This window comes from Sphaeramia orbicularis, chromosome 7, assembly GCF_902148855.1.
Source record: "Sphaeramia orbicularis chromosome 7, fSphaOr1.1, whole genome shotgun sequence".
In the NCBI taxonomy this organism is placed as follows: Eukaryota; Metazoa; Chordata; class Actinopteri; order Kurtiformes; family Apogonidae; genus Sphaeramia; species Sphaeramia orbicularis.
Window position 1 is genome coordinate 9315909 of NC_043963.1, and position 131073 is coordinate 9446981.

At 33.2% G+C, this 131073-nt stretch overlaps 2 protein-coding genes across 2 annotated transcripts in view; one reads left to right on the forward strand and one right to left on the reverse strand.

Annotated features, from left to right (window-relative positions):
* The window catches only part of kcnd1 (potassium voltage-gated channel, Shal-related subfamily, member 1), a 192862-nt gene extending 188205 nt beyond the window's left edge, over positions 1 to 4657 (forward strand). Inside the window, exon 10 of the mRNA XM_030139724.1 lies at positions 2718 to 4657. Coding sequence (XP_029995584.1) covers positions 2718 to 2925 — 208 coding nt within the window. The 3' untranslated portion in view covers positions 2926 to 4657. The remainder of the gene's footprint in view (positions 1 to 2717) is intronic.
* A 69248-nt stretch (positions 4658 to 73905) lies between these two features.
* LOC115423123 (histone-lysine N-methyltransferase PRDM16-like) lies at positions 73906 to 120069 on the reverse strand. The gene is given in 20 exon segments (XM_030139854.1): positions 73906 to 75108; positions 75158 to 75644; positions 77736 to 77916; positions 80718 to 80969; positions 95384 to 95555; positions 97548 to 97717; positions 97816 to 97893; positions 101224 to 101396; positions 113212 to 113296; positions 114276 to 114333; positions 114394 to 114545; positions 114586 to 114878; positions 114880 to 114963; positions 114965 to 115055; positions 115103 to 115913; positions 117685 to 117804; positions 117807 to 117838; positions 118058 to 118187; positions 118190 to 118221; positions 119881 to 120069. Coding segments are annotated over 19 exon segments (3234 nt in total). The 5' UTR covers positions 120066 to 120069; the 3' UTR covers positions 73906 to 75108; positions 75158 to 75509.
* Positions 120070 to 131073: the final 11004 nt, after the last annotated feature.

The window sequence follows — 131073 nt, forward strand, 5'->3', positions numbered from 1 at the left end:
GTTAAGGTTGGCCAATCAATCAAATTTAATTTATATCACTTCAAATGATAACAAAGTTATCTCAACGTGTACGACATATGACCTTTGTCATTCCAGTTGTTCATGATTTTAGATCTCTTTATGTTTCTGTTGGAAATAAATATGGACACAGTGACAGCTCCTCAAAAGTTCAGCCAAAATATTGCGATCTCCCCCTGGAGTTAAATACATGTAAATGTAAAGTGCAAAGGGAGGTTACAATAGATACTAAATACTTTGGTTTGTAGAGGATTGTTTTTTCTTTAAACTAGCGTAATTGCCCAAGTCACACTTTGGCCAAACTGGGATATCTGCATAACTTTACTCTCCTAACAGAGCTGCTTTATTTTATGCAGAAATCATAAATTGGCTTATGCAATTCCAAATTCTTGTCTCGTTCTCTACCTCGGACATTTGGAAGAATCAGTGCATGAAAAAAGATAGATATCTCAGACAAAACTGAGGAATCTGGGTGTCATCTTTGACCAGGACATGTCTTTAGAATTCTACTCCAAACACCTAGTCAAAAACTGTTTCTTCCACCTACGCAACATCTCCAAACTCAGATCTATGGTGTCCACAAATGAGCTCGAGATGATCGTTCACGCTTTCGTATCTTCTCGCTTAGACTACTGCAACAGCCTGTTTACATGCTTAAACAAGAAGGAGCTGGCCCGTCTACAGTTCGTCCAGAACTCTGCTGCCAGGCTCCTGACCCGCACAAACAGGAGAACCCACATCACTCCAATCCTTAAATCTCTCCACTGGCTCCCTGTTCTATATCGTCTTCATTTCAAAATTCTTGTGCTAACTTTCCGGGCCCTACATGGCCAGGCCCCTGCATACATTGCTTCCCTGATCCAGCCCTACAGCTCAACTCGTAGCTTGAGGTCTTCAGGACAGCACCTGCTGATGGTTCCACACACCTGTTTTAGCACACGCGGTGACAGGTCTTTTAAAGCTGTGGCACCACGTCTATGGAATGACCTGCCTCTACACCTACGGTCCATGGACTCTGTAGAGAGCTTTAAGAAACACCTCAAAACCCTCCTGTTCAAAAAGGCTTTTTAGTCTCCCACCTGACCCAGGACCACCACAGACTGATTACACTCTATGTATTCATCATAACGTACTCCATGTGTCATCCCCCCCCCCCCAGGCTCTCTATATCTCTATCGCTCTCTCTTTTCTCCTCCTTTACTCTCTCTCTCTCTCTTTAACCCCAACTGGTCAAGGCAGACAGCCATCCTTCAGGAGTCTGGGTCTGCTCGAGGTTTCTGCCCGTTAAAGGGAAGTTTTTCCTCGCCACTGTCACCAATCACAAGTGTTTGCTCCTGAAGGATTCTGTTGGGTCTCTGTAAACTTAATTTGATTCTGATTTGAATTGATAAAGCACTTTGTGACTCTGTCTGTGAAAAGTGCTCTATAAATAAAATTTACTTTACTTACTTTACTTATATCTTGTCAAGATCCTCCTGGTGGCCGAGAAGAAGGCAACAACAAAGAACTGGCTTAACAAAGAACTGGTTTAAGTCTTACAAACAATGGCTTTAAATCCTAGATGATATACTTGTCATGGAACATCTGACATATAAACTGAAGTAAAAAGAAAATCTCTTTATGAAAATTTGGGGAAAATGGCTGACATTCAGGGACAAATGTATCTATTAAAGGAACCTGCCTTTTCATTTGTTTGTTCTTCTGTTCTTTTGTTTGTCTTCTCAATCCTCAACCTGAGGAGATTGTATTGTTCTGGTAAAAATGAGAAATAAATAAAAATTGTAAAAAAATAAAAAAAAATCATAATTTGGCCAACTGACTCAGGCAACTATGCTATGACGCTAACGACATATGATCGCACATGTAATCATTGTAACTTTGCTGAAATAATAAACCTAATGGTTCCCTTAGACCAGGGGTGTCAAACTCATTTTAGTTCAGAGGCCACATTCAGCTAAATTTGATCTGAAGTGGGCCGAACCAGTAAAATAATAACATAATAATATAGAAATAATGTCAACTCCAAAATTTTCTCTGTTTTACAGTGAAAAAAGTACATTTACATTATGAAAAGGTTTACATCTGCAATTTATCCTTTCTAAAGATGTGAATAATATGACCAAACAGAAAAAATAAGTGTAATTTTAACAATATTCTCCTTCAGTTTATCATTTACACATGTACATCAGAACTTACAGATGACAGTGGATCTAAAATTACACAAAACATTTAATAACAGGTATAATCTTGTTATTAAAATTGTAATTACTTCTCTTAAGACATTTCAGGTTGTTCATATTTGTTCAGGTTATTCACATTTTTTTGTGAAATTATGCTTAGTTTTAGTGTAAATACATGAAAATATTTACATTTACAAAGAAAGAAATTTGGAGTTGTGAGTATTTATAGATTATTATGATAGTATTTTACTGATCCGACCCACTTGAGATTGAATTGGTCTGAATGTGGAACCTGAACTAAAATGATTGTCAGTATCTTACTGTAATTTTTGCATTTCACAACTTCATCCCGAGGGCTGGACCGGACCCTTTGGCGGGCCGGATTTGGCCCCCGGGCCGCATGTTTGACACCTGCGCCTTAGACTTTTGCACAGGACTGCACATGTCAGCTGTTGCAGAGGCTAACATACTTTATGGGCCAGTATGTCATTGTTGCTTCTGTCTTTGTTTCTTGTCCAGTCGTTCCAGTCTGAACGCCCAGGCAGAAGACCTGAAGCTGAACTGTGGGGAGCAGGATTTCACCGCCGCCATCATCAGCATCCCCACGCCGCCCGCCAACACACCCGACGAGAGCCTCCCTCCGTCGCCCGCCCCGATCCCCGGCATCCTGCGGAACACCCGGGCCACCACCTACACCCACGACACCTTCAAAATCTCCTCCTTATAACCTCCAACCATGATGCGACCTTTTTCCCCCCTGACGCCCGACCCAACGCCCCCACCTGCCAAACCTCCAGTGAGCTCCCTCCGAACCTCCCATCCTGAACTTGGGGCGCTGCTAAATGAGAACACAGATGGATACTCAGAGTACCGCCGGTTGCTTTCACTTCCTTTCACTTTTTTTTGCGGAATAGGTGGAATAACGTGGAAGATTTCACCGGACGACTCACAAAAAAGGTTTAAGGTCGATTTAAGCCGAGAAGTCAAAGAGTTCGGACTTTGGAAAGGAATTATAACGTTCTTGTGAAGACTTCCCTCACCCCCTCATGCACATTAAAATCCCTCAACATGCACTTGACCCTCTGCACAATTTAAAACCTTCTGACCATTGCACAAATCCAAGGAGGGTTCATCTTAGACCAACATTGGAAGGACGCAAAGACCTTGGGCACATCAAAACCAGTCGAAGAGTTGGCTTTGTTGGTGTCATTTTTGCACCGAAACTGAAACTAGTGCTTTAGAAGACGGGATGGAAACGGCAGCTTTGGACAGTGGTTGTATTTCTGAGACCAAAAGTGACATGAAAACTGCCTTGATTGGAAATCTGAGGAGAATTCGAGCAACTGATGGATTTCGGAGGCTGGTTCAGTATCGAGCGAAAAGTGTGTTCAGACTTTGTGTCGACGACCAAACAACCCTCAGATGCTTTTGATTACCAAGGAAGAAACAGGAAGTGGCTAGAGCTTGAATTAATGCTTTTATTTTGGCGGTTTCTTTTCTTCTACAGACTGGAGTGAAACTTCTGCTTGCTTGAGGAAATAGTTGGACCTCTTTTGCCTGAAATATAAAGATTATATGTTTGATTCCTGAAGATGTTTGGTGATGTGTGTGAAGAGACGTTAAATAGAGTCTGGAGTTTTGGGAGTCTGAGCTGGACTTGAGGGCTTTTCTAGGCCCTGATTCAGCAGCTCAGCTCATGTTCTGGACAAAAACCTTCATCTGCAAGTGTTTCCAGAAAGCTGAAAGAACATGAAACCCGTCAGACAGTGATAAAAAAAAAAAAAAAAAACGCTGCTGGGACACAAGAATCTAACAAAAAACCGAACTGACCTGAGTTTAACTGATCTATGCTGAGCCTGAACACTGTTCACACAACTACACTGAGCTGATCTTAACTTAAAGGAGCTGAAATGAACCGATCTCAGACGTGCTGGACTTAACCCCCGAGAAAAAGGGTTGAACTGTGGATCCAAGACCGGATGGATTTGGTCTGATGTGAACTGGTCTGGTGTGGCTGTAGCTCAGAAGTGTTTTGTCAGTGTCAAACTGACGCCCAGTCGGGATTCGAAAGCCTTTTACTTTTCAAAATATGCAACATTACAACAAGCAGGAAAATAGCATCAACAAAAGGAACAGAATAATAATAACAATAATAACGTGTGTGTTTAAAAACTACAGTAATTATTGCAGGGAACAAAATGTAAAGCAACTAAGAAATTCTTTTTGTTATGTGAGAAATAGCATAACAAGTATTCTGCAATATAGATTTCAATGGAAAAGGAAACGGCATCGCCAAAAGCTGTTTAGCATGAAAGCTGATTTGTCGTAGTGAGGTGCATTCTGGGTATTTTCAACACAGAGCAGTAAAAACGTGGAGGTTTTCAGATTTTCACACCGGAACGTGAAGCAACAAACATTAGATCTAAACACAAAAAAGGGGTTTTATTGTCTTATTTGCATCGAAGATAGGGCTGTGTATTGGCAAGAATCTGGCAATATGATACAAATCGCAATACTAGGATAGCGATACGATATATCATGATTTATCATGATACTGTTAAAAAAGCAATTTTTTTTTTTTTTTTTGTTTTTTAAGATTATTTCCTGGAAGAATTGAATTACACCAGAAATATGTACAAATACTAAACACATTTTTACTTGATCAGAACAGGATCTAATGCGAAAATCACAAAAAAAAAAAAAAAAAAATTCTAATTCTTCTAGTTTCCAAAGGAACTAACATCTGCCTCTTAGACAGTACAAAGTGCATTTAGGATGCTTCAAATAAACATCATTTAATAATACCGTGTTAAATAATAAGAAATAAAATATAAACAAAAAACAAAAATGAACCTCCGCCAAATCTGCATTTGAACAAATACCTAAAAATATTGATACAGTACTTTTAATATCAATACAGTATCGTGAAATGAAATATCGCAATATATTGCAGAACCAATATTTTCTTACACCCCAAATTGAAGGTAACTTTTTCAAAGGATTTAGTTCAAGTAAACTCCGCTCTTGATATTAACCTCAAAATATTCAGACAAAAATACATTTTCGTGATGTTTGACCTTTAATGTGGTATTAGAATTGAAATGAATATAGAGGAAAGACTCCATGTGGACTCTTCTACCCTTATAGAAATGAACTTGTATCATGTGATCACATTATACAGAGTGTCCACAGATTTATTACAAAAGCAAATGAACAGACAAATCTAATTATACTTTTCTTTTTTTCAGACAAGGTATAGTTTTTAGATGTTATGGGATGACGCTTCTGAGGAAGACTGTCAAGCAGGAAAAATCTAAAAACTATACCTCGTCTGAAGAAAAAGAAAAGTATAATTCTATTAACAGAAGACAAACTGAACGTCATTAGCCTTAAAAGATAAATCTGTAGAAATTACTACAAATGAAAAGTAGATTTTTTTCCCTCATTTAATCCACTTCTATATGGAAACAATCCTGGATTTGTTTCTATGCTAGCTGTAGCATCAGTGGCATTAATGATCTTTGGCTTCAGGTCGTTGATGTCCTGTATCTTAGTTCGATACACGATATCTTTAACATTAATCCCATACAAAGAAATCCAGGGCAGTGATATCTAATGAACGAGGTGTCCAGGGAATTGGACCATCCCCTCCAATCCACCGGTCTGGAAATGTTTGGTTTACGAACCCACCAACATGCGCAGGGTTCCTGCAGGGTCTGACACTGCAAAAATCTAAATCTTACCAAATGTATTTTTCTTATTTCTAGTCCAAATATCTCATCACACTTAAAATAACACACAATCACCTAAAGAGTAACTTTTCAGTGAGATAAAAGAACTTATTTTTAGGCAATAGATCTGGAAAATGTTATTTCAAGAAATCTTACTAAGATAATTTTCACTTGTTCCATTAGCAGATTTTTTTTGTTTTTACTTAATTCAAGATTTTTTTTGCTTAATGCAAGATTTTTTTTTTTGCTTATTCAGGTTGTTGGTTTTTTGCCCAGTTCAAGATTTTTTTTTCACTTGTTCCATTGGCAGATTTTTTTTGCTTAATTCAAGATTTTTTTTTTGTTTAATTCGAGATTTTTTTGTTGTTGTTCAGTTCGAGATTTTTTTTAATTTTTTGCTTAATTCAAGATTTTTTTTTTTGCTTAGGTCTCTCTCTCTCTCCCTCCCTCTCTTTCTCTCTCTCTCTCTCTCTCTCTATATATATATATATATATATTTTTTTTTTTTTTTTTTTTTTTTTTGCTTAATTCAATTTTTTTTTTTTTTTGCTTTTTTAACACTAAAACAAAAGAGGCAATAGGTCTTTCAAACCTTATTTCAAGAAATCTTACCAAGATAATTTTCACTTGTTCCATTGGCAGATTTTTTTTTTTTTGCTTAATTCAATTTATTTATTTATTTATTTATTTGCTTAATTCAAGCAAAAAAAAAAAAAAATCTGCCAATGGAACAAGTGAAAATGATCTTGGTAAGATTTAGATTTTTGGAGTGAGAGCCGTTACAGAGGTGGGACCAAATTATTTCATTTCATTTCATTTACACAGTCGTCGTTCTGGAAATAAAGGTGGAATATTCCCGGAACAGAAGTGCTGTGGAAAAGGGTTCAATGGACCAATGCAATGTGATTAAAAACCACCGAGTACATAGAACAAATCTGATTAAAATACCTCTTCAGTTACTTTTGTAAGAGACTTTGTGGACGCTGTATATGGTATGTTGTTCCGTCATTATCACAGTTACAATGAAACACTAATGTTTGAGATCACCAAATTAAAAATACGCTAAAAACCCTAGTAGACGAAGTACGAAGGCGTGTTGAATGTCCCAGACGTGTACAACATCAGCTGAAATGAGCATTTTGGCGAAACGTTTCCTGGACCATTTAGCAGTTAGTATGAGTGGCAGACAGGAGACAAGACGTACATACTGTAACATATTTTGTATCATAAACTTTCACCTGCATCTTCCAACCAAGTCCTCAAAACAAAAAAAGAAAAGGAAAAAAAAAAGAAAAAAAAAAAAAGATAGAGATGAAAGTCGTCGGGTATCTGACTGGCATTCTTCCGTGCATGAGCCTCGTACAGTAGAAGTAGCACTACTGATCATAGGAATTTATCAACCATATCAGAAAAAAAAAAACACAACACAATGGGGAAAAGTTATCATCTCTTCTTTTGCATGGTGACTTCTTGTTTTATTTTTTGCTTTTTGTTTTTGTTTTTTTTTCTCTCCTCCTATTAGTCGTCGGTTTGTTTCGTTGACCTCATCCTCCCCCTCGTCCCGAACTTTTCAAGACGAGTGTTTGCACCACCGAGAAGTGTACGTTAGACTACGAAGAAGAAATAAAACAGATTATATAAATGAATTTCAAAAAGAAAAACCATTCAGGCATGTTCCTCGCCAGAATGCAAAGTGTGTGTAAGTGTGTGTGTGTGTGTGTGTCCGGCTGTGTGAGTGTTAGCGTGCATTAGCGTGAATGTGTGTGTTTGTATGATGAGCAGTCACAAATATGCATGGATACCGTTATAGGTATTTTATCTGTTTTCTCCTAAAGTTTAATGAGAGACGACTGAGAGACGAGACTGAACACACCGTCTGATTCCACATTTATGTTCATCTGATTGTGTAGCCGTTTATTTTTCAGAAATGTTACTGTAAAAACACAAGTATGTTTTGCAGCTTACGCAGTGGAGGTTGACCGAGTGCGGGTTTTTAACGTCTGATATAACGACAATATTTTGGAGTACAGAAAAGTCAATAGGTTGATTAATTGGCTGGTAATTACACCACAAATGGGAAAATCTCTGACTTTTCTTGCAATTGGATTCGTATTGAACTGAAGATTTAAGTCAAATAAAGTTTATTTATAACTACGGAACTGAATATCAAACTAATTTTACAAAATCTAGACAATTTTTACTACAATTGTTATTTGTTAAGCTATTAACTTCTATTAAAATTCATCAGTGCTAGCTCATTAAAACTAAATTTCTGCAAATGCCAATATGTAAAATGCGCAATAACCATGATGATGCCATTTGGAAAAACCGATATGTTGATTAATCGGCCGATCATTACACCACAAATGGGAAAATCTTTGACTTTTGTAGCAATTGGATTCTTATTGAACTGAAGATTTAAGTCAAATAAAGTTTATTTATAACTATGGAACTGAATATCAAACTAATTTTACAAAATCTAGACAATTTTTACTACAATTGCTATTTGTTAGGCTATTGACTTCTATTAAAATTCATCAGTGCTAGCTCATTAAAACTAAATTTCTGCAAATGCCAATATGTAAAATGCGCAATAACCATGATGATGTCATTTGGAAAAACCGATATGTTGATTAATCAGCCGATCATTACACCACAAATGGGAAAATCTTTGACTTTTAGAGCAATTGGATTCTTGTTGAACTAAAGATTTTAGTCAAATAAAGTTTATTTATAACTATGGAACTGAATACCAAACTAATATTACAAAATCTAGACAATTCTTATTACAATTGTTATTTCTTAAGCGATTAACTTCCTTTAAAATTCATCAGTGCTAGCTCATTAAAGCTAAATTTCTGCCAATGCCAAAATGTAAAATGCACAATAACCGTTAACTGTGTCCATTTGGAAAAACTAATACGTTGATTAATCGGCCAATTATTACACCACAATAGGAAAATTTTTGACTTTTATAGCAATTGGGAACATGTTCCCCTGGAGATCTAAGTCAAACTAGTTTAAATACTAAATATGGAACTGAATATCAAACTTATGTTACAAATCGAGGTAATTCTTGGAACTATTGTTCATTTTCAAGCCTTTAATTTCCTTCATATTCCATAGTACTAGCTAATTAAAGTTATCAGCCAAAATGGGAGTGTTGTAATGGTGATCCTGTCATTTGGAAAAGCCGATGTGTTGATTAATCGGCCGATAATTACACCACAAATGGAAAAATCTTTTACTTTTATAACAATTGGATTCTTGTTGAACTTAAGATTTTAGTCAAATAATGTTTATTTGTAACTATGCAACTCAATATCAAACTAATATTGCAAAATGTAGACAAGTGTTATTTGTTAAGCTATTAACGTCTATTAAAATTCTTCAGTGCTAGCTCATTAAAGCTAAATGTTTGCCCATGCCAAAATGTAGAATGCACAATAACCGTTAACTGTTTTAATGGCCATGATGCCATTTGGAAAAGCCAACAGCCTCATTAATCGGCCAATAATTACATCAAAAACAGGAAAATCTTTGACTTTTCTACCAGTTGGATACCTGTTCCCCTGGAGATCTAAACTATGTTAATTCCTAATTATGGAACTGAATATCAAACTTATGGCACAAAACTGAGGTAATTCTTGGAATCATTGTTATTTCTTAAGTTGTTAAGTTCCTTTAAATTCAACTATGTGAGTTGACAGAAGCTAAGTGTGGTCAGTGCGCGATTGCTGTTTATTATTTTCAGCAGTCATGCCATTTGGAGTGAAAAAGAAAGCCAATAGGTTGATTAATCGGCCAATAATCACACCACACTGTTGGAAAATCTTTGACTTTTCTTGTAATTGGACTGAAGAGCTAAGTCACATTGAGTGAACATCTAAATATGAACGTAAATATCAAGCTAATTGTACCAAATTTGGGCTTTTCTTGGTACCATTGCTATTTTTTTAAGTTTTTTTTTCCCCCTCCAAACCATTAATACTAATTGATGTTAACCATTGGCCAATATTGGACCTTCCGATTTGTGAAATACATTTTTTTTTTTTTTTGGCAAATGAATACGTCTCTAATATGAATTTTTTTATTTTTTTTCAATATATCCTCCAAAATGTGTTAATATAAGCGCATTAATGCACTAATACTGTATATGTGGTTCAACTCCTCAGATGTTAAGCTGCAAAATGACAAATAACGACTGTGATGAGAGTATTTGCAAAATTTGCAAGAATATCGACCAACATTTTTTATTCTGTCTTGAATAGTGTTTATTCCTACTAGTTACCATTTAAAGACAGTGGTGTTTGCTGCCCCCTACTGGATGAACAGTGTATCACTAACATGTGTGAGGTTTTTTTTTTGTCTTTATAATCACATCCTTGTATCTTGTATTGAATATGAAAGAAGACCAGTTAATGTGTTTTTTTTTTTTTCTCTCTAAATGCTTAAATCTTTATTAATTGACTCCTGCCCTTATATAAAGTCTATAAAGGTTCTGTAGTTGATGCCAGCTCAATAATTAACTGTTAACTGCAAATCATTTGAACACATTACTCTACAGTTAGTTAAACATTCTGCCAAATGATTCATAAATGGCATTTCATCATTTACTATTACAGCCCCGTAGTCCAAAAAATACTGGTAGACGTAGGCGGGGCTTAAATGGAAGCAGCGACGGATGACGAATCTTCATTTATAGACTCTAGTCATAACAATTAATCCCACGTTTCCCATTACAGACCTTCATTTAATGCTGTTTTTTTTTTTTTTTTTTTTTTTTTTTCACATATTCACTAGGTTTTGCAGCAACTGGGGCTTTATTGCACAATTTCCCATTTGAAATGCAGTTCATCTATTATTATTACAGGCCGGTAGTGTTATTGGACTTACTACAGATTAAAAAAAGAATGATTAGACTGGATCATAAAGTAACTGGAAGAGTTTTCCATTGGATCCATTTTATGCAGTAATGATCCATGACTGTAAAACCCAAAAAAATCAGTTTATAAGTTGTTTTAAGAGTTAAAAACCCATTGAATGAACCTTTATAATGTCAAAAATCTGTTAGTTTTATTTCCAGTCACACTTAAATGTAATTTTATTAATCTGTAGAAATCAGAATTATGATTTTTTTTTACTACTATTTTTATTTTTTCTGGTAAATTTAGGGTTTTTTGCTGTATTTTTGCGTCCTTTTCAGGTTTGACAAGATTGTTCTAAAAAAATCTCTTTTTTTTTTAAACTGTATTTATAAATGTACTGTCTGTTATAATTACACTTCATTTCAAGTATATATTGTGCGTTTGAGCTACAACAGTTCAGAATTCATCTAAGGTGGTGATTATCAAACTGCAGATCAGCCGTTTTTAAGTTGAAAGCCTCATATTATTAAATTCCTGTCGTTTAAGATTAATTTCAGATGAAAAATACTATGCGATGAACTCGATAAAGCACACGGATAGAAGCTGGAGTGGGTAAAAATGAACACCAGGGCCGATGCTGGTGTGAAAATCACCACCTCAGATGTTCTGACAGACGGTGACGTTCAGTCTGGGAGTGAATGAGGAGACGGTGATGAATGAAGGAGAAAACAGCATTAAAGCACAGAGGTGTATATTCCATTCCACTAATAAAGACAACAGAACCCAGAGACACGCTGTGCTGGTTTTTACTCACATTCTTCATCGTGTTGTGTTTAACCCTTTCATGCATAGTGGTCACTACAGTGGACAGCTATTCTACAGCTGTTCTTTTGTATATTCATTAATTTTGTTGTTTTAGTTCCATATCAGCCGACACAGTGGACACTTATGCATCATCCTATACGCTGCAACTCATACCATTATTGTAAATTTGCTGTTCTTTATAAACCTAATCTGCAGTGACATGTTTAAGTGTAAAAAAATTGCTTGATATCGTTATTAGACTGTAATTAGCAGCTTTTTTTTTTTTTTTTTTTTTTTACATATTATCTCCATGAAGTGAGTAATAACTAGTATTAGAGTATGTTAAAATGTGACAAAGCATCAGATTAGCAGCATTAAAAATGTTTTCACACAGTATATCAGTAAATCCATGTTTTTTTTGCTTCAGAAATTAAACACATAGTGTCCAGCTGAGTGGACATTTTTGCAACTCCATGAAAAATAAGTTCATACATTTTTTTAAAATTTTTTTTCAATGGCATTGTTTTTTTTAATGCCTAAAGAGGAATAAAAACACTCAGGAAAAAAAATATCTTGATTAACCCTTTCATGCATACTGGTCACTACAGTGGACAGCTATTCTACAGCTTTTCTCTTCTATATTCATGGATTTTGTTGTTTTTGTTGTTTTGTGTTTTTTTCACGCATGTCTTTATCAAAGTTTTAAGACACTACATATCTTTTCTGACATGAACTGGTAACATTTTGTAGATCTCTTCTGAGCATAAACCCCTAGAATCACAAAGCCTTCCCCATAGTTTTAACACAATTTATCAGTAAACACATGTTTCTGTGTGTCAAAAATTAAACATGTGGTGTCCAGGTGAGTTGACATTTTTGCAACTTCATGAAAAAAAGGTCCATAAGAATTTTTTTTTTCATTATTATTTTTTTTTTATGTATTTTTTTAATTTTTTAAATTATTTTTATTTTCTTTTATTTTTTTATATTTATTTTTCAGAAGAAAATTTTCAATCGCGTTTTTTTTTTCATGCCTGAAGAAGAATAAAAACACTCAGGAAAAAATTTTGATTAAGGTTCTCATAATTCATACATGAAAGGGTTAATAAACGTCATGTGTTTAACCCTCCGGTATCTGGGTGCACCTTTTAGGCACACTTTGCACTTCATTTTAAAAAACTTCATATTATTTTTCACAATTTTAATAAAGTTAGAATTCAAAAGTTGTTCATTTTTGCGTGATCTTTAAAATTCTGGCCACCAACAAAAATTTGCACATTGTAAACAAAAGAAAATTACAAGACTAGCATCTGTCTCCCAAGTGTGCCTAAATGCTAACGTTAGCTAATGTTTGACCTTAGAGCAGGGGTGTCCAAATTTTTTTTAAAGAGGGCCAGATCTGATAATGTGGAGATTGCCAGGGGCCAGTGGTCCCTTCGGACGTTTTTTAAACAGTAAAAATTACATATAAACACGTTGTTCTACAGCAAGTTTATTTTCATTGTCACAATATCATTTTTTTAAATGGCAGTGTAACCAAATCTAAGCCACTCAGGTGTGAACAAATTTTTAAAAAAAAACAATTCTGCCTTCCTTTCACATCTGGAGTCAGATAACATAGAACAAACTGTGTGGAGTATCTGAAACATCCAAGAAGTTGATAAAAATCTTAACCCCACATTCATTTAAAACATGACTTATATGAGTAATCATTACTCATATATTACTCAGTAATGCAAAGTCTGTTAACATTTCAGATGAAAACATATAACTTTTACTCTTGTCTTTCACAAAATTATTCAGAAAGTAATATTTGTGTCACATCTACAAGTACATAACACCAGCAGTTAGAGGCAACTAACCTGGCAACTTGGTAGCCTGCCTTGGTGGTGAATTCACTGAACTCCAGGTTCACATGAAGAGTCACTGTTGTGAGTTTAAAGCAGCTTGAATTTGCTTCACTTTTTCGGAGCGCAAACTCCCAGCTAGCTTGTCATACGCGTTAGCATGTTTTATCTGCTAGTGTCTCTTTACATTGAATTCCTTAAACAAGGCAACAGTCTGTTGACAAATTAGGCAAAGATAATTGCCTCGATTTTCAGTGAAAAAAATTGTAATTCCCATCTCTCCTGGAAGCGGCGGCCCTCACTGTCAACTTCCGTTTTTTTATTTACAGGCGCCGTGGTTAGAAATTAGCGAAAAGGAGAGCAGAGCCAGATAGAGTTATAGTGGTGCTGCCACCATGAGGTGAAAGGAGAAACTGCATTTTGAACCTTTTATGATTCATGTGCTCGGTTCAACAGTCCAGCGGGCCATAAATAACACATTCTAAAACTGAAGCTGTGGGCCGTATAAAATCTGACCGTGGGCCGTGATTGGCCCCCGGGCCGGACTTTGGACATGCCTGCCTTAGAGGAACTGAAGGAGTTTTTACACTTTACTGATATTTCGAACTATTAGGCCTGTAACGGTACATGTACCGAACCGTTTCGGTACACACCTGTTCGGTTCGGTACACAGCTGTACCGAAACGACACAGTATGATGAGAAAAAGAAAAAGGAATGGAAGACGTCATTCGATGCGGAACTTTGAATCTGTGCAAGTTTCCCACAGACTTAATACAGGAGCACACACTGAACCGAAATATGAAACAGCAGCTGATATAAGGTTAAAAAAAAACAACAAATATGATGTGAACCTGGAAGGAAGAGACTGAAGACCCTCCAGCATCAGTCCAGTCCAGTTTGGATCAGTTCAGGTTCAGGTGAAAGACAACAACCAGGAAAGAGATGTTAATAAGACAGACATTGTTTGGCTCCTAGGAACTACGGTAGTTCTAAAACACTGACACTAGCTCTGTCTGTCTGTCTGTCACACACGCTGTATAATAAGATAATTCTCTCTGACATATCTGCATGGATGAAAGCCCATCACCTTCAGCTGAACCTGTCCAAAACTGAACTGCTGGTCTTCCCAGCTAAGCCAACCATACAGCTGGACATCTCCATCACTATTGACTCCATACCTCTGGCTCCTACCAGTGTAGTACGTAACTTGGGAGTCATGATTGATAATCAGTTGACCTTCACGGATCACGTTGCCTCTGTCACCCGATCATGCCGTTTCACTCTGTTCAACCTAAGAAAGATCAGGCCATACCTAACCGAACAGGCCACCCAGCTCCTGGTGCAGACTATGGTTATCTCCCGTCTTGACTACTGCAATGCTCTTCTAACGGGCCTCCCAGCTTGTGTTGTCAAACCACTACAGATGGTCCAGAATGCAGCAGCGCGTCTGGTCTTCAATCAGCCTAAAAGGGCACATGTCACCCCCTTACTCATTGAGTTACACTGGCTACCCATAGCTGCCCGCATCAAATTCAAATCTTTAATCCTAGCCTACAAAATTCTCCGTGGGTCTGCTCCTGTCTACTTAGGTGCACTAATAAAAGCTTATGTCGCCCCACGACCACTCCGCTCGTCTGGGGAACGTAGTCTGGTGGTCCCCAGACCTTGTACAAGACAATCCAGGCTCTTTTCATGGGTCGTTCCACGTTGGTGGAACGCTCTACCAAGTGCTACAAGAACAGAGTCATCCCTGCCTATCTTCAAGAAGCTCCTGAAGACCCAGCTCTTCCGAGAGCACCTCCTATCCTAGCACTTTCAAACATTCCATTTTAAATATTCTAATAAGGTTTTTCCCAGGACAACCACAGATTCTTTCACGATTATCTCTGGACCTGCTGCGGTGGTCCGGCCTCTTCCCTGCCCTCATCGTCACCACTCACTTATCCTCAACCGCCTCCATGTGTCTCCCCCTACTCCCCCCTTCTCCCCCTCTCCCCCAGTCCCTATCTCTATCGCTCTCTCTTTTTCCCCTTCTCTACTCTCTCTCTTTAACCCCAACTGGTCAAGGCAGACGGCCATCCTCCAGGAGTCTGGGTCTGCTCCAGGTTTCTGCCTGTTAAAGGGAAGTTTTTCCTCGCCACTGTCACCAGTCACAAGTGTTTGCTCCTGGAGGATTCTGTTGGGTTTCTGTAAATTGGCTTAGAGTCTGGTTTGGACCAACTCTATATATAAAATGTCAAGAGATAACTTTCTTGTGATCTGGCGCTATATAAATAAAATTTGATTGATTGAGTGATTTAATTGGTTTTCCCCTGTAAGTCGCTTTGGAAAAAAGCGTCTGCCAAATGCGTAACCATAAACCATAATAGAGGAATAAATAGAACGTTGAAAGTATGTAAAGTTTCACTTTCGTTTCATGACAGCATTCGTTAAGTTAGTAGTGGACTGCACCCCCAGGTATATAACTGTGCCCCCCCCCCTACCCCCCCAGCTCAGACAAAAAAAACAAAAAAAAATCCCCCGTGCACACGGGCACACACATATACAGTGTCCTAAACAGTTTGTTCTCTGTCCTAAAATAAATAATTTGGTTCATTGTGTTGTCAAAGTTTCTCTTCAGTTTGTTTCAACAGAATATCAGTTTACCCTCTTGTTAATGTTACACTTCATGTGGAATTTTTTTGTTATTTTTCTCCAGAATGTGAACTGACAGAACTGTGATTAGATTTTTCTTGTTTGTTCAAAACTACCTTTCAGGGAAAAGTGCAATACTAATGTTTAAAGTACATTTAGTAATATTAATAATTTATTTGATTTTCTATTTGATTTGTAGTAGCAGAATTATGTTATTCCTGTTTTTCTATATTCTATTGTCTCCAAAAATTGGGGGAAAAATGTTAAAAAAAATTAATAAATGCATTAATAGACATTTTGAGGGGTTTTCTTTCTTCCCGTACCGAACTGAAAAAAAACGAACTGTGGCTTTGAAAACTGAAAACGTACTGAACCGAAAATTTTGTGTACCGTTACAGGCCTACTAACTATTATTACATAAATTTAATAATTACCTGTGAGTACCTGTGTTAAAGTCCTAGTCTAACATTCTGTTTGTTGGTTTATTACAGTTCTAATGTCCACACATATGCGTCTGTCTGTGTATTTTGATCCACTTTCATAAATGTGAAGTATGAACAGCAGGAAAAACTAAAGTTTCAAAAATTAAATTCTACAAACCAAAGTGGTCATATGGTGTTTGAAATGTTATCAGAAATATATTCTAAAAGAAAAAACAACTGAGAATATGATATTAAAACAATAACAAAAACCTTAACATAAGATGATAACTAAGCTAATGTTGGCTCATTTAGCACACAGATGTTAGCAAACAAAAACAGTGCAGCATTTTTTTAAATTTAGGAGTTAATTTATTCGTGTTTCCTTTAAGTTTGGTTATTATGAATGATTCAACCCAGATAGCAAAGAGACATTGGGACGGATCTGGAACAGAATCGCTGACCGATTCGGCCGAAACTGTTTGGCAGATCCGCCCCGGTGTCCAAACACACATCAGGCCAAAACAGGTACTGCTCCGCAAAATGGATCTTCTGCAGAAACGGTCCAGCTCTGTTCAATCCCATCTAGAATAAACACAAGAATCATGTTGGCCCAGATTTGTAGTACGACTCTGGTCCAGATCAGCATTACAACTCTGAAAATCAGTCTTGGTTGTGTGATGGGAGACTGTTCTGGGCCGACTCCGTCAGCCAGCACAACTCTGGAACTGGTAGAGAGAGCTGAAAGACGGATCCGATGCAGATTTGGTCCAAAGTCAGAAAACGGATGTAAAGGCTTTAATGCGGATCCGGCCCAAAGGTAATTGCTATCTGGGAAGGCTGAATAAATACTGTAACTACGTAAAGGAAACACAACTAAGACTGGTTTCAGACATATTTTTTATAGTTTGCTGACAACAGTGTGTAAGCTAGCTAAAGTTAGCAAATGCTAGCGAAGTAACTGAAGGAGTTTTTATTGATATTCATTAAGGTCAGATTATTAAAGTAGCATTAAATACATACTGTGGTCCTTTCTGTCTACAGCTCACTGATATTTCTAACTATTATTAAATACATTTACTGCGTTAAAGTCTTAGTCCAACATTAGTTTTGTTGGTTTATTACAATTCTAATTTCCACACAGATGCATTTGTCTGTGTATTTAGATCCAATCTGATATATGTGAAGTATGAACAGCAGGAAAAACTACAATTTCAGGGTAAAAACCGCTTCTATAAACCAAAGTGATAGTATGGTATTTTAAATGTTATCATAAATATATACTAAAAAAACAACTGCAAATTTGATGTGATAACAATGATGAAAATCTTAACATAAGATGCTAACTAAGCTAATGCTAGCTCATTTAGCACATAGATGTTAGCAAACAAAGACAGTTCAGCATTTTTTTTTTAATCTTAGGAGTGAATTCATTCATGTTTCCTTTAAGTTTGGTTATTGTGAATGATTCAAGGCTGAACAAATACTGTAACTATTTAAAAGAAAACACAACTAAGACTGGTTTCAGACATATTTTTCATAGTTTACTGACAACAGTGTGCTAAGCTAGCTAACGTTAGCTAATGTCTGACCTTAGAGGAACTGAAGGAGTTTTTACTGATATTCATTAAAGTCAGATTATGAAAGTAGCACTAAATACATACTGTGGTCCTTTCTGTCTACACCTCACTGATATTTGTAACTATTATTACATACATTTACTGCGTTAAAGTCTTAGTCCAACATTAGTTTTGTTGGTTTATTACAGTTCTAATTTCCACACAGATGCATTTGTCTGTGTATTTAGATCCAATCTGATATATGTGAAGTATGAACAGCAGGAAAAACTACAATTTCAGGGTAAAAACCGCTTCTATAAACCAAAGTGATAGTATGGTATTTTAAATGTTATCATAAATATATACTAAAAAAAAAAAACAACTGCAAATTTGATGTGATAACAATGATGAAAATCTTAACATAAGATGCTAACTAAGCTAATGCTGGCTCATTTAGCACATAGATGTTAGCAAACAAAGACAGTTCAGCATTTTTTTTTTTAATCTTAGGAGTGAATTTATTCATGTTTCCTTTAAGTTTGGTTATTGTGAATGATTCAAGGGTGAATAAATACTGTAACTACATAAAGAAAACACAACTAAGACTGGTTTCAGACATATTTTTCATAGTTTACTGATAACAGTATGCTAAGCTAGCTAACGTTAGCTAATGTCGGACCTTAGAGGAACTGAAGGAGTTTTTACTGATATTCATTAAAGTCAGATTATGAAAGTAGCACTAAATACATACTGTGGTCCTTTCTGTCTACACCTCACTGATATTTGTAACTATTATTACATACATTTACTGCGTTAAAGTCTTAGTCCAACATTAGTTTTGTTGGTTTATTACAATTCTAATTTCCACACAGATGCATTTGTCTGTGTATTTAGATCCAATCTGATATATGTGAAGTATGAACAGCAGGAAAAACTACAATTTCAGGGTAAAAACCGCTTCTATAAACCAAAGTGATAGTATGGTATTTTAAATGTTATCATAAATATATACTAAAAAAAAAAACAACTGCAAATTTGATGTGATAACAATGATGAAAATCTTAACATAAGATGCTAACTAAGCTAATGCTGGCTCATTTAGCACATAGATGTTAGCAAACAAAGACAGTTCAGCATTTTTTTTTTAATCTTAGGAGTGAATTCATTCATGTTTCCTTTAAGTTTGGTTATTGTGAATGATTCAAGGCTGAACAAATACTGTAACTATTTAAAAGAAAACACAACTAAGACTGGTTTCAGGCATATTTTTCATAGTTTACTGACAACAGTGTGCTAAGCTAGCTAACGTTAGCTAATGTCTGACCTTAGAGGAACTGAAGGAGTTTTTACTGATATTCATTAAAGTCAGATTATGAAAGTAGCACTAAATACATACTGTGGTCCTTTCTGTCTACACCTCACTGATATTTGTAACTATTATTACATACATTTACTGCGTTAAAGTCTTAGTCCAACATTAGTTTTGTTGGTTTATTACAATTCTAATTTCCACACAGATGCATTTGTCTGTGTATTTAGATCCAATCTGATATATGTGAAGTATGAACAGCAGGAAAAACTACAATTTCAGGGTAAAAACCGCTTCTATAAACCAAAGTGATAGTATGGTATTTTAAATGTTATCATAAATATATACTAAAAAAAAAAACAACTGCAAATTTGATGTGATAACAATGATGAAAATCTTAACATAAGATGCTAACTAAGCTAATGCTGGCTCATTTAGCACATAGATGTTAGCAAACAAAGACAGTTCAGCATTTTTTTTTTTAATCTTAGGAGTGAATTTATTCATGTTTCCTTTAAGTTTGGTTATTGTGAATGATTCAAGGGTGAATAAATACTGTAACTACATAAAGAAAACACAACTAAGACTGGTTTCAGACATATTTTTCATAGTTTACTGATAACAGTATGCTAAGCTAGCTAACGTTAGCTAATGTCGGACCTTAGAGGAACTGAAGGAGTTTTTACTGATATTCATTAAAGTCAGATTATTAAAGTAGCACTAAATACATACTGTGGTCCTTTCTGTCTACAGTTCACTGATATTTGTAACTATTTTTACATGAATTTAATAATTACTTGTGAGTACCTGTGTAAAAGTCTTCGTCCAACATTAGTTTTGTTGGTTTATTACAGTTCTAATGTCCACACATATGCATTTGTCTGTGTATTTAGATCCAATCTGATATATGTGAAGTATGAACAGCAGGAAAAACTACAATTTCAGGGTAAAAACCGCTTCTATAAACCAAAGTGATAGTATGGTATTTTAAATGTTATCATAAATATATACTAAAAAAAAAAACAACTGCAAATTTGATGTGATAACAATGATGAAAATCTTAACATAAGATGCTAACTAAGCTAATGCTGGCTCATTTAGCACATAGATGTTAGCAAACAAAGACAGTTCAGCATTTTTTTTTTTAATCTTAGGAGTGAATTTATTCATGTTTCCTTGAAGTTTGGTTATTGTGAATGGTTCAAGGGTGAATAAATACTGTAACTATTTAAAAGAAAACACAACTAAGACTGGTTTCAGGCATATTTTCCATAGTTTACTGACAACAGTATGCTAAGCTAGCTAACGTTAGCTAATGTCGGACCTTAGAGGAACTGAAGGAGTTTTTACTGATATTCATTAAAGTCAGATTATTAAAGTAGCACTAAATACATACTGTGGTCCTTTCTGTCTACACCTCACTGATATTTGTAACTATTTTTACATGAATTTAATAATTACTTGTGAGTACCTGTGTAAAAGTCTTCATCCAACATTAGTTTTGTTGGTTTATTACAGTTCTAATGTCCACACATATGCATTTGTCTGTGTATTTAGATCCAATCTGATATATGTGAAGTATGAACAGCAGGAAAAACTACAATTTCAGGGTAAAAACTGCTTCTATAAACCAAAGTGATAGTATGGTATTTTAAATGTTATCATAAATATATACTAAAAAAAAAAAACAACTGCAAATTTGATGTGATAACAATGATGAAAATCTTAACATAAGATGCTAACTAAGCTAATGCTGGCTCATTTAGCACATAGATGTTAGCAAACAAAGACAGTTCAGCATTTTTTTTTTTAATCTTAGGAGTGAATTTATTCATGTTTCCTTTAAGTTTGGTTATTGTGAATGATTCAAGGGTGAATAAATACTGTAACTACATAAAGAAAACACAACTAAGACTGGTTTCAGACATATTTTTCATAGTTTACTGATAACAGTATGCTAAGCTAGCTAACGTTAGCTAATGTCGGACCTTAGAGGAACTGAAGGAGTTTTTACTGATATTCATTAAAGTCAGATTATTAAAGTAGCACTAAATACATACTGTGGTCCTTTCTGTCTACAGTTCACTGATATTTGTAACTATTTTTACATGAATTTAATAATTACTTGTGAGTACCTGTGTAAAAGTCTTCGTCCAACATTAGTTTTGTTGGTTTATTACAGTTCTAATGTCCACACATATGCATTTGTCTGTGTATTTAGATCCAATCTGATATATGTGAAGTATGAACAGCAGGAAAAACTACAATTTCAGGGTAAAAACCGCTTCTATAAACCAAAGTGATAGTATGGTATTTTAAATGTTATCATAAATATGTACTAAAAAAAAAACAACTGCAAATTTGATGTGATAACAATGATGAAAATCTTAACATAAGATGCTAACTAAGCTAATGCTGGCTCATTTAGCACATAGATGTTAGCAAACAAAGACAGTTCAGCATTTTTTTTTTTAATCTTAGGAGTGAATTTATTCATGTTTCCTTGAAGTTTGGTTATTGTGAATGGTTCAAGGGTGAATAAATACTGTAACTATTTAAAAGAAAACACAACTAAGACTGGTTTCAGGCATATTTTCCATAGTTTACTGACAACAGTATGCTAAGCTAGCTAACGTTAGCTAATGTCGGACCTTAGAGGAACTGAAGGAGTTTTTACTGATATTCATTAAAGTCAGATTATGAAAGTAGCACTAAATACATACTGTGGTCCTTTCTGTCTACACCTCACTGATATTTGTAACTATTTTTACATGAATTTAATAATTACTTGTGAGTACCTGTGTAAAAGTCTTCATCCAACATTAGTTTTGTTGGTTTATTACAGTTCTAATGTCCACACATATGCATTTGTCTGTGTATTTAGATCCAATCTGATATATGTGAAGTATGAACAGCAGGAAAAACTACAATTTCAGGGTAAAAACCGCTTCTATAAACCAAAGTGATAGTATGGTATTTTAAATGTTATCATAAATATATACTTAAAAAAACAACTGCAAATTTGATGTGATAACAATGATGAAAATCTTAACATAAGATGCTAACTAAGCTAATGCTAGCTCATTTAGCACATAGATGTTAGCAAACAAAGACAGTTCAGCATTTTTTTTTTTAATCTTCGGAGTGAATTCATTCATGTTTCCTTTAAGTTTGGTTATTGTGAATGATTCAAGGCTGAACAAATACTGTAACTATTTAAAAGAAAACACAACTAAGACTGGTTTCAGGCATATTTTCCATAGTTTACTGATAACAGTATGCTAAGCTAGCTAACGTTAGCTAATGTCGGACCTTAGAGGAACTGAAGGAGTTTTTACTGATATTCATTAAAGTCAGATTATTAAAGTAGCACTAAATACATACTGTGGTCCTTTCTGTCTACACCTCACTGATATTTGTAACTATTTTTACATGAATTTAATAATTACTTGTGAGTACCTGTGTAAAAGTCTTCGTCCAACATTAGTTTTGTTGGTTTATTACAGTTCTAATGTCCACACATATGCATTTGTCTGTGTATTTAGATCCAATCTGATATATGTGAAGTATGAACAGCAGGAAAAACTACAATTTCAGGGTAAAAACTGCTTCTATAAACCACAGTGGTCATATTTAGTGTGACCGCCCTGTGCACTTAACATGTCTTTAATGCTTTTATTCAGACAATATGAGAAAAAATGTTACAAAAATAAGCAAAATGATGCACAAATTTAAAAAAAAAAAAAATAAATTAACACGAAGGAAAAATGAAAAGAAAAAAATCAACAAAATGAACAAATTCATCATAAAATGAATAAAATAATCAACAAAAAGAAGAAAATATTCAACAAACTGAACAAAAACAGCTTCTATAAACCACAGTGGTCATATTTAATATGACCTCCCTTTACATTTAAAACGTCTTTAACCCTTTTGTTCAGAAAATATGAGATTTATTGCATTAATTTTCATGTCAGATGTTTCTAATTGTTTGTGCTACTTCTTATCATAGGGTCAAAGGTCACAATAAGTGTGACTTTAACATTTAGAACACATTTAATTCAGTTTTTATGTGTCTTTTAAAGGTGTGCAAAGGCTGAAGTAGAATCAGATTAAGACATCTGGAGTTTGGTTCTTATGTCTAAAAAAAAAAAAAAAAAAAAAAAAAAAAGAATAGATGAAAAAATGTTTCTTTAAAATGTGACTCATAGACATAACTACAGATTTCTGTCTGGAGAGAATAATTATATGAGAACCTCGGATGCATCAGAGTCTGGAGTGGTTTTTAGATTAAACATGATGAAACAGTGCCCTCTGGTGGCCTCTGAGGGAATTACAGTCCTTTTTTTCTGTCAGGAACGACTCCTCTCCCTCTCTGTTACAACTTTTGATTCATTATTGATGCATTTATTGAAGATTATTGGGATCATTTACCCTGTCGAATATCAGAAACAGCTCATGCAGATGCTCATAAAAGCTCAAATTAACCCTTTCATGCATAGTGGTCACTACAGTGGACAGCTCTTCTACAGCTGTTGTCTTGTATATTCATGGATTTTGTTTTTTTTGTTTTTTTCACACATATCTTTATTAAAGTTTTAAGGCACTACATACCTTTTTTGACATGAATTGGTAACATTGTGTAGATCTCCCCTGAGTGAGAATAGTTATAGTTTTCACACAATTTATCAGTAACTACATGTTTCTTCGCTTCAAAAATAAAAACGCATGGTGTCCAGCTGAGTGGACATTTTTGAAAGTTCATGAAAAAAAGGTTCATGAGAATGTTTTTTTTATTATTACTATTTTTTTTTTAAATGTTTTTTTTTTTTTTACTTTTTTTTTTTTCATAAGAACATTTTCAGTCTCATTGTTTTCTTCATGCCTAAAGAGGAAAAAAAACACTCAGGAAAAAAAAAACTCCTGATTAAGGTTCTCATAACTCGTGCATGAAAGGGTTAAAGTTGAAGGTCATTATATCAGAAACAGAGAAAACTTTTATCAGCAAATATATAATTAATTCAAAGTATCATCATGGGTTTTATTGTTAAATCAATAATGTAGAGCAAAGCTGTAAGACTCATTTTGGATCAGTGTTTATTATTTCGTTTAGAACATCCCAAATCACATTTTATACAATTTTGGAATGATGTCCAAAATGTCCATTTTTGGACGTCATACTATAGCCTTACTAAAAAATGATTTTTGGAGCATTTTATAAAAACAAAAAAAATGTTATAAATCAACCAGAAATACCTCAGAGAGTGTTTATTATTTGATTTAGAAAATCCTAAATCAAATTTTAGACAATTTTGGAATCATGTCCAAAATGTCCATTTTTGAACATCATACTATATAGCCTTACTAAAAAATGATTTTTGGAGCATTTTGAAAAAACACCTGAAAATATTTTAAATCAATACGAAACACCTCAGAGAGTGGCTAATATGTCATTTAGAACATCCTAAATCACATTTAAGAGAATTTTGTAGTCATGTCCAAAATGTCCATTTTTGGACGTCATACTATAGCCTTACGAAAAAATGATTTTTGGAGTACTTTACAAAACCACCTGAAAATGATTTAAATCAACCAGAAATAATCCAGAAAGGGTTTATTACTTCATTCAGTAAATACTAAAACAAATTTTAGACATGTTTTTAATCATGTCTAAAATGTACAATTTTGGACGTCATACTATAGCCTTACTAAAAAATGATTTTTTGAGCATTTAAAAAAACTATTTAATGATTGATTTGATTTAAATGTTTAAAACTATTTAATGATTGATTTGATTTAAATGTTGATTTAAATTATTTAAATCAACAAGAAATACTCCAGAAAGGGTTTATTATGTAATTTAGAACATCCTAAATCACATTTTAGAAAATTTTGGAATCATGTCAAAAATGTCTGTTTTTGGACGCCATACTATACCCTTACTAAAAAATGATGTGTGGAGCATTTTCAAAAAACACCAAAAAATGTTATATATCAACCAGAAAAACTTCAGAGACTTTTTATTATTTCATTTAGAACATCCAAAATCAAATTTTTAGAATATTTTGGAATCATGTCCAAAATGTCCATTTTTGGACATCATACTATAGCCTTACTAAAAAACGATTTTTGGAGCATGTTCAAAAAACACCTGAAAATATTTTAAATCAACCCGAAACACCTCAGAGAGTGGCTAATATGTTTTTTTAGAACATCCTCAATCACATTTTAGACATTTTTTTAATCATGTCCAAAATATCCATTTTTGGACGTCATACTATAGCCTTGCTAAAAAATGATTTTTGGAGAAATTTAAAAAAACACCTGAAAATGATTTAAATCAACAAGAAATACTCCAGAAAGGGTTCATTACTTCATTCAGAACATCCTAAATATAATTTTAGAAAATTTTTAAATCATGTTTAAAATGTACATTTTTGGACGTCATACTATAACATTACTAAAAAATGATTTTTGGAGCATTTTACAAAAAAAACCTGAAAATTATTTAAATCAACAAGAAATACTCCAGAAAGGCTTTATTATGTCATTTAGAACATCGTAAATCACATTTTAGAAATTTTTGGAATTATGTCAAAAATGTCCATTTTTGGACGCCATACTATAGCCTCACTAAAAAAAGATTTGTGGAGCATTTTCAAAAAACACCAAAAAATGTTATAAATGAAGAAGAAACACATCAGAGAGTGTTTATTTTTTCATTTAGAACATCCTGTATCAAATTTTAGAAGATGTTGGAATCATATCCAAAATGTCCATTTTAGGACGTCATACTATAGCCTCACTAAAAAATGATTTTTTGAGCATTTTCAAAAAAAAACCTGAAAAGGATTAAAACCAACAAGAAGAACCTCACAGAATGTTTATTATGTCATTTAGAACATCCTAAATCACATTTTAGACAATTTTTTAATCATGTCCAAAATGTCCATTTTTGGATGTCATACTATAGCCTTACTAAAAAATGATTTTTGGAGCATGTTCAAAGAACACCTGAAAATTATTCAAATCAACCAGAAATTCTCAAGAAAGGGTTTATTATGTCATTTAAAAAATCCTAAATCACATTTAAAGAATTTATGAATCATGTCGAAAATGTCCATTTTTGGACGTCATACTATAGCCTTACTAAAAAATGATTTTTTTGAGCATTTTCAAAAAACACCAAAAAATGTTTTAAATCAACGAGAAACACCTCAGAGAGTGTTTATTTTTTCATTTAGAACATCCTTGATCACATTTTAGACAATTTTTTAATCATGTCCAAAATGTCCATTTTTGGATGTCATACTATAGCCTTACTAAAAAATGATTTTTGGAGCAAGTTCAAATAACACCAAAATTTTTTTTAAATCAACCAGAAATACCTCAGAGAGTGTTTATTATGTCATTTAGAACATCCTAAATAACATTTTAGACATTTTTAAAATCATGTCCAAAATGTCCATTTTTGGACGCCATACTATAGCCTTACTAAAAAATTATTTTTTGGAGCATTTTCAAATAACACCAAAAATTTTTTTAAATCAACCAGAAACACCTCAGAGAGTGTTTATTTTTTCATTTAGACCATCCTTAATCACATTTTAGACAATTTTTTAATCATGTCCAAAATGTCCATTTTTCGACGTCATACTATAGCCTTACTAAAAAATGATTTTTGGAGCATGTTCAAAAAACACCTGAAAATTATTCAAATCAACCAGAAATACTCCAGAGAGGGTTTATTATGTCATTTAGAACATCCTAAATCACACTTAAGACAATTTTGGAATCATGTCCAAAATGTCCATTTTTGGACGCCATACTATAGTCTTACTAAAAAATGATTTTTGGAGCATTTTCAAAAAACACCTGAAAGTCATTCAAATCAACCAGAAATACTCCAGAAATGGTTTGTTATGTCATTTAGAACATCCTAAATCACATTTAAGAGAATTTTGTAGTCATGTCCAAAATGTCCATTTTTGGACGTCATACTATAGCCTTACGAAAAAATGATTTTTGGAGTACTTTACAAAACCACCTGAAAATGATTTAAATCAACCAGAAATACTCCAGAAAGGGTTTATTACTTCATTCAGAAAATCCTAAAACAAATTTTAGACATTTTTTTAATCATGTCTAAAATGTACAATTTTGGACGTCATACTATAGCCTTACTAAAAAATGATTTTTGGAGCATGTTCAAAAAACACCTGAAAATATTTTAAATCAACCCGAAACACCTCAGAGAGTGGCTAATATGTTTTTTAGAACATCCTAAATCACATTTTAGACATTTTTTTAATCATGTCCAAAATGTCAATTTTTGGACGTCATACTATAGCCTTACTAAAAAATGATTTTTGGAGAAATTTCAAAAAACACCTGAGAATGATTTAAATCAACAAGAAATACTCCAGAAAGGGTTCATTACTTCATTCAGAACATCCTAAATATAATTTTAGACATTTTTTTAATCATGTTTAAAATGTACATTTTTGGACATCATACTATAGCATTACTAAAAAATGATTTTTGGAGCATTTTACAAAAAAAAACTGAAAATTATTTAAATCAACAAGAAATACTCCAGAAAGGCTTTATTATGTCATTTAGAACATCGTAAATCACATTTTAGACAATTTTGGAATTATGTCAAAAATGTCCATTTTTGGACGCCATACTATACCCTCACTAAAAAAAGATTTGTGGAGCATTTTCAAAAAACACCAAAAAATGTTATAAATGAAGAAGAAACACATCAGAGAGTGTTTGTTTTTTCATTTAGAACATCCTGAATCAAATTTTAGAAGATGTTGGAATCATGTCCAAAATGTCCATTTTTGGACGTCATACTATAGCCTCACTAAAAAATGATTTTTTGAGCATTTTCAAAAAAAACCTGAAAAGGATTAAAACCAACAAGAAAAACCTCACAGAATGTTTATTATGTCATTTAGAAAATCCTAAATCACATTTTAGACAATTTTGGAATCATGTCCAAAATGTCCATTTTTGGACGTGATACTATAGCCTTACTAAAAAATGACTTTTGGAGCATGTTCAAAAAACACCTGAAAATTATTCAAATCAACCAGAAATTCTCCAGAAAGGGTTTATTATGTCATTTAAAAAATCCTAAATCACATTTAAAGAATTTATGAATCATTTACAAAATGTCCATTTTTGGACGTCATACTATAGCCTTACTAAAAAATAATTTTTGGAGCATGTTCAAGAAAAACCTGAAAAGGATTCAAACCAACCAGAAATCCCTCACAGAGTGTTTATTATGTCATTTAGAACATCCTAAATCACATTTTAGACAATTTTGGAATCATGTCCAAAATGTCCATTTTTGGACGTCATACTATAGCCTTACTAAAAAATGATTTTTTGAGCATTTCCAAAAAACACCTGAAAATGATTTAAATAAACCAGAAATACTCCAGAAAGGGTTTATTATGTCATTTAGAACATCATAAATATAATTTTTGACAATTTTGAAATCAGGTCCAAAATGACCATTTTTGGACGTCATACTATAGCCTTTTCAAAAAATTATTTTTTGAGCATTTCCAAAAAACACCTGAAAATGATTTAAATCAACCAGAAATACTCAAGAAAGGGTTTATTCTGTCATTTAGAACATCCTAAATCACATTTTAGACAATTTTGGAATCATGTCCAAAATGTCCATTTTTGGACGCCATACTATAACCTTACTAAAAAAGGATTTTTCGAGCATTTTCAAAAAACACCAAAAAATGTTTTAAATCAATGAGAAACACCTCAGAGAGTGTTTATTTTTTCATTTAGAAAATCCTAAATCACATTTTAGACAATTTTTTGATCATGTCGAAAACTTCCATTTTTGGACGTCATACTATAGCCTTACTAAAAAATGATTTTTGGAGCATGTTCAAATAACACCAAAAAATTTTTTAAATAAACCAGAAATACCTCAGAGAGTGTTTATTATGTCATTTAGAACATCCTAAATAACATTTTAGACATTTTTAAAATCATGTCCAAAATGTCCATTTTTGGACGCCATACTATAGCCTTACTAAAAAATTATTTTTTGGAGCATTTTCAAATAACACCAAAAATTTTTTTAACTCAACCAGAAACACGTCAGAGAGTGTTTATTTTTTCATTTAGACCATCCTTAATCAATTTAATTTTTTAATCATGTCATAAATGTCCATTTTTCGACGTCATACTATATCCTTACTAAAATATGATTTTTTGAGCATGTTCAAAAAACACCTGAAAATTATTCAAATCAACCAGAAATACTCCAGAGAGGGTTTATTATGTCATTTAGAACATCCTAAATCACACTTTAGACAATTTTGGAATCATGTCCAAAATGTCCATTTTTGGACGCCATACTATAGTCTTACTAAAAAATGATTTTTGGAGCATTTTCAAAAAACACCAAAAAATGTTTTAAATCAACGAGAAAATCCTATGAGAGTGTTTATTTTTTCATTTAGAACATCCTAAATCACATTTTAGACAATTTTTTAATCATGTCACAAATGTCCATTTTTGGACGTCATACTATAGCCTTACTAAAATGTGATTTTTTGAGCATGTTCAAAAAACACCTGAAAATGATTCAAATCAACCAGAAATACTCCAGAGAGGGTTTATTATGTCATTTAGAACATCCTAAATCACACTTTAGACAATTTTGGAATCATGTCCAAAATGTCCATTTTTGGACGCCATACTATAGTCTTACTAAAAAATAATTTTTGGAGCATTTTCAAAAAACACCAAAAAATGTTTTAAATCAACGAGAAAATCCTATGAGAGTGTTTATTTTTTCATTTAGAACATCCTAAATCACATTTTAGACAATTTTTTAATCATGTCACAAATGTCCATTTTTGGACGTCATACTATAGCCTTACTAAAATGTGATTTTTTGAGCATGTTCAAAAAACACCTGAAAATGATTCAAATCAACCAGAAATACTCCAGAGAGGGTTTATTATGTCATTTAGAACATCCTAAATCACACTTTAGACAATTTTGGAATCATGTCCAAAATGTCCATTTTTTGACGCCATACTATAGTCTTACTAAAAAATGATTTTTGGAGCATTTTCAAAAAACACCAAAAAATGTTTTAAATCAACGAGAAAATCCTCAGAGAGTGTTTATTTTTTCATTTAGAACATCCTAAATCACATTTTAGAATATTTTTTAATCATGTCCAAAATATCCGTTTTTGGACGTCATACTATAGCCTTACTAAAAAATTATTTTTTTAGCATTTTCAAAAAGCACCTGAAAATGATTTGAATCAACCAGAAATAGTCAAGAAAGGGTTTATTATGTCATTTAGAACATCCTAAATCACATTGTAGACAACTTTGGAATCATGTCCAAAATGTCCATTTTTGGACGCCATACTATAGCCTTACTAAAAAATGATTTTTGGAGCATTTTCAAAAAACACCAAAAAATGTTTTAAATCAACGAAAAACACCTCAGAGAGTGTTTATTTTTTTAATTAGACCATCCTTAATCACATTTTAGACAATTTTTTAATCATGTCCAAAATGTCCATTTTTGGACGCCATACTATAGCCTTACTAAAATATGATTTTTTGAGCATGTTCAAAAAACACCTGAAAATGATTTAACTCAACGAGAAAAACCTCAGCGAGTGTTTATTATGTCATTTAGAACATCCTAAATCACATTTTAGACATTTTTAAAATCATGTCCAAAATGTTCATTTTTGGACGTCATATTATAATATGACGTCCAAAAATGAACATTTTGGATTTTCAAAAAACACCAAAAAATGTTTTAAATCAACGAAAAACACCTCAGAGAGTGTTTATTTTTTTAATTAGAACATCCTAAATAACATTTTAGACATTTTTTAAATCATGTCCAAAATTTCCATTTTTGGACGTCATGACATAGCCTTACTAAAAAATGATTTTTTGAGCATTTCCAAAAAACACCTGAAAATGATTTAAATCAACCAGAAATACTCCAGAAATGGTTTATTATGTCATTTAGAACATCCTAAATCACATTTGAGAAAATTTTGGAATCATATCCAAAATGTCCATTTTTGGACGCCATACTATAGCCTTACTAAAAAATGATTTTGGGACCATTTTCAAATAACACCAAAAAATGTTTTAAATCAACCAGAAAAACCTCAGAGAGTGTTTATTTTTTCATGTAGAACATCCTAAATCACATTTAAGACATTTTTAAAATCATGTCCAAAATGTCCATTTTTGGACGCCATACTATAGCCTTACTAAAAAACGATTTTTGGAGCATTTCCAAAAAACACCTGAAAATGATTTAAATCAACGAGAAAAACCTCAGAGAGTGTTTATTTTTTCATTTAGAACATCCTAAATCACATTTTAGACATTTTTAAAATCATGTCAAAAATGTCCATTTTTGGACGTCATACTATAGCCTTACTAAAAAATGATTTTTTGAGCATTTCCAAAAAACACCTGAAAATGATTTAAATCAATGAGAAACACCTCAGAGAGTGTTTATTATGTCATTTAGAACATCCTAAATCACATTTTAGACATTTTTAAAATCATGTCCAAAATGTTCATTTTTGGACGTCATATTATACCCTTACTAAAAAATGATTTTTGGAGCATTTCCAAAAAACACCTGAAAATGATTTAAATAAACCAGAAATAGTCCAGAAAGGGTTTATTATGTCATTTAGCACATCCTAAATCACACTGTAGACCATTTTGGAATCATGTCCAAAATGTCCATTTTTGGACGCCACACTATAGCCTTACTAAAAAATGATTTTTGGAGCATTTTCAAAAAAAAACAAAAAATTTTTTAAATCAACCAGAAACACCTCAGAGAGTTTTTTTTATGTCATTTAGAACTTCCTAAATCAAATTTTAGAATATTTTGGAATCATGTCCAAAATGTCCATTTTTGGACGTCATACTATAGCCTTACTAAAAAATGATTTTTGGAACATGTTCAAAAAACACCTGAAAATATTATAAATCAAACAGAAAACCTCAGAGAGTGTTTATTTTTTCATTTAGAACATTCTAAATCACATTTTAGATATTTTTTAAATCATGTCCAAATTCCATTTTTGGACGCCATACTATAGCCTTACTAAAAAATGATTTTTGGAGCATTTTCAAAAAACACCAAAAATTTTTCTAAATCAATTAAAAACACCTCAGAGAGTGTTTATTTTATCATTTAGAACATCCTAAATGACATTTTAGAAAATTTTTTAATCATGTCCAAAATGTCCATTTTTGGACGTCATACTATAGCCTTACTAAAAAATTATTTTTGGAGCATTTTCAAAAAACACCAAAAAATGTTTTAAATCAACCAGAAACACCTCAGAGAGTTTTTTTTTTTACGTCATTTAGAACATCCTAAATCAAATTTTAGAATATTTTGGAATCATGTCCAAAATGTCCATTTTTGGACATCATACTATAGCCTTACTAAAAAATGATTTTTGATGCATGTTCAAAAAAAACCTGAAAATGTTATAAATCAACCCGAAAACCTCAGAGAGTGTTTATTAAATCATTTAGAACATCCTAAATCACATTTTAGACATTTTTTAAATCATGTCGAAAATGTCCATTTTTGGACGTCATACTATAGCCTTACTAAAAAATAATTTTTGGAGCATTTTCAAAAAACACCTGAAAATGATTTAAATCAACCAGAAATAGTCCAGAAAGGGTTTATTTTTTCATTTAGAACATCCTAAATCACATTGTAGACAATTTTGTAATCATGTCCAAAATGTCCATTTTTGGACGCCATACTATAGCCTTACTAAAAAATGATTTTTTGAGCATTTCCAAAAAACACCTGAAAATGATTTAAATCAACGAGAAACACCTCAGAGAGTGTTTATTATGTCATTTAGAACATCCTAAATCACATTTTAGACATTTTTAAAATCATGTCCAAAATGTTCATTTTTGGACGTCATATTATACCCTTACTAAAAAATGATTTTTGGAGCATTTCCAAAAAACACCTGAAAATGATTTAAATCAACGAGAAAATCCTCAGAGAGTGTTTATTTTTTCATTTAGAACATCCTAAATCACATTTTAGACAATTTTTTAATCATGTCCAAAATGTCCATTTTTGGACGCCATACTATAGCCTTACTAAAATATGATTTTTTGAGCATGTTCAAAAACACCTGAAAATGATTTAACTCAACGAGAAAAACCTCAGCGAGTGTTTATTATGTCATTTAGAACATCCTAAATCACATTTTAGACATTTTTAAAATCATGTCCAAAATGTTCATTTTTGGACGTCATATTATAATATGACGTCCAAAAATGAACATTTTGGATTTTCAAAAAACACCAAAAAATGTTTTAAATCAACGAGAAACACCTCAGAGAGTGTTTATTTTTTCATTTAGAACATCCTAAATCACATTTTAGACATTTTTTAAATCATGTCCAAAATGTCCATTTTTGGACGTCATGATATAGCCTTACTAAAAAATGATTTTTTGAGCATTTCAAAAAAACACCTGAAAATGATTTAAATACACCAGAAATACTCCAGAAAGGGTTTATTATGTCATTTAGAACATCCTAAATCACATTTGAGAAAATTTTGGAATCATATCCAAAATGTCCATTTTAGGTCGCCATACTATAGCCTTACTAAAAAATGATTTTGGGACCATTTTCAAATAACACCAAAAAATGTTTTAAATCAACCAGAAAAACCTAGGAGAGTGTTTATTTTTTCATGTAGAACATCCTAAATCACATTTAAGACATTTTTAAAATCATGTCCAAATGTCCATTTTTGGACGCCATACTATAGCCTTACTAAAAAACGATTTTTGGAGCATTTCCAAAAAACACCTGAAAATGATTTAAATCAACGAGAAAAACCTCAGAGAGTGTTTATTTTTTCATTTAGAACATCCTAAATCACATTTTAGAATATTTTTAAAATCATGTCCAAAATGTTCATTTTTGGACGTCATATTATACCCTTACTAAAAAATGATTTTTGGAGCATTTCCAAAAAACACCTGAAAATGATTTAAATAAACCAGAAATAGTCCAGAAAGGGTTTATTATGTCATTTAGCACATCCTAAATCACACTGTAGACCATTTTGGAATCATGTCCAAAATGTCCATTTTTGGACGCCACACTATAGCCTTACTAAAAAATGTTTTTTTGAGCATTTTCAAAAAAAAACAAAAAATTTTTTAAATCAACCAGAAACACCTCAGAGAGTTTTTTTTATGTCATTTAGAACTTCCTAAATCAAATTTTAGAATATTTTGGAATCATGTCCAAAATGTCCATTTTTGGACGTCATACTATAGCCTTACTAAAAAATGATTTTTGGAACATGTTCAAAAAACACCTGAAAATATTATAAATCAAACAGAAAACCTCAGAGAGTGTTTATTTTTTCATTTAGAACATTCTAAATCACATTTTAGATATTTTTTAAATCATGTCCAAATTCCATTTTTGGACGCCATACTATAGCCTTACTAAAAAATGATTTTTGGAGCATTTTCAAAAAACACCAAAAATTTTTCTAAATCAATTAAAAACACCTCAGAGAGTGTTTATTTTATCATTTAGAACATCCTAAATGACATTTTAGAAAATTTTTTAATCATGTCCAAAATGTCCATTTTTGGACGTCATACTATAGCCTTACTAAAAAATTATTTTTGGAGCATTTTCAAAAAACACCAAAAAATGTTTTAAATCAACCAGAAACACCTCAGAGAGTTTTTTTTTTACGTCATTTAGAACATCCTAAATCAAATTTTAGAATATTTTGGAATCATGTCCAAAATGTCCATTTTTGGACATCATACTATAGCCTTACTAAAAAATGATTTTTGATGCATGTTCAAAAAAAACCTGAAAATGTTATAAATCAACCCGAAAACCTCAGAGAGTGTTTATTAAATCATTTAGAACATCCTAAATCACATTTTAGACATTTTTTAAATCATGTCGAAAATGTCCATTTTTGGACATCATACTATAGCCTTACTAAAAAATAATTTTTGGAGCATTTTCAAAAAACACCTGAAAATGATTTAAATCAACCAGAAATAGTCCAGAAAGGGTTTATTTTTTCATTTAGAACATCCTAAATCACATTGTAGACAATTTTGTAATCATGTCCAAAATGTCCATTTTTGGACGCCATACTATAGCCTTACTAAAAAATGATTTTTTGAGCATTTCCAAAAAACACCTGAAAATGATTTAAATCAACGAGAAACACCTCAGAGAGTGTTTATTATGTCATTTAGAACATCCTAAATCACATTTTAGACATTTTTAAAATCATGTCCAAAATGTTCATTTTTGGACGTCATATTATACCCTTACTAAAAATGATTTTTGGAGCATTTCCAAAAAACACCTGAAAATGATTTAAATCAACGAGAAAATCCTCAGAGAGTGTTTATTTTTTCATTTAGAACATCCTAAATCACATTTTAGACAATTTTTTAATCATGTCCAAAATGTCCATTTTTGGACGCCATACTATAGCCTTACTAAAATATGATTTTTTGAGCATGTTCAAAAAACACCTGAAAATGATTTAACTCAACGAGAAAAACCTCAGCGAGTGTTTATTATGTCATTTAGAACATCCTAAATCACATTTTAGACATTTTTAAAATCATGTCCAAAATGTTCATTTTTGGACGTCATATTATAATATGACGTCCAAAAATGAACATTTTGGATTTTCAAAAAACACCAAAAAATGTTTTAAATCAACGAAAAACACCTCAGAGAGTGTTTATTTTTTTAATTAGAACATCCTAAATAACATTTTAGACATTTTTTAAATCATGTCCAAAATTTCCATTTTTGGACGTCATGATATAGCCTTACTAAAAAATGATTTTTTGAGCATTTCCAAAAAACACCTGAAAATGATTTAAATCAACCAGAAATACTCCAGAAATGGTTTATTATGTCATTTAGAACATCCTAAATCACATTTGAGAAAATTTTGGAATCATATCCAAAATGTCCATTTTTGGACGCCATACTATAGCCTTACTAAAAAATGATTTTGGGACCATTTTCAAATAACACCAAAAAATGTTTTAAATCAACCAGAAAAACCTAGGAGAGTGTTTATTTTTTCATGTAGAACATCCTAAATCACATTTAAGACATTTTTAAAATCATGTCCAAAATGTCCATTTTTGGACGCCATACTATAGCCTTACTAAAAAACGATTTTTGGAGCATTTCCAAAAAACACCTGAAAATGATTTAAATCAACGAGAAAAACCTCAGAGAGTGTTTATTTTTTCATTTAGAACATCCTAAATCACATTTTAGAATATTTTAAAATCATGTCCAAAATGTTCATTTTTGGACGTCATATTATACCCTTACTAAAAAATGATTTTTGGAGCATTTCCAAAAAACACCTGAAAATGATTTAAATAAACCAGAAATAGTCCAGAAAGGGTTTATTATGTCATTTAGCACATCCTAAATCACACTGTAGACCATTTTGGAATCATGTCCAAAATGTCCATTTTTGGACGCCACACTATAGCCTTACTAAAAAATGTTTTTTTGAGCATTTTCAAAAAAAAACAAAATTTTTTTTAAATCAACCAGAAACACCTCAGAGAGTTTTTTTTATGTCATTTAGAACTTCCTAAATCAAATTTTAGAATATTTTGGAATCATGTCCAAAATGTCCATTTTTGGACGTCATACTATAGCCTTACTAAAAAATGATTTTTGGAACATGTTCAAAAAACACCTGAAAATATTATAAATCAAACAGAAAACCTCAGAGAGTGTTTATTTTTTCATTTAGAACATTCTAAATCACATTTTAGATATTTTTTAAATCATGTCCAAATTCCATTTTTGGACGCCATACTATAGCCTTACTAAAAAATGATTTTTGGAGCATTTTAAAAAAACACCAAAAATTTTTCTAAATCAATTAAAAACACCTCAGAGAGTGTTTATTTATCATTTAGAACATCCTAAATGACATTTTAGAAATTTTTTGAAATCATGTCCAAAATGTCCATTTTTGGACGTCATACTATAGCCTTACTAAAAAATTATTTTTGGAGCATTTTCAAAAAACACCAAAAAATGTTTTAAATCAACCAGAAACACCTCAGAGAGTTTTTTTTTTACGTCATTTAGAACATCCTAAATCAAATTTTAGAATATTTTGGAATCATGTCCAAAATGTCCATTTTTGGACATCATACTATAGCCTTACTAAAAAATGATTTTTGATGCATGTTCAAAAAAAACCTGAAAATGTTATAAATCAACCCGAAAACCTCAGAGAGTGTTTATTAAATCATTTACAACATCCTAAATCACATTTTAGACATTTTTTAAATCATGTCGAAAATGTCCATTTTTGGACGTCATACTATAGCCTTACTAAAAAATTATTTTTGGAACATTTTCAAAAAACACCTGAAAATGATTCAAATCAACCACAAACATCTCAGAGAGTGTTTATTTTTTCATTTAGAACATCCTAAATCACATTTTAGACATTTTTTTAATCATGTCCAAAATGTCCATTTTTGGACGTCATACTATAGTCTTACTAAAAAATGATTTTTTGAGCATTTCCAAAAAACACCTGAAAATGATTTAAATCAACGAGAAAATCCTCAGAGAGTGTTTATTTTTTCATTTAGAACATCCTAAATCACATTTTAGACAATTTTTTAATCATGTCCAAAATGTCCATTTTTGGACGTCATACTATAACCTTACTAAAAAATGATTTTTTGAGCATATTCAAAAAACACCAAAAAATGTTATAAATCAACCAGAAATACCTCAGAAAGTGTTTATTATGTCATTTAGAACATCCTAAATCACATTTTAGACATTTTTAAAATCATGTCCAAAATGTTCATTTTTGGACGTCATACTATAGCCTTACTAAAAAATGATTTTTGGAGCATTTTCAAAAAACACCTGAAAATGATTTAAATCAACCAGAAATAGTCCAGAAAGGGTTTATTATGTCATTTAGAACATCCTAAATCGCATTGTAGACAATTTTGGAATCATGTCCAAATGTCCATTTTTGGACGCCACACTATAGCCTTACTAAAAAATGATTTTTGGAGCATTTTCAAAAAACACCAAAAAATGTTTTAAATAATGAAAAAAAACCCCAGAGAGTGTTTATTTTTTCATATAGAAAATCCTAAATCACATTTTAGACAATTTTTTAATCATGTCCAAAATGTCCATTTTTGGACGCCATACTATAGCCTTACTAAAAAAAATTTTTTGGAGCATTTTCAAAAAACACCAAAAAATGTTTTAAATCAACGAGAAACACACCAGAGAGTGTTTATTATGTCATTTAGAACATCCTAAATCCCATTTTAGACATTTTTAAAATCATGTCCAAAATGTCCATTTTTGGACGCCATACTATAGCCTTACTAAAAAATGATTTTTGGAGCATTTTCAAAAAACACCAAAAAATGTTATAAATCAACCAGAAACACCTCAGAGAGTGTTTATTTTTTCATTTAGACCATCCTTAATCACATTTTAGACAATTTTTTAATCATGTCCAAATTGTCCATTTTTGGACGTCATACTATAGCCTTACTAAAATATGATTTTTGGAGCATGTTCAAAAAACACCTGAAAATGATTCAAATCAACCAGAAATACTCCAGAAAGGGTTTATTAAGTCATTTAGAAAATCCTAAATCACATTGTAGACTATTTTGGAATCATGTCCAAAATGTCCATTTTTGGACGTCATACTATAGCCTTCCTAAAAAATGATTTTTGGAGCATGTTCAAAAATCACCAAAAAATGTTATAAATCAACCAGAAATACCTCAGAGAGTGTTTATTATGTCATTTAGAACATCCTAAATCACATTTTAGACATTTTTAAAATCATGTCCAAAATGTCCATTTTTGGACGCCATACTATAGCCTTACTAAAAAAATTATTTTTGGAGCATTTTCAAAAAACACCAAAAAATGTTTAAAATCAACCAGAAACACCTCAGAGAGTGTTTATTATGTCATTTAGAACATCCTAAATCACATTTTAGACATTTTTTTAATCATGTCCAAAATGTCCATTTTTGGACGTCATACTATAGCCTTACTAAAAAATGATTTTTGGAGCATTTTCAAAAAACACCTGAAAATCATTTAAATCAACCAGAAATAGTCCAGAAAGGGTTTATTATGTCATTCACAACATCTTAAATCAAATTTAAGACAATTTTGGAATCATGTCCAAAATGTCCATTTTTGGACGTCATACTATAGCCTTACTAAAAAATGATTTTTGGAGCATTTTCAAAAAACACCTGAAAATCATTTAAATCAACCAGAAATAGTCCAGAAAGGGTTTATTATGTCATTTAGAACATCCTAAATCACATTTTAGACATTTTTAAAATCATGTCCAAAATGTCCATTTTTGGACGCCATACTAAAGCCTTACTAAAAAATGATTTTTGGAGCATTTTCAAAAAACACCAAAAAATGTTTTAAATCAATGAAAAACACCTCAGAGAGTGTTTATTTTTTCATTTAGAACATCCTAAATTACATTTTAGACAATTTTTTAATCATGTCCAAAATGTCCATTTTTGGACATCATACTATAGCCTTATTAAAAAATGATTTTTTGACCATTTCCAAAAAACACCTGAAAATGATTTAAATCAACCAGAAATACTCCAGAAAGGGTTTATTATGTCATTTAGAACATCCTAAATCACATTGTAGACTATTTTTGAATCATGTCCAAAATGTCCATTTTTGGACATCATACTATAGCCTTACTAAAAATAATTTTGGAGCATTTTCAAAAAACACCTGAAAATGATTTAAATCAACCAGAAATACTCCAGAAAGGGTTTATTATGTCATTTAGAACATCCTAAATCACATTGTAGACTATTTTGGAATCATGTCCAAAATGTCCATTTTTGGACATCATACTATAGCCTTACTAAAAAATGATTTTGGAGCATTTTCAAAAAACACAAAAAAAGGTTATAAATCAACCAGAAACACCTCAGAGAGTGTTTATTATGTCATTCACAACATCTTAAATCAAATTTAAGACAATTTTGGAATCATGTCCAAAATGTCCATTTTTGGACGCCATACTATAGCGTTACTGAAAAAATTATTTTTGGAGCATTTTCAAAAAACACCAAAAAATGTTTTAAATCAACCAGAAACACCTCAGAGAGTTTTTTTTTATGTCATTTAGAACATCCTAAATCAAATTTTAGAGTATTTTGTAATCATGTCCAAAATGTCCATTTTTGGACGTCATACTATAGCCTTACTAAAAAATGATTTTTGGAGCATGTTCAAAAAACACCTGAAAATGTTATAAATCAACCCAAAAACCTCATAGAGTGTTTATTATGTCATTTAGAACATCCTAAATCACATTTTAGACATTTTTTTAATCATGTCCAAAATGTCCATTTTTGGACGTCATACTATAGCCTTACTAAAAAATGATTTTTGGAGCATTTTTAAAAAACACCTGAAAATCATTTAAATCAACCAGAAATAGTCCAGAAAGGGTTTATTATGTCATTTAGAACATCCTAAATCACATTTTAGACATTTTTAAAATCATGTCCAAAATGTCCATTTTTGGACGCCATACTATAGCCTTACTAAAAAATTATTTTTGGAGCATTTTCAAAAAACACCAAAAAATGTTTTAAATCAATGAAAAACACCTCAGAGAGTGTTTATTTTTTCATTTAGAACATCCTAAATCACATTTTAGACAATTTTCTAATCATGTCCAAAATGTCCATTTTTGGACGTCATACTATAGCCTTACTAAAAAATGATTTTTGGAGCATGTTCAAAAAATACCTGAAAATGTTATAAATCAACCCAAAAACCTCAGAGAGTGTTTATTATGTCATTTAGAACATCCTAAATCACATTTTAGACCTTTTTTTAATCATGTCCAAAATGTCCATTTTTGGACGTCATACTATAGCCTTACTAAAAAATGATTTTTGGAGTATTTTCAAAAAACACCTGAAAATCATTTAAATCAACCAGAAATAGTCCAGAAAGGGTTTATTATGTCATTTAGAACATCCTAAATTACATTTTGGACATTTTTTGAAATCATGTGTAAAATGTCCATTTTTGGACGCCATACTATAGCGTTACTAAAAAATGATTTTTGGAGCATTTTAAAAAATACCTAAAAATGTTTTAAATCAATGAAATACACCAGAGAGTGTTAATTATTTTTTTAGAACCTCCTAAATCACATTTTAGACATTTTTTGAAATCATGTCCAAAATGTCCATTTTTGGACGTCATACTATAGCCTTACTAAAAAAAAAAGATTTTTGGAGCATATTCAAAAATTCATTAAAATGTTTTAAATCAACCCAAAAACCTCAGAGAGTGTTTATTATGTCATTTAGAACATCCTAAATCACATTTTAGACATTTTTGTAATCATGTCCAAAATGTCCATTTTTGGACGTCATACTATAGCCTTACTAAAAAATGATTTTTGGAGCATTTTCAAAAAACACCTGAAAATCATTTAAATCAACCAGAAATAGTCCAGAAAGGGTTTATTATGTCATTTAGAAAATCCTAAATCACATTGTAGATAATTTTGGAATCATGTCCAAAATGTCCATTTTTGGACGCCATACTATAGCCTTACTAAAAAATGATTTTTGGAGCATTTTCAAAAAACATCAAAAAATGTTTTAAATCAATGAAAAACACCTCAGAGAGTGTTTATTTTTTCATTTAGAACATCCTACATCACATTTTAGACAATTTTGAATCACGTCCAAAATGTCCATTTTTGGACATCATACTATAGCCTTATTAAAAAATGATTTTTTGAGCATTTCCAAAAAACACCTGAAAATGATTTAAATCAACCAGAAATACTCCAGAAAGGGTTTATTATGTCATTTAGAACATCCTAAATCACATTGTAGACTATTTTGGAATCATGTCCAAAATGTCCATTTTTGGACGTCATACTATAGCCTTACTAAAAAAATTATATTTGGAGCATTTTCAAAAAACACCAAAAAATGTTTTAAATCAACCAGAAACACCTCAGAGAGTTTTTTTTATGTCATTTAGAACATCCTAAATCAAATTTTAGAATATTTTGGAATCATGTCCAAAATGTCCATTTTTGGACGTCATACTATAGCCTTACTAAAAAATGATTTTTATACCATGTTCAAAAAACACCTGAAAATGTTATAAATCAACCCGAAAACCAAAGAGAGTGTTTATTATGTCATTTAGAACATCCTAAATCACATTTTAGACAATTTTGGAATCATGTCCAAAATGTCCATTTTTGGACGCCATACTATAGCCTTACTAAAAAATGATTTTTGGAGCATTTTCAAAAAACACCAAAAAATGTTTTAAATCATGAAAAACACCCCAGAGAGTGTTTATTTTTTCATTTAGAACCTCCTAAATCACATTTTAGACATTTTTTGAAATCATGTCCAAAATGTCCATTTTTGGACGTCATACTATAGCCTTACTAAAAAATGATTTTTGGAGCATATTCAAAAATTCCTAAAAAATGTTTTAAATCAACCTGAAATATACACCAGAGAGTGTTAATTTAATCATTTAGAACCTCCTAAATCACATTTTAGACATTTTTTGAAATCATGTCCAAAATGTCCATTTTTGGACGTCATACTATAGCCTTACTAAAAAATGATTTTTGGAGCATTTTCAAAAAACACCTGAAAATCATTTAAATCAACCAGAAATAGTCCAGAAAGGGTTTATTATGTCATTTGGAACATCCTAAATCACATTGTAGATAATTTTGGAATCATGTCCACAATGTCCATTTTTGGACGCCATACTATAGCCTTACTAAAAAATGATGTTTGGAACATTTTCAAAAAACACCAAAAAATGTTTTAAATCAATGAAAAACACCTCAGAGAGTGTTTATTTTTTCATTTAGAACATCCTAAATCACATTTTAGACATTTTTAAAATCATGTCCAAAATGTCCATTTTTGGACGCCATACTATAGCCTTACTAAAAAATGATGTTTAGAACATTTTCAAAAAACACCAAAAAATGTTTTAAATCAATGAAAAACACCTCAGAGAGTGTTTATTTTTTCATTTAGAACATCCTAAATCACATTTTAGACAATTTTTTAATCATGTCCAAAATGTCCATTTTTGGACATCATACTATAGCCTTATTAAAAAATGATTTTTTGAGCATTTCCAAAAAACACCTGAAAATGATTTAAATCAACCAGAAATACTCCAGAAAGGGTTTATTATGTCATTTAGAACATCCTAAATCACATTGTAGACTATTTTGGAATCATGTCCAAAATGTCCATTTTTGGACGTCATACTATAGCCTTACTAAAAAATTAGTTTTTTGAGCATTTTCAAAAAACACCAAAAAATGTTTTAAATCAACCAGAAACACCTCAGAGAGTTTTTTTATGTCATTTAGAACATCCTAAATCAAATTTTAGAATATTTTGGAATCATGTCCAAAATGTCCATTTTTGGACGTCATACTATAGCCTTACTAAAAAATGATTTTATACCATGTTCAAAAAACACCTGAAAATGTTATAAATCAACCCGAAAAACCAAAGAGAGTGTTTATTATGTCATTTAGAACATCCTAAATCACATTTTAGACAATTTTGGAATCATGTCCAAAATGTCCATTTTTGGACGCCATATTATAGCCTTACTAAAAAATGATTTTTGGAGCATTTTCAAAAAACACCAAAAATGTTTTAAATCAACCTGAAAAACACCTCAGAGAGTGTTTATTTTTTCATTTAGAACATCCTAAATCACATTTTAGACATTTTTTTAATCATGTCCAAAATGTCCATTTTTGGACGTCATACTATAGCCTTACTAAAAAATGATTTTTTGAGCATTTCAAAAAAACACCTGAAAATGATTTAAATCAACTAGAAACTACCTCAGAAGTGTTTATTTGTCATTTAGAACATCCTAAATCACATTTTAGAATATTTTTGAATCATGTCCAAAATGTCCATTTTTGGATGCCATACTATAGCCTTACTAAAAAATGATTTTTGGAGCATTTTCAAAAAACAACAAAATGTTTTTAAATCAACCAGAAACACCTCAGAGAGTTTTTTTTATGTCATTTAGAACATCCTAAATCAAATTTAGAATATTTTGGAATCATGTCCAAAATGTCCATTTTTGGACGTCATACTATAGCCTTACTAAAAAATGATTTTTGAGCATTTTCAAAAAATTCCTTAAAATGTTTTAAATCAACGAGAAAACCTCAAGAGAGTGTTTATTTTTTCATTTAGAACATCCTAAATCACATTTTAGAATATTTTTAAAATCATGTCCAAAATGTCATTTTTGGACGTCAATTATACCCTTACTAAAAATGATTTTGGAGCATTTCAAAAAACACCTGAAAATGATTTAAATAAACCAGAAATAGTCCAGAAAGGGTTTATTATGTCATTTAGCACATCCTAAATCACATTGTAGACCATTTTGGAATCATGTCCAAAATGTCCATTTTTGGACGCCAACTATAGCCTTACTAAAAAATGTTTTTTTGAGCATTTTCAAAAAAAAAACCAAAATTTTTTTAAAATCAACCAGAAACACCTCAGAGAGTTTTTTTATGTCATTTAGAACTTCCTAAATCAAATTTTAGAATATTTTGGAATCATGTCCAAAATGTCCATTTTTGGACGTCATACTATAGCCTTACTAAAAATGATTTTTGGAACATGTTCAAAAAACACCTGAAAATATTATAAATCAAACAGAAACCTCAGAGAGTGTTTATTTTTCATTTAGAACATTCTAAATCACATTTTAGATATTTTTTAATCATGTCCAAATTCCATTTTTGGACGCCATACTATAGCCTTACTAAAAAATGATTTTTGGAGCATTTTAAAAAAACACCAAAAATTTTTCTAAATCAATTAAAAACACCTCAGAGAGTGTTTATTTTATCATTTAGAACATCCTAAATGACATTTTAGAAAATTTTTTAATCATGTCCAAAATGTCCATTTTTGGACGTCATACTATAGCCTTACTAAAAAATTATTTTTGGAGCATTTTCAAAAAACACCAAAAAATGTTTTAAATCAACCAGAAACACCTCAGAGAGTTTTTTTTTTTACGTCATTTAGAACATCCTAAATCAAATTTTAGAATATTTTGGAATCATGTCCAAAATGTCCATTTTTGGACATCATACTATAGCCTTACTAAAAAATGATTTTTGATGCATGTTCAAAAAAACCTGAAAATGTTATAAATCAACCCGAAAACCTCAGAGAGTGTTAATTTAATCATTTATAACCTCCTAAATCACATTTTAGACATTTTTTAAATCATGTCGAAAATGTCCATTTTGGACGTCATACTATAGCCTTACTAAAAAATTATTTTTGGAACATTTTCAAAAAACACCTGAAAATGATTCAAATCAACCACAAACATCTCAGAGAGTGTTTATTTTTTCATTTAGAACATCCTAAATCACATTTTAGACATTTTTTTAATCATGTCCAAAATGTCCATTTTTGGACGTCATACTATAGTCTTACTAAAAATGATTTTTTGAGCATTTCCAAAAAACACCTGAAAATGATTTAAATCAACGAGAAAATCCTCAGAGAGTGTTAATTATGTCATTTAGAACCTCCTAAATCACATTTTAGACAATTACAGAATCATGTCCAAAATGTCCATTTTTGGACGTCATACTATAGCCTTATTAAAAATTATTTTTTGAGCATATTCAAAAAACACCAAAAAATGTTATAAATCAACCAGAAATACCTCAGAAAGTGTTTATTATGTCATTTAGAACATCCTAAATCACATTTTAGACATTTTTAAATCATGTCCAAAATGTTCATTTTTGGACGTCATACTATAGCCTTACTAAAAAATGATTTTTGGAGCATTTTCAAAAAACACCTGAAAATGATTTAAATCAACCAGAAATAGTCCAGAAAGGGTTTATTATGTCATTTAGAACATCCTAAATCGCATTGTAGACAATTTTGGAATCATGTCCAAAATGTCCATTTTTGGACGCCACACTATAGCCTTACTAAAAAATGATTTTTGGAGCATTTTCAAAAAACACCAAAAATGTTTTAAATAATGAAAAAAAAACCCCAGAGAGTGTTTATTTTTTCATATAGAAAATCCTAAATCACATTTTAGACAATTTTTTAATCATGTCCAAAATGTCCATTTTTGGACGGCATACTATAGCCTTACTAAAAAAATTTTTTGGAGCATATTCAAAAAATTACTTAAAATGTTTTAAATCAACATGAAATACACCAGAGAGTGTTAATTATGTCATTTAGAACCTCCTAAATCACATTTTAGACATTTTTTGAAATCATGTCCAAAATGTCCATTTTTGGACGCCATACTATAGCCTTACTAAAAAATGATTTTTGGAGCATTTTCAAAAAACACCAAAAATGTTATAAATCAACCAGAAACCCTCAGAGAGTGTTTATTTTTTCATTTAGACCATCCTTAATCACATTTTAGACAATTTTTTAATCATGTCCAAATTGTCCATTTTGGACGTCATACTATAGCCTTACTAAAATATGATTTTTGGAGCATGTTCAAAAACACCTGAAAATGATTCAAATCAACCAGAAATACTCCAGAAAGGGTTTATTAAGTCATTTAGAACATCCTAAATCACATTGTAGACTATTTTGGAATCATGTCCAAAATGTCCATTTTTGGACGTCATACTATAGCCTTCCTAAAAAATGATTTTTGGAGCATGTTCAAAAAACACCAAAAAATGTTATAAATCAACCAGAAATACCTCAGAGAGTGTTTATTATGTCATTTAGAACATCCTAAATCACATTTTAGACATTTTTAAAATCATGTCCAAAATGTCCATTTTTGGACGCCATACTATAGCCTTACTAAAAAATTATTTTTGGAGCATTTTCAAAAAACACCAAAAAATGTTTTAAATCAACCAGAAACACCTCAGAGAGTGTTTATTATGTCATTTAGAACATCCTAAATCACATTTTAGACATTTTTTTTAATCATGTCCAAAATGTCCATTTTTGGACGTCATACTATAGCCTTACTAAAAAATGATTTTTGGAGCATTTTCAAAAAATTTCTTAAAATATTTTAAATCAACCTGAAATAGTCCAGAAAGGGTTTATTATGTCATTCACAACATCTTAAATCAAATTTAAGACATTTATGGAATCATGTCCAAAATGTCCATTTTTGGACGTCATACTATAGCCTTACTAAAAAATGATTTTTGGAGCATTTTCAAAAAATTCCTAAAAATCATTTAAATCAACCTGAAATACACCAGAGAGTGTTAATTATGTCATTTAGAACCTCCTAAATCACATTTTAGACATTTTTTGAAATCATGTCCAAAATGTCCATTTTTGGACGGCATACTATACAGCCTTACTAAAAAATGATTTTTGGAGCATATTCAAAAAAACACCAAAAAATGTTTTAAATCAATGAAAAACACCTCAGAGAGTGTTTATTTTTTCATTTAGAACATCCTAAATTACATTTTAGACAATTTTTAATCATGTCCAAAATGTCCATTTTTGGACATCATACTATAGCCTTATTAAAAAATGATTTTTTGACCATTTCCAAAAAACACCTGAAAATGATTTAAATCAACCAGAAATACTCCAGAAAGGGTTTATTATGTCATTTAGAACATCCTAAATCACATTGTAGACTATTTTTGAATCATGTCCAAAATGTCCATTTTTGGACATCATACTATAGCCTTACTAAAAAATAATTTTTGGAGCATTTTCAAAAAACACCTGAAAATGATTTAAATCAACCAGAAATACTCCAGAAAGGGTTTATTATGTCATTTAGAACATCCTAAATCACATTGTAGACTATTTTGGAATCATGTCCAAAATGTCCATTTTTGGACATCATACTATAGCCTTACTAAAAAATGATTTTTGGAGCATTTTCAAAAAACACAAAAAAAGGTTATAAATCAACCAGAAACACCTCAGAGAGTGTTTATTATGTCATTCACAACATCTTAAATCAAATTTAAGACAATTTTGGAATCATGTCCAAAATGTCCATTTTTGGACGCCATACTATAGCGTTACTGAAAAAATTATTTTTGGAGCATTTTCAAAAAACACCAAAAAATGTTTTAAATCAACCAGAAACACCTCAGAGAGTTTTTTTTATGTCATTTAGAACATCCTAAATCAAATTTTAGAGTATTTTGTAATCATGTCCAAAATGTCCATTTTTGGACGTCATACTATAGCCTTACTAAAAATGATTTTTGGAGCATGTTCAAAAACACCTGAAAATGTTATAAATCAACCCAAAAACCTCATAGAGTGTTTATTATGTCATTTAGAACATCCTAAATCACATTTTAGACATTTTTTTAATCATGTCCAAAATGTCCATTTTTGGACGTCATACTATAGCCTTACTAAAAAATGATTTTTGGAGCATTTTTAAAAAACACCTGAAAATCATTTAAATCAACCAGAAATAGTCCAGAAAGGGTTTATTATGTCATTTAGAACATCCTAAATCACATTTTAGACATTTTTAAAATCATGTCCAAAATGTCCATTTTTGGACGCCATACTATAGCCTTACTAAAAAATTATTTTTGGAGCATTTTCAAAAAACACCAAAAAATGTTTTAAATCAATGAAAAACACCTCAGAGAGTGTTTATTTTTTCATTTAGAACATCCTAAATCACATTTTAGACAATTTTCTAATCATGTCCAAAATGTCCATTTTTGGACGTCATACTATAGCCTTACTAAAAATGATTTTTGGAGCATTTTCAAAAAATACCTGAAAATGTTATAAATCAACCCAAAAACCTCAGAGAGTGTTTATTATGTCATTTAGAACATCCTAAATCACATTTTAGACCTTTTTTTAATCATGTCCAAAATGTCCATTTTTGGACGTCATACTATAGCCTTACTAAAAAATGATTTTTGGAGTATTTTCAAAAAACACCTGAAAATCATTTAAATCAACCAGAAATAGTCCAGAAAGGGTTTATTATGTCATTTAGAACATCCTAAATCACATTTTAGACATTTTTAAAATCATGTCCAAAATGTCCATTTTTGGACGCCATACTATAGCCTTACTAAAAAATGATTTTTGGAGCATTTTCAAAAAACACCAAAAAATGTTTTAAATCAATGAAACACACCTCAGAGAGTGTTTATTTTTTCATTTAGAACATCCTAAATCACATTTTAGACAATTTTTTAATCATGTCCAAAATGTCCATTTTTGGACGTCATACTATAGCCTTACTAAAAAATGATTTTTGGAGCATGTTCAAAAAATACCTGAAAATGTTATAAATCAACCCAAAAACCTCAGAGAGTGTTTATTATGTCATTTAGAACATCCTAAATCACATTTTAGACATTTTTTTAATCATGTCCAAAATGTCCATTTTTGGACGTCATACTATAGCCTTACTAAAAAATGATTTTTGGAGCATTTTCAAAAAACACCTGAAAATCATTTAAATCAACCAGAAATAGTCCAGAAAGGGTTTATTATGTCATTTAGAACATCCTAAATCACATTGTAGATAATTTTGGAATCATGTCCAAAATGTCCATTTTTGGACGCCATACTATAGCCTTACTAAAAAATGATGTTTGGAACATTTTCAAAAAACACCAAAAAATGTTTTAAATCAATGAAAAACACCTCAGAGAGTGTTTATTTTTTCATTTAGAACATCCTAAATCACATTTTAGACAATTTTTTAATCATGTCCAAAATGTCCATTTTTGGACATCATACTATAGCCTTACTAAAAAATGATTTTTTGAGCATTTCCAAAAAACACCTGAAAATGATTTAAATCAACCAGAAATACTCCAGAAAGGGTTTATTATGTCATTTAGAACATCCTAAATCACATTGTAGACTATTTTGGAATCATGTCCAAAATGTCCATTTTTGGACGTCATACTATAGCCTTACTAAAAAATTATTTTTGGAGCATTTTCAAAAAACACCAAAAAATGTTTTAAATCAACCAGAAACACCTCAGAGAGTTTTTTTTATGTCATTTAGAACATCCTAAATCAAATTTTAGAATATTTTGGAATCATGTCCAAAATGTCCATTTTTGGACGTCATACTATAGCCTTACTAAAAAATGATTTTTATACCATGTTCAAAAAACACCTGAAAATGTTATAAATCAACCCGAAAACCAAAGAGAGTGTTTATTATGTCATTTAGAACATCCTAAATCACATTTTAGACAATTTTGGAATCATGTCCAAAATGTCCATTTTTGGACGCCATACTATAGCCTTACTAAAAAATGATTTTTGGAGCATTTTCAAAAAACACCAAAAAATGTTTTAAATCAATGAAAAACACCTCAGAGAGTGTTTATTTTTTCATTTAGAACATCCTAAATCACATTTTAGACAATTTTTTAATCATGTCCAAAATGTCCATTTTTGGACGTCATACTATAGCCTTACTAAAAAATGATTTTTGGAGCATGTTCAAAAAATACCTGAAAATGTTATAAATCAACCCAAAAACCTCAGAGAGTGTTTATTATGTCATTTAGAACATCCTAAATCACATTTTAGACATTTTTTTAATCATGTCCAAAATGTCCATTTTTGGACGTCATACTATAGCCTTACTAAAAAATGATTTTTGGAGCATTTTCAAAAAACACCTGAAAATCATTTAAATCAACCAGAAATAGTCCAGAAAGGGTTTATTATGTCATTTGGAACATCCTAAATCACATTGTAGATAATTTTGGAATCATGTCCACAATGTCCATTTTTGGACGCCATACTATAGCCTTACTAAAAATGATTTTTGGAACATTTTCAAAAAACACCAAAAAATGTTTTAAATCAATGAAAAACACCTCAGAGAGTGTTTATTTTTTCATTTAGAACATCCTAAATCACATTTTAGACATTTTTTAAATCATGTCCAAAATGTCCATTTTTGGACGCCATACTATAGCCTTACTAAAAAATGATGTTTAGAACATTTTCAAAAAACACCAAAAATGTTTTAAATCAATGAAAAACACCTCAGAGAGTGTTTATTTTTTCATTTAGAACCTACTAAATCACATTTTAGACATTTTTTTTAAATCATGTCCAAAATGTCCATTTTTGGACATCATACTATAGCCTTACTAAAAAATGATTTTTGAGCATTTTCAAAAAATTCCTTAAAATGTTTTAAATCAACCAGAAATACTCCAGAAAGGGTTTATTATGTCATTTAGAACATCCTAAATCACATTGTAGACTATTTTGGAATCATGTCCAAAATGTCCATTTTTGGACGTCATACTATAGCCTTACTAAAAAATTAGTTTTTTGAGCATTTTCAAAAAACACCAAAAAATGTTTTAAATCAACCAGAAACACCTCAGAGAGTTTTTTTATGTCATTTAGAACATCCTAAATCAAATTTTAGAATATTTTGGAATCATGTCCAAAATGTCCATTTTTGGACGTCATACTATAGCCTTACTAAAAAATGATTTTTATACCATTTTCAAAAAACACCTGAAAATGTTATAAATCAACCCGAAAACCAAAGAGAGTGTTTATTATGTCATTTAGAACATCCTAAATCACATTTTAGACAATTTTGGAATCATGTCCAAAATGTCCATTTTTGGACGCCATACTATAGCCTTACTAAAAAATGATTTTTGGAGCATTTTAAAAAAACACCAAAAAATGTTTTAAATCAATGAAAAACACCTCAGAGAGTGTTTATTTTTTCATTTAGAACATCCTAAATCACATTTTAGACCATTTTTTAATCATGTCCAAAATGTCCATTTTTGGACGTCATACTATAGCCTTACTAAAAAATGATTTTTTGAGCATTTTCAAAAAACACCAAAAAATGTTTTAAATCAATGAAAAACACCTCAGAGAGTGTTTATTTTTTCATTTAGAACATCCTAAATCACATTTTAGAATATTTTTTAATCATGTCCAAAATGTCCATTTTTGGATGCCATACTATAGCCTTACTAAAAAATTATTTTTGGAGCATTTTCAAAAAACAACAAATTTTTTTTTAAATCAACCAGAAACACCTCAGAGAGTTTTTTTTATGTCATTTAGCACATCCTAAATCAAATTTTAGAATATTTTGGAATCATGTCCAAAATGTCCATTTTTGGACGTCATACTATAGCCTTACTAAAAAATGATTTTTATACCATGTTCAAAAAACACCTGAAAATGTTTTAAATCAACCCGAAAACCTCAGAGAGTGTTGATTATGTCATTTAGAACATCCTAAATCACATTTTAGACATTTTTTAAATCATGTCCAAAATGTCCATTTTTGGACATCATACTATAGCCTTACTAAAAAATGATTTTTGGAGCATTTTCAAAAAACACCTGAAAATGATTTAAATCAACCAGAAATACTCCAGAAAGGGTTTATTATGTCATTTAGAACATCCTAAATATCATTGTAGACAATTTTGGAATCATGTCCAAAATGTCCATTTTTGGACGCCATACTATAGCCTTACTAAAAAATTATTTTTGGAGTATTATCAAAAAAAACAAAAAAAGGTTATAAATTAACCAGAAACACCTCAGAGAGTGTTTATTATGTCATTCACAACATCTTAAATCAAATTTTAGACAATTTTGGAATCATGTCCAAAATGTCCATTTTTGGACGCCATACTATAGCCTTACTAAAAAATTATTTTTGGAGCATTTTCAAAAAACAATAAAAAATTTTTTGAAATCAACCAGAAACACCTCAGAGAGTTTTTTTATGTCATTTAGAACATCCTAAATCAAATTTTAGAATATTTTGGAATCATGTCCAAAATGTCCATTTTTGGACGTCATACTATAGCCTTACTAAAAATGATTTTTATAGCATGTTCAAAAAACACCTGAAAATGTTTTAAATCAACCCGAAAACCTCAGAGAGTTTTGATTATGTCATTTAGAACATCCTAAATCACATTTTAGACATTTTTTAAATCATGTCCAAAATGTCCATTTTTGGACATCATACTATAGCATTACTAAAAAATGATTTTTGGAGCATTTTCAAAAAACACCTGAAAATGATTTAAATCAACCAGAAATACTCCAGAAAGGGTTTATTATGTCATTTAGAACATCCTAAATCAAATTTTAGACAATTTTGGAATCATGTACAAAATGTCCATTTTTGGACGCCATACTATAGCCTTACAAAAAAATGATTTTTGGAGCATTTTCAAAAAACACCAAAAAATGTTTTAAATCAATGAAAAACACCTCAGAGAGTGTTTATTTTTTCATTTAGAACATCCTAAATCACATTTTAGACAATTTTTTAATCATGTCCAAAATGTCCATTTTTGGACGTCATACTATAGCCTTACTAAAAAATTATTTTTGGAGCATTTTCAAAAAACACCAAAAATTTTTTTAAATCAACCAGAAACACCTCAGAGTTTTTTTATGTCATTTAAAAAATCCTAAATCAAATTTTCGAATATTTTGGAATCATGTCCAAAATTTCCATTTTTGGATGTCATACTATAGCCTTACGAAAAAATTATTTTTGGAGCATTTTCAAAAAACACCTGAAAATGTTATAAATCAACTAGAAATACCTCAGAGAGTGTTTATTATGTCATTTAGAACATCCTAAATCACATTTTAGACATTTTTTTAATCATGTCCAAAATGTCCATTTTTGGACGTCATACTATAGCCTTACGAAAAAATGATTTTTGGAGCATTTTCAAAAAACACCTGAAAATGATTTAAATCAACCAGAAATAGTCCAGAAAGGGTTTATTATGTCATTTAGAACATCTTAAATCACATTATAGAATATTTTTTAATCATGTCCACAATGTCCATTTTTGGACGCCATACTATAGCCTTACTAAAAAATGATTTTTTGAGCATTTTCAAAAAACACCAAAAAATGTTTTAAATCAACGAGAAACACACCAGAGAGTGTTTATTATGTCATTTAGAACATCCTAAATCACATTTTAGACATTTTTAAAATCATGTCCAAAATGTCCATTTTTGGACGTCATACTATAGCCTTACTAAAAATGATTTTTATAGCATGTTCAAAAAACACCTGAAAATGTTTTAAATCAACCTGAAAACCTCAGAGAGTGTTGATTATGTCATTTAGAACATCCTAAATCACATTTTAGACATTTTTTAAATCATGTCCAAAATGTCCATTTTTGGACATCATACTATAGCCTTACTAAAAAATGATTTTTGGAGCATTTTCAAAAAACACCAAAAAATGTTTTAAATCAATGAAAAACACCTCAGAGAGTGTTTATTTTTTCATTTAGAACATCCTAAATCACATTTTAGACAATTTTTTAATCATGTCCAAAATGTCCATTTTTGGACGTCATACTATATAGCCTTACTAAAAAATTATTTTTGGAGCATTTTCAAAAAACACCAAAAAATTTTTTAAATCGACCAGAAACACCTCAGAGTTTTTTTATGTCATTTAAAACATCCTAAATCAAATTTTCGAATATTTTGGAATCATGTCCAAAATGTCCATTTTGGACGTCATACTATAGCCTTACTAAAAAATGATTTTTGGAGCATTTTCAAAAAACACCTGAAAATGATTTAAATCAACCAGAAATAGTCCAGAAAGGGTTTATTATGTCATTTAGAACATCTTAAATCACATTGTAGAATATTTTGGAATCATGTCCAAAATGTCCATTTTTGGACGCCATACTATAGCCTTACTAAAAAATGATTTTTTGAGCATTTTAAAAAAACAACAAAAAATGTTTTAAATCAATGAAAAACACCTCAGAGAGTGTTTATTTTATCATTTAGAACATCCTAAATCACATTTTAGAAAATTTTTTAATCATTTCCAAAATGTCCATTTTTGGACGTCATACTATAGCCTTACTAAAAAATTATTTTTGGAGCATTTTCAAAAAACACCAAAAAATGTTTTAAATCAACCAGAAACACCTCAGAGAGTTTTTTTTGTCATTTAGAACATCCTAAATCAATTTTAGAATATTTTGGAATCATGTCAAAAATGTCCATTTTTGGACGTCATACTATAGCCTTACTAAAAAATGATTTTTGGAGCATTTTCAAAAAACACCTGAAAATGATTTAAATCAACCAGAAATAGTCCAGAAAGGGTTTATTATGTCATTTAGAACATCCTAAATCACATTTTAGACATTTTTAAAATCATGTCAAAAATGTCCATTTTTGGACGTCATACTATAGCCTTACTAAAAAATGATTTTTTGAGCATGTTCAAAAAACACCAAAAAATGTTTTAAATCAACGACAAACACCTCAGAGAGTGTTTATTTTTTCATTTCGACCATCCTAAATCACATTTTAGACATTTTTAAAATCATGTCCAAAATGTCCATTTTTGGACGTCATACTTTAGCCTTACTAAAAAAATAATTTTTGGAGCATTTTCAAAAAAAACCAAAAAATGTTTTAAATCAACCAGAAACACCTCAGAGAGTTTTTTTATGTCATTTAGAACATCCTAAATCAAATTTTAGAATATTTTGTAATCATGTCCAAAATGTCCATTTTGGAAGTCATACTATAGCCTTACTAAAAAATGATTTTTGGAGCATGTTCAAAAAACACCTGAAAATGTTATAAATCAACCCGAAAACCTCATAGAGTGTTTATTATGTCATTTAGAACATCCTAAATCACATTTTAGACATTTTTTAAATCATGTCCAAAATGTCCATTTTTGGACGTCATACTATAGCCTTACTAAAAAATGATTTGTGGAGCATTTTCAAAAAACACCTGAAAATGATTTAAATCAACCAGAAATAGTCCAGAAAGGGTTTATTATGTCATTTAGAACATCCTAAATCACATTGTAGACAATTTTGGAATCATGTCCAAAATGTCCATTTTTGGACGCCATACTATAGCCTTACTAAAAAATTATTTTTGGAGCATTTTCAAAAAAACCAAAATTTTTTTTAAATCAACCAGAAACACCTCAGAGAGTTTTTTTATGTCATTTACAACTTCCTAAATCAAATTTTAGAATATTTTGGAATCATGTCCAAAATGTCCATTTTTGGACGTCATACTATAGCCTTACTAAAAAATGATTTTTGATGCATGTTCAAAAAAAACCTGAAAATGTTATAAATCAACCCGAAAACCTCATAGAGTGTTTATTATGTCATTTAGAACATCCTAAATCACATTTTAGACATTTTTTAAATCATGTCCAAAATGTCCATTTTTGGACGTCATACTATAGCCTTACTAAAAAATGATTTTTGGAGCATTTTCAAAAAACACCTGAAAATGATTTAAATCAACCAGAAATAGTCCAGAAAGGGTTTATTTTTTCATTTAGAACATCCTAAATCACATTGTAGACAATTTTGTAATCATGTCCAAAATGTCCATTTTTGGACGCCATACTATAGCCTTACTAAAAAATGATTTTTTGAGCATTTCCAAAAAACACCTGAAATTGATTTAAATCAATGAGAAACACCTCAGAGAGTGTTTATTATGTCATTTAGAACATCCTAAATCACATTTTAGACATTTTTAAAATCATGTCCAAAATGTTCATTTTTGGACGTCATATTATACCCTTACTAAAAAATGATTTTTGGAGCATTTCCAAAAAACACCTGAAAATGATTTAAATAAACCAGAAATAGTCCAGAAAGGGTTTATTATGTCATTTAGCACATCCTAAATCACACTGTAGACCATTTTGGAATCATGTCCAAAATGTCCATTTTTGGACGCCACACTATAGCCTTACTAAAAAATGATTTTTGGAGCATTTTCAAAAAAAAACAAAATTTTTTTTAAATCAACCAGAAACACCTCAGAGAGTTTTTTTTATGTCATTTAGAACTTCCTAAATCAAATTTTAGAATATTTTGGAATCATGTCCAAAATGTCCATTTTTGGACGTCATACTATAGCCTTACTAAAAAACGATTTTTGGAACATGTTCAAAAAACACCTGAAAATATTATAAATCAAACAGAAAACCTCAGAGAGTGTTTATTTTTTCATTTAGAACATTCTAAATCACATTTTAGATATTTTTTAAATCATGTCCAAATTCCATTTTTGGACGCCATACTATAGCCTTACTAAAAAATGATTTTTGGAGCATTTTCAAAAAACACCAAAAATTTTTCTAAATCAATTAAAAACACCTCAGAGAGTGTTTATTTTATCATTTAGAACATCCTAAATGACATTTTAGAAAATTTTTAATCATGTCCAAAATGTCCATTTTTGGACGTCATACTATAGCCTTACTAAAAAATTATTTTTGGAGCATTTTCAAAAAACACCAAAAAATGTTTTAAATCAACCAGAAACACCTCAGAGAGTTTTTTTTTTACGTCATTTAGAACATCCTAAATCAAATTTTAGAATATTTTGGAATCATGTCCAAAATGTCCATTTTTGGACATCATACTATAGCCTTACTAAAAAATGATTTTTGATGCATGTTCAAAAAAAACCTGAAAATGTTATAAATCAACCCGAAAACCTCAGAGAGTGTTTATTAAATCATTTACAACATCCTAAATCACATTTTAGACATTTTTTAAATCATGTCGAAAATGTCCATTTTTGGACGTCATACTATAGCCTTACTAAAAAATGATTTTTGGAGCATTTTCAAAAAACACCTGAAAATGATTTAAATCAACCAGAAATAGTCCAGAAAGGGTTTATTATGTCATTTAGAACATCCTAAATCACATTTTAGACATTTTTTAATCATGTCCAAAATGTCCATTTTTGGACGTCATACTATAGCCTTACTAAAAAATGATTTTTGGAGCATTTTCAAAAAACACCTGAAAATGTTTTAAATCAACCAGAAATAGTCCAGAAAGGGTTTATTATGTCATTTAGAACATCCTAAATCACATTGTAGACAATTTTGGAATCATGTCCAAAATGTCCATTTTTGGACGCCATACTATAGCCTTACTAAAAAATTATTTTTGGAGCATTTTCAAAAAAAACAAAATTTTTTTTAAATCAACCAGAAACACCTCAGAGAGTTTTTTTATGTCATTTACAACTTCCTAAATCAAATTTTAGAATATTTTGGAATCATGTCCAAAATGTCCATTTTTGGACGTCATACTATAGCCTTACTAAAAAATGATTTTTGGAGCATGTTCAAAAAACACCTGAAAATGTTATAAATCAACCCGAAAACCTCATAGAGTGTTTATTATGTCATTTAGAACATCCTAAATCACATTTTAGACATTTTTTTAATCATGTCCAAAATGTCAATTTTTGGACGTCATACTATAGCCTTACTAAAAAATTATTTTTGGAGCATTTTCAAAAAACACCTGAAAATGATTTAAATCAACCAGAAATAGTCCAGAAAGGGTTTATTATATCATTTAGAACATCCTAAATCACATTGTAGACAATTTTGGAATCATGTACAAAATGTCCATTTTTGGACGCCATACTATAGCCTTACTAAAAAATGATTTTTGGAGCATTTTCAAAAAACACCAAAAAATGTTTTAAATCAATGAAAAACATCTCAGAGAGTGTTTATTTTTTCATTTAGAACATCCTAAATCAAATTTTAGACAATTTTTAAATCATGTCCAAATTGTCCATTTTTGGACGTCATACTATAGCCTTACTAAAAAATTATTTTTGGAGCATTTTCAAAAAACACCAAATTTTTTTTTAAATCAACCAGAAACACCTCAGAGTTTTTTTATGTCATTTAAAACATCCTAAATCAAATTTTCGAATATTTTGGAATCATGTTCAAAATGTCCATTTTTGGACGTCATACTATAGCCTTACTAAAAATGATTTTTATAGCATGTTCAAAAAACACCTGAAAATGTTTTAAATCAACCCGAAAACCTCAGAGAGTGTTAATTATGTCATTTAGAACATCCTAAATCACATTTTAGACATTTTTTAAATCATGTCCAAAATGTCCATTTTTGGACATCATACTATAGCCTTACAAAAAAATGATTTTTGGAGCATTTTCAAAAAACACCAAAAAATGTTTTAAATCAATGAAAAACACCTCAGAGAGTGTTTATTTTTTCATTTAGAACATCCTAAATCACATTTTAGACAATTTTTTAATCATGTCCAAAATGTCCATTTTTGGACGTCATACTATAGCCTTACTAAAAAATTATTTTTGGAGCATTTTCAAAAAACACCAAAAATTTTTTTAAATCAACCAGAAACACCTCAGAGTTTTTTTATGTCATTTAAAAAATCCTAAATCAAATTTTCGAATATTTTGGAATCATGTCCAAAATGTCCATTTTTGGATGTCATACTATAGCCTTACGAAAAAATTATTTTTGGAGCATGTTCAAAAAACACCTGAAAATGTTATAAATCAACTAGAAATACCTCAGAGAGTGTTTATTATGTCATTTAGAACATCCTAAATCACATTTTAGACATTTTTTTAATCATGTCCAAAATGTCCATTTTTGGACGTCATACTATAGCCTTACGAAAAAATGATTTTTGGAGCATTTTCAAAAAACACCTGAAAATGATTTAAATCAACCAGAAATAGTCCAGAAAGGGTTTATTATGTCATTTAGAACATCTTAAATCACATTATAGAATATTTTTTAATCATGTCCAAAATGTCCATTTTTGGACGCCATACTATAGCCTTACTAAAAAATGATTTTTGGAGCATTTTCAAAAAACACCAAAAAATGTTTTAAATCAATGAAAAACACCTCAGAGAGTGTTTATTTTTTCATTTAGAACATCCTAAATCACATTTTAGACAATTTTTTAATCATGTCCAAAATGTCCATTTTTGGACGTCATACTATATAGCCTTACTAAAAAATTATTTTTGGAGCATTTTCAAAAAACACCAAAAATTTTTTAAATCAACCAGAAACACCTCAGAGTTTTTTTATGTCATTTAAAACATCCTAAATCAAATTTTCGAATATTTTGGAATCATGTCCAAAATGTCCATTTTTGGACGTCATACTATAGCCTTACTAAAAAATGATTTTTGGAGCATTTTCGCAAAAACACCTGAAAATGATTTAAATCAACCAGAAATAGTCCAGAAAGGGTTTATTATGTCATTTAGAACATCTTAAATCACATTGTAGAATATTTTGGAATCATGTCCAAAATGTCCATTTTTGGACGCCATACTATAGCCTTACTAAAAAATGATTTTTGGAGCATTTTCAAAAAACACCAAAAAATGTTTTAAATCAACGAAAAACACCTCAGACAGTGTTTATTTTTTCATATAGAAAATCCTAAATCACATTTTAGACAATTTTTTAATCATGTCCAAAATGTCCATTTTTGGACGCCATACTATAGCCTTACTAAAAAATGATTTTTTGAGCATTTTCAAAAAACACCAAAAAATGTTTTAAATCAACGAGAAACACACCAGAGAGTGTTTATTATGTCATTTAGAACATCCTAAATCACATTTTAGACATTTTTAAAATCATGTCCAAAATGTCCATTTTTGGACGTCATACTATAGCCTTACTAAAAAATGATTTTTTAGAGCATGTTAAAAAAACACCAAAAAACGTTATAAATAAACCAGAAACACCTAGGAGAGTGTTTATTATGTCATTTAGAACATCCTAAATCACATTTTAGACATTTATAAAATCATGTCCAAAATGTCCATCTTTCGACGCCATACTATAGCCTTACTAAAAAATGATTTTTGGAGCATGTTCAAAAAACACCAAAAAATGTTTTAAATCAACGAGAAACACCTCAGAGAGTGTTGATTTTTTCATATAGAAAATCCTAAATCACATTTTAGACAATTTTTTAATCATGTCCAAAATGTCCATTTTTGGACGCCATACTATAGCCTTACTAAAAAATGATTTTTTGAGCATTTTCAAAAAACAACAAAAAATGTTTTAAATCAATGAAAAACACCTCAGAGAGTGTTTATTTTATCATTTAGAACATCCTAAATCACATTTTAGAAAATTTTTTAATCATTTCCAAAATGTCCATTTTTGGACGTCATACTATAGCCTTACTAAAAAATTATTTTTGGAGCATTTTCAAAAAACACCAAAAAATGTTTTAAATCAGCCAGAAACACCTCAGAGAGTTTTTTTTGTCATTTAGAACATCCTAAATCAAATTTTAGAATATTTTGGAATCATGTCAAAAATGTCCATTTTTGGACGTCATACTATAGCCTTACTAAAAAATGATTTTTTGGAGCATTTTCAAAAAACACCTGAAAATGATTTAAATCAACCAGAAATAGTCCAGAAAGGGTTTATTATGTCATTTAGAACATCCTAAATCACATTTTAGACATTTTTAAAATCATGTCAAAAATGTCCATTTTTGGACGTCATACTATAGCCTTACTAAAAAATGATTTTTTGAGCATGTTAAAAAAACACCAAAAAATGTTTTAAATCAACGACAAACACCTCAGAGAGTGTTTATTTTTTCATTTCGACCATCCTAAATCACATTTTAGACATTTTTAAAATCATGTCCAAAATGTCCATTTTTGGACGTCATACTATAGCCTTACTAAAAAATGATTTTTATACCATGTTCAAAAAACACCTGAAAATGTTATAAATCAACCCGAAAACCAAAGAGAGTGTTTATTATGTCATTTAGAACATCCTAAATCACATTTTAGACAATTTTGGAATCATGTCCAAAATGTCCATTTTTGGACGCCATACTATAGCCTTACTAAAAAATGATTTTTGGAGCATTTTCAAAAAACACCAAAAAATGTTTTAAATCAATGAAAAACACCTCAGAGAGTGTTTATTTTTTCATTTAGAACATCCTAAATCACATTTTAGACAATTTTTTAATCATGTCCAAAATGTCCATTTTTGGACGTCATACTATAGCCTTACTAAAAAATGATTTTTGGAGCATTTTCAAAAAACACCAAAAAATGTTTTAAATCAATGAAAAACACCTCAGAGAGTGTTTATTTTTTCATTTAGAACATCCTAAATCACATTTTAGACAATTTTTTAATCATGTCCAAAATGTCCATTTTTGGACGTCATACTATAGCCTTACTAAAAAATGATTTTTGGAGCATGTTCAAAAAATACCTGAAAATGTTATAAATCAACCCAAAAACCTCAGAGAGTGTTTATTATGTCATTTAGAACATCCTAAATCACATTTTAGACATTTTTTTAATCATGTCCAAAATGTCCATTTTTGGACGTCATACTATAGCCTTACTAAAAAATGATTTTTGGAGCATTTTCAAAAAACACCTGAAAATGATTTAAATCAACCAGAAATAGTCCAGAAAGGGTTTATTATGTCATTTAGAACATCCTAAATCACATTGTAGACAATTTTGGAATCATGTCCAAAATGTCCATTTTTGGACGCCATACTATAGCCTTACTAAAAAATTATTTTTGGAGCATTTTCAAAAAAACCAAAATTTTTTTTAAATCAACCAGAAACACCTCAGAGAGTTTTTTTATGTCATTTACAACTTCCTAAATCAAATTTTAGAATATTTTGGAATCATGTCCAAAATGTCCATTTTTGGACGTCATACTATAGCCTTACTAAAAAATGATTTTTGGAGCATGTTCAAAAAACACCTGAAAAGTTTATAAATCAACCCGAAAACCTCATAGAGTGTTTATTATGTCATTTAGAACATCCTAAATCACATTTTAGACATTTTTTTAATCATGTCCAAAATGTCAATTTTTGGACGTCATACTATAGCCTTACTAAAAAATTATTTTTGGAGCATTTTCAAAAAACACCTGAAAATGATTTAAATCAACCAGAAATAGTCCAGAAAGGGTTTATTATATAATTTAGAACATCCTAAATCACATTGTTGACAATTTTTGAATCATGTCCAAAATGTCCATTTTTGGACACCATACTATAGCCATACTAAAAAATTATTTTTGGAGCATTTTCAAAAAACACCAAAATTTTTTTTAAATCAACCAGAAACACCTCAGAGAGTTTTTTTTATGTCATTTACAACTTCCTAAATCAAATTTTAGAATATTTTGGAATCATGTCCAAAATGTCCATTTTTGGACGCCATACTATAGCCTTACTAAAAATTATTTTTGGAGCATTTTCAAAAAACACCAAAAATTTTTTTAAATCAACCAGAAACACCTCAGAGAGTTTTTTTATGTCATTTACAACTTCCTAAATCAAATTTTAGAATATTTTGGAATCATGTCCAAAATTTCCATTTTTGGACGTCATACTATAGCTTTACTAAAAAATGATTTTTGGAGCATGTTCAAAAAACACCTGAAAATGATTTAAATCAACCAGAAACACATCAGAGAGTGTTTATTATGTCATTTAGAACATCCTAAATCAAATTTTAGACAATTTTGGAATCATGTCCAAAATGTCCATTTCTGGACGCCATACTATAGCCTTACTAAAAAATGATTTTTGGAGCATTTTCAAAAAACACCTGAAAATGATTTAAATCAACCAGAAACACATCAGAGAGTGTTTATTATTTCATTTAGAACATCCTAAATCACATTTTAGACATTTTTAAAATCATTTCCAAAATGTCCATTTTTGGACGCCATACTATAGCCTTACTAAAAAATGATTTTTGGAGCATGTTCAAAAAACACAAAAAAATGTTATAAATCAACCAGAAACACCTCAGAGAGTGTTTATTTTTTCATTTAGACCATCCTTAATCACATTTTAGACAATTTTTTAATCATGTCCAAAATGTCCATTTTTGGACGTCATACTATAGCCTTACTAAAATATGATTTTTGAAGCGTGTTCAAAAAACACCTGAAAATGATTCAGATTAACCAGAAATACTCCAGAAAGGGTTTATTATGTTATTTAGAACATCCTAAATCACATTATAGACTATTTTGGAATCATGTCCAAAATGTCCATTTTTGGACGTCATACTATAGCCTTACTAAAAAATGATTTTTGGAGCATTTTCAAAAAACACCTGAAAACGATTTAAATCAACCAGAAATAGTCCAGAAAGGGTTTATTATGTCATTTAGCACATCCTAAATCACATTTTAGACAATTTTGGAATCATGTCCAAAATGTCCATTTCTGGACGCCATACTATAGCCTTACTAAAAAATGATTTTTGGAGCATTTTCAAAAAACACCTGAAAATGATTTAAATCAACCAGAAACACATCAGAGAGTGTTAATTATTTCATTTAGAACCTCCTAAATCACATTTTAGACATTTTTAAAATCATTTCCAAAATGTCCATTTTTGGACGCCATACTATAGCCTTACTAAAAAATGATTTTTGGAGCATGTTCAAAAAACACAAAAAAATGTTATAAATCAACCAGAAACACCTCAGAGAGTGTTTATTTTTTCATTTAGACCATCCTTAATCACATTTTAGACAATTTTTTAATCATGTCCAAAATGTCCATTTTTGGACGTCATACTATAGCCTTACTAAAATATGATTTTTGAAGCGTGTTCAAAAAACACCTGAAAATGATTCAGATTAACCAGAAATACTCCAGAAAGGGTTTATTATGTTATTTAGAACATCCTAAATCACATTTTAGACTATTTTGGAATCATGTCCAAAATGTCCATTTTTGGACGTCATACTATAGCCTTACTAAAAAAATTATTTTTGGAGCATTTTCAAAAAACACCTGAAAACGATTTAAATCAACCAGAAATAGTCCAGAAAGGGTTTATTATGTCATTTAGCACATCCTAAATCACATTTTAGACAATTTTGGAATCATGTCCAAAATGTCCATTTCTGGACGCCATACTATAGCCTTACTAAAAAATGATTTTTGGAGCATTTTCAAAAAACACCTGAAAATGATTTAAATCAACCAGAAACACATCAGAGAGTGTTTATTATTTCATTTAGAACATCCTAAATCACATTTTAGACATTTTTAAAATCATTTCCAAAATGTCCATTTTTGGACGCCATACTATAGCCTTACTAAAAAATGATTTTTGGAGCATGTTCAAAAAACACAAAAAAATGTTATAAATCAACCAGAAACACCTCAGAGAGTGTTTATTTTTTCATTTAGACCATCCTTAATCACATTTTAGACAATTTTTTAATCATGTCCAAAATGTCCATTTTTGGACGTCATACTATAGCCTTACTAAAAAATGATTTTTGGAGCATTTCCAAAAAACACCTGAAAATGATTTAAATCAACGAGAAACACCTCAGAGAGTGTTTATTTTTTCATTTAGAACATCCTAAATGACATTTTAGAAAATTTTTTAATCATGTCCAAAATGTCCATTTTTGGACGTCATACTATAGCCTTACTAAAAAATGATTTTTTGAGCATGTTCAAAAAACACCTGAAAATGATTTAAATCAACCAGAAATAGTCCAGAAAGGGTTTATTTTTTCATTTAGAACATCCTAAATCACATTGTAGAAAATTTTGGAATCATGTCCAAAATGTCCATTTTTGGACGCCATACTATAGGCTTACTAAAAAATGATTTTTGGAACATGTTCAAAAAACACCTGAAAATGATTCAAATCAACCAGAAACACCTCAGAGAGTGTTTATTTTTTTCATTTAGAACATCCTTAATCACATTTTAGACATTTTTAAAATCATGTCCAAAATTTCCATTTTTGGACGTCATACTATAATAGCCTTACTAAAAAATGATTTTTTGAGCATGTTCAAAAAACACCTGAAAATGTTATAAATCAACCAGAAATACCTCAGAGAGTGTTTATTATGTCATTTAGAACATCCTAAATCACATTTTAGACATTTTTTAAATCATGTCCAAAATGTCCATTTTTGGACGTCATACTATAGCCTTACTAAAAAATGTTTTTTGGAGCTTTTTCAAAAAACACCTGAAAATGATTTAAATCAACCAGAAATAGTCCAGAAAGGGTTTATTATGTCATTTAGAACATCCTAAATCACATTGTAGACAATTTTGGAATCATATCCAAAATGTCCATTTTTGGACGCCATACTATAGCCTTACTAAAAAATGATTTTTGGAGCATTTTCAAAAAACACCAAAAATTTTTTTAAATCAACCAGAAACACCTCAGAGAGTTTTTTTTATGTCATTTACAACTTCCTAAATCAAATTTTAGAATATTTTGGAATCATGTCCAAAATTTCCATTTTTGGACGTCATACTATAGCCTTACTAAAAAATGATTTTTGGAGCATGTTCAAAAAACACCTGAAAATATTATAAATCAACCCGAAAACCTCAGAGAGTGTTTATTATGTTATTTAGAACATCCTAAATCACATTTTGGACATTTTTTTAATCATGTACAAAATGTCCATTTTTGGACGCCATACTATAGCCTTACTAAAAAATGATTTTTGGAGCATTTTCAAAAAACACCAAAAAATGTTTTAAATCACTGAAAAACACCTCAGAGAGTGTTTATTTTTTCATTTAGAACATCCTAAATGACATTTTAGAAAATGTTTTAATCATGTCCAAAATGTCCATTTTTGGACGTCATACTATAGCCTTACTAAAAAATTATTTTTGGAGCATTTTCAAAAAACACCAAAAAATGTTTTAAATCAACCAGAAACACCTCAGAGAGTTTTTTCTATGTCATTTTGAACATCCTAAATCAAATTTTAGAATATTTTGGAATCATGTCCAAAATGCCCATTTTTGGACATCATACTATAGCCTTACTAAAAAATGATTTTTGATGCATGTTCAAAAAACACCTGAAAATGTTATAAATCAACCCGAAAACCTCAGAGAGTGTTTATTATGTCATTTAGAACATCCTAAATCACATTTTAGACATTTTTTTAAATCATGTCCAAAATGTCCATTTTTGGACGTCATACTATAGCCTTACTAAAAAATGATTTTTCAGAGCATGTTAAAAAAACACCTGAAAATGATTTAAATCAACCAGAAATAGTCCAGAAAGGGTTTATTATTTCATTTTGAACATCCTAAATCACATTTTAGACATTTTTAAAATCATGTCCAAAATGTCCATCTTTGGACGTCATACTATAGCCTTACTAAAAAATGATTTTTTGAGCATTTCCAAAAAACACCTGAAAATGATTTAAATCAACGAGAAACACCTCAGAGACTGTTTATTTTTTCATTTAGAACATCCTAAATCACATTTTAGACAATTTTTTAATCATGTCCAAAATGTCCATTTTTGGACATCATACTATAGCCTTACTAAAAAATGATTTTTTGAGCATGTTCAAAAAACACCAAAAAATGTTATAAATCAACCAGAAATACCTCAGAGAGTGTTTATTATGTCATTTAGAACATCCTAAATCAAATTTTCGAATATTTTGGAATCATGTCCAAAATGTTCATTTTTGGACGTCATACTATAGCCTTACTAAAAAATGATTTTTGGAGCATTTTCAAAAAACACCTGAAAATGATTTAAATCAACCAGAAATAGTCCAGAAAGGGTTTATTATGTCATTTAGCACATCCTAAATCACATTTTAGACAATTTTGGAATCATGTCCAAAATGTTCATTTCTGGACGCCATACTATAGCCTTACTAAAAAATGATTTTTGGAGCATTTTCAAAAAACACCAAAAAATGTTTTAAATCAACGAAAAACACCTCAGAGAGTGTTGATTTTTTCATATAGAAAATCGTAAATCACATTTTAGACAATTTTTTAATCATGTCCAAAATGTCCATTTCTGGACGCCATACTATAGCCTTACTAAAAAATGATTTTTGGAGCATTTTCAAAAAACACCTGAAAATGATTTAAATCAACCAGAAACACATCAGAGAGTGTTTATTATGTCATTTAGAACATCCTAAATCACATTTTAGACATTTTTAAAATCATGTCGAAAATGTCCATTTTTGGACGCCATACTATAGCCTTACTAAAAAATGATTTTTGGAGCATGTTCAAAAAACACCAAAAAATGTTATAAATCAACCAGAAACACCTCATAGAGTGTTTATTTTTTCATTTAGACCATCCTTAATCACATTTTAGACAATTTTTTAATCATGTCCAAAATGTCCATTTTTGGACGTCATACTATAGCCTTACTAAAATATGATTTTTGAAGCGTGTTCAAAAAACACCTCAAAATGATTCAGATCAACCAGAAATACCCCACAAAGGGTTTATTATGTCATTTAGAACATCCTAAATCACATTTTAGACTATTTTTGAATCATGTCCAAAATGTCCATTTTTGGACGTCATACTATAGCCTTACTAAAAAATGATTTTTTGAGCATTTCCAAAAAACACCTGAAAATGATTTAAATCAATGAGAAACACCTCAGAGGGTGTTTATTTTTTCATTTAGAACATCCTAAATCAGATTTTAGACAATTTTTTAATCATGTCCAAAATGTCCATTTTTGGACGTCATACTATAGCCTTACTAAAAAATGATTTTTGGAGCATTTTCAAAAAACACCTGAAAATGATTCAAATCAACCAGAAATACTCCAGAAAGGGTTTATTATGTCATTTAGAACATCCTAATCATTATTGAGAGAAATTTTGAATTATGTCCAATTTTTAATTTGTGCGAACATTCGACAGAATGAACACATTTTATTTTTTGATTTTTAATTTGTACGTGAATAATGAAATCACAACCTTTTTTCTTTTTTTTCCGATTTTGGATTCTCATTTTAATATGAAACGAACAAACAATACACGGATTCTGCGACAACAAAAATGACATCATTCTTTTTTCTCCACCCTTTCTCTTTTCTGGGTTTTGTCGCAGGTTTTATGCTTCGTTCCAGGACGGTTTTTCAGCTCAGAAGTCACGACTTCAAACCACGACTTACGATTTTATATCATTCCAGGCAAATCAAACCAAAGTGCCTGAGCACAAGGAATTGTGGGAGCTAGATGTAAACAAACCAGCGTGGCGGACCGTACGTTAGGCTCATTTATAATCATTTCTGTCCCAGAGGTTTTTTTTCTTTACTTATTTGAGGGAAACAGTGAAAACGGCGAATAAGGCAAGAGAAGTGGTTCTACCTTTTATGTTCGTTAATTCGTACATTTGGCTTCGTATTTGGTTTTAATCACCTCCACCAGGAGGTGCTGTGATCGCCTTGCTTTGTGGTTTTGCGTGTGGTTTTTTTTTTGCAAGATAACTCAAAAAGTTATGGACGGATTTTCACAAAATTTTCAGGAAATGTTGACACTGGCACAAGGAAGAAATGATTAAATTTAGGTGGTGATCGGGGGTGGGGCAGATCTGTCTTGACGGAGGTCTGCGCTCTCCGAGTGGTTTTCTTGTTTATTTTTTTACTCAGTTGACTGAAGATCAGCTAACGCTAGAGCAGCTGCTGATTGTGCACATTTACATATAAATAACATCAGAGTAATACCTTGTTTTAATAAACAATCTGAACAAGAAAAGCACTCGGAGAGCGCAGACCTCCGCCAAGAAAGATCTGCCCCACCCCCAATCACCACCTAAATTTAATCATTTCTTCCGTGTGCCAGTATCAACATTTCCTGAAAATTTTCTGAAAATCTGTCCAAAACTTTTTTAGTTATCTTGCAAACAAGCAAACAAACAAACAAACAAACAAACACGCACACACACAAAGCAAAGCGATCACAACACCTCCTGGTGGAGGTAATAAACACTGCATCCATGGGGGGCGTCACTGTTATTTGATGGGTCGTGTGACGTCGGAGCTCGGACCTGGGAGTACATCGATGTACGAGTTCACGGATGCGAAGTCACGGGTTCGACCGACATTCCAGTGCATTGTCAGAAGGTTGGAAAAACAGGAGTTACGGGTGGCCTTGAACGCAGCATTAGTTGTCGTAGCTGAAAAACCCCACAGTGGACGTCTTGTTTAAAAAGCACACAGGTTTTATTGCATATCAATTTCATGTATAAATTCTTCATAGCATTGGAAAGATTACATTTGGTATACATTGCTATTCTACAGAATTAACATCAGAGTCATATCTTTTCAATGAAATTTCTCTAAAGTACATCTTCAATAATCACAAGCATCAAAAGAACTGCAATTTCAGAATTGTTCAATATTATTCTACAATCCTTTATTGTTTTTCATTATGTCTTCTCCCACACGTCTTTTCTAAGTCTTTCAGAGCCACCTGCCCAAAAAATCTGTAAGGCAGTCAAGAACTTGAAGTCAAACCTACTAAACCTAACCACATGTACAATAAGTGCATCTACGGATTTATGGTTGTTTTTTTTTGTTTTTTTTCCTTTTCTCGTTTTTATTTTTTGTCTTATTTTTGATTTGATACACATTTCACAAATGGACATCATTATGACTGCTAAACACGTCATGCACAATATCTTTTTTTTGTTTTTCATAAACATAACAGAGGCGATATACAACTCAGATTCAAACAAAACAAGCACCATCCATTTAAACCCATATTTTTCAATGATTTTTTTTTCTTCAGACAAATGCACCATTGTTTTTCATTCTTTAAAATACTATACAGTTCAAAAGAAACAATATGTATATTTTTTTTATTTTCTCCTGTAACAGTTGGGGGGGGGGGGGGACAGCAACCATGTTCTATTATGCTGAAAAAAAACTATTTCAGCGACCATCTGCCAGAATACTTTCTGAACTTGGCAAAATGGAATACTTCAATGCCTTCAATTTGTTTTGCGTTAAACAGCGCGTACTTATTACAGTAGTCCATGACATGAATTACTACAAAGAGTCGACCTAAAAACCTTAGCAACCCTTTAGCAAATCTTTACATTTCATTATCACGTATTGGAAAACAATGCGTTTACCGTGAATGAAATCTCATTCAGTAGAATCGTTAAAAAAAAGAAAAAAAAAAAAAAAAAACGTAAAATGAGATGATGCAGCAGTCCTAGCGTCACACCACCACCTGCTGTCATGACGAAAAATTACAGTGCTTTTGTTTCAGATTTTAACTAAACTCCACGGAGCACAGGCTGCTCATCTACAAGAGTCTGAAAATGCGAACTCTATCCTAGAGACCTAAGCCTGATCAATGTATGGCTTGGACCCACGTAAGTTTAAGTGCTAGTTTGTTTTTTTTGTTGTTGTTGTTGTTGTTGTGAATACAGCATCAGGCCTAGTTCGGTAAAAGTCCCAGTTCGCAGGAAGGACCGAGGCTACAATGATCAACAGTGCGCACCCCCGTCCTCCTGCAGCTATCTACAGTTATCTACAGTAAATGACTCCGCCCTCCGCCACACAGCTACCATCTGGAATGAGTTTACGGTACGATCTTAAAAGCAGAACAGGGAAGAAAACGGTAAAATCATCATTCACGCGTTTTTTTTTTTTTTTTTTTTTATTTTCCCCCTGACCAGAATCAACTGGACTATGTTACATCTGTTGGAAGGACTGATGGGTTTAATACGATCTGTGGTCGGATTTAAGAAAAAAATGTCTGAGTCTTTCTTGAGGGATTCTGTCGCAGATAAGGCTATGTTCACACTGCAGGTAAATGCAGCCCAAATCTGAATTTTTTGCCCATATGTGACCTGTATCCGATCTGTTAAAGACAGTTTGAACAGCACAAGTACGATTTTTTTGCCCACATGTGACCTGTATCCGATCTGTTAAAGACAGTCTGAACAGCACAAATACAATTTTTTTGCCCACATGTGACCTGTATCCGATCTGTTAAAGACAGGTTGAACAGCACAAATGCGATTTTTTTGCCCATATGTGACCTGTATCCGATCTGTTAAAGACAGGTTGAACAGCACAAATGCGATTTTTTTGCCCACATGTGACCTGTATCCGATCTGTTAAAGACAGTTTGAACAGCACAAATGTGATCTTTTTGCCCATATGTGACCTGTATCCGATCTGTTAAAGACAGTTTGAACAGCACAAATACGATTTTTTTGCCCACATGTGACCTGTATCCGATCTGTTAAAGACAGTTTGAACAGCACAAATGCGATCGTTTTGCCCATATGTGACCTGTATCCGATCTGTTAAAGACAGTTTGAACAGCACAAATGCGATTTTTTTGCCCATATGTGACATGTATCCGATCTGTTAAAGACAATTTGAACAGCACAAATACGATTTTTTCACTTTCATATGTGGTTCTAAACAGGGTGTGGTTTGTCAAAAAAACAGAGGAGGGGACGTTTCTTTTTTTTTTTTTGGTCAGAGTGTGTGTGTGGGGGGTCGTCCATAACTAATGAAACTAATGCTAGCATGAAACGAAAGTCAAATTTTACATGCTTTCAACGACCAACTCCCGGGTTCTATTCCTCTATTATTCAGTGGATTTTACACGAAATTTTCAAAACTTCTAACCCGCATCCACTGGACCCCCTTCACTGCTCTATGCCCCCCCCCCCAAATGATGGGCCCCATGAATTTGTCGCGTTTACCCCCCCTTTACAGTGCCCCAGTGCATGGGGATGTTCGTGAATTCTGAGACTGCCGACAGTTCGGTTCAGGTGAACGTTAGCGTCAGTAATTTAGGATATGGGCGTAAGAAATCCCCCCTGACAAATCGCACCCTGGGTCTAAATCCGATTCGTTTCCGATATTTTGCCATGCGACTTCAGTTTGAACGGCCAGGTTGCATTTATCCGACTTTTATGTCACTAAAATGCGACAAACGTGACAATTCCGCATCCCAGGAGGAGAAGAAGTGTTGGGAAAAACACTTACTTCCGACATTTTGCCATGCGACTTCAGTTTGAACGGCTAGGTCACATTTATCCGACCTTTACGCCATTGAAATGCGACAAACGTGACAATTCTGCATCCCAGGAGGAGAAGAAATGGTGGGAAAAACACACTTACTTCCGACATTTTGCAATGCGACTTCAGTCTCAATGGCTAGGTCGCATTTATCCGACCTTTACGTCACTAAAATTCAACAAACATGACAATTCTGGGACGCAGAAGTGGTGGGAAAAACACACTTACTTCCGTAAACATGCGTGGTCACGTATTATGTCAGGGCCTGTTTTGCGCATGCGGGTCACTTCAGGGTCACGTTCAGTTCATACTCAAAACTGACAGAAGTCGCATTTAATGAGCATACCAAAAAAAACCCGAATTGTGCATTAAAGACCTGCTGTCTGAACACAGCCTTTAGGTACAGACGTGACTTCAGAATTAGCGAATTATGAAAAGAAAGTTCACTGGAAAAGTTGAGATTACAAAGTGACATACAATGCCCTTTTCGGATATTTATAACAAAGTTTTTTTTGTTGTTTTCTTTTTTCCAAATCTGCCCCCATAATACTTCGGCCAATTTCAACAAACATTTTAGCATACTGGGTAAAATAAGTCCAACTGAAACCAAACAACTAAACACTGGAGGACATTACGATGCCAAATAGGATCTAACGCTAGCTACAGTTAACTCGAACTATAAATAAGAACAATTACTCGAATGGGTGCTTTCTGTTTTGGCACGCTAACGCTTCAAAACCAGAGATTCTGAATCCTTCTCGTGTCCTGATACGCGTTCGGTTCCTTCAGCAACAAAAACGGGGGATAAAAATGACCTTTTTTGTGACATTTCCATTCCCCGTGTCGTGACAAAACAACCAAAAAATAAATACATACACACACTTCTGAAATCAAATACATAAGAGTGTAATGAGAACAAAACTACGACAGCGAATGCAAGCCCCTCGGAAATGAAATGATTGTCAGAGAACAAAACATTTTCTATGGGTTATTTGGCACATACCACTCTTGCTATGAACATCTACGTTATTTTGTACATCATATGACAATATCATACAATTTTGGTCCTTCTCTAAAATAATTATATTAACAATTTAGCACTGTGGTGCCTAAGAAACAATACTGTGGTATCTAAGAGGAAAAAAAAAAAAACAAGTAAAATAAAATTAACAAATGACAAAGAAATGAACAAGCAGAGAAACAACTTTTTTTTCCCGTTTTTTTTTGTTTTGTTTTAAGATGATTTGGATTAATTTTCAGCATGTTTAAATCTGATAATCAATTAAAATCACTACTTTTCCAGACAGCTCATTAAAATCACCAGTTTTGTGCACTTTTTTTTTTAAACATCCTTCTCTGTTATCATTAAAAAAAAAAAAAAAAAAAAAAAAAAAAAAATCAGCATAAATGGTACTACTGTCATTTTCTCAAGTAGCATCATTATGGTGGTGCTACCGTTGATTCTGCGGTTAAAACTGAAACCAGATCAGTGATTAAGTCGCCCATGATCGGTGGGAATGGGTGAAACCTGGACAGAGTAGTGCACGCGCCCACTGGCTTCCATGGCGTCGCTGCTGCTGAAACGGCGCCGTCTGGTGGACATGCGTTGCTAATGCAGTGCTCGTGGTGGGCGTGTGCACAGACTTTAGTGACGTACTAGTCATTAAGTGTCTTCATGAGTCTCTGTGAAGCTGGGTCCACGTGGACTCTGTGAAGCTGGGTCCACGTGGACTCTGTGAAGCTGGGTCCACGTGGACTCGGGGAGGATCGGAGTAATGTTGGGTTCATCACGTCCTTCACATCAACAGGGGCTGAGCAGTGCTTTCTCTTTGACAGAGTCTTGCAAGACCCCCCCCCCTCGCCTGGGGAGGAAACATCCCCCCTCCCCTTTCCTCCTCCTCCTCCTCCTTTCTGTTTTTTTGTTGCTGCTCTTCATCACAAACACACTCTTTCAGTCTTGAATGTATGTGATGTTGAATTCTGCTCCACGTCTGTCCACTACTCATGTCCACTCAGCTTCTTTTTCAGTTTCTATCCATTTGCAAAACTAAAGTTCCTCCTCCTGCTCCTCCTCCTCCTCTTCCTCCCTCTTCCTCTTCCTCTCTGCTTCTAGATGTGGTTGAGTGGGTGAAAGCTGCTCGTCTCGGACGGTCCACCTCCCATGCTCAGCCAAGCGTCCAGAGAGTTCTGGGAGGGCACGTGCAAAGGGTTGTTCTCAGACAGAGACAGCATCATTGCATAAGCCTGAAAGACAAGAAGAAGAAGAAGAAGAAGAAGGGAGTTTAAACTAGAGTGGGGGGGTCAAAGTCATATGAGTTCAGCCCAATGTGATCTCAAAAAGGCCGGATCAGCAAAATAATAACAGCGAAAAAAGTCAAATGACATAATAATAATGTTTACATCGACAAAGATTCCTTTAACTTCCTGAGACCCAGGAAAAGGAAAGTTTTAGCTTTAAGCAACTGTCTTCATTGAAAACGGAATAATACAGTGGTTCCCAACCTTTTTTGGCCCAAGACCCCATTTTAAAATCAGAAATTTCTGGTGACCCCAGACATTCAAAACGGAGCCTTTTTTTTTTTTCTAAAATTACATTTTTTTTTTTATCATGTAATAGTTTGCTATACTATGTTGCAAATAAACATTAATTTTAGACCACATTTAGTCTATATAATGTATATTATTATGGACGGAGGCAGAAAAGCCAGGTGTAGATTACTGCACAAAGAGAAATGTATTTTCCTTGGTCAGGATATGTACAGTCAGTCCAGCTTGGATTTACAAGGCTGACAGTTAATACTGAACAAACAAGAACTCAAACTATGAATTATGAAAGAGCTGCAGCATCTGAAACTGACCACAATGAACATTTGACAGATAAACAGAACCACAGTGCTTCAGTTTCAGACTCACAGTTTGTCATGTCTTTTATGGATTGGGATTGTCTCTGTCTCTCTCTCTCTATACATATATATATATATATATATATATATATATATATATATATATATATATATATATATATATATAAATTCGTTTTTCTTCAGTTACTGGAAATTTCCAGCCCCCCCATTGGAATTCCAGGCGACCCCACGTGGGGTCCTGACCCTAAGATTGAAGAACACTGGAATAATGCAACCGTTTCTTCAGATATATTTTTAGAATTATTTCTATTTATTTATTTTTAAATGGAATGTCCTTTGCAATGGGCAGCATTTTTTAAGTAAAACTGTGAAACTTTTGTCCCCTACAGAGGGCAAAAAGGCATTGCTGAGTCTGAGGAGGTTAAAGGAGTGATATTTTGCTTTTTTAAATGGAATTCTTCCTTTTCCAACATTTCCCTGTGGTCTACATAAACTGTAAATGCTCTGCTTGGGTCTGAATTCTTCATTCATTCAACTCCACAGGTCCATCTTCAACCCTATTTCTGAGGAATGACACCAGAAAGGTGGTTTGGAGCGCTGGCCCTTTAAATGCACATGAGCCACTTCAGGCTCCGCCTCCTCCAGGTTGTCGGCTGTGCTGCTCTGTCCCGTTCAACCAACAACTGAACATTTTAGGTAATCGACTCCAAGTTTGAACATATTTTCAGTTTTTACTACAACCGCTGCTGCTGATAAACAATTATGTCGTACTCGGAGAAATGTTCATCAGAAGTCTTGACCTTATATGAGCAAATGTCATGACATAACTACTTATAAAACGTAACAAATTTAGCAGGAATTCAAACAGGTTGTAGAAATCCACTCGATTTTTGCCCAAATGAATATAACGATAGCTGTGCAGCAGCTGGAAGGTTCAAATTCAAACTGTCTGAACTATTAGGGTCCAAATACACAAATAAATGAACCACAGACTAATAAAAGTGGGATTAGAGAAATATGAGCCCTTTAAATGACAGCTGATCATTCAAGTCTTATTCTGACAGTTTGGATGATTCTGCATCATTATCAGAATCAGTAGATCATCTAAAAATTCCATTTGAAAAAAGCCAAATATCACTCCTTTAAGGGTTTATGAGTCAGTGTGTTTTAAAGGGTTCAAAGGTCAGACAGAGGTAGAAGCAGCAGAAGTTAATGTTAGTAGGTGAAGGAAGAGGAGACGACGGTGGACGAGGTGGTCTTCAGCTGCACCTTCATCAAATTCACAGATTCTACTTCATCTTTATCTGTTTGGACTGTCTCTTCTTTCTTTTCTCATGCCTATACTTTTTATTGCTTTCCTGCTGTAATGTTTTTAATGTTTGATGTAAAGTTCTTTGAATTGTCTTGTACATGAAATGTGCTATAGAAATAAACCTGCCTTTCCTTCTTTCCTTCTTTCTCGGTCACATACCTGTGTTTTAGCCTGTCTGTACAATGTCTCTTTCAACGCCTCCGACTCTAGTGAAGTGTTAAATATGTCTTTAACGTCAAAGGGCTGCTCTTCGCTGGCTGCTTTACGTAACCCGTCCAGGCTCTTGGGAAAGCTGGGCAGACCCTCCAGGTCCAAGAGAGAGCCCTCCTCCTCTATACACCTGCACACCGAGGGATGGACGGATGGACGGACGGATGGACGGTGGAGGTACGACAGTGTGGAAGGATAAATTAATGGAAAGGTGGAGGGAGAGTTAATGTAATGAAAGGGACGGAAACAGTAAAGGGATGGTGTTTGTATGAAGAGAAAAGAAGAAGCATTAGTAAGTTTGGATAGAACAGCAGAAGGAAGGAACGACGAGAAGGAAAAGAAGTGAAAAAAAAAGAGTAAAGAGCAGGATTTGGCCTTAAAGGTGGGGTAGGAGATGTTTTCATGGAGCTTTTTTTTTTTTTTTTTTTTTTTTTACTATATTTAGGGCTGTATATTGGCAAGAATCTGGCGATACGATACAAATCACAATATTACGATCATGATACAATATATCACGATATATCACGATACTGTTAAAAAGTCAATTCTTTGTTTGTTTCTTTCCAAAAAATGATTATTTCCTGGAAGAATTGAACTACACCAGAAATATGCACTAATAATAAACACATTTTTATTTGATCCCAACAGGATCTGATGCTATGTCACAAAATGTTCCTGTGTTCAAACTTAAATGATGTTTTACAGACATAAAATTTTAAGATCCTGTTCAAATGTTCATATTCTATTAGTTCAGAACTAACATCAGAACATTATTTTAGTTCAATCCCAACAAAGGAACTAACATCTGCCTCTCAGACAGTAAAAAGTGGTTTTAGGATGCGTCAAACAACCATTATTTAACAAAACAATGTTAAATAATAATAAATAAGATATAAAAAATAAAGAAAAGCAAAAAACAAAAATGAACCTCCGCCATATCTGCATTTGAATAAATACCTAAAAATATCGATACAGTAATTTTTAATATCGATACAGTATTGCGAAATGAAATATCGTGATATATTGCAGAACCGATATTTTCTAACACCCCTAACTATATTGCTTAAAATCCCCTTCATACTCCAATCATAACACAAAATAAACAAATGTAGTCACCTGTGGAACGGACAGGACTGAAAAAACACCATCCAATCGTTTTAAGCGACCCATCGAAATGATTGGATGGTGACATGTCTATCAAACTCAACTGCCATTTGTCCCGCCCCCCTCTGCGAGTACTCTGGAGGCGTGGCTTCAGGGGAACTCTGAAGAAAGGGGTTTGGACTTTTCAGTTGTGTATTTTCTAAATGTAGCTTGCTCCAACTGTTTTTCCAGGGTCTCCTACCCGACCTTTAACATAACGAAACGTTAACACTGACTACGAAAACTAACGGCATGAACAAATACACGATAAACAGGAGTATGTGTTACTGACAGTCGGACAAATAAGAATGTAAAGGTAGTATTTTGTGGTGTATTAACATATAGTAACAACTGTTAAATAAGAAATCTGCTACGATTAATAACCTCTGAGCCCTTTTCTTTTTTCTTTTCGTATTATCATTTCTTCTTCTTATTTATAATATTTTTTTATTTGTTTTGTTCCCCCTTGCCTAAGGACTAGCTTTTAAACTACCCATATTCTTACTAGTAATGTTTTTACTCTTCACTTTACAGGATTTGAACTTATTACTACTTGATTTTTATTTGGTTTTTTTTGAAAATGAAGGATTGTTTTTAAGGAATTGAATTACTCCCATCTTTTTAATGTAATTAGTTGTATTATTCATTGGATTTATTACTCAACCCCCCAAAGGGAAGGCAACAGTATGGAAGTAAATCTGTGCCATCAGATATTTGTGTAAAGACTCTGTTACATTAGTCTTTTTACTGCCCTGTAATCATTTTTTTTTTCTTTATCTGAATCTTTCCGCTGCAGCTCAGGATGGAAACAGTCCTGGAAACAAAGATAATTTAGTAGTTTTTAAAAAAACAAGACTCTGGATGATGCTGAAGCTGCAAATTAACCTCAGATGAACTGTTCAGGATATTTTCACTCACAAACTGAGGATGTAACCCTTTATCAGGCAAGTAACTATTTTTGTGACAGCAACAGTTCTAAAATACAAGTTCCTTTCATCTTACATGAGCTTTTCTTCTATTTTTATTAGAGCTGAAATGATTAATCGACTCAAAGTGATCAAAAAAAAAATCATTCAACCACAATTCTCCTGAATCAAAGCTTTGTTTCCTTCAGTTCTCTGCTGTTAAACATTGGTTCCACTGTTGTGTTTCACACGGACGCTTATTGTGATGCACAAAGGAGCTTCAGGAAAACTGCAATAGAATATTTCCCTTCAAATAATTCGAGTTGATTAATCGAATCGTGAATTTTTGCATTCGCTTCAAGCACCTAATCCATTAATCGGTTGCAGCTCTAATTTTTATATATATATATATATATATATATATACTTCTTGAATTTTTTTTTTTTTTTTTACCACTTATGGGTAAGGAACCAAATATGGTAACTTCATTAACCTTGATTTTCGACATAACAACCTCCTCCAGGTTGTCGGCTGTGCTGCTCTGTCCCGTTCAACCAACAACTGAACATTTTAGGTAATCGACTCCAAGTTTGAACATATTTTCAGTTTTTACTACAACCGCTGCTGCTGATAAACAATTATGTCGTACTCGGAGAAATGTTCATCAGAAGTCTTGACCTTATATGAGCAAATGTCATGACATAACTACTTATAAAACGTAACAAATTTAGCAGGAATTCAAACAGGTTGTAGAAATCCACTCGATTTTTGCCCAAATGAATATAACGACAGACCTATAAAGGGTTAAAGGTGAACATCATGTCTCCTGCTTTAAGACAGATGGTCCAAATGCGAGCTTTTATACGTTTATCGGAGTAAATACCTGCGAGTGTGTTCGTAGCTCATTGCTAATGGAGCCGCCTCTTCCTCCTCCTCATCCTCCTCATACGCTCCTGTCGTGACCGGAGACGGGGACTCGGGCGCTTCATCGTGAGACTTCTCCGTCAGGCTGCCTTCCTCCTCCTCCTCATCGTCGCCCTCCACCTCCTCCTCTTCTTCCTCCAGGCCCTGGAGACCCAACTTGGAGTTGGACAAACTGTGGCTCGGTGGACGCTCCTCCTCAGCTTGGTCTGATCTGCAGGAGGAGAACCAGGAGGAGTCTTAGGCCCAGTCCCCATTCACCCATTGGCCCCTCCCCCTTACCCTTACCCCTACCTCTTGGCCCTTGCACTTGGCACTACCCCTTAAAATGGAGTTGCAAGGGGTAGGGGTTGACACATTCTCCTACGAAATGGTCCAACTTTTCCAGACCTGTTACATCATCAGCAGTCATCGATGCCGCAATAAACAGATGCGGCAACTTTGTTTCTGAAAGAATTCTCCATGCCATTACGTGCACTTTGGGCATTTTTTTGCAACCATAAACCCCAAACTCCAGAAATTCGATCGATAACACATTGAAACGGCATTAAACAGTCGATCAAAAGATTAAGTTGTTTACGAAGAAAATGCGTACATTTGTGTGTTTCTTGCGTCACATTGCTGCACTTTTTTGCTGTTTACCTCCATCTTGCCGATGATTCGAACAGAATTATGGGAGATTTCTTATACGCAGGGTGCAATTTGTCAAAAAAACAGAGGGTGTGTGTGTGTGTGGGGGGGGGTTTTTGGTTTGTTTTGTTGGAGTGGGGTGGGGTGGAGGTATATACGTGGGGGTGCGGTCCATAACTAATGTAACTAATGCTAGCGTGAAACGAAAGTCAAACTTCACATACTTTCAATGTCCAACTCCCAGTTCTATCCTCTATTATACAGCGAATCTTACAAGAAGTTTTCACAACTGCTAACCTGTACCCACTGGACCCCCTCCACTTTTCTATGGGCTGTTGGTGAATTCTGAGACAGGGACAGTTCAGTTCAGGTGAACGTTAGTGCCAGTAATGTACGATATAGGTGGAAGAAAACTGTCACAACTTGCCTCTTATTTCAACTGGTTTGTCCCCCCCCCAGGATGATATTCATTGAGCAGAAGTAGGGATGTAAAAACCAGAGGGGGGGTTGATTCCCCCCTGCTCACACCCCTCCATTTGTAGTGTTGTCCTGAAAAGTCTCAGTTTCGAGGGCTAAACAGCCCCTCCCCCTTAGCCCTTCCCCTCTGACTCATCAACAATCGGGACACCCCTACCCCTTCACGAGAATGTGCAAAATAGAGGGGGAAGGGGCCAAGGAGTGAATTGGGATTGGGCCAAAATCTAAGCCATAAAGTGTATCTGTCTAAAAATGTACAATAATGACATTTTATCTGTTAAACGTGCCACTGTGGAGTTAAACCGACCTCATCACACATACACTTCATATATTTACATAAACCCTCACAACAGAAGACCTGCTGTTCCTTTTTGTGCAGTTTTTCTGTAAATACACCCAGACCAGAGACAGTTTTCTGTCTTACATTGTAAATATTTTGCTGTCCATTACAATTCCTCTTGACCTTATTCACAAATTAAAATCAGCTGGGTGTCGTCTTTAATATTTACCGAACCAGAGGGAAGATAAAAGTGAGAAGGACTCGTTTTTGTTTATCCTCCAGGCGCTGTGCCCGCTCTGTCCACGTTTCCTGACCATGTGAAAACACGACTCCTCACAAGCGGAGAGCCAAGTATAAATAATGTGTTGACGGTGCTCGAAGTCCGACTCTGGCGTCCACACAAACAACACGGGCGCTGACAGTCTGCCCCGAGCACGAAGCCCATGATTAATAGAGGGTCTGGTCAGAAACAGAACAGGACATGTCCGGCCTCAGACCGGCTCCTCTACGCTCTGGAACGGACTTTATGTGCAACGGGATATCATGACCCACGTAAATATACACTTTTAACCCTATAACGCCAAATGTATCATATTTAATACATGACTTCTGAAGCCCTCTACATGATCACTGTGATATTATTTTTCTTGAAAAACGTGATGTAAATAATTAGATACATGTAATACACAGATAATCCACCAGGGGGAGGAATTCATTGACCAGAGGCCTTTCCAGTGACACTACAAGACTGTCATTAATGAGGAGGGAGGCAGAACTGTGACAATTTTGAAAAAAAAAATTAGCAATTTGTTTGTGTTATATTATGTTTTTGTGTCTCTATGTGTTTGTATGTTTTGTGTGTATGTGTGTATATTTTGTACGTTATATATGCATTTTTTTTCTTAGTTTTAATTATCTCCACCAAGGAGGTTATGTTTTCATCAGGGTTTGTCTGTTTGTTTGTCTGTGTGCAAGATAACTCAAAAAGTTATGGATGGATTTTGATGGAATTTTCAGGAAATGTTGATACTGGCACAAGGAACAAATGATTAAATTTTGGTGGTGAAGGGGGGGTGATCTGCCTTGGCGGAAGTCTACGCTGTCTGAGTGCTTTTCTAGGTTTTTTTTTTTTTTTTTGTGTGTGTAATCAACCTTACTTTTCTTTTCTTTTATTATCATCATACTATCACTGTGTTCTGTGGTATCCCATGACATGTTCTTCTGTCTTGTTTCCACTGTTGGTATTCTTGCACTGAGAATCCATTCCAGTAATACTGTATCCACTGAAATACCTCTGTTGGATCTTCATTTGTTAAATGTAAATGAAAATAAAAATTTAAATTTGATCGCAAAAAAAACCCAAAACAAAACATCTTTTTGTTTGTTCAAAAATAATAATATTTGCGCACTGAGACCCAATGTATCAAATATGATACAAAATTGAAACTCATACACGGAAATTGATATTTAAAACTTTTTTTTTGGTTGTCCAGAGGGACCCAAAAAGGCTCCAGTTTCAAAGAACTGGAACTTTCTGTTAATGATTTAATGGTTCAGGCTTTACAGGGTTATCTGTACGTATTAGAAACTTTCCACATGTACAGGGTGGGGAAGCAAAATTTACAATGAACATTTAGTTGTTTTTTCTCAGCAGGCACCAAACATATATTGATGTCATAATCATACCTAACACTATTATCCATCCCTTTTCAGAAACTTTTGCCCATATGAGTAATCAGGAAAGCAAACGTCAAAGAGTGTGTGATTTGCTGAATGCACTCGTCACACCAAAGGAGATTTTATAATGGAAAGAAGAGAATGACTATGAGCAAAACTATTACCAGAAAGTCTGGAAGATACTATTAAAGAAGAATGGGAGAAGTTGTCACCCGAATATTTGAGGAACACTTGCGCAAGTTTCAGGAAGCGTGTGAAGGCAGTTATTGAGAAAGAAGGAGGACACATAGAATAAAAACATTTTCTATGATGTTAATTTTCTTGTGGCAAATAAATTCTCATGACTTTCAATAAACTAATTGGTCATACACTGTCTTTCAATCCCTGCCTCAAAATATTGTAAATTTTGCTTCCCCACCCTGTATGTTCATGCTGTTGTTAGCGTCAAATACGACACACCAAGGGTTAAAGTTAGGGTTATGTGAACTGGAGATCTTCACGTAAAATTACACGTGATCAAATGATGCTGAATAACACGCAAAAGGTCAAAAATGCGCAGGTATATGAGGCCGAATGCCATAAGAACTGCCATGGCATACCATTTCTTGAGACCAGTCTGTTGTGTGAGTGAATGAAGGAAGAAGATGGCTGATCTGCAAACAGCCTATCAACACGCCACCATTAGGACCTGCCATCTGTACATTTTCCAGCCAGCGCCCCCCCCAAAAACCCTCCCCCCTCAACCCCTCCATCACCCCCAGACCACGATGTCATGGCTCATGATATCATTTCCTCTGGGACGGCAAATTTACCCCTTCCATTTTTTTTGCCACACACTGGACATTTATCAAACCAGACAGCATTACCTCTGGGAAGGGGTGTACAGGGACAGGATTGGGTCACACACAGTGGGTGGGTGGGGGGGGTCGGACTTTGGTGGTAGTGGTGAGGAAGAAGAGGAGGAGGAGGAGGAGGAAGAAAAAAAAAAACTTCTCCTCTTTCAATCTAGATTAAATATCACCATAATCAAATTGCCAAACTGGTTGGTGGGGAAAAAGTCCATGCCTGCGAACGGGGAAAGAAGCGTAGCTCTGACATGGGGGGCCCTGGGTTCTGTCATTTAGTCTAAACACGTCAGGCGGCTGTTTGTGTTAGCGGGCTGGGGGTCTGGGTACAGCGGGTGGATGGGGGAAGAGCTCCATCATCAGTGGATCTCCTAGATAAATGCCTCAACCTGAGTCCCCCTCGGGGTCCCGACTGCCAGCCAACGGAGCCCAGACGGGGATCCAGCTCCAACTGCAGCTCCGTCCAAACCATACAACTTAAGGCGAGACCCAGGCCCCAAATCCAGCCCTCATTAGGACCTGATTTGTGGTTCTGAGGAGACAGATACCTCCTCAGCTCTGCAGCTCTGGAAACATATCCCCCTGTAGACTATTGTCGTGAATTCTGCTCTGTTTTTGTAATGAGGCGCTGCTCAACCCACTGTGAATATATGTAAACTATGTGGACAAAAGTAATGGGACACGTTGAACTGAGGTGTTTCTTTTCTAACAGGGGTCTGGGATCCAAAACAATAATGACAAAAAAGGAAATGTTGTTTATAAACTATATGGATATTCTACCTGGGGTGCTTTAGTTTAATTTTAGGATTAAAATGGAGTAAAATGTACTTGGATAGAGTGATTTTTATGGATTAAATATACACTATATGGACAAAAGTAAAGGGACATGTTGAATTGAGATGTTTCTTTTCTAACAGGGGTCTGGGATCCAAAACAATAATGACAAAATAGGAAATGTTGTTTCTAAACTATATGGATATTCTATTTGGTGTGCTTTACGTTAACCTTGGGATTAAAATGGAGTAAAATGTACTTGGATAGAGTGATTTTTATGGATTAAATATACACTATATGGACAAAAGTATTGGGACATGTTGAATTCAGGTGTTTCTTTTCTAACAGGGGTCTGGGATACAAAACAATAATGACAAAAAAGGAAATGTTGTTATTTATTAACTATATAGATATTCTACCTGGACGACCAATAATAAGAAGGGAAGGTTGGAAAACTTGTGGTGCTTTAGGTTAACCTTAGTATTAAAATGAAGTAAAATGTACTTGGATAGAGTCATTTTTATGGATTAAATATACACTATATGGACAAAAGTAAAGGGACATGTTGAATTGAGATGTTTCTTTTATAAGAGAGGTCTGGGATCCAAAACAATAATGACAAAAAAGGAAATGTTGTTTCTAAACTATATGGATATTCTACTTGGGGTGCTTTACGTTAACCTTGGGATTAAAATGGAGTAAAATGTACTTGGATAGAGTCATTTTTATGGATTAAATATACACTATATGGACAAAAGTATTGGGACACGTTGAACTGAGGTGTTTCTTTTCTAACAGGGGTCTGGGATCCAAAACAATAATGACAAAAAAGGAAATGTTGTTTATAAACTATATGGATATTCTACCTGGGGTGCTTTAGTTTAATTTTAGGATTAAGATGGAGTAAAATGTACTTGGATAGAGTGATTTTTATGGATTAAATACACACTATGTGGACAAAAGTATTGGGACACGTTGGATTCATGTGTTTCTTTTCGAACACAGGTCTGGGATCCAAAACAATAAAAATTAAAAATATCATAATATAGTTTTATATTGGTTGGTTTGGTTTAAATTGCAATCTTTGCTTCTAAAATGCCTCAGACATGTTTTTTACTTAATTTCTCTCGACATTGATTCTGCTATTTTTTTTTTCCCTTTTTTAATCCGTGACTATGATTTTTAATGTTTTACCCATAAATTTCTAAAATATTTTTCATGTTCTGACTGTAAATAATAGTTTTCTATCACAAATAATCATCTACTTTCTTCACATCTCACTGAGGAAGAAAAATCTTCCATTAAACTTTAAGGAAATATGGATGTTTTTATCTCTAATCATCATCAACAGGACATTTTACAGCTGTAAACATGATGTGTCCCAATACTTTTGTCACTGAGGACAGGCCAAGTTAGGCTTAGGGTTAACCCTAACCCTAACTTGGCCTGTCCTCAGTGACATTTTCAGGCCTAAACAAGTTGAATTAACTTTGAAAGGCTGGAACAGCTGCCATGGGTAAAGAAATGAAACGGACACGGTGGCCAAAGTGTTAACGCTGTAACCTGGCAATTTGGTAGAAAACAACATGGATGCCCATTGGCCCCTCCCATGACCTTTGATTAGATTTAAATCCCACCGCTACTTCGTGCAAACCAGTTTTAACTTGGATTATGCAATTTGCCCCTGCTCACTCATGCATGAATACCTGGGTCTGTAAATTTGGACAAATATCCACCAATCCCCTACCTACCGACCAACCGACAAGAAAATTCCAAAAATGATCAAATGCGGAACTGGGGGTAATTTTTCCAAATGTACAGGATGGGGAAGCAAAATTTACAATATTTTGAGGCAGGGATTGAAAGACAGTGTATGACCAATTAGTTTATTGAAAGTCATGAGAATTTATTTGCCACAAGAAAATGTACATAATAGAAAATGTTTTTATTCTATGTGTCCTCCTTCTTTCTCAATAACTGCCTTCACACGCTTCCTGAAACTTGCGCAAGTGTTCCTGAAATATTCGGGTGACAACTTCTCCCATTCTTTTTTAATAGTATCTTCCAGACTTTCTGGTAATAGTTTTGCTCATAGTCATTCTCTTCTTTCCATTCTAAACAGTCTTTATGGACACTCCAACTATTTTTGAAATCTCCTTTGGTGTGACGAGTGCATTCAGCAAATCACACACTCTTTGACGTTTGCTTTCCTGATTACTCATATGGGCAAAAGTTTCTGAAAAGGTATGGATAATAGTGTTAGGTATGATTATGATTGATTTTTTTTTTTTTTTTTTAATCTCCTTTTTATTCTTTTATTTTTATTTTATTTATTCTGTATGTTGTGTTATTATGGTTTATGGGCCTGTGTCTGCAATAAAGTTTATTTAAAAATATATGTTTGGTTTCAAAACAATTGACGTAGTGCCTGCTGAGAAAAAAACAACTAAATGTTCATTGTAAATTTTGCTTCCCCACCCTGTATATATATTTTTTTTGATACACCCTGTATGTTAAATTTCATTGCATGTTCGGAATAAATCACTAAATCAAATCAAAATCAATTTTTCCATGTTTTCTTGATAAAAACCAAAATCACTTCAGTTCTTACATCATTGTTCTGACAAAAACAGTGCTTTTAGACATCCCATGTTTTCTTTTCTGTCTGTTTTAGTCACATGATACACACAGGAGTTAGTATTTGATTGTATAACCATTGTTTTGGATGATTGTTGATGGTCTAATCATTTTTTCTGTGACTGTAGATTGCAAGTGTTTCGACTCTAATGGAGCTTATGTCGAAAAATCACTGTTATTTTGATACATAAACTTTTTTACAACATTTATATGAGAACTTTTTGACTCTCCCTCCTACTATAATTGTAAAGAAGTCCAGGCAGTAAGGGGATATCTACATCTAAACTCTATCGTCTGACTTTGGAAACTAGTCAAAGTTTTCGTGCGAGAACAAAACCTTCTTTTTTGACGGGCTGCGATGCTTAAAAGAGGAGTTTCCGAAGGGGGACGGTCTGGGTTGTGAGGGCGGTTGAGAGCGATTACAGAGCCGTGGACGTGTGTTTGCGTTCGTCGTTGGGCTAAGTCACTCAGAGGGAGAATAAACAGCGGGCTGTCTGGTGGGAGGACAGAAAGCATAACACTTAGTCTGAATTACAGATATTAAAACGTCAGGCCGGCTTGTTGCGGATGAGACTCGTATTGATCCCAGATGGCAGAGGGGCTAAATTGCCACTGGGTCTGTTGGCTATAATGTGTGTTGACAAAAGGGAGGGGGGGTGGGGGGTGATTGAGGAAGAGACAGGCAGAAAGTGAGACAGTTCGAAAGGAATTTACACGGAGAGTAAAGACTCCAAGTAAAAGCTCAAACCGCTGACCCAACCAGAAAAACATGACATCCTCCTTTTCTTTTCTAATACGCTCTGTTCGCCTCAAAACTCTGAAACGCAGCTACTTAACGCTGAAAAGAGTTCAGGAAGTGGTCGTTTTCTTCAGTGCTGTCAATAAAAAATACAGCCCTTTATATCATTTTACAAGTGTGTCATATTCAGTGGAGAAAAACACCGCACGATTCCCACACTGGAAAAAATGTAAATCTTACCAAATGTATTTTTCTCATTTTCTCATCTCATCACACTTAAAATAAGACATAATCACCTAAAGAGTAACTTTTCAGTGAGATCTAAGAACTGATTTGGAGATCAGGAAAATCTTATTTCAAGAAATCTTACCAAGATAAATTTCAAGTTTTTTTTTTTTTTTTGCCTTATTCAAGATTTTTTTTGTCTTAATTCAAGATTTTTTTTGCTGAATTCAAGATTATTTTTTGCTTAATTCAAGATTTTTAATTTCTTTTGCTGAATTCAATATAATTTTTGCTTAATTACAGATTTTTTTTGCTAAATTCAAGATTTTTTTTTTTTCGTTAATTCAATTTTTTTTTTTTTTTGCTTAATTCAAGATTTTTTTTTTTTTTGCTTAATTCAAGATTATTTTTTGTTTAATTCAAGATTTTTTTTCTTTTTTTTTTTTTTTTTGCTTAATTCCAGATTTTTTGCTTAATTCAAGATTTTTTTTTGCTTAATTCCAGATTTTTTTTGTTTAATACAAGCAAAAAAAAAAATGTGCCAATGGAACAAGTGGAAAGTATCTTGGCAGATCTCTTGGTCTGATTATGTCTTATTTTAAGTGTGATGAGACAAGAAATATTTTGACAAGAAATGAGAAAACTACACGGTAAGATTTAGATTTTTGCAGTGCACAAAAAGATCATTTTATCAAACACAGTAGGTGTGAAAGTAGAACTTTCACTTTAATGACATTAAAGGTGAATTACATCTAATTCTACCTTCTATTTCTATTTATTTTATCCCATTAATACAGTTCAAGCGCAGGAATAGCTATTTATATAGAGAAAAAGTCAGTATTTATCCATCTTTAGGCTTTTTACACCAAAAATACATGTAAAAAAACAAACAAACTTGAATTTATTAAAATATATTAAAAGTGATGGAAATATATGACATTTACATGGAGAGTAAAGACTCCAAGTAAAAGCTCAAACCGCTGACCCAACCAGAAAAACATGACATCCTCCTTTTCTTTTCTAATACGCTCTGTTCGCCTCAAAACTCTGAAACGCAGCTACTTAACGCTGAAAAGAGTTCAGGAAGTGGTCGTTTTCTTCAGTGCTGTCAATAAAAAATACAGCCCTTTATATCATTTTACAAGTGTGTCATATTCAGTGGAGAAAAACACCGCACGATTCCCACACTGGAAAAAATGTAAATCTTACCAAATGTATTTTTCTCATTTTCTCATCTCATCACACTTAAAATAAGACATAATCACCTAAAGAGTAACTTTTCAGTGAGATCTAAGAACTGATTTGGAGATCTGGAAAATCTTATTTCAAGAAATCTTACCAAGATAAATTTCAAGTTTTTTTTTTTTTTGCCTTATTCAAGATTTTTTTTGTCTTAATTCAAGATTTTTTTTGCTGAATTCAAGATTATTTTTTGCTTAATTCAAGATTTTTAATTTCTTTTGCTGAATTCAATATAATTTTTGCTTAATTACAGATTTTTTTGCTAAATTCAAGATTTTTTTTTTTTCGTTAATTCAATATTTTTTTTTGCTTAATTCAAGATTTTTTTTTTGCTTAATTCAAGATTTTTTTTTGCTTAATTCATGATTGTTTTTTGCTTAATTCAAGATTTTTTTTTTTTTTTTGCTTAATTCCTGATTATTTTTTTTTTTAATTTTGCTTAATTCCAGATTTTTTGCTTAATTCAAGATTTTTTTTTGCTTAATTCAAGATTTTTTTTTTTTTTTTTGCTTAATTCCTGATTTTTTTTTTTGCTTAATACAAGCAAAAAAAAAAGTGGAAAGTATCTTGGTAAGATGTCTTGAAAACAGTTCTCTGAAAACAGTTCAGGAAGTGGTCATTTTCTTCAATGCCTATCAATAAAAAATACAGCCCTTTAAATCATTTTACAAGTGTGTCATATTCAGCGGAGAAAAACACTGCACGATTCCCACACTGGGTAAATTCAAGTTTTTTACATGTATTTTTTGTCTTAAAAAGCCTAAAAGATGAAAATATACAGTCTTTCAATTACTAAAAAAAAGCTATTACTGGGTTTGAACTGTATTAATGGGATTAAGTGAACAGAAATAGAAGGTTGAATTAGATCTAATGCAATGAATTACATCTAATTCTACCTTCTATTTCTATTAATTTTATCCCATTAATACAGTTCAAGCGCAGTAATAGCTTTTTTTAGCGACAGAAAGACTGTATTTTTTCACCTTTTAGGCTTTTTAAACCAAAAAATACAAAAAAAAAACCTTGAATGGATTAAAATATATTAAAAGTGATGGAAATATATGACATTTACATGGAGAGTAAAGACTCCAAGTAAAAGCTCAAACTGCTGACCCAACCAGAAAAGCATGACATCCTCCTTTTCTTTTCTAATACGCTCTGTTCGCCTCAAAACGCTACTTAACGCTGAAAAGGGTTCAGGAAGTGGTCGTTTTCTTCAATGCCTATCAATAAAAAATACAGCCCTTTAAATCGTTTTACAAGTGTGTCATATTCAGTGGAGAAAAACACCATATGATTCGCACTAAAAGATCATTTTATGAAATACAGTAGCTGTGAAACTAGAACTCTCACTTTAATGACATTAAAGGTGAATTACGTCTAATTTTACCTTCTATTTATATTAATTTCATTCCATTAATACAGTTTAAACCCAGTAATAGCTTTTTTTAGTGATGGAAAGGCTGTATTTTTTCGTCTTTTAGGCTTTTGAAATCAAAAAATACATGTTAAAAAACTTGAATTTCTTAAAATCTATTAAAAGTGATAGAAATATATAACATTTAGAAAGAATATTAATGTCTTTTAGCTTCATGTGGCTGTTTTTATGCAGGTAAAATAGAAAAGATTATTACGATTATGCTAAATATTTTGCACAGTTTGCTCAAATGATGTATGATAAGGATTTTATGTCATGAATGACAAGTATCAGTATTAACCCTTTCATGCACAGTGGTCACTACAGTGGACAGTTATTCTACAGCTGGTCTCCTGTATAGTCATGGGTTTTGTTGTTTTACTTGCATATCAACCAACACAGTGGATACTTATGCACCATCCCATAATACACTACAATTCATACCGTTACTGTAAAATTCCTGTTCTTGATAAACCTGATCTGCAGAAAAATATTTGAGTGTAAATCAGTTGTTAGTTGTTGTTATTAGACTGTAATTAACAGTTTGGGTTTTTTTTTTTTTTTTAATTGTGTTTTGTTGTTTTTTTCATATTATTTGAGTGAGCAATAACTATTATTATAGTATGTTAAAATGTGAGAAAACATCAGATTAGCAACATTAAAAAAACATTTATTTCATAGTTTTCACACAGTATGACAGTAAATGCATGTTTCTTTGCTTCAAAAATTAAACGCATGGTGTCCAGCTGAGTGGACATTTTTGTAACTCCATGAAAAATAGGTTCATAAAAAAAAAAAAAATTCAATCACATTGTTTTTTTTTTCATGCCTAAAGAGGAATAAAAACACTCAGGAAAAAAAAATCTTGATTAAGGTTCTCATAATTCGTGCATGAAAGGGTTAATAGAAACTATAGATAATAGTCCTAATTCACATTATTTAACACATTTAATTAAGTTCTGTTATAAATTAAAGACCATAAAGCTAAATTCCTTCTACTTTTGTTTGCAGCTCAGATGATGTTTAGCTCCTGAAGATTTCGTTGACATCAGATAAAAAAAACCATAACAAAATGTTGGCTACAGAAGGAACCACCCACAATGAGCCTTTTCATTTCAATTGTAGAAAATATTCGACTGATGGAACACATGACTTTCACCCTGTGGCTCCAGGAGGAAAATGGATAATCTTTACAAATGATGACGGTACTAATTTAAAAAAAAAAACAGCTGATATTATATACATGTTTATGTTATAATGGTCATCCCCAGAACTCACTTTCTTGTTCTTGTTTTGTAAAATTACAAGGTTTATAAATAAAAAGTGTCAAAAAAAAAAAAAAAGAAAAAGTAAAATAAATAAATAAATAAAATCAGTGCGTTTGCTGAAATAAGGCTGTCATTTGCAGTGAAATGTCTACTTTCCAAACCACAGACAGGGCAGATTCCCACTAGATTATGATTCCATTTATGACATATGAGTGGAGCTCTGTTGAGCCGCATTATGTAATAAAAGTTCAAAATGTAATAAGAATGTCACGTCATCTTGTAGTAAAGCCGCATTATGTAATAAACTGACGCATTTTGTAATAAACTACGTCGACACATTTAACAGTAAATTTTTTCACATTATGTAGTAAGTTATTACAATTTGAGAAATTTATTACAAAATGCACTTGACACATTTTTATTAAAAAAAAATAAAAATGTAATAACATGGTTCATTTTGTAATAACAATCCAAATTAATATAATTTCAGAGCAATTTAGAAGAAATTAGTCACAGGAGCTACAGGTAATGGAATCAGAACTTTAACCACACAGTTTACAGATGAATTTAGCACATTACATTTTCCTGAAAATCAAAATGTGTCAAGTGCATTTTGTAATAAGTTTCTCAAATTATAATAACTTACTACATAATGCGAAAAAAATGTACTACATAATGCACTGAGGTAGTTTATTACAAAATGCGTCAGTTTATTACATAATGCGGCTTTATTACAAGATGATGTGACATTCTTATTACATTTTGAACTTTTATTACATAATGGGAATTTATTACAGAATGCGGCTCAACAAGGTCCGCAGGTAGAACTGGTCCCATGTGGATGGAGCTTTAGTTCCAGTCTAATGTGAGGTGGTTTACACTGTGGACACACCTGTTACATATGGAGGCTGTTACCACTAGGGAGCAGTGTACACCACAAATTAGTATGTTTAGTTTTGCATGAGAAGAAGGAGAGTAACTGAGGAGTTTTGTATTTATTCTACCTGGACGACAAATAAGAAGAAGAGAAGGTTGGAACACTTTAGGTTAATTAAAATGGAGTAAAAATGTATTCGGATAGAGTCATTTTTATGGATTAAATAAACACTATATGGACAAAAGTATGTGGACACGTTGAATTCAGGTGTTTTATCTTTTTTTTTTAAGGCCCACCATGATGCTTTGTTTTATTTGCTTAGTCTTTTATTCCTGATACAGTATTTTATTTTTACTGGACTGTCTTCTCTCTGTAGCACTTTGAGGTTCCGCCAAATGAAAAGTGCTTTATAAATGCAAATTATTATTATTATTATTATTATTATTATTATTATTATTATCATTATTATTATTATCTTTTCTAACAGGGGTCTGGGATACAAAACAATAATGAAAAATGTCATAATATAGTTTTATATTGGGATAAATATCATTTCATTGGTTAGTTTGGATTAAATTGTGTTATTTTTGCTTCCAAAAGTGCTTCAGAGATGGTTTTTATTTAATTTCTCTCAACACTGATTTTGGTTAAACTGTTCATAAACTATATGGACAAAAATATAGGGACACATCATATCTACAGCTGTGAATTATCCTCCACACTGATTTTTTATTTTTTATTTTTTATTAATGACTATGATTTTAAATGTTCTTTCTTAAATATTTTTTGTGCTCTGACTGTAAATAATCTTCACATCTCACTTATGAAGAAAGAATATTGATATTTATAAGAAAAACATTGATGTTTTTATCTCAAATCATCATGAACAGGACATCTTACACCTGTAGACATGATGTGTCCCAATATTTTCGTCCATATAGATTATAAACATAATTTTTTCCTTAAAGTATAATGGGAGATTTTCCATCCTTAGTGAAATGTGAAGAAAGTAGATGGTTAGTTCTGGTAGAAAAGTATTATTTACAGAAAAATATTTTAGAAATTTAGTGGTAGAACAGTTAAAATCATACTCATGGATAAAAGAAATTAAATAAATTTTAAGAGAAATGAGGTAAAAACCATCTCTGAGGCATTTTGGAAGCAAATATAACAATTTAATCCAAACTAACCCATGAAATGCAATGATATTTATCCCAGTATAAACTATATTACGTCATTTGTCATTATTGTTTTGTATCCCAGACCCCTGTTTATTTATTTATTTATTTATTTCAAACATGTAAAGAAACAAAATCAAACAAAACAAAGCAAAATAAGACAAAAACAAAATAATATTTAAATGAACAGAATCTATCTTCAAGTACGTGTCTGAATTTGCGTGGTCGAAAAGGAGTAGGGAGAAGCTTAAACTTAAAACTGTTAGAAAAGAAACACCTGAATTCTTTGCGTCCCAATACTTTTGTCCACATCGTGTAGGTCTTTACCGACTTATTGATCCGTGTGAGTGTTTTTTCGTTACCTCTTATCCGTAGAGCTGGAGGCCTGGTTCATCTCACTGTTGGAAATGAAGTTGCGGATTTCGGAGAAGTACGAGTCTTCCTTCTCGTCTAAAAGTGCATGATTGTCTGGCTCGGAGTTTGGCGAGGAGATGGTGGTTCCCAGGTTGGAAAGCATCCCGGACTGTTGGCTCACTGTCGGGTCGAGGGGAGAGAGAGAACAGACGAACGTATCAACACACACGGACGTGAACGCCGACAGGAAAACACACTCAGGTTTGAGATTGACGATCATCAGACGTGTATAATAGTGCAGATTAACGGAAACACATGGGCTGTAACGCACATTTTTCACATTTTAACGTTGTGCAATTTGGGATCGGTCTGTGCAGAAACCGTTTGAACGTAAGTTGTCGTACATTTATGGACTTTTGCGTCAGAAACATCAAACAAAAGCTCTTGTAAAACGTATTTGTTTCTTGAATGTACATGTTGAACCATTTATCGGGCAAGTGACTGTTTCGGGTTAGGTTTAGGGTTAGCGGTTAGCGTGATTAGCGGCTAGGATCAGGGTTAGGGGTTAGCGATTAGTGTGATTAGTGGCTAGGGTTGGGTTTATGTTTAGAGTTAGGTTTAGGGTTAGCGGCTAGCATGATTAGCGGTTAAGGTTAGGGTTAAGTTTAAGGTTAGGTTTAGGGGTTAGGGTTAGCGTGATTAGCAGCTAGGGTTAGGTTTAGGGTTAGGTTTAATGCTAGCGATTAGCCATTAGCGCAATCAGCAGCTAGGGTTAGGGTTAGGTTTAGGGTTAGCGGCTAGCGCAGTTAGTGGTTAAGGTTAGGGTTAAGGTTAGGTTTAGGGGTTAGGGTTAGCATGATTAGTAGCTAGGGTTAGGTTTAAGGTTAGCGGTTAGCCATTAACACAATCAGCAGCTAAGGTTAGGGCTAGGTTTAGGGTTAGCGGCTAGCGCAATTAGTGGTTAAGGCTAGGGTTAAGATTAGGTTTAGGGGTTAGAGTTAGCGTGATTAGCGGCTAGGGTTAGGTTTAGGGTTAGGATTAAGGTTAGCGGTTAGCCATTAGCGCAATCAGCAGCTAGGGTTAGGGTTAGGTTTAGGGTTAGCGGCTAGCGCAATTAGTGGTTAAGGTTAGGGTTAAGGTTAGGTTTAGGAGTTAGGGTTAGCATGATTAGTAGCTAGGGTTAGGTTTAAGGTTAGCAGTTAGCCATTAGCGCAATCAGCAGCTAGGGTTAGGTTTAGGGTTAGCGGTTAGCCATTAGTGCAATCAGCAGCTAGGGTTAGGTTTAGGGTTAGCGGTTAGCCATTAGTGCAATCAGCAGCTAGGTATGGGTTAGGTTTAGGGTTAGGGTTAAGGTTAGGATTAGGTTTAAGGTTAGCGGGTAGCGTGATTAGCGGTTCAGGTTAAGTTTAGGTTTTCAAAAAGTCACGTTTTCTTCATTTTTCTCTGTTTCTCATTTAATAACCCTCAACTTTAATCTGAGCTTTTATGAACATTTACATCAACAGTGAATTAACTAAAGGAAAATGCCTGATTTTTACTGAAGAAACGTAAAATACAGAGGATAATATTAGAATAAATGGTGATAAATCACTTAAGAAAGGTTAAATAGAGAGGGAACTACCCCAAAAGTAGCGCTGGGTCTTTAAGGGTTAATCATTTCTCTTAACAAAATGCACTTTTTCATAGAATAACCTCTTATTTAACCCCTAAAAGAAACAATGCCTTCCATTTGTGCTTGTAAAGGTTGTAAGATGCCACATTTATGGCTCCACTGAGAAGTACATGGGAACCAGATGCAAACGGACCATAAATCTTTATTTTTAATCAGAGTTTCTAATTATTAAATGTTACCACAGCTGTAAAATACAGATGAAGTGTCAACCGCACAATGATTCAGATCACTTCTTTGTTTTTCGTCCATACTTTGTGGCATAATGTTGGACGTAAAATGGCTGTTTTTGGAGACGGAGGTGGGAAAAGCAAGTGTCAGTTGGTTAATTAAGCGGTTCTTCCACTTCAAATCATCTGTTGCACAAAGCTAAATATTTATCGAGGCGATGATATTGAATTTTCCAAATGAGTTACGTGAACCATTCATTATTCGGTCCATTAACAAAAACGCCGAGTCCAAGGTTTAATGAGAAAAATGAGTCACGGAGGTTTCAGACTGACCAGGAATGTTCTCGTGCTCGTGCTTCTTGAGATGGCGGTCCAGGTTGGTCTGCTGACCGAAGCAGCGGTTGCACAGGTGACACTTGAAGGGTTTCTCCTTGTTGTGGATGTTGCGGACGTGGCGTTGAAGGTTGGATGAGATGCTAAATGAACGGTCACAGTATTTACACCTGCCAAAGGAGACCGGAAACCGTGGTAACTGAGCACTCAAAACATCGGAAAAATACAGTATAGGAGGTACTGAACTCGGAAAAAACGAGCGGAATACCTGTATGGTTGTTCGCCCGTGTGTGTCCGCAAGTGTCTGGTGAGGTTTGCCGATCGAGGAAAGATTTTCCCGCAGTACCTGAAGGTAACACCAAAAACAGAATGTCGAAATGGATCATGAACGTGAAAAAATATATACAGTAGAAAAAAAGATCAAAATCTTACCAAGTGTATTTTTCTCATTTCTGGTCAAAATAAGACATAATCACCTAAAGAGTAACTTTTCAGTGAGACATAAGAACTTATTTTTACGCAATAGATCTTGAAAATCTTATTTCAAGAAATCTTACCGGGATAATTTTCACTTGTTCCACTGGCAGATTTTTTTGCTTAATTTAAGATTTTTTTTTGCTTAATTCAGTATATTTTTTTTTTGCTTAATTCAAGATTTTTTGCTTAATTCAAGATTTTTTTTTTTTTGCTTAATTCAAGATTTTTTTTGCTTAATCCAGTATTTTTTTTTTTTTTTTGCTTAATTCAAGATTTTTTGCTTAATTCAAGATTTTTTGTTTTGCTTAATTCAAGATTTTTTGCTAAATTCAAGATTTTTTTTTGCTTAATTCAAGATTTTTGGCTTAATTCAAGATTTTTTGCTAAATTCAAGATTTTTTTTTGCTTAATTCAAGATTTTTGGCTTAATTCAAGATTTTTTTTTTTTTTTGCTTAATTCAAGAATTTTTTGGCTTAATACAAGCAAAAAAATCTGCCAATAGAACAAGAGGAAAGTATCTTGATAAGATTTCTTGATCTGATTATGTCTTATTTTAAGTGTGATGAGATATTTTGACTAGAAATGAGAAAAATACATGGTAAGATTTAGATTTTTGCAGTGCACAAAAAGATAATTTTATCAAATACAGTAGCTGTGAAACTAGAACTCTTACTAAGATAATTTTCACTTGCTCCATTGGCAATTTTTTTTGTGTGCTAAATTCAAGATTTTTGTTGCTTAGTTCAAGCAAAAAAGTATACAAAAGTAGAACAAATTTACCTTTATACTCTTAACTTTTATTTATAACAGAACCTAATTAAACATATTCAATAATGTGAATTAGGACTATTACACATTATTTGAGCAAACTGCGTAAATATGTTGCGTAATCGTAATAATCTTTTCTATTTACCTGCATAAAAACAGCTGCACAAAGCTAAAAGATGTTAATATTCTTTCTAAATGTCATATATTTTCATCACTTTTAATATATATTAATGAATTCAAGAATTTAATGTGCATTTTTTGGTTTAAAAAGCCTAAAAGATGAAAAAATACAGCCTTTCCATCACTAAATAAAGCTATTACCTGGCTTGATCTGTATTAATGGGATAAAACGATTTTTTGTTTAATTCAAGATTTTTTTTTTGCTTAGTTCAAGCAAAAAAGCACACAAAAGTAGAACAAATTTTTCTTTATAGTCTTAATTTTTAATTATAACAGAATCTAATTAAATGTATTCAATAATGTGAATTAGGACTATTTCACATTATTTGAGCAAACTGAGTAAATATGTTGTAATTGTAATCGTAATATTCTTTTCTATTTACCTGCATAAAAGCAGCTGCACAAAGCTAAAAGATGGTAATATTCTTTCTAAATGTTATATATTTTCATCATTTTTAATATATTTTAATAAATTCAAGTTTTTTTTACATATATTTTTTTGGTTTAAAAAGCCTAAAAAATGAAAAAATACAGCCTTTCCATCACTAAAAAAAAAGCTATTACCTGGCTTGATCTGTATTAACGGGAGAAAATGATTTTTTCCTTAATTCAAGCAAAAAAAAAAATCTGCCAACGGAACAAGTGAAAATTATCTTGTTAAGATTTCTTGAAGATCTATTGTCTAAAAATAAGTTCTCATATCTAGGGACATTTGGGATACACTGACCATAAAAAACCTTTGTGACTAACAATTGGTTTAGTAATATGATGTTAAAATGAAAATTGTCCGTTTCTCCCATTTATCTTGACACTGCTCTTCTTGAATCCTCAGTCTATGCATCAGAATCTCCATCTCAAATATTCCATTCACGATTTGTAGCCAGTTGTCTGTTGTAGGTGGTTCTAATCTGCACCATTTTTTGGTAATAGCCTTTTTACCATCTGCTAAATAGTATTTTAAACTAATATCTATCATTTTTGATTTGTTATTTGTAATACTGTAAATCAGGGGTCTCAAACTCATTTTCTTTCAGGGGCCACATTCAGTCCGATTTGATCTCAAGTGGGCCAGACCAGTCAAATAATAGTATAATAATCTATAAATAAGGACAACTCCAGATTTTTGTCTGTGTTTTAGTGCAAAAAAAACAAACAAACATTAAATTATGAAAATACTTACTTTTATAAACTATGCAAACAAAAAGATGTGAATAACCTGAAAAAAAATTAAATTTCTTAAGAAAAATAAGTGCAATTTTAACAACATTATGACTCAACTTATTATTTATACATGTGTATTATGGATCAGATCTACAGAGACACTAAACACTGAGGAACAGGCTGAAAATTGTTAAAACTGTGCTTAATTTTCTTAAGACATTTCAGGTTGTTCATATTTGTTCAGGTTATTCACATTTTATTGTTACAGGATAGTTTGCAAATGGAAATATTTTCATAATTTAATGTTATTTTTTGCACTAAAACAAAGACAAAAATTTGAAGTTGTCATTATTTATAGACATAGTGTAATATTATTTTTTTACATCAAACCAAGAAGAAAATATGGAGTCATTATTTCTTGCAGGTTATTATTATTTTACTTGAGATCAGATTGAACCTGAACTAAAATGAGTTCAACAGCACTGACTGTGGAATTTTTGCTCTTCACAAATTCATCCCACGGGCCGCACTGGAACCTTTGGCGGGCCACATTTGGCCCCCGGGCCACATGTTTGAGACCCCTGCTGTAAATAGATCTAAGATAATCTAAGCTATCACCAGTTGCAAAATTCTTGACCAACAGTCGATGCTAATGTTAGTTTCTATTTATTTTAATGCATTTGTTGTTATTTTTCCATCGTTAGTGAAGATTATATTAAATAAATATATATATAATTACGATATATAACATCTTTCAATCCTTTATCACATTACCTTTAAACGAACCGAGTCAAACATACAAACTTTTACTTAAATCAATATAAAAGATTACTATTTGAATTAAGCAAAACAATCTGCCAATAGAACAAGTGAAAATGATCTTGGTAAGATTTTATGATTTTCAAGATCTATTGTCTAAAAATAAGTTCTTCTATCTCACTGAAAAGTTACTCTTTAGGTGATTCTGTCTTATTCTAAGTGTGATGAGATATTTGGACTAGAAATGAGAAAAATACACTTGGTAAGATTTTGATTTTTTTTCCAGTGTACTTAATCCTTTAGTATTATACATGATCTGATGCAACCTACCTGCAGGCGTAGCGTTCCTTGCCTTTGCGGAGGATGGCGTCCGACAGCGACGGCGGCGGTGAGCGGAAGTTGAACAGTGGATGGGCTGAGTGTTGCAGCGAATTGGGCGGTCCGTCCAGTTTGAGGGCTCCGAAACTCTCCAGCTTCTCCGTCATGTTCTCCATAGCTGACATCTGAGGGGTGAACAGCATAAACAGACGGAGGATGACATATAGGATATTATACACAACAAACAAAAAGTTTCTTGCACAGCGCTTTTTGCTTTTTTGCGTGTGAATTGAATTGAAACACATTTTTTTTGAATGACAAGACATGGTTTTATTTACAAATGGCAAAAATGACAAAAAAAGACACAAAAAAAAAGAAATATCCTTAACTTTTTGTTTGTCGTGTATGTAGAGCAGAGGTGTCAAACTCATATGAGTTCAGGTTCCACATTCAGCCCAGTTTGATCTCCAGTGGGCCGGACCAGTAAAATAATAACATAATAGCCTATAAATAATGACAACTCCACTTTTTCTATTCGTTTTAGTGCAAAAAAAAATTACATTTAATTATGAGAATATTTACATTTACACACTTTCCAAACAAAAAAGATGTGAATAACCTGAAAACATTTAAATTTCTGGAAAAAAAATAAGTGCGATTTTAACAATATTATGCCTCAATTTATCATTTATACATGTGCATTACAAATCGGATCTACAAAAAGCACAAAATATTTAGTACCAGGCAGAATATTGCTAAAACTGCACTTAATTTTCTTTAGACTTTTCAGGTTGTTCATATTTGTTCAGGTTACTTACATTTTATTGTTAAAGGATAGGTATTTTTAATGTAAATACTTTCATAATTTAGTGGGTTTTTTGCACAAAATCAAAGAAAAAAAATTGGAGTTGTTATTATTTATAGGCATAATGTAATATTATTTTTTGCACATTAACCCATAAAGACCCAGCGTTACTTTTGTGACAATAACAAAAATGAATTTTTCTTTCTATTTAAGCTTTCTTAAGTGTTTTATCGCCATTTATTATAATATTATCCTCTGCATTTTGTGTTTTTTAAGTGAAAATCAAGTATTTTCCTATATTTAATTCACTGATCATATAGATGTTGATTATAGGTTCGTGGTAAAGTTAAGGATTATTTTATCAGAAATGGAGAAAACTAAAGATAAAGTGACTTTATCAGTAAATCTATCATTAACTGAACACAAAACAAGCGTCTCCATCCACTGTCATTTATCAGATTCCATGGATTTTACTGGCGAATTAACGTTGTAGAAGATGACGGTGTTTCCATGGTAACTACGGAGCCTCTGAACGTCCAAATGGCTCATATCTGATGACCATGAAAAGATGACGAACTGTATTTTACACTAATTATTTATATATATTGATAGGTTTAGTGGGTCAGAAGTTATTAAACATTTTAGATCAGTAGATGCTTTTGTTTGCCAGCGGATGTTTGGGTCTTTATGGGTTAAACCAAGAATATTTGGAGTCATTATTTATAGGTTATTATGCTATTATTTTATTTGACATCATATTGGTCTGTATGCACCCCTTGAATTAAAAACAGTTCAACATCTTTGACTGTTAATATCCTCAGTGTCATTTTTGCACCAGATTGGACCCTTTGGCGGCCCCGTTTTGTCCCGCACGTTTGACACCCCTGACATAAAGTATTGCCGGTTGTAATTAGCGCCCGTGTATATATGTATGTCGGGTGTATTTTTAATCCTGCTGTGATCTTGAACCACGTTTAAGCAGAATTCCACGGATACGTATACATGAGTGTGTTTGTGTGTGAAGAGAGAAAATAAAGCAGTGAAACAAAGACACAATGACAGAAAAAAAACTGGGAGCGAGGGAAAGAGACAGAGAGCGGAAGTTCTAAGGAAGCACTACATCAGAGGTTAGCCTTGTTGATTGTGCTGAAGGCGAGTCACCTCCATGACCTGTAGCACATTCACAAATGCCCCCCTGGACCAGTCCTTCAGAGTCCAACCCCCTCCCCAAATGCATGAAAGGGTTAATTTCCTGTCCATCAGAGGGGTCTTTTTTTTTTTTTTTTTTTTTTTTTTTTTTTTTTTTTTTTACAATTTTTAAGCCAGAAAATTGATTTAAAGGAGTGATATTTTGCTTTTTTAAATGGAATTCTTCATTTCCAAACATTTCCTTGTGTTCTCCATAAACTGTACAGGGTGGGGAAGCAAAATTTACAATATTTTGAGGCAGGGATTGAAAGACAGTGTATGACCAATTAGTTTATTGAAAGTCATGAGAATTTATTTGCCACAAGAAAATTGACATAATAGAAAATGTTTTTATTCTATGTGTCCTCCTTCTTTCTCAATAACTGCCTTCACACGCTTCCTGAAACTTGTGCAAGTGTTCCTCAAATATTCGGGTGACAACTTCTCCCATTCTTCTTTAATAGTATCTTTAAGAAAGTCGACATTGCTGTGTGATGTTCTATTGGTAGCATGTTCTAAAACGCCCCAAATAGCAGAATCCAGAGGGTTTAGATCTGGGCTAGAAGGCGGCCATAAACATGATTCCCAAAAATTGCTAAAGTTGGATTTGCAGAAATCTTGTATTTTTCTAGCTGTGTGGGCTGGAGCACCATCCTGTGTCCATACATAATTTCCATCTGGGTAGTCTGCTTTAAGCATTGGCAATACCTGGTATCTCAGAGTCTTGTAGTAAGTATTAACATTGATTTTTTCATCAGCTTTGTAGAATTTTATAGGCCTTTTCTTTCCATCGGAAGCCACAACACCAAAAGCCATAACTTGAGCAGGATGTTTTGTTCTGAATGTCCCCTTAACCTCAGCTTTCGATTTTGCGATAAATCTGTCATTTCTGCGGTTCAGAACAGCTTCAACAGTGAAGATCTTTTCATCTGAAAAGATCGTTACAATGGAGGACTTTTTCTTGAACCATGTAATAATTTTCTTGCACCTTTCCAATCTCTTTTCCTTCATAGCTGTTGTCAACAAGTGTTTTGGTGTTCTTGTGTAAGATTTGAACTTCAAACCCTATTTTACTGCATTTCTAACGCTCTTGTTGTCTACCTCAAGTTCAATTGCCATTTTTCTCTTGGATTTGGTTGGATCCTTTAGGATTTTGGATGTGAGAGCTTTAATAAAAGCTTTGGTACGTTTTTTGTTGCTTCCTCCACTTCCAGACTTTCTCGTAATAGTTTTGCTCATAGTCATTCTCTTCTTTCCATTATAAACAGTCTTTATGGACACTCCAACTATTTTTGAAATCTCCTTTGGTGTGACGAGTGCATTCAGCAAATCACACACTCTTTGACGTTTGCTTTCCTGATTACTCATATGGGCAAAAGTTTCTGAAAAGGTATGGATAATAGTGTTAGGTATGATTATGACATCAATATATGTTTGGTTTCAAAACAACTGACGTAGTGTCTGCTGAGAAAAAACAACTAAATGTTCATTGTAAATTTTGCTTCCCCACCCTGTAAATGCTCTGCTTGGGTCTGAATTCTCCATTTATTCAACTCCACAGGTCCAGCTTCAACACTATTTCTGAGGAATGACACGAGACTGGTTGTTTTGAGCGCTGGCCCTTTAAATCCAAATGAGCTACTTTCAGGCCCCACCCCCTCCAGGTTGTCGACTGTGCTGCTCTGACTGTTCAACCAACAACTGAACATTTTAGGTAATCGGCTCCAGAAAAATCCCCCATTAAACTTTAAGGAAATATGGATGTTTTTATCTCAAATCATCATGAACAGGACATCTTACAGCTGCAGACATGATGTGTCCCAATATTTTTGTCCATATAGTTTATAAACAACAATATTTCCTTTTTTGTCGTTATTGTTTTGTATCCCAGATCCCTGTTAGAAAAGAAACACCTGAATTCAACCTGTCCCAATACTTTTGTCCATATACTAATGTTACCTGGTTATGTTTCTGTGACAGTTTTATAAATTTCATGACATTCTACTGATAATTTTTGGATTATTTTTGTTTTGTTTGGATTGTTGACTGGAGGAACTGATCAATAGTAGCATCAGTAAAATAATCTACAGACCTGAGATTGGAAAATCTGTGTAAATACTATTATGACGATTATGCCTAATGTCACTAATTTGCATCAGAGTTATTATAGGTGCTGTATTTAAATGAACACTCTCCACTGTTCTCAGATAAATACCAGCAATTCTATAAAAGAAGAAATCTACCAATAGAAACATACAGTTGCAGAAAAATGTATTGTTTTTTTCAATTTCTTGGTCATTTTAATGCCTGGTACAACTAAAGGTACATTTGTTTGGACAAATATAACGATAACAACAAAAATAGCTCATAGTAGTTTAATTTCAGAGCTGATATCGATCCATTTTCCATGTTTTCTTGATAAAAAACAAAATAATTTCAGTTCTTACATCGATATCTATGGCATTATACTGATAAAAACAGTGCTTTTAGAAATTCTATGTTTTCTTTTCTGTCTGTTTTAGTCACATGACACACACAGGAGTAAGTACTGGATTGCATAACCATTGTTTTTGATGACTTTTGGTGGTCTAATAATTTTGTCCGCGACTGTAGATTACAAAAGTGTTTAGACTGTAATGGAACTTATGTAGAAAAATCACTGTTATTTTGATAAATAAACTTTTTATTACATTTGTCTGAGAACTTTTTGACTCTCTCTCGTATATATATTTTTTTCTATAATTGTAAATAAATCCAGGCGGTAAAGGGATATCTACATCTGAACTCTTTAGTCTGAAAAGCGTCACTTCGGAAACTAGTCAAAGTTTTCATGCGAGAACAAAACCTTCTATTTTACATCTAGGGATGTAATGATGACACTGGTCTACAAGGAAAATGCTTCCAGAATAAAAGTCATGAAATTTTACCACATGAGTCACTGATAAAGAAAAATCAAGTCAAAAATGCTGGTTGGCTGAACTCTCCAAGATACAGCCTTGGGTCAAAATGTGAAATTCAAGAATTAACGATAGAATGGGTTTGACTCCAAAGGAATATTTGTCTCAGAGCTACAAGATCTACTTCAAAACACTGTCTGCACATTAGAATACATTCACTTTACAGGTTCTATTTAGTGGAAGATTTATAAAAGTATTCTATAAATGTACATAAACCAATATATATGTGTAATAACACTTAATCATATACCTTGAAAACATCAGCAAACCGGCACTTTTGTCATTTATTTTCCAATTAATCTTATTAAAATACGTAACATTTAGCACATTTAATGTCTGAAGCAAATCATTTCCAAAAAATTGTAGACCAGTGTTACCGGTATAACGATAAACCACGGTAAAATTAAGGACGGTTATTATTACCGTTTAACTTGTAATTATCATGATAACCGTGTTTGATTACCGCACTTTGAGGGGAAAAAACAGTTATGTAAAGATCTGCTTTTACGTCAAATATTTGAGTATAATTTTAATTTAATACAATTTTAATTTTCTATACCTAATATTTGGAACCAATATTCACTTTTAAAGTCTTTGAAAAGGTTCGTTAAGCATCTTTGTGCTATTTATGCAATAAATTATATACATTTTTCAAATCTGATTTATATATATTTTTTGTGTGTTTTTTGTCTTTTTATGTTTTTATAGTAGGTTAAAGTGAAAAAATAATAGGCAGATGATATAAATGAAGTTGTGCTGAAAAAAAAAAAAAAAAAGATCCCAAACATGGGTATAGTAAACATTTGTTTATATAGCATATAAAGGCAAAATCAAAAGTACTGAAAAACAGACCAAATAGGCTCAGACCACTAAGGGTTAATATTTGAATGTTTCTGCAACAGAAAGTACATTGTGCCAATTATTTTATTTATTTTATTTTTTGAAATACAACTTAAATTATTTCCGTGTGTATTAGTACTTTTTGAACATTTTGAGCACATTTCAACAATACCGCGATAATAATGATAACCGTGATATGACATTTTCATATCGTTACATCCCTATTTACATCAATATCTATGGCACTGTACTGACAAAAACAGTGCTTTTAGGCATTCCATGTTTTCTTTTCTGTCTGTTTTAGTCACATGATACACACATGAGTTAATACTTGATTGCATAACCCTTGTTTTTGATGACTTTTGACGGTCTAATAATTTTTTCCACGACTGTAAAAATAGCTTTGCAGCACCTGGATGGTTGAAATTCAAACTTTTTTTTTGAACTATTAGCGTCCCCAAATATGCAAATAAATGTACCAAAGACTAATAAAAGTGGGTTTAGCAAAATATGACCCCTTTAAAACGTTGTTGTCAACCACACATCTGAAAGTGCTCATAATTCCCTACAAAATAAGACATCATTCATCTTTCTACCATAAGTCGTTGTGAAAGGGCAAACACAAATGTAGTAAGGCTGTCCATCCAGCTCTGGCTTTGTTCTTTACCTCTTACTGTTTTCTATCACAGGCCGACTTCTTGACTATATGAGCCATTCAAGAGCCCTAATCAGAGTTGTACAATATAGTTCGAGATACCCCCGACTGATAGCCGCTTCCCCTCGCCGAGCATGTGAACAAAGGGGGGCAGTTATGTCGTTTATTTGCCAAAAACAGCTTACATCCTTCCTTTTTTTTTTTAAGCGAATACGGGACGGGAGAGACACGGGGACAGACACTGCGTCTCAGTGTGTTTATTCGCAGTCGGGACGGGGTGGGGGGTGGTGGTGGTGGTGGGGGTGATGGGGAGGGGGATTCCGTCATGAGACTGAATTAGAGGTGGCATTGTGTTTGGATCACTGGGAGGATCACAGCTGACACACTGAGCTCTGGACATGGGAGTCTGTCAAACAGCTGCTTCCATCATACATGAATCAGCAAAGATCCACACATACTTTAAGCCTGTTACACTCCACCGACATGTAAACAGTGATTAAACACACGCATGTGCAAAATACAGGGTTTCTATACAGTTATTCATTCTATATTTTTTCATAGACTCTCATGAGGACAACAGCTAGTTATGGCTAATTTTAAAGTGAAATATGGTGGTTGCTGTCATTAGATGTGATAACTAATACTTTTTTAGTTTCTTTTTTTTTGTTTTTTTTTTTGTGTTAAACTCATTTTTAGTTCAGGGGCCACATTCTGCTAAATTAGATCTGCAGTGGGCCGAACCAGTAAAATAGTAACATGATAATATAAAAATAATGTCAACTCCAAATTTTTGTCTACATTTAAGGGCGAAAAAAGTTAATTTATATTATGAAAAGGTTCACATCTACAAACTATCCTTTAAAACAATGTGAGTAACATTAACAAACTGAAAACATAAGTGTAATTTTAACAATATTCTGATATTCAAATATTATAAACATTACATATACACATATACAAATATAAACATTCAAATATTGAATGTATCTCACCTGAATGCCCCAAAGAAGGCGTATGTTTTCAAAGTTGAGATTGTAACAGTACTGTGAGACTAACTTTCTCATTATTCTGTTACCACAGAGCCAATCAGCGCCCTCATTATATCATGTGTAGACCAAGGTTATTATCATTAACGAAAACTAACGAAATGACGAAAACTAGAATTGTAAAAACATTTTTGTCAACTGAAACCAATAAAAACTATAACTAGAAGCACTCGGAGAGCGCAGACCTCCGCCAAGGCTGATCAGTGCCCCCCCCCCCCCCGTCAAGGAGGTTATGTTTTTGCCAGGGTTTGTTTGTTTGTTTGTCTGTCTGTCTGTCCGTTAGTGTGCAAAATAACTCAAAAAGTTATGGACAGATTTTGATGAAATTTTCAGGGTTTGTTGGAAATGGGCCCCTCCGTGGGCCCACCCACCCCCGATCACCACCAAAATGTAATCATTTCTTCCTTATCCCATTTCCAACAAACCCTGAAAATTTCATCAAAATCTGTCCATAACTTTTTGAGTTATGTTGCACACTAACGGACAGACAAACAGACAAACAAACAAACAAACCCTGGCAAAAACATAACCTCCTTGGCGGAGGTAACTAGGCATTTAGAAAAATAACGAAAACAAATAAAAACTAGCAAACCTGCTCTAAAAACGAATTAAAACTAACTGAATTAGAGAAAAAGAAAAGTCAAAACTCAATAAAACTAAACTATAATGAAAATCCAACACTATTAGAACCTTGGTGTAGACTGGTAACCTGTCACCCTGCTGCTACAGTACTGTGGTCATAAGCAGCTCACATGCCATGTGCCTATCCGGTTACAGGAAAAGGCTAGGGTACCAGTTACCGGAATCTGGTTTGTGCCTATTCACACTTTCAGTTTGAGCATGAAGGAAAACAACATGAAACGTGGCGACTGTTTTGCCTCATATGAAGAATTTGAGTTTGAAGAGTTTTTGAAGAATATAAATCAACCACTGGGACAACGCTCAGAGTGCAGAATTTAGATCATCTGATTGGCTGTGCGACAATAGACAAACCGATATTTCGTGCCACAGTACTCTGACAGTAGCCTTTGCCTTGTTTTTTCCAGTGTACATATTACTGCTGTCATACTGTCATTTTCAGAGGGGTTTCAACAGCTTTCCATGGTATTCCTTCATCCTGCCATCGTCACATGTGCTGCATCTCTCTGTACTTGATATTAGTCGCTGTTCCATTGACCCTCACATTGCGCAAATTTAACTTGTACATAAAAATTCACCTAATGGAAAAACAACAATTTCGCCAAAAGTCTCATTTGTCGATTAGAGGTTTTTGTGCTGGCAAGAGGTGGTTTTTCGGGCGTAGCGCAAATGGTATATCACGCAAAACTGTAATGGAAAGACCTTTTGTCACAACTAGAGTCAAGTGAATTAAAAAAACAGATGTTGACGTACGTTACAAAAAGCGAAGAAGAAGAAGAAACATGTTGCGGTATGTGTGGACACACCAGGAAACCCAATCCTTTTTTAATTCAGTACGGGATAGAGGGGTAATATCTAATAATAATAATAATAATGAATATATCTGTAAATCAACACCATATTTACGTTCGTTGCCGTGTTTATTGAATGACTTCTTGTGTCATCTCGCAATAATAAATAAACAAATCATCGCATTTGTGATTTAATGGAAAAACCGACATTACGCACTTCTTTTTTTTTGACGTTTTATAAATATCGGTAAAGTTTTGCGCAGACGGAAAAGCGACTATTGATTGGTTTATACACTTTTGCCCATAAAGTTGAAACTGGTTTTGTTTTTGACACATTCCTCTTTTTATTCCTGTTCACACACATCGGTCATCACCTTTGACCGGGTTTAATGATTACATTCTGAGTCCCAGTTACACTTGATGACGAATAAATCACATTGTCATCATCATTTCATTTATTACAACTTTATGGTTAAGAGTGTAGACGAGTATGTGTCTGACATTGGCTGGGGTGCCGATAAGGGGGGGTGAACATGACAAATTCATGGGGCCCAGTATTTGTGGGGGGCCTATAGAGCAGCGGAGGAAGTCCAGTGGATGTAGAAGTTATGAAAATGTCATGTAAGACCCGCTGTATAAGAGACGTGTAGAAGTCTGGAGGCGAACCTTGAAAGAATGTTGAGTTTTGTTTTCGTTTTCATGGTATCATCAGATTGAGAAGCTTGTCAGTTTCTGTAGGGTCCACAACGATTATGCTTTCATGGGGCCCATAATTTCTAACAACGCCCCTGGACATTGGCATGCTAATAATTTGTTTTTTCTTCCTCATTCCTTTACTAATGACGCCTTATGTGTCTGTCCATATTTGCATAAAAGTCCAATCCATCCAAAAAGTAACTCAGACCACCTATTTTAGTTTCATGAATTTGGTTTTGTTTAAAGTTCAATTCTGACGTGAAAGTCCCCTCACTCACCTCTTCTTCTTCCACTAATTCAGGGGTGTCAAACTCTTTTTTGTTCAGGGGCCATAAATAACCCAATTTGATCTCAAGTGGGCCAGACCAGTGAAATAGTGACTTAATAATCTATAAATAATGACAAAAGCAAGTTCTTCTTTTTGTTTCAGTACTAAACAACCCCAATTAAATAATGAAAATAGTTACATTATACAAAAAAAGATGTGAAGAACCTGAAAAAACAGAAATTTCATTTGAAAAATTAGTGCAATTTTAACAATATTATGTCTCGACTTATTATTTATACATGTACATTACACACAGTGTTACATAAACATTTGGTAACAGGCAGAATATCGTTAAAATTTTGGAGTTTGGAACTAAAATTTGAACAATTTCTACAATATTACATCTCTTATTATGAACACAACTACAGATCACAGTGGATCCATAAATGCACAAAACATTTAGTAACAGGCAGAATATTGTTAAAATTGCACACTTCGGGTTGTTCACCTTTGTTTTTATTTATGTATTTATTTGCATTTTATTCTGAAAGAATAGTTTTGTAAATGTAAATGTTTCACAGTGTAATGTTATTTTTTTCACTTAAATTTTTTCCACATAATTTTTCACAAAGAAAATTTGTCGTTGTCATTATTTATGGGTTATTGTGTTGTTATTACCTCCGCCAAGGAGGTTATGTTTTTGCCTGGGTTTGTTTGTTTGTTTGTCTGTCTGTCTGTCTGTCCGTTAGTGTGCAACATAACTCAAAAAGTTATGGACAGATTTTGATGAAATTTTCAGGGTTTGTTGGAAATGGGATAAGGAAGAAATGATTAAATTTTGGTGGTGATCGGGGGTGGGGGGGCCCACGGGGGGGGGGGGGGGGGCGCAGACCAGAAAATTTCATCAAAATTTGTCCATAACTTTTTGAGTTATGTTGCACACTAACGGACAGACAGACAGACAGACAGACAGACAAACAAACAAACAAACCCTGGCAAAAACATAACCTCCTTGGCGGGGGGGGGCCCACGGGGGGGGGGCCACTGATCAGCCTTGGCAGAGGTCTGCGCTCTCCGAGTGCTTTTCTAGTTTTTACTGTAGATCACATTGGTCTGTATGTGGAACCTGAACCAAAATGATTTTGACAACCTGGACTGTTAATTTTTTCACTTTCATCCTGCAGGGCCGGAATGGAACCTTTGGCGGACCAGATTTGGTCCCCGGGCCGCATGTTTGACACCTGTGCAGTAATTAGTCCATCACTCATTAATACTAAGTGTAATGTTTGATATGCGCTAATCATTTGTAATGCATCCATTTGCTTGGCCTGTGTGTGTATTGCAGAGTCACAGTTGATAGAGGACGCAGATTTCCAGGTCAGATTAAACTATTTCCCAACGAGAGCCCCCATTCTCCTGGAAACAAACACAGGATGTCCTTGATGGACACGGTGCTATTATCTAACCAGCCAGCCAGCCAAAGAGCGAAAAAAAAAAAAAAAAACACTTGGAGGGGGTTGAGTTATTAGCTGACCTGTGGGCTTCCAGTACATGAAACAATGCCATAACTAAGATTAGCATGGCCAAGTGAGGCAGTTGGTTACAATTCAAACAGTTATTATTCTCTTTTTCTTAATACTATCATTCTCCGTAATCAAGATTTGCAGAGGTTTGGGAGGGTCTGGGGACAGTCGAAACAATGTGACTGATTATCAAAGGAGTCGCGATAGCAGACTGTGTCTTCTGAAAAAAAGGTAGAAGTGACGAGGTGAACAGGCGCCATTCAGTAAACAAAGGAAGAAATCATACAGAACCCTTGAGAAAATAACATCAACACTGTGGAATGATGGTGCAAAGGGTCCTGTCAATTCAGGTTGTAGCGGCGTGGGAGGCAGGCTCAAGGTATTTTCACATAATACATGGTTTGAATATAATAGTCAATAGCATCTGGGAATAATCAGCCTGTACCGAGTAACTACAGGTCAGTTCCCTTGTTTGCTGTTGTTTCTTTAAACGCCGTCCACCATGTTCTATCTGACTACATACCCGATGTGTCTAGAGTCCTGGTTTATAAATGTGTATATGTTCGTCTGGGTTAGCATTACGAGGACGTACCTGAGGATGGAAGAGCGGTGGCGAAGGCCGGAGGAACTTCTCCTTCAGAGCTCCTACTGGATCGAGTAGCTTCCTCTTCTCCACCCTGCTGGACCAACAGCAAGGCAGAGGGTTACGTACCAAGGGTCATTTATGATATCTAACCTGATGCTTAACACCATGCTCTAGGTTCTGTGTGGGTTCATGAAACCGTGATGTTACAATTAGGGCTGCCCTCGAATAGTCAACCAAAAGATAATCAACCAAGTTTTGATTGGCTGATCGGTTGCACGGAAAATCCAAAGAGTGAGGTTGTTTTGAAAGGGCAAAGGATGACTACAAACTTTACAGATATGGTTTATCCTCTGGTATATCTATATAGCCTAATGTAATGCATTTAGCATAGACAGCGTTTAGCATTGCTAATATTAGGCTAGCCCAGAGAAATATATGCTATTAGGCTTATCCACCGATCACTGTTTCGGTCAACATCCCATTGTGTGTGGGTACATGTAACATTTAATTTTAAGGTGTTAATGCGTAAAATATAAGAGGAAGTAGAAATATGTTTTCAGTGGTGTATGTTCACCTGAAAAAAAAAACTGCTGTAATAAAATTGTTGTAATAAAGCTGTTTTCATAACCCTACAATGACCCCTTTATGCTTACATTTTCAACAGGGTCTTTTCAAACCGAGTCTGTCATGTTACACCATCATGTTTCTACATTAGCTCATTTGTTTATTCTTGTTTTCCCATTTTATTTGAAAACATTCTACATTAATGTGTATTACATCATCTAGTATGTTTGCGTGTGGACCAATCAATCCACCTAAACAGCCATGAAGGACAACTAAACTAAACTCTAGTCAGAGCCACTAAAACAGAAATTTGCAACTTCACCTATAGATGCTACTAAATGTATTGAACCTTTAAAGGTTTATTATTAGTTTTGTACATCCCTGCAGTGTGATGTGTCCACACAATCACTGAAAAGAATGTATATCAGTTGAGTAGGACAAATCTTTGTTTGGGGCAGCCCTAGTTGTAATGAATAGCAGGACCTGGTCTAATCGGGCTGAAATACCTGTATATGGGGTCCATGAAGAACGCTGGAGGTTTGGCGTAGTGCAGTGGCGGCGGCTGTGCCTGCGGTTGCTGGTGCTGGGCAAGAGAAGATTGGTGCAATGACTGGGAATGAGGATGTGGAAACCCAGCTGGGGTTTCATCCTTGGGGGAGATGCCCTTTCCAACTCCGTAGATGTGGTTTTTTGCGATTTTGTGGCTCAGCTGCCACACCGTTATGACACCTCGGCTCCGGCTGCCAATGCTGAGGTCCAGTGGCTGCTCTTCGCTGCTAGATACCGCTAACGGTCCGCTAATGCTCCCAGTGCTACTATTGGTGTTTGACGGGTTTTGTTGGGGCGGGAGGTGTTAACTTGGTCTCCTTGTGTTTTGTAGTGAGATCGAATGGTGACTCTCCTGTTGGTGTAAGAGGTCCAGGTCCACCTGAAACCATCTTGTGCAGCTGCTCACGAGGTGATTTGGGTTCTGTCTTGAAAAACATGCTAGGATTGAGGGCAGCCCGATCACTGCTGAAAGGATAGAGGGAGTTGTGGAAGTTGGGCAGGAACTGGAAGGGGAACATAGAATGTAGGGCAAAGGACCCATCTTCTTTTCCTGATGAAGACCATCAAACCTGGACCAAAATATTTCTCAGCAATTGAAGCAATGGCTTTGATGGAATCTGTGGTGGCTGCGTTAGCATTGGTAGAGGTGGGCGGGAGGGCTTTGCTCATCAGGTGGTGGGAAAGACGAGGGCTGGGATGATGCAGATGAAGAAAAGGACGATCAACAGTGAGGTTCCCTGAACTTGACACAGCTGATATCAATGCACTGTTTGTGTCTTCTAACTGACTGCCTTCTTGACTCGACACCGCCCCGGATGGCTTCCTTCTTTTACCACTTCGCTCACGTTCACTTTCTCCGTCGCTCTCGAGGTCCGAACCATCACCTGAAGCAGTGCCAGTGGTCGTGTCCAAATCCGTCCCGCTGGTGGTATTGACGTCTTCGAGGTCGCTGCCATCAGACATGTCTGCCATCTTAGATTTTGGCTTTGCTTCTCCACTCAAAGACAAATCCAGTTTGCTGTCTTTTTCTTTGTCCTCCCCCTGACTCAGGCTGTTTCCTCCATTGCTGTTTGTGGACGTAACCAGGGAAAGTGGAGGGGCGTCTAATGGACTCCGAGGCAGCTTTACCTCCTGGCTGCTGCTTCCTAGGGGGCTCTTTAGCAACGGGCTTGTGGGCAATAAAGTCGGCCGTGGGTACAGTGATGGAGGGAAGATACCAGGGAAACCGTGTGGGAGTGAGGGGAAGCCGTGGGGTCCCGGAGAGAAAGGCAAGCCAGCATGAGGATGAGGTCTGGAGGGAAAGTAGTCAGTGAAGCCTAGACCTGACTGGTTTAGTCCTGGAAGATGGGGATGGTGGGACTTGGCCTTGGCCATGATGGGGCTGGAGCTCATGGGATGCCAGGGTTGAACATCCCCGCCGGAGAAACCGTAATGGTTTTTGCCCTCGCAGAAGCGACGATGTTTGTTGAGGGAGGAGGTAGTGCTGAACAACTGCCCGCAGTCCTTACACTTGATCTGAGTGCGGCAGTCAGCATGCATACGCTTGTGACGACAGAGGTTGGAGAACTGGGTGTAGGATTTGTGGCACACCTCGCCTGGGGGAGCAAAAAGACGCAGCCCATCAGGGCCTGGTTAAACCCATTTTAACACTGTCTCTAACTCTGTACACCAGATCAACAACAACAGATCAGGGCATCAGTACTTTATGCGTTACAAAAGCCACATCATTTCTGAACAAATGGAAGGGAGGCCATCACATGCACGCACCTTTAGAGAGAAATAACAGGTTTCTGTTGTGTCTTTAAAAATTACATACGAGCATGTTTCTTTTAAGCCAAAATAACTTACTATTGAACTATAATTAACTTTTTTTTTTTGTAATTTATTTTTTATTGACATTCAGTATCAGACATTTACATGTAGTATAACACATAAACATATTGCACATTTTTATTGTCTGCTCTAAATGCCAGAACAATATATTTTTGTAACCAAAACAGGGAAAGAAATGTGAAAAAAAAAAGGAACTACCAACAAGTAGGGAGTGATCTCTTCCATCCAATACAGCCACTAAGTTGTGAAAACAAAATCAGGCCTAAACGGTGTGACATATTTGATCCATTTTGCCCAGTATAAAGTCAATTTCTCCAGTTTGTAATTAACAAATGCTGTTATTTTTTCCTATAATTAACTATTTAACATTGTATTAGCATTTTAGCAATTTACCACCAAATATTTAAAACAGTTCAGCCTGTCTGTTGCTAAAAACAAGTACTCCTGAAAGATATTTTATATGCTGAATTATGTACTGTCAAAATGACAGTGACAACACTAATATGTCTGTTCTTTGTAATACATTCTTTTTTGATGCTTTATTTTTATTGCTTGATTTCTGTACAATACAAACACGAGGGACATTTGGGATACACTGACCATAAAAAACCTTGTGACTAACAACTGGTTTTAGTAATATGACGTTGAAATGAAAATTGTCCATTTCTCCCATTTATCTTGACACTGCTCTTCTTGAATCCTCAATCGATGCGTCAGAATCTCCATCTCAAATATTCCATTCACAATTTGTAGCCAGTCGTTTGTTGTAGGTGGTTCTAACCAGCACCATTTTTTGGTAATAGCCTTTTTACCGTCTGCTAATAGTATTTAAACAAATATCTATCATTTTTGATTTGTTATTTGTAATATTGTAAATAGATCTAAGATAATCTAAGCTATCACCAGTTGCAAAATTCTTGACCAACAGTTGATGCTAATTTTAGTTTATTTTAATGCATTTGTTGTTATTTTTCCATCCTCAGAGAAGATTATATTATATAAATATACATATAATAACTATATATGCCATCTATCAATCTTTTATCACATAACCTTTGAATTAACTGAGTCAAACATACAAAATTTACTTACATCAATATAAAAGATTAATATTGAATTAAGCAAAACAATCTGCCAATAGAACAAGTGAAAATTATCTTGGTAAGATTTTATGATTTTCAAGATCTATTATCTAAAAATACGTTCTTCTATCTCACTGAAAAGTTACTCTTTAGTTGATTACTTCTTATTTTAAGTGTGATTACATATTTGGACTAGAAATGAGAAAAATGCACTTGGTAAGACTTTGATTTTTGCAGTGTATATATACCGATACCAATGTTTGCTGCAAATATCAGCAAATATCGACCAATACTGATGTCCAGCCTTGAGTAAACAAATCTAGATGAAATCTGTTATTCTATATGAATGACCATCAGCCTGGTCGCTTGTTTAGACAAACAGAGACATTGTGAGGTGAAAATAAGATGAAAACAGAAAACACTGGACATGAACTTCCAAAGCTGCACTTACAGATAAAAGGTTTGACACTGCTGTGGATGTGCTTATGCTGCTTGAGGCCTGATGAGGTGGCAAAAGTCTTGCCACACTCAGGACACGTATGAGCTCGAGCCCCCACGTGTTGGGAGCGATGTGGCGCTGAAGGTTGCTGGGATCTGTTGAACACCTGCAACGTGAAATAAGAGTATAGGACATATCGCACACATTATATGACATCCATTAAAAACGACAGATGTAAGTGTACCATAATAATGTAATAATACCTGCATACATTATATAAGGTGTACTATTATTTCAGATTTACTAATAAATAACGTCTAAAAGGAACAAACACCATCTGAATTTCTGAAGCAGATAAAGCCTGAGTGTCCTGTGCACAACTTACGTGCCGGGTAGCTGTACCTTATCACAGTTTTCACACTCAAAGCGCTTGCCACTGTCATGTGACATCTGGTGACGGATGAGGTTGGACTTCCAGTTGAAGGCTTTGGGACACTGGTCGCACTTGTACTCCTCTCCTCTGTGTGGACGATCATGTGTTGGCCCAGACTGGAAGAGGATAAGTTCAGAATTTATTACAACACATAACGAAAGACGACTATTTTTGAGGTCTTTGAGGTTTTGATGACTATTTTTTTTTTTTAAAAACAATTTTATTTGTGGATTTTCAACAGCATAACATGGATGCATCATACAATCTGTACATTTCTACTGTCTTTTTGAATACAAGTCCCCACCCCTAACTTAACCCTTTCATGCATACTGGTCACTCCAATGGACAGTTCTTCTCCAGCTGTTCTCTTGTATATTCATGGGTTTTGTTGTTTTAGTTCCATATCAACCAACACAGTGGACGCTTATACATCATCTCATAAACTGCAATTCATACCATTACTGTAACTTTGCTGTTCTTGATTGGTTCTTGATTGGAAATCAATTGTTAATTGTTATTTTTTACATATTATCTCCATGAAGTGAGTAATAACTAGTATTAGAATATGTTAAAATGTGAGAAAACATCAGATTAGCTGCATTAAACATGGTTTCATTTCACTGTTTTCATATCACTTTATGATATTGGGTTTTAAATACATGTTTCTGTGCTTCAAGAATAAAATTCATGGTGTAGCTGAGTGGACATTTTTGTAAATCTATGAAAAAAAAAAACCTCAATCTCATTGTTTTTTTCATGCCTAAGGAGAATAAAAACACTCAAAAAAAAAACCTCAACTAAGGTTCTCATAATTCATGCATGAAAGCGTTAAATATAAACATAAACACATAAATATATCTACCAAAAGACATCAGGATTATGAACAGGAGGCATTCAGCATTCATACAAAGTCTAGATGTGAAAACATAGCAAAAGCCAAAATAAATACATAAAATAACATTGAATAGATAACAATTATACATATTAAAAAACAAACAAACAAACAAAAAACATATATTAACCCTTTCATGCACGAATTATGAGAACCTTAATCAAGATTTTTTTCCTGAGTATTTTTATTCCTCTTTAGGCATGAAAAAAACAATGTGATTGATTTTTTTTTTTTTTAATGAACCTATTTTTCATGGAGTTACAAAAATGTCCACTCAGCTGGACACCATGCGTTTAATTTTTGAAGCAAAGGAACATGCATTTACTGTCATACTGTGTGAAAACTATGAAATAAATGTTTTTTTTAATGTTGCTAATCTGATGTTTTCTCACATTTTAACATACTATAATAGTAGTTATTACTCACTCAAATAATATGCAAAAAACAACAAAACACAACAACTTAAAAAAAACAAACAAACTGTTAATTACAGTCTAATAAACTAACAATTGATTTACACTCAAATATGTTTCTGCGGATCAGGTTTATCAAGAACAGGAATGTTACAGTAACGGTATGAATTGCAGTGTATTATGGGATGGTGCATAAGTATCCACTGTGTTGGTTGATATGCAAGTAAAACAACAAAACCCATGAATCTACAAGAGAACAGCTGTAGAATAACTGTCCACTGTAGTGACCACTGTGCATGAAAGGGTTAAATATGTACCGTACCTACAGTTATCCAGGTGATGAGTGGTGATTTGGTGTTAAAGTCATGATATATTGCTCATTCTATAAGCGTCTGTGAATTTTAGAAAAGGCTGCCACGCTTTGACGACTATTTTTTGAGGTTTTGAACGCGTCGTCGTTAATTGCGTACCTGTACTCATTGGGGAAGATCTTCTCACAGTCTTTACACTCGTGGACGGGCTCGTCGCTGTCCTCGCGTTCCTGTTTGAAGTCCTCCTGCAGGGCGCCGAAAGCACTGGAGCACGAATACTTCTGGTGCCGCCGCAACTCCAGCGTCGAGGAGAAGAGCTCGTCACATTCTTCGCATCTGTACATCTGCTCGTCTGCACCAACACAGAGAGACGGAAGGTCATCGGAGCTCAGTGTTCACAGGTAAACAAAGAAAATCCAAACTTTCATCGTGTTTTCTTCGCTCTCTGGTTTTGCCGCCATCAGTGTTGGGAGTAACGTGATAAAAAAGTAATACATTACAGTAACTTTTTGCTGTAATGCAGTAGTGTAAGGCATTACTAATCAATGTGAGTAATATTTTGCTTGGTACGTGTTGAATAACACTTGCGTTACAACACACTTTTCACCCATAATTTAATTTCTCAAATGAAAAAAAGAAAACAAAAAAAAAAGCAAAAGCTTGAGACCTTAAGTGATTTATCACAAATTATTATGACATAATCCTGTGTATTTTGTATTTTTTCAGTGAAATTAAGGTATTTTCCTACATTTAATTCACTGGTCATGTAGATGTGCATAAAAGTTAACTTCAAAGTTGAGGGTTATTATATGAAAAACACAGAAAACTGAAGAAAAGTGACTTTTTCAGCAAAATGTTTCATTAACTGAACATAAACCCAGTATTTCCATCCACTGTCACTGATCCAACTCCATGGGTTTTACTGGTGAATCAATGTTGTAGAAGATGATGGTGTTTCCACGGTAACTACGGAGCCTCTGAACGTCCAAATAGGTCATATCTGATGACCGTGAAAATGACAAACTGTATTTTACACCAATTATTTACATGTATCAACAGATATTAGACAGTTTACCTCAGTAGATGGTTTTGGTCACCAGTGGATGTTCGAATCTTTATGGGTTAATAATATATTTTACTGAAAGAGTCACTTTTCTTCAGTTTTCTGTTGTTTGATATAATAACCTTTGTATTTACTCTGAGCTTTAATGAACATCTACATGATCAGTGAATTAAATATAGGAAAAAAACAGGATTTACAACGGAGTTGGATCAATGACAGTGGATGGTGACACTTGGTTTATGCTCAGTTACTGAAAAAGTCACTTATTTTTTTTTCAGTTTGCTCTGTTTTTGATAGAATAATCTTTGAATTGACTGAGTTTTCATGAACATCTACACTAACCCATAAAGACCCAAACAGCCACCCGGTGACACAAACCATCTACTGATCTAAAAGGTTTAATAACTTCTGAACTACTAATCCTCTCAATACATGTAAATAACTGATGTAACATACAGTTCGTCATCTTTTCATGGTCATCAAATATGACCCATTTGGACGTTACCGTGGAAACATTGTCATCTTCTACAACATTGATTCACCTGCATTTTATACCATATTATTTACATGTATTGATAGGATTAGTAGTTCAGAGATGTTTTTTTCAACATTCTTTTTGTTGAAGTCAAGGTAAAGGAAAGCGGCAGTCATACAAGAAAAAAAAACAAAAAACAATTGGCTGGTTATTACGTTATTGGCCTGGTAAAAAAACAAAACAAAACAAAAAAAATCTTTGCAAATGTAATAACTGAGCCAATAATGTAATAAGTTATAACGTTATTGGCCAAAAGCTATTACGTAATCGGTTCAGGACTTTTATTACATGATTGGCCAGATATTACGTTATTGGCCTATTACACTGGTCTACAATTTTTTAGAAATGATTTGCTTCAGAGATTAAATGTGCTAAATGTTACGTATTTTAATAAGATTAATTGGAAAATAAATGACAAAAGTGCCGGTTTGCTGATATTTTCAAGGTATATGATTAAGTGTTATTACACATATATTGGTTTATGTACATTTATATAATAGTTTTATAAATCTTCCACTAAATAGAACCTGTAAAGTGAATGTATTCTAATGTGCAGACAGTGTTTTGAAGTAGATCTTGTAGCTCTGAGACAAATATTCCTTTGGAGTCAAACCCATTCTATCGTTAATTCTTGAATTTCTCATTTTGACCCAAGGCTTGGAAAGTTCAGCCAACCAGCATTTTTGACTTGATTTTTCTTTATCAGTGACTCTCATGTGGTAAAATTTCATTACTTTTATTCTGGAAGCATTTTCCTTGTACACCAGTGTAATAAGTCAAATTAACAGGAGAATGTATTACAGTACCTGGATGTGTTACTTTTTTGTCAAGTTCTGTATTTGCAGCTGGGAGAAAACCCAATGAAAGTAGGAAAATAGCTGCAAAAGTGGTAGAAATAAGAATATTTTCTTCTTCAATATTAGACCACCCTTGTTTTCTTCAATTTCTTGTTCATTTTAATGCCTGGTACAACTAAAGGTACATTTGTTTGGACAAATATAATGAGAACAACAAAAATAGCTCATCGTAGTTTAATTTCAGAGCTGATGTCTATCCATTTTCCAGGTTTTCTTGATAAAAAACCAAAATCACTTCAGTTCTTCTATCAATATTTATGGCATTGTACGGACAAAAACTGTTTTTAGACATTCCATGTTTTCTTTTCTGTCTGTTTTAGTCACATGACACACACAGGAGTTAGTACTGGATTGCATAACCATTGTTTTTGAGGACTTTTGATGGTCTAATCATTTTTTCTGCGACTGTACATCAATCACTTATTTTAATGAAGTTGCTGTTGTTTGGTTTGCGTTGATGCCTCCACTCTTATTTTACTTTATTTATTATTAGTTGTCCATAAAACCAAATGTTTGAACGTCTTGTTTTGTTTGTGTTACATTTCAAAAATGGCAAATTTATTACGAAATCAGCCATTATTACGTTATCGGTTGTTATTACATTATTGGTTTCCACAGGTGCCATTGCTTTTTGATCAGGCTGCATTTGTAAATAAGAATCTGTTCCTAATTGCTTGCCTGGGTAAATAAAGGTTAAATAAAATAAATAAAATAAAATAAAATCAGTAGATGCTTATGGTCGTCGTGGCTGTTTGGGTCTTTATGGGTTAAGCTACTACAACGAAAATCTATCAACGTGTATTTAACTGTGTCTGTGTTAGTTACAGCTAAAAAAGACTCCCGTCAAATGGTAAAAGCAACAATCCTGCCATTGACGTTCACGTAAAATGGAAATCAATTAGCGGTGAAATGTGGCCTTCATTAACACAGCTAATTGCTTGTTGAGGCTAGTGTTTTGTGGGACTGCAGGTATAATAGCGCTCAGGGGAAAACAACAGTTCGTTCTTCCCCTTCCACGTTGATAACCTTTACAATACTTCTCACCGGCAAGGTCAAACGCATAAAACTCCGGCCAACTCTTTCAATAGTGAGTTCCTGAGTCAGGCGCCAAGTTCAACAGATCAGGGGAAAGCCCGGTGGAGCGTCTTTTGTGCTCGGGCATTAATGTGCGTGTCAGTTTTTTTTGTGAATGTGTTTATGTGAACATTTTCCAAAAAGAATGAGCTACACGGAACAGGAGTAAGCAGGGCCACGGCGGCGCCAACCCCATGGCGATTCCAGCGCCAACCTGCCGTACCCTCTTTGCCACGACCCACGCAGCCCGCGTCTGACTCGACCCCCCAGGTGTCCCAACGCGCCGCGCGCACCCATCCATCATTCCGAGCCGCGCTAAATGAGTTTATCCAAAATGACTTACAGTGCATGGCTCACCTGTTTTCGACTGCATGTGACCGTTTATCCAGCTGGAACTTCTTGGACACATTAAAAGGGCATTAGTGTAGCAACATCAATGTGTCTAACCTTGGGGAGGAGGATAAATGACCTTCTGGTCAATGGGCCATTACACTGAGCTCAAATGCTAAACTAACTAGCCCCGCTTTGACACCGGCCAGCGCATATTTCAAGGAGAGCCAATGTTTACTGCAAGAGAGTTGGTTTGTGATTTGCTCTGGAGCTACGACGTCTCAACACCAAGGTTAGAATAGTTTTGGATTTGTCGTTACAGTTTAGGTTTCACTTTTTTTCCCCTCTAATTCAGTTGGTTTTAAGTAGTTTTTAGAGCAGGAGGAAGGTTATTATTGTTATTAATTATATAAGGAGAAGAGGTGGGAGTTTATAAGTTGTACTTCTTCTCACTCCTTTTTGAATATGTATTATATGACTTATGTTGAAGTTTTTGTTTATTTATTTCTTCTGTTTGACATTCATGTTTGAAATAAACACATTAATCAATCAATCAATCAGGTTTGCTAGTTTTTATTTATTTTTTTTTAAATGCTTAGTTTTAGTTAGTTTAGTTTTCTCTAGGGTGTCAAAATTAACACAGATTAATCCATCATCATGATTAAATCAAATTTTATTTATATAGCGCCAAATCATAACAAAACTTATCTCATGACACTATTCATATAGAGTTGGTCAAAACCAGACTCTAAGCCAGTTTACAGAAACCCAACAGAATCCTCCAAGAGCAAACACTTGTGAAAAATTTAAATTAAAAATTTTAACGCCATTAACTCATCTACAGCGCAGACTCTGAACGTCTCTGGCAATGCGTTTTCGGCAACTTCGTCCAAGTAGAGTTAGCGTCGCGAATGTGCAAACCAAGGTTGTAATAGTTTTAGACAATTCATTATAGTTTAGTTTTGGCTTTTTTCCCCTCTAATTCAGTTGGTTTTAAGTAGTTTTTGGAGCAGGAGGAAGGTTATTATTGTTATTCATTATATAAGGAGAAGAGGTGGGAGTTTATAAGTTGTACTTCTCACTCCTTTTGAATATGTATTATATGACTTATGTTGAAGTGTTTTGTTTATTTATTTTCTTCTGTTTGACATTCATGTTTGAAATAAACACATTAATCAATCAATCAATCAGGTTTGCTAGTTTTTTTTTTTTTTTAAATGCTTAGTTTTAGTTAGTTTTAGTTTTCTCTAGGGCTGTCAAAATTAACGCAGATTAATCCATCATCATGATTAAATCAAATTTTATTTATATAGCGCCAAATCATAACAAAAGTTATCTCATGACTCTTTCATATAGAGTTGGTCAAAACCAGACTCTAAGCCATTTACAGAAACCCAACAGAATCCTCCAAGAGCAAACACTTGTGAAAAATTTAAATTAAAATTAAAAATTTTAACGCCATTAACTCCTCTACAGCGCAGACTCTGAACGTCTCTGGCAATGCGTTTTCGGCAACTTGGTCCAAGTAGAGTTAGCATCGCGCATGTGCAAACCAAGGTTGTAATAGTTTTAGACAATTCATAGTTTAGTTTTGGCTTTTTTTCCCCTCTAATTCAGTTGGTTTTAAGTAGTTTTTAGAGCAGGTTCGCTAGTTTTTATTAGTTTTCATTTTTTCTAAATGCTTAGTTTTAGTTTAGTTTTAGTTTTTTCTAAAGCTGTCAAAATTAACGCAGATTAATCCATCATCATGATTAATCCGATTAAAAATTTTGACGCAATTAACTCATCTACAGCGCAGACTCTGAACCTCTCTGGCAATGCGTTTTTGGTGAGTTCATCCAAATAGAGTTAGCGTCGCGCATGTGCAAACCAAGGTTATAATACTTTTAGATTTTTCATTAAAGTTTAGTTTTATTTAGTTTTGGCCTTTTTTTTCTATAATTCAGTTAGTTTTGATTAGTTTTTGAGCAGGTTTGCTAGTTTTTATTAGTTTTAGTTTTTTCATATCTTTTCTCTTCCTCACCATACAGGACTTTGCTGTTTTCTACCAACTTTAGTCTCTATGTTTCCAGGTAGAGTGGGGACGAGAAGACGACTATAAACCACAAGTGACAAGAAGTGACGAACTGCGAAGTGCAGTATGGGGCTGCCAGCTGAAACTGCTTGAGCAAAATAAATCCATTTCATATCAATCAGACATTGACAAACAAAAACAAAGGGAATTGTAGCCGTAATTTTTATACGTTTTAGTTAGTTTTGTAACCACAGTTTCAGTTAGTTATCATTTTTTCTTTTAATTATAGTTTTTATTTTTTTCCGTAAATGAAAATGGTTTTTCAAATCTAGTTTTGGTCATTTCATTAGTTTTCGTTAATGATAACCTTGGTGCAAATGGTCAGTTGATCTGGTGGTGACAGGCATCAGAAGCAACCCATAAAGATGGAAGCCACTAAACAGTACGTTGGCCCTCTGGACGGAAATATGAGGAAAAAAACAAGCTTTTATTATCTTGTTGTATCTATATTTGGTTTTTAAATTGTTTGTCAACTGTTTTATGTAATGTCCTGTTTTTATATTCTGTATTTACTGTTGTCCGTTTACCTGCCCGTGGACTGCAGATGTAAATTAGCTCTTAGCTAACTCTGGTGCAGTCACGTGATTGTACATTGTCCCTGTCAAATAAACAATAAAGTAAAGTAAGCAATTTCTACATTCTGTTTCACTTACTGTGTTATTAATTTAATGACATTCTACTGTTTTTTGGATCATTTTTGTTTTGTTTCGATTGTTGACAAAGAGGAACTGATCAGTAGCAGTATCACTAAAATAATCGACATATTTGTTTAACCCTTTTTATACGATTGTGTCTCCGGTGCCACAGTTTTTCATACACCAGCAGAGTGCAGCCAGTGAGAGGCAGATGGAAGATTTTTAATACGTTTAGCAACATTTTAGCGAGGAAATTACTAGAATGAACGAAAAATAAGTAGCTGTAACATGGACACAGAATGCTTCTAGACAAACTAAAATGTTTGACTACATGTAAAATAGTTGAAGTTTATTTCTAGAATCTCATAAAGTTTCATTCTGCACATTTATACTTGTTTTTCACAATAAATCTAATTTAAAAATTCAAGTAATTTTTGCTGTAACACACTAATTTAAGCATTTATTATATATGATAATAATAATTAATGGCCAGATACTGAAAGTTAAGTTCTACCTGAAAAAAGGTGCAAAAGAATTGGGTAAAAAAAAAAAAAGAAGCAATTTCTGGAATTTTTATTGGAAAAATCTAAGCGGCCTGTTATAATTTTAATCCTTACAGGCTTGATTACAATTACGACAAATATGCCTAATGTCACTAATTTGCACCAAAGCTATTGTATGTGCTATACTCATGTTGACAATCACTTAATTTAACATCTGCTTTACAGCAACAACACAAATAAGTTCTTTTTAAATGTAATTGTAAGTAAATTTAGGCAATAAAGAGTTAAGAGAAGAAAACATCTTGCATCATGATCTACGCCGTCATTACAGCTACAGTTAAATGAACAGTGTTTACTTGAAATAGGTTGAAAGCATGTGTGGACACTCCTCTAGCCAAAGATGATGCACTCAATGCACTGGATTTTTCTTTCTAGAGTGGTGGTGGCGGCGTTGGGGTTATAACGGGGAGACTAATAGCTCTCTGGGAGACGAAGGGAAGCACAATTATGTGCAGTTTAGCAGCTAATCTGGGAGCATGGGTGAGGTCTCAGGGGAGTCCTCAAGTCCTCTACTTCAAATTCCTTCTCCGATAAGCCAGGCATAGAGAGGACTGCCAAGCTCCCACTCAGGCCTTTTACCTTTTCTCACACAAAACAGACACTCTGATCCACACAGTAGGTGCATTTCCACTTTCCTGGTCATCCTCGCTCTGCTTTTCTTCCTTTCTCACATATAAAAGAGTCCATAAAGTAGATGAACCGTATGCTTTTTTTTTTTTTTTTCTTGCCTGCCTTCATCCCCTTCGCACATCAACATGCAAAGCCAAATACTTTGGCTCTGACACACACATTCTGGCAGGTGGAGTGTCTCTCTTTTCTCTGCCTGAGTAGCTTTTTATATTACATATGCATTCATGCACGCACAGAGGAACTGAACAAATCATTTACAAGTCTGTTCCATCTTTGACGTACTCCCAACAGCACGCCAATCCACTTCTCTTCAATAACGCTGCCGCTTTGAGCTCCCGGTTCCTTTGTAACAGTGGTTCCCAACCTTTTTTGGCTCGTGACCCCATTTTAACATCACAAATTTCTGGCAACCCCAGATATTCAAAACCGAGACTTTTTTTTTTTTTGCTAAAACTGATTTGTTTTTGATCATGTAATAGTTTGCTGTAACGTTAATTTTAGATGACATTTAGTCTATATAATGTATATTATTCTAGATGGAGACAGTAAAGCCAGGTGTAGATTACTGCACAAAGTGAGACTCTTATTTTCCTTGGTCAGGATATGTAGTCAGTTCAGCTTGGATTTACAAGGCTGACAATTAATACTGACAAACAAGAACTCAAACTATGAATTATGAAAGAGCTGCAGCATCTGAAACCGACCACTATGAACATTTGACAGATAAACAGAACCACAGTGCTTCAGTTTCAGCTTCACAGTTTGTCATGTCTGTTATGTATTATGATTGTCTATGTCAACTCAATATATATTTTTATTAGTAAGTTTTTATTTTTATCAGTTACGAGAAATTTCAGGCGACCCCATTTGAATTCCAGGCGACCCCACTGCTTTACATTAACTCATAAAGACCTAAACATCCACCGGCGACCAAAACCATCTACTGTCACATTGGCTTTTAATTCTTGTGATGCTGTTACATATTTTGGTATGGATTTAGGCTTGTGCAATAGCTTTATTTATTTATCTATTGGAGCTGTTACTGTCCCATGCTGCAATATGCTATGTCATAGTATGGTTGGTGTTATTTTCTGCTGTCATGTGTCTGCAGTGTTATTTATTGTTATGTGTCTTCTTGTTTGTACTGTGTTTTCTGTATGATGTTGCAGCCCCCTTGCACTATTTCCCACAATGAAAATCCCCCAGGGACGATAAATATATCTTATCTTATTATCTTATTATCTTATCTTACTGATGTAAAGTGTTTAATACCTGTTGATCCACTAGATTCATAATAGACAATAATAGACAAATCTGTGGAAATTATTGCAAAATTAAAGGTAGATACTGAAGTTTTTTTTGCCTCATTTAACCCAAACATTGACCGATGGACAAAATTATGTACTGCTCTAAACTGTTTACTTCCTATGGAACCACTAGTCCTATCAGTACATGGAAATAATTGGTGTTTGTCTTTTCGTGGTCATCAAATATCAGATATGACCCATTTGGACGTTCAGAGGCTCCGTAGTTACCATGGAAACACCATCATCTTCTACAACATTGATTCACCAGTAAAACTAATGGAGCTGGATCAATGACAGTGGATGGAGATGGTCGATAGATGATAGATTTTACTGGAAAAAAAGTCGCTTTTTCTTCAATTTTCTCTATTTTGATGTAATAACCTTTGAATTTACTGAGTTTTTGTTAACATCTGAAATTAAACAGAAGAAAACATGTGATTTACAGTTCTAATAAATGCAGATAAATCACTTAAGAAATGTTAAATAGAGAGAGAACTTCATAAATGTAGTACTGGGTCTTTATGGGTTAATGTGTGTGTGTGGGGGGGGTTCATGAACATCTCACGAAACATCTTGTTCCCTCTCCACCATTTTATCCTCATGACAAGTAAGAGTAATCTGTTTTTTTCCATCCCTTCCTTCCGTGGTTCCAGAAAGACTAGAAACACAACAAAACAATGTTACCTGACAACAGCGCTTCACCACAATAAGTCCAAGATGTTTGAGAGAAATGTAACGGAACTATGGCCCCTTTTACGCTTTAGTGAAAAGCCCGGCTCCACGGCGAACAGCTGTCCAACATAGATCATAAGATAAAATATTGGACATATTCACAGTGACGAATTGAGACACGGTTGAAAGGTAGTGAGAACACTGAGTGGAGTTACCCACTCAGAGTGGAGACGGGTGAGTGGGAGCATTAGCAGGGTTAGGGTGGACATATAGGCAACATTTAAGAAGATAGATAGATAGATAGATAGATAGATAGATAGATAGATAGATAGTAGATAGATAGATAGATAGATAGATAGATAGATAGATAGATAGATAGATAGAGTTTACTTTAAAAAGTGAGAAAAGTGGTCACCTTAAACAAATTAACTTTTTAAGTACATTTAACTTAAAATCTTCTAATTTTTTTTTTTAAATCAACTGGAATTTTTAATGCATTGAACTGAATTATAAGTGTAGTTATATCTATACAAAGCAGTTTACATTACAAAAGATTTGACGTTAATTGTACTTCAAAAGTTCATTAATCATTACTTATTTTTTAATGCAACGACTTTTCTTATTTTTTTTTTTAAAGTAAACTCAACTTATCCAGGCTTATAGATAGATAGATAGATAGATAGATAGATAGATAGATAGATAGATAGATGATAGATAGATAGATAGTTTATTTAAAAAAAAAAAAAAAGAAAAGTGGTTGCCTTAAAAAATCAAGTGACGATTAATGAACTTTTTGAGTACATTTAACTTAAAATCTTTAAATTCTTCAGTTAAATCAACTTGAAATTTAGTGCATTGAACCTAATTATTTAAAGTGTAATAGTAACTATGCAAAGTAGTTGATATTACAAAAGATTTTAAGTTAAATGCTCTTAAAAGTTCATTAATCATTACTTCATTATTTAAGGCAACCACTTTTCTCATTTTTTTTAAAGTAAAATCAATGTATCCAGGCTTATAGATGATAGATAGATAGATAGATAGATGATAGATAGATAGATAGATAGATAGATAGATAGATTACTTTAAAAAATTGAGAAAAGTGATAGCCTTGAAAGAATTAAGTGATGATTAATGAACTTTTTTAAGTACATTTAACTTAAAATCTTTTAATTTTTGGTTAACTCTACTTGGAATTCAGTGCATTGAATCTAATTATTTAAATGTAATAATATCTATACAAATCAGTCGATATTACAAAAAATTTTAAGTTAAATGTACTTGTTCATTAATCATCACTTTTCTCAACTTTTAAGAGAGTAGATAGATAGATGATAGATAGATATGATAGATAGATAGATGCTAGATAGATGATAGATAGATAGATAGATCGATAGATAGATAGATAGATAGATAGAATGTAGACAGACGACAGACAGACAGCGATAGATAGATTATAGATTGTATGCATTTTAGAATCATAAATGTCTCTTGCATGCGTCCTTACGCACGGCATTTGGTCATGAATATTGAACCACATTGAAATATCCTCTATTCGACTAAATTTCCAATCATGATCAATAGCGTTTGTGAAAGTCCGTGCCCCCTCCCC